The 121,896-nt window shown below is 40.5% G+C and overlaps 5 protein-coding genes across 22 annotated transcripts in view; 2 read left to right on the plus strand and 3 right to left on the minus strand.

Annotated features, from left to right (window-relative positions):
* LOC310695321 (solute carrier family 9 member C1-like) overlaps positions 1–14,599 on the minus strand; it is a 59,511-nt gene extending 44,912 nt beyond the window's left edge. For all 5 annotated transcript variants that reach the window (XM_083479511.1, XM_083479508.1, XM_083479509.1 and 2 more), the window contains exons 1-5: positions 11,161–14,599; positions 7,318–7,418; positions 5,085–5,210; positions 4,380–4,545; positions 1,069–1,185 (exon numbers count right to left, since the gene is read on the minus strand). In XM_083479511.1, coding sequence (XP_083335637.1) covers positions 1,069–1,185; positions 4,380–4,545; positions 5,085–5,210; positions 7,318–7,418; positions 11,161–11,377 — 727 coding nt within the window. In that variant the 5' untranslated portion in view covers positions 11,378–14,599. The remainder of the gene's footprint in view (positions 1–1,068; positions 1,186–4,379; positions 4,546–5,084; positions 5,211–7,317; positions 7,419–11,160) is intronic.
* Positions 14,600–19,501: 4,902 nt separating this feature from the next.
* GAL (galanin and GMAP prepropeptide) lies at positions 19,502–33,231 on the plus strand. Of its 3 annotated transcripts, none has more exons than XM_083480706.1 (7): positions 19,502–22,703; positions 23,384–23,464; positions 24,528–24,582; positions 28,401–28,466; positions 30,239–30,319; positions 30,811–30,888; positions 32,961–33,231. In XM_083480706.1, the coding sequence occupies exons 2-7, from the start codon at positions 23,384–23,386 to the stop codon at positions 33,020–33,022; spliced, it is 423 nt and encodes a 140-aa protein (XP_083336832.1). In that variant the 5' UTR covers positions 19,502–22,703; the 3' UTR covers positions 33,023–33,231. The 3 variants fall into 3 exon arrangements, with proteins under 3 accessions (XP_083336832.1, XP_083336831.1, XP_083336833.1); XM_083480705.1 differs by lacking the exon at positions 19,502–22,703 and adding an exon at positions 22,711–23,113; XM_083480707.1 differs by lacking the exons at positions 19,502–22,703; positions 28,401–28,466 and adding an exon at positions 22,715–23,113.
* Positions 33,232–47,471: 14,240 nt separating this feature from the next.
* On the plus strand, positions 47,472–52,972 carry LOC310703595 (spexin prohormone 2-like). 2 transcript variants are annotated; one of them, XM_083495983.1, is made up of 5 exons: positions 47,472–47,664; positions 47,764–47,841; positions 47,928–47,985; positions 50,649–50,739; positions 52,206–52,972. In XM_083495983.1, the coding sequence occupies exons 1-5, from the start codon at positions 47,599–47,601 to the stop codon at positions 52,276–52,278; spliced, it is 366 nt and encodes a 121-aa protein (XP_083352109.1). In that variant the 5' UTR covers positions 47,472–47,598; the 3' UTR covers positions 52,279–52,972. The 2 variants fall into 2 exon arrangements, with proteins under 2 accessions (XP_083352109.1, XP_083352110.1); XM_083495984.1 differs by having other exon boundaries at positions 47,480–47,664; positions 50,649–50,729.
* A 4,688-nt stretch (positions 52,973–57,660) lies between these two features.
* TESMIN (testis expressed metallothionein like protein) lies at positions 57,661–76,229 on the minus strand. 2 transcript variants are annotated; one of them, XM_083480240.1, is made up of 13 exons: positions 75,473–76,229; positions 73,156–73,706; positions 72,528–72,642; positions 71,138–71,196; positions 70,312–70,473; positions 68,164–68,284; positions 65,918–65,994; positions 64,663–64,736; positions 63,676–63,747; positions 62,750–62,852; positions 61,778–61,915; positions 60,432–60,607; positions 57,661–58,726 (listed from the first exon to the last, which is right to left on the minus strand). In XM_083480240.1, the coding sequence occupies exons 1-13, from the start codon at positions 75,510–75,512 to the stop codon at positions 58,534–58,536; spliced, it is 1,881 nt and encodes a 626-aa protein (XP_083336366.1). In that variant the 5' UTR covers positions 75,513–76,229; the 3' UTR covers positions 57,661–58,533. The 2 variants fall into 2 exon arrangements, with proteins under 2 accessions (XP_083336366.1, XP_083336367.1); XM_083480241.1 differs by lacking the exon at positions 60,432–60,607 and having other exon boundaries at positions 58,584–58,726.
* A 463-nt stretch (positions 76,230–76,692) lies between these two features.
* Positions 76,693–121,693, minus strand: CPT1A (carnitine palmitoyltransferase 1A). Of its 10 annotated transcripts, none has more exons than XM_083480026.1 (19): positions 121,369–121,693; positions 109,559–109,712; positions 108,347–108,486; positions 107,181–107,352; positions 104,521–104,622; positions 101,865–102,002; positions 100,426–100,503; positions 98,681–98,788; positions 96,530–96,614; positions 93,305–93,500; positions 92,189–92,377; positions 90,992–91,097; positions 89,907–90,023; positions 88,749–88,913; positions 87,080–87,214; positions 85,180–85,332; positions 84,213–84,317; positions 82,213–82,305; positions 76,693–78,972 (listed from the first exon to the last, which is right to left on the minus strand). In XM_083480026.1, exons 2-19 carry the CDS (start codon positions 109,697–109,699, stop codon positions 78,886–78,888), a joined length of 2,310 nt encoding a protein of 769 aa, XP_083336152.1. In that variant the 5' UTR covers positions 109,700–109,712; positions 121,369–121,693; the 3' UTR covers positions 76,693–78,885. The 10 variants fall into 10 exon arrangements, with proteins under 10 accessions (XP_083336152.1, XP_083336146.1, XP_083336154.1 ...); XM_083480020.1 differs by lacking the exon at positions 96,530–96,614 and adding an exon at positions 96,947–97,034 and having other exon boundaries at positions 121,369–121,650; XM_083480028.1 differs by lacking the exon at positions 121,369–121,693 and adding an exon at positions 119,174–119,262.
* Positions 121,694–121,896: the final 203 nt, after the last annotated feature.

Below are 121,896 nucleotides of genomic sequence, written 5' to 3' on the forward strand. Positions count from 1 at the left end.
ATAGTTATAGTTACTGTACTCCATTGTAATTCCTTCTAAATATATTCTCTGCTTAGATGTTTTAAGCAGTGCTGCCATCAGAAGGCATCCAATCAAGGACTTACTGCATGACCACATTCTTTAGCACTGCCAATTCTGGGGTCTATATTAAATTTTGTTCAGTGACCTTATTTTTTTCCAGGAAGATACCTTCCCCCAAATCAACAATTTAGGGTAAAACCACCATATATGGTGGTAAGTGCCAAGGTCCTTACAGCCCGTCCAGCAAGAAGCCGATGCATTGGTGCACATATGTAACTTTAATGGAAGAGGCTTACTCAGTGAGAAGTAGAAGCTGGAACTATCACTTCTGCAGATAAGCCTTTTACTCAGCTTGTCCTAACAAGCATCATCTTCTCTGTAATCATTACCTCCCTGCCTGATATCAACTTTACAATGATAGAGTCAATCCCCACTGCTAGACTGACAGCAATAGTCTCATATTTGGGACATCTTCTGTCCCTCTAAAATGCCTTAAATAAAATCTTATCCTTCTTTTAGGTCTTTCCTGAGCAGGGTGTTAACTTCAAAACGTAAGCCAGCTTTCAAACAATAGCAACACCTCCATATTTAGTAAAACTTGAGACAACAAACTGACTCCCAAAGTACTTATTTTTCAACAAAATACCCTACAACCCAGCTTGATGTATTTCTTCCCCCTAGTAATACTGTCTTGTGCCATATCCTTCAAGCATTTGTGTTGCTCTATCTGATGTTATCTATCCACATCCTGGGAAGCTCTGGTGGATCCAAGGCTTCCCCCAATCTGCACAACACCTACCCCTTTCTTCGCCCTGCCATCCACCACCTGAGGAACTGCTATGACAGCAGAGCTACCAGAGTGAGGACGGGACTGATACAGCAGACATCCCTTTTTGTGGGGTGGACCCGCTAGTGACGTGACTATGCCTCTCATGTTTCTTTTTCAGCTTGTATGCCCTAGATCTCAACAGTTAAAAATAAGGCTTGTGGCGTAATATGGATTGTATTTTTATGAGGGGGGAAAAATACAGGACATAATATACTTACTCAATTCTTGGTGAGTTTGTTTTGCAAGATCCCTATATAACTCAAAAATTATTACTGTTGTAGCATCATTAAACAAAGACTCGCCTTTTATTAAGTTGACAACTATTTTTGAAAGCCCTGAAAAAAGGGGGGAAGATAACAAAATGAACAATTAAGTTGACAACTATTTTTGAAAGCCCTGAAAAAGGGGGAAGATAACAAAATGAACAAGTTCTTTTTTATTTTTGCTTCTTAAGTGGAAAGATACTATAACAAGACCCATAAGAAATGGGGGAATCAAAATCACATGATTATGATATGCTTGTTTTTAGTGCATATATTCTTCTCAAACAATGAAGGAAAAGTGCTCTATTCTCTCCATACAATTCCCATTAGCACTTCACCGTTAAGTCTGCCTATACACATGCAGCCATTCTAAAGCTCCCACAGTTCCCATCATCCTTCCATTCAAAAACCTTGCAGAGATGGCGGCTATGAAGTAGAACCGGATAATAAAGGTGGAATGCAAAGATTTAAGCCATTTACAATAGCACTTTGATTCAGCAGCTTCACAAAAATAGATTCCTCAGGCAAATAATATGCAGTAGTGCTCATCAGCGGTTCAAGAGGCAGAAGCTTGATTTTGTTTCCTCCCATGTTTCCTGTTTCTCCAAGAGTGAATATATTTAAATCATTACAGTTTATATCAGCCAGGAAAAAAAGACTGATTCGAATCAACTTTACTTCTTAAATTTCTTAAACAGTGCAAATCTGACAGCTTAATTATTTTAAATTACAGTCAAATAGTATATTACTGTTGTTTTACTTATAACCAGGCCTTGCATCTCTTTGTTGCACAATATAAACTTTGCATACTTTTTTAATCGAGAGAAAGAATGGCCTCAACATACTCCCATATAAAATCATTTTGTGAGAGTTATGAAAATAAAAGAACTTGCAAACTAGATGATTTTGTCTTCTCTTTTTTCCAATATTGCTCCATTCTGCTTCACTTTATGCTAAAAACTGTATTTCAAGTGAAACAAAATACCTCAAAATACTTAATTCGTTCCAGGAGTCCGTTTGACTCTCGAAACCCTTCAAAAACCAAGGTGCAGCTTCTGATTGGCTGCAGGAGCCTCCTGCGCTCAAGTGGAAGCTACGTCGGATGTTCGGCTTTTGAAAAACATTCGCAAACCAGAACACTTACTTCCGGGTTTGCGGCATTTGGGAGTCGATTTGTTCAGCAACTAAGCCATTCAAGAACCAAGGTATTACTGTACCTTAAAAATATGAGCAGGCTTTGTCTGCCTTCAGATTATCCTACAAACCAAAGTTTGGAACACAGTGGTAATGATCAGGTATAAGCCTTTCACTTGTGCAATCCGTCTTATTATTCCTGTGTAAGGAGAGCTGTGCCAAACCAAACTAAAGGCCCATTTAGCCCAACATCCTACTCTCACAGTGGCCAAAGAGATGCCTATGGGAAGCATGCAAATCCATGCATGGCACTATGCCAGGCTTCCTCAACCTCGGACCTCAGATGTTTTTGGCCTACAACTCCCATGATCCCTAGCTAGCAGGACCAGTGGTCAGGGATGATGGGAACTGTAGTCTCAAAACATCTGGAGAGCCAAGGTTGAGGAAGCCTGCACTATGCTATACAACGAATCCCATCCCAGCAACAGTTATTTGGAGGTAGTATGCTTCCAACAGTGGAGAAGACTCCAATCAATTTACAACCAATCACTGATTCAGGTTTGTGCAAAACAATTGTCCAAATGGGAATGGAACCTTCTCAAGTCTTCCCTGCACACAAATGTAAGGAGCAAGGAAGAGAAGGGAGAGCACAAATCACTCACATGCCTGCTTGACAAACCATAGTTTGCTGTTATGTTCAAATCAAACCTGACTCCATTAGGGGATAATATCTTAGATGAATCCCCTAAGATGCTTGAAACTGTATCCTCAGTCAAAATTTAATGTATATTTAACGTTATAGTGACACAATTGACAACTCAACATTAATTCCATAAATACAAAGCTACATAGCTGGTTGTTCATCCTCTTCAAGTACTGGTTTTTGTACAGATCATATGGAAGGGAAAATATCATTCTATTTTTCTTTTTTGCCAGCTTTCAAGCACTTGCCACTTCAACCCCTCTCCTTTTAACCCAAATGTTGAAACATCATTGCAAAACGTACATTAGCTCACCACCATTCCACTTAACAGTCAATCCCACTTCTTTCTCTGAGATAGCATTCTACAGCTAATTGTTCTATTTTCAAATTGTAGCATTTTATTTCCTCAAATAAAACTTTATTTCTGCAAATACTCTGGTGTCATCTTTGTTGCTCCCCTGCTGAATACTTTACAAGGGAGAAACAGTTTTTCAGATGTGAGCAACCTGAGCAAGCACAGTTAACAATGTACTGCCACATAAATGTATACACATATGAAAGAGTTCACTCAGGACAGCCAAAATGACTTCTAACTCTGGCCTCAATAATTCTACCGTATTTTTCACTTTATAACACGTACTAGACCACAAGACGCACCTAGTTTTTGGAGGAGGAAAACAAGGGGGGGAAAATTCTGAATTTCAGAAGCCAGAACAGCAAGAGGGATCACTGCGCAGTGAAAGCAGCAATGGGATAGCTGCACAGCCTGCATCCGCTCCATAAGACGCACACACATTTCCCCTTACTTTTTAGAAGGAAAAAAGTGAGTCTTATAGAGCAAAAAATACGGTAATTTTATTTAACATGTGTATGGGGGGCGGTATCTTTCTGCTCATGTCCCTAAACTGTCCATATCACTTCACATTTGTTTGTTACAGACTACAGTTCATTATCAATTAAGTAAGCTCTGTGAAGGGACGCGGGTGGCACTGTGGGTAAAACCTCAGTGCCTAGGCCTTGCCGATCGTATGGTCAGCGGTTCGAATCCCCGCGGCAGGGTGAGCTCCCGTCTTTCGGTCCCAGCTCCTGCCCACCTAGCAGTTCGAAAGCACCCCTAAGTGCAAGTAGATAAATAGGTTCCGCTTTATAGCGGGAAGGTAAACGGCGTTTCTGTGTGCTGCGCTGGTGCTGGCTCGCCAGAGCAGCTTCGTCACGCTGGCCACGTGACCCGGAAGAGTGTGCGGACAGTGCCGGCTCCCGGCCTCTTAAGTGAGATGAGCGCACAACCCTAGAGTCGGACACGACTGGCCCGTACGGGCAGGGGTACCTTTACCTTTAAGCTCTGTGAAGCTATATTGTAAACAGTACACTCCACATTCAAGTATTATAATGAATTCAGCTTATCAGAAAAATCAGTGTAAATACCTACCAATGTTTCTTACAGAAGCCACAGAAAGGATAGGGTCTGTTGTGCTAAGAATTATTCCAAATAGCATGCTATCATCCCAGGACCAATTATACTTATTAATTTTATAAGTTAACCATCCAAGGAAAGCACAGTTCATCAAAAATCCAGGAACTGCAAGAATTAACACCTGCAATGACAATATATATGTGTGTGTGTATCAATCATTTGCAAAATAAAATTACATTAAACTCAAGTGGATAAGGCTGGAGATTTAATGACACAGTGCTATACATGACATGACAGTCAATCAGCTCATATGAATGAAAATGTTAAAAAGGTACTTGTAGGGTGATAGCCAACTAAGTTTTACTTGGAGCATTCTTGCCCAATTGTTGGTGCCTTTCATTTTCTCACTGCAAATTATGCACACACATACATCCAACATACATTTAATGCCCAAGACTTCCCCCAAAGAATCCTGAGCATTATAGTTTCCCATTCACAGAGCTACAGTTCCCAGTAGCCTTAGCAAACTACAGTTCCCAGGATTGCTTGGGGGAAGTCAAATGCTTTAAATATGAATCGGATGTGTTTTAAACAAAACTATTTTCCTGGAAAATATTACTTTGGGGTTTGATTGGACACATTTGTGTGTAATATGCAACTATATCCTTAATGTGAAGTTTGAAGTAAATTTCTAAACAGAAAACTGTATATATGTCTTACCTGCCAAAATGATTTTCGAAATATATAAAAATCCATCTCAAATGCAGCTGTAAATATTATAACTGGTGTAAACAAATGAAGGAAAAGTACAGGATCTATATCTGCAATGCTCTTCACAATAGGAATCTGGCAACACAAAATGAGTACAAGGAATTGTTAATTGTGAATACGTTTATATTATTTTACATATTTCTTCCCCGCCCAAGCATATGATCAGAGGGAGTGGAGAAAGAGTACCTAGATTTCTTCTGTACAAGGAGAATAGCAAAGGAGGAGGCAGTGGCATAGAAAGGGGGGTACGGGCCGCCCTGGGTGTCATCGCTGAGGAGGGTGACAAAAAACAACTTGCGCCCCCACCGCATGCCCCTACCTATGCCACTGCAGGAGCACTCTCCCTCGAGTGATTTCCAGAAACCAGAAGCATGGCTGCCTCCAACTTTGCAGGCAGAGCACAGCCCTTATGGCTAGTAGCCTTCGACAGCCCTCTCCTCCATGAATTTGCCTAGGCTGCCTCCTCCTCTCCGTCTTCCTTGCCTGCTTGCTTTGGCACAGTAAGTCTCTGCGAAGGAAAGCCACTTCCCTCTGCAGGAACTGGGCGAGTCCCAGCGCGGGCAGCCAGGCAGAGAGCGAGGCTACCCCTGGAGGCCAGGAGGGGATCTTCCTGCCAGGTTTCAGCCGCCTGGAAGGTTTCCAAGGCTTGATCGGGTTGAAATGGGCTGAGCCTGCTTGGAACAGGTACAGTGGTACCTCGGGTTAAGAACTTACCGTAATTTGTTCTGGAGGTCCGTTCTTAACCTGAAACTGTTCTTAACCTGAGGCACCACTTTAGCTAATGGGGCCTCCTGATGCCGTCGCACTGCCATCACGTGATTTCTGTTCTCATCCTGAAGCAAAGTTCTTAACCCGAGGTACTATTTCTGGGTTAGCGGAGTCTGTAACCTGATGCGTCTGTAACCCAAGGTACCACTGTATTGTTGGGGGTGGTGTGGGAGTGAGTTAATACTTTTTGCTAGGTCTGGGTTGCTCTGGGTTTTATGACTGCATGGTGGAAGTTGCCTTTGGAGGCTTGCTGCCCTAAAAAGCAACTTTTGAATCTCTGCAATAAGCCAGAAACCCACCATCCGGCCCCATTTCTTCCCCTCTCCATAAGCGGGCTGCATTCTTCTTTCCACCATCAGCATACGTCCAGCCACAGTCTAGTCGCTGGCTCCTATGGTAGGGAGCAAGAGCAATGAGGGGAGGGCTCGGGGAGTTGAGGGAGAAGAGTTTGGAGAACCACACTTAGGTGTAGCTAGGTGAGGCAGGGGGCAATGGACGTCACACTGCAGGGTCTGCAGCATGCCTGAGTCACTCATCTCTCCTGAGGGGGAGGCGGTGGGGTGGGCGGACTGCCTGCAAGCTCCGCGCTGCTTTTTTGAGCAGCACGGGACTTGCGTCTGCCCATCGCCTCAGCTGCCCTACAGCTGAGGAGGAGGCTGCGGAGAGGCTCCATGCAGCACACCTTGCCTTGGCTTGCTCCGCCCCATGGGCGGCTTGCTCTGTCCCCGGCTGCTAAATTGTAGAGTTGGAATCAGTGTTAGATGGGAAGCTGGGTGTCTGAAACTTTACCCTTGTGCAGTAGCTTTTAGTGCCCTCTGGTAAAACAATCTACAAGTTAATTTTTACAGAAACAATGATGTTTGAAACATTTTTAAAATGATAAGTCCTTGGCTCAAGTTGGAATTGGGCTTGGCATACCATGCTCTTCCCTTAAAATATATGCAAGAAGCCTGTTTCTTCCAAGCTCATTTCCAAATTTCAGATCTCTCCCCAAACCCTCTCCCCTGAAAACCCATATATTTTGCTCTGCCACTTCTTTCAGTAGCAAACACTTTTCAATCTGGGTATTTCCCAAGCTGAATGGCTTTTAAGTGGCAGAACCCCCCGACTCATCTTCAAGAAAGCAACTTGAAGAGGGGTCCACAAATCCACTTTGCCTAGAGACACCTCAAAATGCTAAACTGGCAACAGCAACTACTGTTATCCTCTGTAGGCTAGTAATGTGGAGACAATTTGCATAAAGACCTGGTGTCAGAGACATGCAGGGAGAGCAGAGATGGAATTGAATTTCCTCTCTCCTTCTGCCTCCTCCTCAACCTACTGTGTCTGCAACAGCACTTCGTTTACAAAATATCAGTAAAATCTATTCCCTTATTAGTTATTGAAATGGGAGAAATTAATAGTTCTCCATTACCTGAGCTGAAAAATGGGGTATTGTTCCAATGCCAGTTCCTACTAAACATACAATTACCAGAATAGGAATTTTTACTTCTTTGATAATTGTTCGTAACAGGGCTGAGGGAAAAAATATATTACAAATGTAATCAATACTACTGTTACATAATTACAAGAATGTCAGTAAATAACTATAGTTTTATTAATTCAATGTTTCTTTATAAAAATGTTTATCAACATTTCTATAAATAAAATGAAAACTATCAGCTGAACACAAATTTTTTTTACAAAAAAATAAAATAGTATTAAACACAACACTGAACCATCATAAAAATTACTGACTTATCTTAAAGGTTTAAACTACTGAACATGCCTCTTGACATAAAGAAAGTCTTCATCAAAATCCTATCACTAAAATTACAAGTAAATTAGAGATTTATAAAATCTAAATCTTAGTGTCTCTGTTGTGTTTTATAAATTTGCTAGTTGTTTTGAGGACAATCGTTGAAAAATACGATATAAATTGACAGAATACACACACACACACACACACAAATACAGTGGTATTAAAATAAAGATATATTTGATAAAAAAATTATCTAATCTCGTCTAGTAATTAAAGGTTTTGGAGGTAAAAACAGTTTGGGTCTTTTAGAGTTCAGAAAGTGCTTTGGGACAAATATTTCCTGCCCGTGCACTTGTTTCTATTCCCCCACCCCCAGTGTCTGAAAACCAATGGATTTATCAATAAATACAATATTACAAAGATAATATGTCTGGAGGACTTTTGTCTTCTGTAAAAGCTGTCCTGAACTTTATCAAACTCTAGAAAGAGCAGAATATTTCACAACAGCATTAAAGTAATTGCATAACAGATTTATACTAGAGATGAGAGCTGTATACCTTGTCATTTTTTTAAAAAAGTATATTGCTTCTTAAAGAAATATAGAAACCTTTTGGGGAAGTAATATGCCTGTAGTTATTTTATTTTTATAATTCTGTACAATTATAATATTTAGAGTATGATCTGTCTAGGAAAAGCATTTTTATCCCATTGATTTCAGTGGGAAGTAAACACTTCTTAAATCACCGATTGAAATTAATGGGACTTTAATTTGGCTGAATCATGACCATATTTATATTCTAATGTAATTCTGTATAATTATATAAACATATTTGTTATGGACTACCATTAAGGCAATAAGCCATTGTTTGATGTATAAGGATACAGATATAAATTGCACATAAAATATTATTAAGAGACATTTTTGTTAATTATATTGCACAAAGGGATGTGTCATAATGCCATAATATTTATTGGATTGCTTTCTTCTTTGTGACTGAATTCTACTATAAAGATTAAAATAATGAATAAATCATAATTTGAGTCACTTCTATAGAGGGAAAGAGAATTTCTCCATTTATTGCAATGCAACAAACTCATTTTTAAAGGAATAGTATTTAGATGTAACTTTTTTCACCATTAAAATACAGTTTAAGAAATAGTGTATTAGATGCTAAAAGATCCCATTCATTCACCCATTCTAAACTGCTAAAAAAAAGAGTATATGCAAATAATAGTTTAGCTCTCATATAAATGCAAAGTTCTAATTCAATAATGAGACTCTTATTACATCCTGAGTCATGAGTAGCATTTAAGGGCTTTCTATGCAGCTGCAGATATTTCAACTGAGTTATGATGATGATGCTTTCAAACACAGAACACAATATTCTCTGTAATATGGCAAGAAAGTTTAAAAGCAGTTTGTCTTCTTCAGATGGTTTGGCATTCAAATTCTCAGTAACTGGATAGATTACCTGATGTGATACGGCAAAAGTATATAAAAATGTGTGACTGTTAAGGGAATTGTGTTTAATCCAGTTCATATGAATAACCTTTCATTCCTTCATTCATATTTCTGAGTATAAATGGCATTATTGTTTATGTTTAATATTTTTAAAGTGAATAGTTATAATAGGTTGATGGCCTGGGGCACTTAATTATTTTAATTACTAGATAACTGCCATCTTTTAATTTTTTAGTACACTGCTATTATTTTTATTATATAAATTTATAAACCACTTTACTGCCTGAAATAATTGAAGCAATGTACACTATAAAAATAAGACTCAAAACTATGCGGAAAACCTCTAAAAAATAATGAAAGAATATCTAACGATATACAATTAGCATTCCATAAATGACTGGGTCACACCGCAAGGAAGCCCTTCTTCAATCAAACTGTGATATTCCTAAATCTTTAGTGGTTTCTAAACCTATTTCCAAAAAATGCATGACAACTGCAATAAAGTGTTCATAATGGGAGGTGGGTATGTGAAAAAGAAGCTAGTCTCTCTCATTCCTTTTTAACCTATCTAGTTCCAATAAGTTGAGGTTAATTTTCTTATATTATAAATCCAGAATCATTTAGCGAAATTTATGGTTGGCTATCTAACTCACATCAGAGATGCAACAAGTATCACCTCTGTATTGCTTCTTGGAACCATCCAGCCAGTTAGCCAGAGATGGTCTCTCTCATAACCTGTTTTGCAAGGCCACCCAAGACTTCTCGAGCAGGTAATATGTAACTAGCTAAATTATATGTACTTTAGTGGTTTTATTTGCAAATCTGATTGCTGCCTCCCACTTTTCTCAATTTCCCCAAATAAATTTGTTTATGCTTTGACATTTGACTTCATTGGTTTTAAAAATGCAATTCTAGGGAAATCTTTGCTAAGTGTTAAGACTGCATGGATGTCCAGGTACGTTTTGTGTCCTAAGGATATTTCACAAGATTTGTTAAGTTTTGTGTCTTCAGGGCTTTGGAGGAGTAGATACATCTCTGTAGTTTTTAATATTTCTAGAGACGAGTTTAAGAGAAGCTGTCCTTGTCAGTAAGGCTTATAAATCCCCCAAATAATCGAAGTGTAGAGCAGAAAAATGGGAACCTGTGACTCCCTGGTGTTGTTCGATTCCCACTCCAATCAGCCCCAGCCAGTATAGTTCATGTTCAGGGAACAATAACTGGAAGGCAAGATAAGTGGCCTAGTGGTTTCTTCAGGTTAGGATCAGCATGTAGTAGCAGCATATCCAAAGGAACCAACTACTAGGGTCCAAGGGGTATTCAATATAATATTGGAGGGCTGCCCCCAAAAAAGTTGATGGGCAATGCCGTTCAAATGGTGTGCATGCACTGTGTCATGTGATCGATTATGCAGCGCAGGACTTAGCTCCCCCCAATATTTAATTCAAGTTGGTACCAATTTATGGCATGGGGTCCTTACACAAGAAGCAGAGTGAGAGGTTCCACTATGGAAAGTCACCTGCAGCTGGGTATTTTATGTAAAATATTTACTCCACTTTTCATTTTAGTTATCCCACAAGGTAGCTTGTGGTACTAACATAGGAAGAGACCTTCTGCTTCAGGTCAGTGGCCCACCTGGTCCAGTCAACTAGAATTAGATCCCTATAAGCTCACAAGCAAGACCTTCTGCTCTACACCTTCCCTGCAGGTGTTATTCAGAAGGCCTCCGATTGCATTAAAGCAGCAGGAAAAGAAAATGCACCTTGCGGGGGTTGTGCATTGCTGAACACCATGCCTCTCTTATTTAGGCGTCCAATTAAGCATCTATGATAGTCAACATGCAAACCTTTAGCAATTCTAGCTAGCATTTACTACATCTTATCCGTGTGCTTGGCACTCCACAATACCAAGTTGTCTTATGTTATACGGTTGTTTTGTGAGGGGGGGGAGTCTGCGTTTTCACAAGCTTATCGTACGGACCCACTCATAAGAGTGGCTAACGTGGCTGCTTCTTGCACTAGCGCGAGCTAATGCAACTCAGCAGCCACTAGCCCTACCTCCCAAGAGGAAGCTCATAAAAACCACGAGCACAATCATCGGCCGCTTCTTCGCGATGAGGTGGTAGCTGTCGTAATACAAATCGTCGTCGTCGTCATGGTTATGGCGCATCGAAATGTAGGTCCGGCGGCCGGAGCCCGGGGCGGGCAAGCTGAGGTTTAAGTCGCCCCTCGCCTTCCACAAGGCCTCGGCCTCCGCGAAGTACGAGAAGCCCATGGGCTTCTAGGAGGGAGCCGGAGCCAGGGAGAGAGGCCGCTGGGGAGCCGCCCACAAGATCCCCTTCGCGTGCGAAAAGTTTACGTGTTCGCGAGCGGCCTCGGCGCCTTCAAAAGTTGCGGGCTGAGCGGTCTCTTCCCCGCCCTGAAAACGGCGAGCTCCGACAGGCAAACGGCCGTTTCCGCTTCCCGGCGGCTTTCGTCCGCGGACGGCGGTTGTCCGTTGGAGTTCAAACTCACCTCACGCCGGGCCTCCCCCGCCAGCACGTGCCTATGTCGTCAGGAGAATTCGGTGGGCGAGGGCGCTGGTGGAGGTTGAAGGCAGGCGGCAACTCCGCCATCATCATTGGCATCCCCTCAGACAACTTCCCTGGGCGCGGGGACCAGGGAGAGCACAGCATCCTGCCACTAATCCTACTGGGCCTCATTCCCCTCTAAGGCTGTGGAGTGTCAGAGGGAGAGCAAAATGGCACCCACAGCCAAGAAATGTCTTCAGCCAGCCCTAATCCTGTTGCTGCCTTTCTGATGTAGGAGATTTGAGTCTATGCTACCATAGGCTTCCCCAAGCCTCTAGTGCGTGTAATTCAAAGTGCTTGCATGGGAAACGCAATTCAGGAAATAGCAATGTAATGTTGCATTGTGTACATTTTAAAAAAAATTGTTTTTTTTAAAAATTAGATTTGTATCCTACCCTTCCTCCCAAAGGAACACCAATGTGTCAGCCAACATGCTCAGTCCTCACTGGGTTGTTTGGCATTGGTAGGGATCTATTTACCCCCTGTTAATTTACAAACATGTATTTATGCATACACACCTGGGGGTCCCCCATGTATGTAGAATCAGTAGATACTTGATCACCTAGTTGATAATTAGTGGATAGAGGTAGGACTTGCAACAAAATGCTGCAGTGCAGTGCATCTTCTCCTAGTAAGAGCACTCTTGTTCCAGATTCCTGGTAGCCTGCCATGCTCTTCTCCAGTTTTCAGAGATCCAAGTACAGAGGCTAGCTGTGCTCAGACAGTTATACAGTAAGGGAAATACACTTTCCATGTGCATTGGTAAATATTTACCTGTCTGGCTAGCTTGTGGGTGCAGGAGAAACATTGATCCTTGCCATAACATGAGAGAAATAGGTTCCAGTGCAGTTAAGTTTATCCTTAAGCACAAAGCATTAAAATATCATTTTACATGTTCCAGAACTAGTCTGTCAAAGAAACTGCTTTCAGGAATAGTCCCTTAGCACTACTTAAGCCCTGAATGACATGTGACATGTAGCTTGCCCTTGTTTTTCAATATTTTATAAATTATGCCATTTCTAATCCTGAATTAAATGGTGCCTCAACAGTCACAGTTAATTTTTTCCCCAATTGAATTTTGTCCTAAATATCCCTACTTTGTCCAGAAAAACATAATAATTATTGACATAATTTATACCCCACACCTTCATCATAGAGTTATGTTCCCAGGATCTTATAGAATACTGGGGGGGGGAATACAATTAAATAATAATAATGCAGACAGACAAAAGCAATAAATTAAAACAAGCTAAAACAGCAACAATAAATTTGAATAGATGGTAAACTAAAACTATTCTAAGTTAAATAATGTTTAGCAGTTCTTAAAAGCCTGGGAAAACAAATGTTTTTGCCTGATAGTAGGCAGGCAGAAAAGTTTGTCTGGTCAACACCCGCCATACTTCTCATGGTGGGAGCACCCATTGAGAGGCCTCAGTGGACAGGTGGACTGATATGAGAGGTGAACCCAAAAATGCCTGTGTTCTGAGCTGTATAAAGCTTTTAAAAATTAAAATCTTTATTAAAATTTAAAACTTTCTAAATTAAGTTCAGAAGCTCATAGACAGCCAGCAGAGCTGTTTTAATACAGGCAAGTTGTGATCTCTTTGCCTATGCTTGTTTAGCAAATGAATCTCAGCATTCTGGACTTACTGCATGTAGAGCACATTGCAGTAACCCTACTTGGAGGTTCCTAGAACATGGGTAATTTCTGATAGATCATCCAGGCTGGGCTTCAGTCAGCATATCACCCTCCTCAACTGATAGGTCTGTTGTACCTAACACTGTACCATTACTTTTTCTGCCTCACCTGACCCAGCTGGAAAAGAGAGCTACGTATCCTCTGATGACCTCATTCAGCAGTTTCATATAAATTATGAAACATACAGGGGCATTTTACCCACTCATGCCAAGGGAGAAGCAAAGTCGGAGCAATCAGGATGCAAACATCAGCACTTAGCTTGTGCATATTATTGGTTTATTAAGTCAAACTTCTTGGCTTACTCAGGAAGATGGGGCAGTGTGCTCCTCTCAGTATGCAATGTAGTTTTTCAGGAGTTAAGATTTCTTAAGTTTGGAAGTGATAAAGAAGCTTGTTGATGAAGTCATCAGGCTCTTGTGTGCTGCCCAGAGAACAGAGCTGAAGTGTGGGTGGCTTGCTGGGCAGGTGAGTTGAACCCACACATCAGCCTTACCAAATGTACACATCCCCCCCCATCCAGGGCCAGATTTAGATGTGAGGCCCCTCCCCATCCCCCACCCTCACAACTAGAAGAAAATGGAAGAGTGTTATAAACAAAATTGAGTGAACCCAAGGATGATGACAGGTATTTAAAATTCTACAATTCACAATTTCTCCTCTAAAGGACATAATATATTGTTAAATACCATGGTGATTTTTAAAAAATGCATAAAATTAACACTGAAAAACTTTTGCAACAACTGAACTTTGTAAACCTTTTGTGGGGTTATGGCCTGGGCAGGCATGACAGCGCATGAGTTACATGGAGGAGGGCCTTTTCGCTGGTGGTGCCCATTGTATGCCTCACTCTTCCCAGACCTGCTCTCTTTTGGCCTGCATTTTGGAGCTTTATAATTTAGGAAGACTTTGGAAGAACTGGTTGATAAGTCTTATCAGTTGCTGACATATGAACAGATTTTATTTGCTGCTATTCAGTGCTTCTGGTGCACCAGGGTTTACACCAGCGTAATAGAGTTGGACAGGATGCCGGAAGGGATACAATTTATGAGCTTTCTCCATTATCTGAACAGCAGGGGGTGTTCAGTCAACAGTGCAAAGGCTGAGCTGAATCATTCCCTGCTGGTTACCTGCTTTAAAAACAACATAAAACCTCTTGTTACGTAAAACATACTCAATAGATACACGAGACGTAACCGACTGTACTTTTTGCATAAATAAAGTATACTATTCATGTATCATATTGTAAACTTCAATGAAAGTAACTCATAAAGTTCAATGAAAAAAGCAGAAGACCCAGTGGATCAGTTCATTCTCTAATCAGTTCATGCATAAGGTCCATACACGTATTAGTGTCTTTTCCACCTGTGTCCATAAAGTCCAAACAATCCACATGAAAGGTTGTTACAATTCCACAGAATCCTTTCACAGACTCTAAGACAAAGATTTCCGGAATATTAGCCTTGTTTCGCCGTCCTGGGCTTCTTCAGTAGTACAAGTTCTAGGTAATGCAAATAAATACAAAATCGTGATCTCACACATTTTTACAGAAAGAATAATATAAAAACCATAAACAACTGTACATACCATATGTGATATAACAGGACAGTGGATCTTATGGCAGTGAATCTTATGGTGATAAGCAGCAACTGTTACAAAGTAGAGTTATATGGACAAATATGATTTGAGTTACAGGAGTTGGCAATCCACAAAATTTATTTCTTAAAGTGACCCATATGGCACGACAAACTTAGTCTATGCACTCTGGTGTCATCGGGACATAAAAAATCAGCTAAACCTTCATCTATATAGCTTAAAGAGAAGACTTCATTTAGAATGACCTGTAATTTATTTTTCACTGATGTGGTAGGGTCACTAGGTATAGGCGAGTAGAAATTTGAATTGCTTAATTGTTTCTCTGCTTCCTCAATGTAGTCAATCTTATTCATTAGTAGAATGGCTCCCCCTTTGTTTGCTGGTTTTATAATTAATTTTTTTATCAGTAGTAAGTTCGTTCAAGATCAGAGAATATTGCTTACTCAAATTGTACTGCCTGCAACTCCCTATCTTCTTCTCTCTAATGTTTAGGTCACGGTGTACTAAATGTTGAATTTCTAGATCAAGGAAAGGTAAATGATGTGGACTTGATGTTCCTTCAAAGGTCAAGTGTCGATTTACACTATTAATCCAGCGGTTAAACGGTTCATGGGCCATGATTTACACTATTAATCCTTCCAGTCGGGATTCAGGCCTCATCATGGGACTGAAACTGCCTTGGTCGCACTGGTTGATGATCTCCGGCGGGCTAGGGACAAAGGTGAGAGCTGTTTCCTAGTTCTGCTGGATCTCTCAGCGGCGTTTGATACCATCTACCATAACATCCTTCTGGACCGTCTTGAGGGGCTGGGAGCTGGGGGCACTGTCATACAGTGGTTCCACTCCTTCTTCCTGGGCCGTGTTCAGAAAGTGGTGGGGGAGGATGAGTGTTCAGACCCCTGGGCTCTCACTTGTGGGGTGCCTCAGGGTTCTGTCCTCTCCCCCATGCTTTTCAACATTTACATGCAGCCGCTGGGAGAGATCATCAGGAGGTTTGGGCTGGGTGTTCATCAGTATGCAAATGATACCCAGCTCTACCTCTCTTTTAAATCAGAACCAGTGAAGGCGGTGAAGGTCCTGTGTGAGTGTCTGGAAGCGGTTGGAGGATGGATGGCGGCTAACAGATTGAGGTTGAATCCTGACAAGGCAGAAGTACTGTTTTTGGGGGACAGGAGGCGAGCAGGTGTGGAGGATTCCCTGGTCCTGAATGGGGTAACTGTGCCCCTGAAGGACCAGGTGCGCAGCCTGGGAGTCATTTTGGACTCACAGCTGTCCATGGAAGCACAGGTCAAATCTGTATCCAGGGCAGCTGTTTACCAGCTCCATCTGGTACGTAGGCTGAGACCCTATCTGCCTGCGGACTGCCTCGCCAGAGTGGTGCATGCTCTGGTTATCTCCCGCTTGGACTACTGCAATGCGCTCTACGTGGGGCTACCTTTGAAGGTGACCCGGAAACTACAACTAATCCAGAATGCGGCAGCTAGACTGGTGACTGGGAGCGGCCGCCGAGACCATATAACACCAGTCTTGAAAGACCTACATTGGCTCCCAGTACGTTTCCGAGCACAATTCAAAGTGTTGGTGCTGACTTTTAAAGCCCTAAACGGCCTTGGTCCAGTATATCTGATGGAGCGTCTCCTCCCCCATCGTTCTGCCCAGACACTGAGGTCCAGCTCCGAGGGCCTTCTGCAGTTCCCTCACTGCGATAGGCCAAATTACAGGGAACCAGGCAGAGGGCCTTCTCGGTAGTGGCGCCTGCCCTGTGGAATGCCCTCCCATCAGATGTCAAAGCGATAAACATCTACCTGACATTCAGAAGACATCTGAAGGCAGCCCTGTTCAGGGAAGTTTTTAATATGTGACATTTTAGTGTATCTTTCGTTGGAAGCCGCCCAGAGTGGCTGGGGAAACCCAGCCAGATGGGCGGGGTACAAATAATAAATTATTATTATTATTATTATTATTATTATTATTATTATTATTATGGCCTTCAAATGTGCTCCCAGTGTGGCCAATATCTTTATAAGAAATTTTGATTTAAAACACATAAAAAAGGCATGTAGTGCCTTGAAAGAAAACATTATGAAAATGATATACAGGTGGTACATGACCCCAGTCAAACTTGCAAAGATATACCATCTGTCTGACAATAAATGTTGGAAATGTAAGGAGGCTGAAGGAACATTCTTTCACCTCTGGTGGACATGCCCGAGGGTGAAGGCTTTTTGGGAAATGATTTATAATGAGTTGAAAAAGGTATTTAAGTATACCTTTCACAAGAAACCAGAGGCCTTCCTCCTGGGCATTGTGGGCCAGAGAGTGTCAAAGAAGGATAGAACTTTCTTTTTATATGCAACTACAGCAGCAAGAATCCTTATAGCCAAATATTGGAAGGCACAGGAGCTACCCACGCTGGAAGAGTGGCATACGCAACTGATGGACTATATGGAATTAGCCGAAATGACCGGCAGAATCCGAGACCTGGGAGAAGAGGCAGTGGAAGAGGATTGGAAAAAATTTAAGGACTATCTACAAAAACATTATAAGTTATATGAATGTTGAGAATTTGCTAAGTTTTGGGAAAAACATGCTTCAGTATTGAGATTTGAAAATGGTGGAAATTAAGTTATGACAGAGAAAAGTCTAAATTTTAGAGTATATAGGTGAAAGTATAAATACGCATGAAACAAGGTATCAATTTGCTGTTTATTTATTTATTGTGAAGAAAGCAGGGGATGGAAGATGTGGGGAAGTCCAGTAGATTATGAAAAATGATCTGGAAAAGTGAATTTTCTTTCTTCTCTTTTTTTAAATTTTTTCTTTCTTTCTGTAAAATGCTTTTGATGTGTTATTGATGAAGTATCGGACCTTGGGAAAAAAGCAATAAAAAATATTATTATAAAAAAAACACATAAAAAAGTTTATGTCCATGCTGTAGTGTAGTGTTTATGCGACTGTGAATAAAAGGTGGCTGGGCTCATTGTCTCGGGGTTTGGGGGGGAAGAGGTGACAAAACTCATTTCCAATAAGTGCCCCCCTTTATTTTCATAACAAGTCCTTGAGTCTGTACTCTGAATGGTGACACCAGGGACCTAGAAGGTGCAGGGCTTGTCAGTCCAACCCCTGCACAGTCTCATCAGTCTCATCAGGGCTGACCTTAAGGCAATGGAGCAATTGGGCCAAATTGGGCCCCACGGGCCGCTCCTAAGGGGGCCCCTGCACCAGGGCAATCTAGATGGATTTTATTTATATCTATAAGATTTTGCAGACTTTGGCTGTGAACTGGGGCCCTACAAAAAAAAAAAAAATCAAGTTGCGCCCCACTGCTTCAAATTGGACCCCACTGGCTTGCCCTAATAGTTTCTGGGCCTGAGTTGCCCTGACCTTGCATGAAGTCTTGATTTACAATTTTGGGAGAGGGGAGACTGAAGCACTGGGGAGCGGGCAGGCTGGCGAGGCCCCCTAGATTTAGAGGCCCAAGTTGTCCTGCCCTCTCATGAAGTCTTGGGTTTACAGTTTTGGGAGAGTGGAGACTGCCCACTGGGGAACGGGAGGGCTGGTGGGGCCCCCTAGATTTAGAGGCCCTAGGCTTCAGCCTACTTAGTCTATACATAAATCCAGCACTGACCCCATCCAAACTAGCCCCTTAGTCTAGGTCTCAGTTCGGCCTTATACACTTTCATTATTTATTTGAATACTTTATTGAGAATACATTAATAGGGCTTTGATATAAATACTATTTTGATGTGTGCATAGATAGATAGATAGATAGATATTAGATAGATAATAGTGTAGTGTACCAAATAATAGTGAATGGGTTAGATAGATAGGTATAGTTGTAGTTTAAGGTTAAGAACATAATTATTGTTGAGTAATAAGAACAAAGGGATTTCCAAAGTGACTGATAAATATAAGGGGTAGTTCTATAACTTAGAAGAGAAAATAGACTTTTATTCAACATAAATTTTAATACTTAGCTCAGTTTGACACTGTTTTACAGGTGCAAAATGGGCAAATGATTCATAGCTCTAAGGCTATCCACATTCTGCCCCCCTTCCCTGTGTTAGACAAGAAAATGAGAAGACAATGGCAAAGGCTTGGAAAAGATGTAGAAAATGAGCCTTCCCTTATTACCATCCATTTTCATGGTTTTCCATCAATTTTCTCTGCTTCTGGTTGATTAAAAAAACACCCACAATTGTTCCCACAAATGTGACAAAATGAAAAAAAGATGAAGGCAGCCTCTGTAGCTGTTGTAGATGATATATAAAATAAATATCACATACAGAAATACATTCAGGGCATTAGAAAATTGTAAATGGCAGGTCCACAGCATCTTCACATCAGGGTGCAACTGCTATCTTCAAAATATCTAATGCCTTGACTGAAGCCCCTAAATGGGTGGATAATAATGAGTTGAAGGAAATCTCAGTAATGTGAATGAAGGGAGCTTCAAAGGACTTCAAAGAACAGGAAGAACTGGCCACATCTATGTCATGTACTTGGCCATGTAAGTGTTTGGGACTTCCCATGTTTTTAGATACACTGATGGCACCAAAATAATTCTTTACTGAATCCTGCCATTTCCACCCTGTCATACTGGCTATCCATACATCTGCTTGTATCAGCCTTTAATATATAGTTTTCTATTTAAACACCATACATTGTTCAGGATACAACAAAAGGTGTAGAAAATGATTCAATGCAGGCCCAAAGCACAAGTTACAGAGAGTTGCAAATAAAAAGTGTAGAGAAACTCTTCAAATATCATTCATTTTAAACCTCTTAAACTAAACTAAATATAGAGGAAATTAATTGTTCTTTTTGTGAAGAGACATGGATGGTGCTTATTCATCTGCATTATGACACTTATTGTGCTATGTAGTGGCTAGAGTGTTAGGTTTGAATGTTGCAAAATCTAGCTTCAAATCTAGCTTCAGCCATGAAACTCTCAGTGTAATCAGCATCTCAGGGCTGTTCTGAAGTTCATGAAGGGTGGTAGGGTATGATTATAGTAAATTATGTCCAATTATCATTCTCATTGCAATTAAAGGATCATTCACCTTCCACATTAAGTTCTGACATTTGGGATAGGGACCACCTGTCTGTAGGCCACATTTGACATAACACAGACCCCAATTCAGTTCACAAAGCTGTTTGCCTCAAACCATGCCTGCCTGTGCCATATCTGACAGCCATATTAGCACACACACAAAATTCTTTATACCTTATTCAGGGAGATTGCAGTTTATAGACCCATTCACTTCTCAGGCAAAGTTAGCCTTTAGGAAATGTATCCAGTTACACTTACAGAGTCAGAAAAAGACAGAAGTTGGGACATTCTGGTTTCTTTTAATACATAGAATTCTGACAGATTACATTTGTAGATAAATGTCTAAAGCCAGTATTTTTATGGCCTTTTTAGGTAGAGAGAATAAAAAACATACCCCAAAAAAGAAGTATCTCCTGAGGTTCCTCAGAGGAAGCATGGAGATGAGAAAAAGGAAATGGGTTACTGAGGGGAACATCAGGAAGGATGTCCAAGAAAGAGAGGGTTTGAGGAGGAGGCACACCATCCCCACCTCACTGTTATTAGAAGACAACATTCAACATCCATGTAAGGTGTTGTTTCAGCTGAAATTCCTGAAGTTATTTTTCATAGCAAGCAACTGTAAGAAGTAAATGTATTAGAAAGACAACCCAAATTATTAATCTGAAATTTTATCAGGACAAATAGCTGATTTGAATGCTAACACAGAAAAAGGTATAAGAATGATTGTGAATTATTCTGCCTGCACAACTAAGCATGTCATTACCATGCAAGTTAAAAAAGGACAAATAATATTCTTGACAAGCAGAATTGAGAGAACAATATACATCGATTGGTGAATGGGTAGAAAATTATTTAATTGATTCTATTCTGCCAATGCAAGTTGAGACAAAAAAATAGGGCAAGTCAAAAATGAAGTGCAAAAATGCTTCACTGAGTCCTTAATAGTAAAAGAGGCTTTCATCATCTACTCAGCTGACAAAGATGAGAACATCTTACCCAAAAATTGATAAAGAATTGCATAAATCATGCAATTTCAAGTTATGGGTTAAAAACATATTGTTCCAGTGGTTTTGGTAGGGATGAAGCAAATGAGCCCAGCTAACAACAGCAAAAGCATTTTTATTGTAATGTCCCTGGAATCCAGACTTCAGCATAATGCTCTTTTGTTCCTTTTTTTGAATGATAAAAAAGCAGGAACCCCCCCCCAAAAAAGTTATAACAAAAATGGTTTCATTTATGAAGGGGGAAATTGTACTTTATAAAAATCAACACACAGCTTTACTGAACCATTTATGTGTATGTTTCTGCCGCAGCATTTGGTCTCAGTCTGCTTGAATCATATGCCCTGTTGCTTTATTATTTTCAAAGTCCCAATAAGACACTATTCTAACTTTGTTGATGAGGAAAGAGCCACCAGATATGCAGAGTAAGATCAGTGCTAGACTGGATCAGTGCCCTGTTCTTGGATGTGGTACCCCAGTCTCCAAGTTTACACAAAGCTCGAAATGTGGCTTCTCACACAATTCAACCCTGAAACCTTGAGTTTCAGAGAATGAAATGCAACAATGCTAGAATTTAGCAAGTTCCTCTTGTACCTTTTCAAATGAGCACATTTTGGTATGCAACTCATTTTGACAATTCAAATGAACTGATTCACCATACTAAACACCACTGCGTGTGTTTGTCTCTGTGTGCAGTTGTGTGTGCAAGTGTGTGTTGCTATGTGCATAGGTCACTGTAAAGAAACAGTAAAATTACTGTAAATTTCATCTTAAGGCTCTTACAAGATGCAATGTGCTTCACCAGCCAACTATTTCTTCTGCCTCCCAACACTTGTTCCCTCATTTAGCCCAGAGAAGAATTCTGGAGAACATGAAAACTTGAACAATATTTTGTGATATTTTGGTTGGCCTAAGGAAGGAAGGTATTGTCCCAGTATGAATTTTGGATTTTATTTTTTATGGGCCAAAACCTTCTGACTGCAAGAATACTTCCATCCCCTGCAGAGGCTACAACCAGTTTTGCATTGTCTGCCAGGACGACTAACACAACCCGACGGCAGCTCCATAACGCCTGCGCAACTTGTACATTTCATTTGTAAACAAGGTCGTCTGTTTTAAAGGCACCAAGTAGCCCTGGGTCAAATGAATTTCTGGCTTAGTCGCAATAAAACGAAGAGGCAATGTAAGTCTTTAGTGAGCTTTGCTCCAAAGAAAACCGTCGGGGAGGGAGACAACGTCGAACGGTAGGCAATAAAGGGCCAGTCTAAACTCCACACTAAACAAAGTTGACTTCCTTCCGTCATCATAATAACAGCAAGCTGGATGTCCAAAGACAGCAAACTGCTTTTCTTGCCGATTCAAGGGAATCTAAAGGGGAAAGTGTTAGGAGGTTTTGAAAGAGAGATGGGGCTCTAAGAGATGGGGCTGAAAATCCACCCCTTTGCAGTTGACTTGACCAGTCTGTGAATCCTTGGAGGAGGAGAAGGGTGGTGGTGGAGGAGGAAAAGTGAGGTTCCCCTTTCCCATCCGGCTCGCGGTTCCGTTTCCGTCGCCGCCACCTCCCTGCTCCTCCAACAGCAGCAAAGAACTTGTGTGAAGTTGCCCGAGGGAGCCGGGCAGGAGGAGGCCGCCAGGCTACCTAAGCAGACCTCTTTCCACGGTGGCGAAGCCGAGCGTAATGAAAGGTAATTGGCCGGGCTGTTATCCATCTGCAGCCTACATCTTGCCTCCAAATGCCTCTAATTGAATTGATGTAATTTTTTGCCCTTCCTAATGCACTGCCTCGGCGAGGGGAAATGGTCGGGGGGGTGGGCGGCTCTCCAGGCTCCCCGGGGGGAAAGAGGCAAGCAGCTCCGGCGAGGCTCATAAATAGCGCGGATCGGGCAGGCTTGGGTACCACTCGGACCACCACCCCGCCTCCCCAGCGCTTCTTCCGCAAGCTCCTCCTCCTCCTGCTCCGCGCTTGCGGGATCTACGCAGGGACTGAGTGAGGAAGATTCCCACAGGAGATCAGCCAGCAGCCCTTGGGGACCACCATCCTACCGCTCGCCAGGATCCACCTCGACACACATCGGACACCACTTTGCACGGCAAGGTACTGTCAAGTTACTGTCGCGCCTGCGTTCATGACCTCCTGCGCCTTCCCCATCTTTGGCTACAACTTTTGACGCGCGTCTTTGAGTTCTCCTACCCGCCGTGCGCGCGCGTGTTTATATAAAATCTGTAGATAGAACATCGCTCGTTCCCCTTTACTTTCTTCCTCCTGGCATTATGGGGTGGTAAGAAGGGAAGCGGGTGTCTGAAACCCCCCAGCTGACAGGGGCAGGCAGGCAGAGGGGTTCAGTGCGTTTTGGTCTCCTTTCAGATGCAGAGGTGTACCTGTCTCCTGTTTGCCTCCTTGATCTTCTGCGCTGCAGTCTCAGAGACTTTCGGGCTGGTGTTATCCGTGAGTATTGTCCCTTTCTGCTTTCTACACTGCTCTCCGTCTACAATAATCATGTAAGTGGTGAAGGGTGGGTGGGGGACAAATTTCACGGTAAATTTCAGAAGCCTGCTCTTGGATCAGTGCAAGAGAAAGTGTGTTCACACGGTCGTTTTTTCCCTCCAGTATTGATGCAGTATAGCCACTCATTTATTCCTGCGTATCCAAACAGCCTTCTTACAAAGGATGGCATCCCTGTTTTCTCCCCAGTGTCATCCTGAGGTTTTTGAGTGATGGTGGTGTGTAGTGATTTTTTGGAGTTTCCATCACAATTATATAGTGCAGTCCTTTCAGGTATGATGGATTGGTGGAATTCTGTTGTCTGGCATGAAGGTGTGCTTTGGGAATGTAGTAAAGCCCCTCTGCATTTCTTGGTCACCTCTCCACAGTTGCCAGTTCTAAAATGTCATCTCTCTGCAATGGTTTTCCTACAGTGGTGGAAAAAATTTCCCTCCCCATTTCAGGGGCAGGAAGGAAAGTGGGGGAATAACAATTGTATTTTCCAAGAGTTGATCTTTTCCAGCTGGAGAGAAGCAAGTGATTTGTTGAAGAGCACAGGAATCCCAGAGAAAGTGGTGTAAATCTTTTGAAACAGTTTAACAGCAAGGAGAATGTGAGTTGCTTCTTACTGAGACATTAATGTCAAGCTGGGTGCAGTCCCAAGTTTACTTTTCTGGAAGGAAATTCTTTTGAAATTGATGAAGCCAACTCCAGAGTAACCTGAGAGTACAAAGTATGAGGGATGAAACCCTGTAACAAATCATTTACTTTACTTATTTTTTATTTTATTTTAGCTATATAGTAATTTATCCTTAAAATTCAATTATACTATTCAAACAACACTATAAATATTGTATAGTTATATATAATAGATTACACTTACATTCAAGAAAACAGGTTTAAATATATATTATGAAACATGTTCAATGTGTGATTTCCTTGGCTGGTATTTCTGTATTTTAAAAGAAAAACTGTGTGGCAGTAATAAGTGAAAAAATAATAATCTCACAATTTTTCCTTCTGCAAGGCTAAAGAGAAAAGGGGCTGGACTGTGAATAGTGCTGGTTATCTGCTTGGTCCAAGTAAGTCCAAATGTTTTATATATAACTTGAAGACAATCTGAAATAACAGAAAAGTAACATCCCGAGGTTTCTAAAGCTCACCGCATACTATACATGAGCATACATGCAATATCCCATACTAACTCTCATTCCCAGCTTGTGGCGGGTGACAGCACTAAATCACTCAGTTAGTGCTCTCTGGTGTTTAGTGTAACCTATTTACAGTGGAGTGCTTTGCAGGAATTATGACTCTTATCACTGCGCTTGAATCATGAGAGTAAAGCAATTTTATCTGAAAGCTCATCTTTCAGTTCCGAAGCCATGCCATTTACAGATAATATTAAATATACATACTAGTATCTCTGAATGTGGTTATCAACTTTCCTGGAATAAATATGCCAAACTAATACTATGCTGGAAAACTGTATCTTCTGCTTTGGAGTCCACATCTTTTTACTTTCCTTTGCTTACTGTTGTTGAGAAGATGATGTATTTTGGACTGTCTACAAACAACTGAGGCCCAGTCCAGCAAAGTTAATGAAAGGGCATCTGCTTTGCATGCTGAAGGTTCTGGGTTCAGTCACCAGCTAGGACTGGGAGAGAGCCCTGCCTGATCTCCTGATAAGTTGCAGCTAGCTATTGTAGACTATACTGAGCAAGAGGGGCTAATAATCAGACTCAATATTAAGCGGCTCCCTATGTTCCTAAATCCCACTGAGTGTACTCGAATAGGACTTTACCTAGATTGTGCCCATGATAAGTGCTTTATGTAGATACTATACTTCAGCTTGGGGAAATAATTTTGTTATCCATGAACAGGTAATTTTGGTAGAGAAGAGGGTAAAGCGATTGAAGTGGTTAAGTGCCAGGGGACAAAATTCACAGTAAGGTTCAAAAGTCTTTTACTTGGATAAATGCAAGAGAAAGGGTGTTCCCATGGTTGCTTTTTCCTCCAGTATTGATTCAGTTTGCTCACTCATTCCTGAGAATCCAGGCAGCCTTCTTCCAAATGATGGCATCTCTCTTTCCTCCCATCATGAAGTTTTAAAGTGCTGGTTTGTAGTGATTTTTTTTTTTTATCATTTTTATTAAGTTTCCCATTTTAACAATCCAATCAAATCACATTGAATGTTCCAGATTATACAAATACATATCAAATAGTCCAAATATTCTGCCTAAATTATATTTTTTTTGCCTAAATTATAATTTTTTTGTTGAGACTTCCCATGCTTCAAGTTCGGGGAGGCTCTTGTTTGTAGTTATTTTTGTTTATTACCCTTTCCTTTAGTGTACAAGCAATTATCAGCTAAGCTTCTTTCAAAGCCAATATTTTTTAAAGCATTATCAAGACACTCATTCCAATTTCTAGCTGATTGTTTGAGCCCATAGATTGCTTTGTGTAACCTATATACAGAATTCTGTTTGCCTGCCTCAAATCTTGGTGCTTGATTCATAAAAATTTCTTCGTGCAGATTTAAGCTGTTTCAAGATAAGCTGTTTCAATATCAAAATGATTTACCTTAAACCCATGTTGTGCTGCAATAGCTAACAATAAACGTACACTTTCACTCCTTGCAGTAGGAGAAAAGGTTTCATCAAAACTTTCACCTTTTCTTTGCGTAAAGCCTCGTGCTACCAGCCTAGCTTTGTACTTAACACTACCATCTGCCAAGTGTTTTATTTTATACACCCATCTACAGTCCACTGTCTTTTTTCCTTCTGACAATGGCTCAATAGTAAACACATTATTGTTTTGCCAAAGATTTCATTTCTGCTCTCATTGCATTTTCCCACATTACTATTTCCTGGTGTGGTAACTTTAAAACCTCCTTATAATCATGAGGTTCTTTCTTCACATCAACAGTTTTAACTTCTTGTATAGTAAACCTTTCTGGAGGTACCCCCTTATTGCTTCTTTGTGATCTTCAAACTTGAACACTTTCATCTTGCTCAGGAGAAATTGGTTCAGCTTTAGGAGATTGTGTACTGGGACCCTCATCCCCTGATTCCTCATCACTATCACTTTCAGAACTTTCTTTAATTTGTGGTTTTTCTTCCTCAGATTTCACAAAATTATCTGTATCATCTGAAAATAAAACAACTTCTGAATTTCCATGTAAATGAGCCCAACCATCTTACTCATAAAACTCTGCATGTCTTGATATTACAGCTCTTCCAAGCCCTAGTGCAAAACGATACACTTTTGACCAACTTTGATAACCAACAAATCTAAGGCTCTTTGCCTTGGGAACTCCTTTCCTTCACTGTCCTTTTGGGATGTGAACCCAAGCCCAACAACCAAAAGTTTTAACATGGTCCAAAAAAGGTTTTTTTCCATAAAGCAAAAAAAGAGGGGTATTGTTTATGGTAGAATGAAACAATCTGTTCTGTATGTAATTAGCACAGAGAATTGCTTCCCCCCAAAACTTCCTGGATAAGTCAGAATCACATAACATAGAATCTAGCATTGTTTGTAAAGACCTTATCTTGCGTTCTGCAACTGAATTTTCTTCGGTGAAAAAGGACACAATTTATGGTGACTAATACCACTTTTTTTCAACCATATATGGAGGGCTTCAGACATGAACTCGCCTCCGCGGCCACTCTGCAGTTGGGTAACTTTGTAGGGAAACTGCCTTTCTATATAGTTGACTCAATTTTTAATCAGTTGACCAGTTTCACTTTTGTGTTTTAACAAGTATACCAGCTATAATCATCCACAAGAGCCAGAAAAAAACATTGCTCCTCCTTCAGATTCTGCAAATGGCCCACAAAAGTCTGGATGTAATAAAGCAAATGGCTTCTTGCTAATTCTATTACTTTCAGGGTAAGATCCCCACTTACTTTTAGACTCCTTGCAGGTATTGCAGTCCAGAAAAACTGAACATGTTTTTCATTTTAATTCCCTTACTTAATTCTGGCATTTTTGCAATACTGCAGAAATTGGCATGCCCCAAATGACCATGCCACAAATGCTGGCACTCATCATGCAAGGCTCTATTCCTGTTAGAGGGGTTTTTTTCTTCTGGTGGCAGACGACAGAACCACGAAACTGGTGTAAAACACTCAAACAAAGGTTTTATTACAGCTATACAAAACAACAAACAAAAAGCATGCAGGTGTCTCTCTCTCTGCAGGCAAATTCAAACTGCAACTTCTCCTCCTTTTGTAGTCATCACCAGCTGTACCTATCAGCCTAGAAAACCACTCCCAGAACTCACAGAAAAGGTTCTTAAAGTTACAGTCATCCTTTCTGTTTCTTTGCAGAATGACTCCTAACACTACCAGTAGATCACGATCAACCTGTTGGACATCCCTGGAACAGATCAACTGAAATTAATAGACCTAACCTAACTGTGCTCATTTAATTCAGTGGGTCGACTCTAAGTAAAGCTTAACTGAATACAGCCCAAGGTTCCCTTTCTACACATCTGTTAGTAACCTCCAGCTGCTTCACTCATAACGGAGCTGTATTTAACTAAGTGACATTTTCAGAATGCAAGCTTCACACCTTTGCTGCTTATTGGGTGTGTTCAATACACCTTTTCATAATTGCCCAATATGTTAGATTATAGCTATCCGTCCGTATGTTGTAGAAATTACTTTCAAGGACACAAGAGGGGTGTCTTTACTTACAAGGGGTAAAGCATAATACAAGAGTTTTAAAAACAGTGCCTAAATACCTCTACTAAGAATGTTTTATTTGTTTGTGTTGGCTTCAGATAAACAGTGACTGAAGAGGCTGTGCAGACAGCCAAATCTCCATTCCATAGAAAGGAGATCTACTGATCAAAGTTCCGTTTTTTCTAAGGTTGGGTAATAGCCATAATCTGTTTCAGGTCGTGTTGCTCAGATCCTCAAGAAAATGTCCCGTGCAAAGGGGACAGAAGAGCCACCTGGGGAACGTAAGATGGCTTTTGGAGGTTATTCGTGTAAACTAACTGCAGTTTACTGTCAAAGCAAACTGACAACTCGCTACTTAAAACCAAAGGAAGCAACAGTACAACTACATTTTCTTTTCTTTTCTTTTTATAAAATTTATTGAACAATTTCCACAAATTTCAAAACAAATAATCAATTACATTGTTCCCCCATTTTTTCCTTATTCCCCTCCCTATTCCTCCCTCCCTTCCCCTCCAGAGACTTCCCTCAGCTCCTCTCTGATTTGTATACCTATGTTATTCTCTGCATGTTAAAGAATGTACGTATCATTACTTAATCTATCATATGTTCATCTACTAAATTTGTGGATGTTTATTCAAAACCTGCCAAGGAGTCCAATTCCTTTTGTTGTTGTTTTAATTAATTTGTAAAAAGTTCCCACTCTTCTCTGAAGTCAAAGTTGTCCTTCTCATGTAATTTATATGTCAATTTAGCCAATTCCGCATAGTTCATCCGTTTTTCTTGCCACTGTTCTTTCATTGGGGTTTCTTCATTCTTCCATCCTTGTGCTAACAAGGCTCTTGCCGCTGTTGTAGCGTACATAAATAAGTTCTTTGTTTTTCTTGGCAGGTCTTGTCCTACAATCCTCAACAAAAATGCGTCTGGCTTTTTTACAAATGTCATTTTAAACATTTTTTCCAATTAATTATTTATCATTTCCCAAAAAAAATTAACCTCTCTACATTCCCACCACATATGGTAAAAAGTACCTTCTTTTTCTTTACATTTCCAACATATGTTTGATCCGGTTTTGTACATTTTTGCTATTTGTACTGGTGTAATATACCATCTGTACATCATTTTCATATAATTTTCTTTCAAAAGAGAACAATCTGTAAATTTCAAATTTACTTTCCACAATTTTTCCCAGCCCTCAAATTGTATGTTATGTCCTATATCCTGTGCCCATTTAATCATAACTGATTTAACCTCCTAATCTTTTGTCTCCCATTCTAGCAAAATACTATATGCTTTCTTCAACAGCTTCACTTCTTCTATAACTTCCTTTTGAAATCTAGAAGTTGTATAACTAAACCCTTTCTTGCTATCTTCCTTATACATCTCATGTAATTGTCTGTAATGTAACCAACTCTGAAAATGTTCTTTAATTTCCTCATAGTCTTTTAATTTCCACTTTCCTTCTTGGTCCCTCAGTAAATCTCTGTATGTAGGCCACCTCCCCTTTTTGCCAAGTGGTTTGAGTAACGAAGTTTCAATTGGTGATAACCACCAGGGTGTTTTTTGTTCAATTAAGTCTTTACAGTACAACTACATTTTCTAAATTGGACACAATGAACCTAAGACTGCACCCAGATACGCTCAACTCTTTTAGCCACGGCTTTTCAGGAAAAGACAAACAAGGGCTTTGAATCAGAGATGGTTCAGGAGACGCCTTTCGAATTCCTTGCTAATGGCTCAGTTCCACATTTGGCTGAAGGGACACATAAAGTCATTGGGACGTGTTATACCAATAGCTGTACCACCACCACATCATCATCTATGACACTGTGGTGGTGCAGTTGTTTGCCAGTGATGCATTGGTTTACAGCTGGTGTGTCTGTTTAAGTGAAATGCTTCTTTCCATTCATTTGCTGTTCACCATCCCATCACGAAATGTCTTTCACGCTCTTGTTCAAAGCTGAAATCTTTTTACCTGGTGTGGTGACGTCTATGAATCTCAGGCTACTCTAGTAAGCATTACAGAATGAATGAAACCTCTCTCGTTTGTTAACAGGTGCAATTGACAAAGTTTTTAATACCCAGCCTGGTCTAGCTGGTAAACGTGACATACAGCTTGAAGGAAATACAAAAGCAGGTAATGAAATGACCCCCTTCTCATACTTACTGAGGAGTTTATATCCCAGTGATATCTGAACAGCTGCCCACCAAACATCCTTTGGCACATTTCTAGATTCTAAAGAGAGCCTTTATTCCAAACTTTTACAGGGGGGGTCTGGGCAGGATTTCAGGAGTCTAGAGGTTTCGGCAAGGCCAGTTAATCAACTGGTGTATGGATTGCATCACCCCTTTTTATTCTTAGTGCATTTGAAAATGAAATCTTCTTTTTAAAAGATACTTTAAACTTGAGGAAAAGCTTCTTTCCACTGGAAACTGAGTGCCACTGATTACAGAAGCTGGTTAACATAAGTAGACCTATAACCAACATTGTCTCATCAGCCTGAGAGGAAAAAACAAACCCTTTATACCCTAATGTATATTATATTACTGCCAATATGTATCCCCTTCCTCACCTTAATTATTTTAAATGAACAGCAAATTTAATAATACCTAACTAATATTTTCTAGGTATTTTGGGAAGACCACTGACTGATGACAATGTTTTGCGTATGGTAATTGAATTTTTGACATACTTACACCTTAAAGGTTAGTAAACCTGTTTTCACTTCAAACCGTTTTGTAATATGAAAATTAACATAATCCTTACAGAGGATTGTAACCCATATTCCATGAGCAGCATTCCACTCAAGCAACAGGATTCCCACCCCCCTTTCCTTGTGTGCAGATCTGCTCCAAAGGCCCCCCCAACCCCAAGAATTTGCAGAAAATACTTGCAGAAAAACGTAAAGAAAATATTTAGCGGCAAAACCAAAGGGGGAAAAAAGCTCCCCAAACTGACCAATGAGGAACTGGGTGTAAACAGAACACTAGGAGAGGGGGACGGAGTAACCTGGAAGAGGCACACCTGGCTGGCTTTTGGATGTTCAGGCAGTCATTATGGCCGGGAATTCCTTTGCTTAAGTTTGGTTGGTGTTTCCTTTCCTGGAAAAAGCAGATCTGGCTACTGCTGGTTATTACCCACATAGCTTTGCATGGACATTTGAACCTGTCCACTGGCAGAGGTGAGAACATGAGTAGAGCCTTGCATGATCAGGCCAAAGGCTCATCCTCTTCCCAGATGCCTATGGGAAGCCTGCAAGCAGGACCAGAGTCTCCCTCTTCTGATTCAGAGGCGTGCTGCTTCTGACAGTGGAGGTAGGACATAGCCAATAGCCCACTGACAGCTTTATCCTCCATGAATTGTCTATTCCTCTTTTAAAGCCATCCAAGTTTCTCTCACTTCACCAGGTGAGAGAAAATTTTGCAGCTCAACTATGCACTGTGTGAAGAGGTACAGTGGTACCTCAGTTCTCGAATGTAATCCATTCCGGAAGACCGTTCGAGTTCCAAAACATTTGAAAACCAAGGCGCAAAGGGCTGTCTGCAGATTCTGTTGAGAAAACTGAAAAACATGCAGTGGAGGAAGCCATTCGACTTCCGAGGCGCATTAGGAAACGGAAGCATCCACTTCCAGGTTTTTGGCGTTCAGGTTCCGAAACGTTTGTCAAGGGAGACGTTCGAGAACCGAGGTACCACAGTAGTATCTACTGTCTATCCTATCTCTTCCAACTTTCAGCTTCATTACATGTCCCTGAGTTCTAGTATTATGAGGGAGAAAAACTTCTCCCTGCCTTGTTTCTCCACATCATGCCTAATCTTATACATCTCAGTCATGTGCCCCCTTTCTAGCTGTTTCTCTAAACCAGAAAAGGCCCAAATGTTGTAACCTTTCCTCATGGGGCAGTTGCTCCATCCCATTGATCTTCCTGGTTTGGTTGGACGTGGAACAAGGCCTTCTTTTTGGAGCATTCTAACTCTGGAACAAACAAAGCTGTTGTTTCTTACACACACTTTCTCAGTGCTGAATGGCTTCTTAATTATTACAGGAAAATTGCAGGTGAAATAAATGGGGTTTTGCATCTTTCCAGAATTTCTTTCGGCTTTTAGGCAGTGTGATTTTTTCCCCCCTACAAAGGGAGCCATATAGGTAGAAAATTATTCGTACAAGGAGAGAATAATAACAGCGAGATGAAAGGCAGGCACTGTAATTGCAAATCGGATGGTAGTGCTTCTGTCAATGAAGGGACCTTTGAGTCAAAGCCACACAATGCTTTCTCAATAAGGGAAGAAAAGCACATTCATTGACAGGTGAAAATGTTCATGGATGACCAGCCTCATGCAACAGTGCAAGAAGAGACGCATATTTAGAATTTGCCATGTATTTAAGCAAGGGAAGCTGTGGTCCTCCAGGTGTTGTTCGACTGCAACTCCGCTCAGTTCCAGCCACCTAGGTCAATATGATGGAAGCAACACTTTAAAAATCAAAGGTTGGCTGCCTCTATGTTAGAACATAGGTTTCCCATCACTGATTTGAACCCCAACACATGCCTATATCAAAATTACATCCATACATAATTACAAACAGTTGAATGAAAACCATAAGAAAGGAATGGCGTATTGTTTTTATTTCTTTTTGGAGGTGTTAAGTGAGTTTGAGTGCCTTGACTTGTATAATAATTGCTTTGGAAGTGAACTGTAGTTTTATAGATTTGTCTCCGAGCACTTATTGTTTCCTGTCTTTCACAAGCATATACTTCTAATTTTTATTTATTTTTCAGAAGCTGGGGTTCTTGATGACATACCTGCAACACTTTCTTCAGAAGAAACAAATCAGTCTTGAAAGAGAACGTATTTATACTCCGTGTTATAAATCCCCAACATCTAATCAGAACTTTGAACAAAATATGGCATTGTATTCATCTTGTACGTTCTTCCTCATTGTCAACTTCTTTTTGTCTTTTCTTTCTTTGGTGATGTTACATTGTAAAAAAAAAAATCACTGATAAAAAATTACTTTCGATAAATTACATAATAAAAAAATTGCAGCTGTTGCTTGTTTCACTTGTCCTAGAATACTTTGATTCTGCATAAGGTTATAATCAAGGGGGCTTCAGTCCTGGTAAAGATATGTTTCCTTTCAAAGGTGGCGATAGGGGAACTCACTCAGTGTGACCCCCAAAAAATCTCTTTTATTGTAAAGGGGGGGGTGTACACAGCAAAAGCAGCAAAAACAATAATTTCAAACAATGCTGGTCCTCTCTAGATCTCTTCCCAAGACCCTCATGCAGTAGGCCAGTGGATGGAAATTGTTCCCACTCATAAAGCCATAATTCATAGCAACAGATAGATGCCTACGAGCTGCTCTGTTGTAACTCCTGTGCATCCTTTGCAAAGGTACAAGAAGATGCTGCACCAAGGGTTGTTATATGTTGTGCTCAAGGCTTTTTTTTCAGCTGGAACTCACTGGAACTCAGTTTCAGCACCATTCAAGTGGGCGCCATTGCCATTCTAAGAGAACAAGGGAGGTGTTCATGGTGAGTTCCATCACCCTTTTTTCTATAAAAATAGCACTGGTTGTGCTTAATGTGTTGTGTGCAGCAACATCTATTTTTGTGCTTAATTTAATTACAGCTGGTTTCTTCCTCCTTCCATTAGCTAAGGCTGATAATTGGCAACGTGGCTTAATATCACACTGCACGGGGGCAGCAGGTGTGTTAGTCTGTTGTAGCAACAAGAGCAGCAGCAGGGCGGAAAAACACCTTCATGAGTTTTCATGTAGTAGCTCACCACTCACTGGGTGCGTGAACTGTTATTTTCCATTGCTGTATGTATCTACCATGCACCTATACCAGCACCCCCCCCCACACACACTCACACGTCATTTGTAAATAGTGAGTCCCCAAACCATGAAATACAAGGGGTAGAAAGTCTGTCACATATCAGTGCAGAGCCCAGAGTCATAGGAACAGAGGGACCTCTCCATAATAGAAAGCAGTGGGGAGGGGGCACATTTAAAACCTTGCAGGAGTGGAAGAATTCCAACGGTGGGGGTGGGGAGTTGTGGAAAACTGAAACAGCTGGTGGGGAAAGGATCAAGTACTTCCACTTCACTCATCTCAATTAGACACACTGAAGTGGCTTTTGCGATCTGAAAAGGGCTGTTGGGATAATGCAGCGGTGGGGAGGGCCACAAGTTTTCCCTCCCTGAGCTACAGTTATGTGCATTAATATGGAGTTGGAGCCTAAGGATAGCAATCTGAGTCTTGTTCACTGTATATTGTGTGAGCTTTCCCTGAATCTGAGGCAAAGAAGCACTTTAGAATCCTAGGCTGTTATCCTATGGACAGAATACTGTACCAATAAATAAACAGGACTTATTCCGGTCATAAGTAAACACATGCTAGTTTGTGCTGTTAGGCAAGCACACAGAAGTTTCGGTGTACAACCCTTCACTCTATTCTTGGACCCTGCTGTTGGCTTTGCAAACGTCGAATGAACACAGGTTTTCTCACTTGTCATAAAATTCACACACAAGTTAAGCTCCTTCACATATGCAAGCTGCTAGAATTTTCCCCGAAGATAGAACAAATTCAACAAGTTCTTTGGCAATTATTGAGTGGCCGTTGGATCCACGTGGAGCTCAGCCACAGTGGGAAGCTCAAATCCAAATCCAAATGCATTTGTAAATATGACTATGATTGTAGACTTAGGGGTCCCCACATGGTGTGATTCAGAAGTTTTTAGACTACACTTCCCACCATCCTTGGCCATTGCCCATGCTGGCTGGGGCTGATGGGAACCAGAGTCTAACAACACCTGGAGGGGACTGCATTGTCTACCCCGGTGGCAGATGATGTGCTTCACTGAACTGGAGGACAATATAGCTCTGCGGTGTAGAAGAGTTAGGGGCTGGCATGAGATACAACCAACTTCATCTGTAGGAGTCTGCATCAAAGAGACAGGTGGGAGATAAATAGATTTTATTCCAGCCCCTTAAGGCTAGGAATTGAACTGGGAGTGCAATATGCTTCCACACCACCACCTCCTTAGCAATGTTGTTGTTGTCGTTTAGTTGTTTAGTTGTGTCTGACTCTTTGTGACCCCATGGACCAGAGCACGCAGGCACTCTTGTCTTCCACTGCCTCCTGCAGTTTGGCCAAACTCATGCTGGTAGCCTTGAGAACACTGTCCAACCATCTCGTCCTCTGTCGTCCCCTTCTCCTTGTGCCCTCCATCTTTCCCAACATCAGGGTATTTTCCAGGGAGTCTTCTCTTCTCATGAGGTGGCCAAAGTATTGGAGTCTCAGCTTCACGATCTGTCCTTCCAGTGAGCACTCAGGGCTGATTTCCTTAAGAATGGATGGGTTTGATCTTCTTGCAGTGCATGGGACTCTCAAGAGTCTCCTCCAGCACCATAATTCAAAAGCATCAATTCTTTAGCAATCAGCCTTCTTTATGGTCCAGCTCTCACTTCCATACATCACTACTGGGAAAACCATCACTTTAACTATGGACCTTTGTTGGCAAGGTGATGTCTCTGCTTTTTAAGATGCTGTCTAGGTTTGTCATTGCTTTTCTCCCAAGAAGCAGGCGTCTTTTAATTTCGTGATTGCTGTCACCATCTGCAGTGATCCTTAGCAATAGTAAGGGCCTAAAATGTCATGCTGGCCACATGACCCGGAAGCTGTACACCGGCTCCCTCAGCCCATAGAGCGAGATGAGCGCAGCAACCCCAGAGTCAGTCACGACTGGACCTAATGGTCAGGGGTACCTTTACCTTTACCTTAAAATGTGACAAGACACCTTAAGAACCTTTCTGACAAACATCCTAGTGATATTATGGCTTATCATTTCAGGAGGGAACGGGGAACTTCCTTTCCCTAGTTAACAAGTCAATGGATTCCCTAAGGATCCAAGTCAATGGGACTTGAGCTAGAAAAAGATAAGCGATTAAGGTATTTTAGGATGCTCCACACGGGATCCTGTGGAAAAGGCAAGTTTGCAACGGAATGATTGAAATCCTCCACTGAAAGACAACCTGTATCTGTGGGTTCCCTTTCCAAGCCCCTTCTTTGTAAGCAGTGGAGGATGGACCATTTGGGTGAATAGGGCACTGCCCCACTGACATCAGTCTGCCCTCAGGCAGCTCCCACCTGCCTGCCTTCTTACTTGCAACCAGCCCAGGGAGTGGACTGGGCTGCCAGCTTCCTCTTCCCTTGCAGGACTCAGAAGAGAGAAGAAAATGGGGCAAAGCTAGAATTAGTTGGCCCTGTCTGTCTCTGGCTCCACCCATTATTGGCTTTGGCTCCATCTACCACTGCTCCCCCACCCCCCGCCTTCCTTCCTTCTTCCTTCTTCCTTCAGCCACCACCATTGATGAGGTGGATGAAAGTCATTGAACATCTTCCCTTTAGGAAGGATGCCAGAGAGAGAGAGAGAGAGAGAGAGAGAGAGAGAGAGAGACCTGGATATTTAACAGAGGACAGGAGGCTGTGCCGGTAAAGGCACAAATCAATAAATTCAACCAGGGAACCACAGCATAAAAGGAAAAGGCATATCCCATAAAATGGGCTTAGGAAAACTTGTGCAGTGACACAGAAACCACCCCCAGCCAGGTCTGTTTCCACTGGACTTAGAGGAAGCAACTGTGGGGGAGAGAAGCAGACAAAATAAATAACAATAGCATTAACGTGGACTCCCGTGCGTTTAGTTTAGCTTAACTGCGTGACGCTTTCCCATGGATGCTTTCTCACTTAGTGACAGCAGAGGGTAGTCTTGTACTAAAAATGTTTTCAAAGTTGCACTCATAGTTACAATGCTGGGGCAGAAGGGATGGAAGTACAGTAAAGGGATAACCAGGCTCCTGGAGTAACAGGCATAGCCATGCCAGTATTCTGTGCATCCAGTTGACTGCTCTAACCATGCAAATATGGTTGGGAGCAGAATGGTAAACAGTGACTGGATAAAAGCAAGAGGAAAGTGGCCTGCTGGACTCAGAAGTGTTGAATGGTTTCTTTAAATGTAAAGGTTCATCATTGTTCCCCCCGATGTGTATGCCTTTAAGGGGCCAGAGCAAGGGCCAGACCAAGATAACGAGACCCAGCTTTACAGCTGTGAAACATAGCAGGCGCTGCTGAGTTGTACTGATTAAGCTGTGTCAGCAACTGGGTGTAGTATATAAGGAGCAGCACCTAGCTCTCCCATTACGCTGGGGGATGGGTTGGTGGTTGGGTCTGGTTTGTTGTTGATGTATTTAGTGTATAAGGAGTTGTTGTTTTTGTAATTAAAACCTTGTTTAAGTACTTTTTGAGTCCCTTTTTAATGCATGGTCTCCCCAGCAAGCTCTCTGCAGCGCTACCATACTGCAAATAGCCAACAAGAAGGCCTTTAGTCTGATCCATCAGTGTTCTACTGTTCTTACTTTTATTTATTTTTATTTGGTTTTATAGGTTTTATACCCCATCCCTCATGACTGGTGACTGGGCTGGGTCAGAGCAATTTAAAATACAATGATCAGTCAGCACAGAAAACAAAATACAATTTTAAAATCACAATCACTAACCCCTCTGTTAAATATTGCAGTCAGTATGGCCATATGACTACAATCTTGGTCAGTGGTGGCGCCGCCAGAAGAGCCTCCCTGCAGCCAACCTCAAGGTCTGGCGGAGACTGTACAGCATTTAATAGTTTATCCATTCCTATAGAGTTTGTCACATTACTCTGTTGAATGAGTTATTATTTACTACTATTACTTATGGTTTGTGTGCAATACAGTGGTACCTCGGGTCAAGAACTTAATTTGTTCTGGAGGTCCATTCTTAACCTGAAACTGTTCTTAACCTGAAGCACCACTTTAGGTAAAGGGGCCTCCCGCTGCCGCTGCGTGATTTCTGTTCTCATCCTGAAGCAAAGTTCTTAACCTGAGGTACTATTTCTGCATTAGCGAACTCTGTAACCTGAAGTGTCTGTAACCTGAAGTGTCTGTAACCTGAGGTACCACTATACAGTGCAAATGGAGGGTTCCACTTGTGCCAAGGGACATTCCCTTCTTCACCTCTCCTGCAAGCACCCAAAATCTGCTCAACAGCGTCCCTCAACCCCCTGGAGATTTTGAGGTTGCATGGTGGGCTGCAGCAGAGAAGAAGGAAGAGGAAAGTTCTGCTGCACAATAAGAATTCTTCTGCATGAGTGTGATGGCAGCACTGGATCCAACTCTGCGAATTTTTATTCTGTCTTGCGCAGAATTGACACAGTACAAACTAAGGTAAAAGTTCAAGCTGAAAACCAGACAAAATCCGACCTAAGAGCAAAGCAAGCAGCAAAACCAACAGCAGTTATTATGGGTGACATGTTAGTTTTGAATGGAAAATTCAAGATTTTAAAGTCATAACTACATTTATAATATTGGGAACTGCCCAGAGTGGCTGGGGCAACCCAGTTAGATGGACGGCATACAAATGATGATGATGATTTTATATTATATTTTAAATGGATAATATATATGCATTTCTACTTTTATTTATTTATTATTTATAACATTTATACCCCACCTTTTTTCTACAAGGAACACAAGGGGGCATACATGGTTCTCTCCCTCCTCATTAATCCCCCTCAACAATCCTGCGAGGTAGGTAAGGCTGAGAGTGAGTGAGTGGTCTAAGGTCACCCAGTGAACTTCGTGGCTGAGTGGGAATTTTAAACATAGTCTCCCACGTCCTGGTCCACTACTCTAGCAGTGCCATCACACTGGCTCTGAGGAAGAGTAGTTGGATTCATAACACACAGCTGAGTCTTAACAAACATAACCCTGTGTACCTCTGAGAAAGTACCTTCTCTTTGTTTTTTCATTCACTGGCCAAGCCACATGTCACCTTCAAGATGAGGGTAACATCTTCAGAAGGGCACATGATCTGATCACACCTAAGCAGCTTTGAAGATAATGCTCCAAGAAGCAGTGGTAGTTATCCTGATGCCAATTTGAATGTACAACAATCCAATGAGAGACAATACTCCTCAGTTCCGGTGTATCCACCTCTGATGGAAAGTCATTAAACAGATGACGGATAACATTGTCCCACAGGCCTATTAAAGGAAAGGGCACATCCAACTGTCAGCTTCAGAAGAAGGGAAGGGGATTTGGAGCATCTGGTGAACTTGGCTTTTAATTTTTCAAAGAAAGTAATAATACGGTACACACGTAATTCAGTTTTCAATTTTAATAGACGGATAGGAAGGGGGGGACTTGCATCTTCCTTTTGTTGTCTGTTTGTTAGAGATAACAAAGCACTTATGCACAAATGTACTCCCAGTCATATCAGAAAATGTATTACAAGATACTAGGAGCTAGGAGATTAATGCATTACAAAATAAATTACAGCATATTGACAGGGAGAGTAATTCTTCTTTATCCCATTTCCTAATGAAAGAGCAACGAGAAATGGAATTAAAATAGAACAAACTGGAAGTAGACTAATATACTACACGGAGGAGTTGCAATCAGTTCCTTCGAAATCCAGTGCTTAAGAAAAATTGAATGGCAAGCCTCAAGTCTCAGGATGTATTGCCTGCATTTTTTAATGGGAATGGACAAATAAGTTGGGTGGGTATATACATGCCTAAAAATATGAGTGCTTGTTCTCTGGAAGTGCATTCACTTTATGGAGATCAAACACAGCTCCTATTCCTCTCCAAGGCAGAGCTCGAGGAAGCCTGCTTCTGCAGTCAGGAAATAGAACTGGCTGTGCCTGGTGCTGATTGGCTGAGGTAGGAAGCTGCCTTCTATTGAGTCGGACCCCTGGTCTGCCTTGCTCAGTACCACTGACTGGCTGTGGTTCTTCAGGGTCTCAGTCAGCAGCCTTTGCTAGCTCTAACTGGAGATGTTGGGGACTTAACCAAGGGCCATTTGCATGCAGAGCCCTGCCACTGTGCACTAGCCCTTTTCCTTATTTTCTATACACTGTACAAAACATTTTTGTGACTGGAGACAAATTGATTAAAATAAGAATACAGCAACACAAGTGGTACAGCAATAAAACCGCTAGCACATTTGCAAAGCTAAGCAGGATCCAGTACGGTTTCAAACTGGATGGGGGAACTGCATGTTGAGATTCAGGAAGGTTGAATTAGAAGACCCTTGGGGTCCCAACTCTATGATTTTATGATTCTAAGGCACTAAATGAACGTGTAATTGCATAAAGGTTTACACAGCCCTTCAAGCAATTTTTTAAAAAGGCAGGTAGCCCACCTGAAGCACACAGGAAAGGCCAGCACTGATGACTATGAAGCGGAGGCAAAGATGTCTGTTGAAGGCAGGGAAAAGCTAAGCTCATCCTGTTGGGGGGAAAAGCAAAGAGGCTGCACTGAATCCTGCCTGTAGGTGCAGCTCATTTAAGAAAGGGGGAGAGAAATGATGCAAAGGCAAACTTGCCCAACTCTCAGTATCTGAAACAGTGTGCAAACTGAAGCACAGCCCTCCTTTGAAATTTGCACGTCTCCAAATTTTGCAATGCCGTTCTCTAGCTTGGCAAGGTGCACAAATGCACATACTAAGGAAAAGTGAGTATAAAAATGCATATATTAGGTCTGCCTATTAGGTAGTGATGTTATGCCACATCAAAAAAAGTAAAGTCTGTTGAAGGAAATAACTTGCATTTATCTAGATTTACCACAGTGTTTCCACTTATCATCGCAGGATAATTTGACAGTCACTGAGGACTAAAGTACCACACTTTAGAAATGAGACTGCGCTGAAAATGCTGGAGACATTTGCAAATAGTCTTTTAAAAGAGTCAGGCCGTCCTGCGGGAAGCAAACTACTCTGGGTCAGCTAGATCTGTGTGAGCTAGCCCTACTTCAGATGTAAATACAAAGGGCATATTTTAGATGTTGTAGTTTATAAAGTACTTTACAAATGGGTATACAAGGGGAAATGGCAATATATATTTTCATCTTAAAAGAGTCACAAAGGTGCAATGTCATATTTGGTGCTCCATTGTGGCTTGGTTGCTCCCACTTTGGTCCTTTAAATTATTACTGGGAGTTGGAGACTCCCTTAAATAGTGTTCAATGCAACAAGGGGCTGTATCTGGGCAGGGGGCGGGAGACAACCATGGGTGCTTCCAGACCCTGATTTGCTTGTGGGGAGATCCAGCAACATTGGCTATTAAATAAGCACTCGTTCTGATTTGTTTGTAGGGAAGTTAAATGATGCCTCAAGCAAGGGTTTTTCCACACTTTCCAGTGCATTTGCCTTGCTGAAGCTTCCTTGTTGAAATGAGCAGGGCCAAAGCTTGCACAACAAACCGCCTTATCTTCTTCTTGTATACAGTCTTGGAAGTCGAACAGAATCCATTCCAGAAGTCCGTTCGACTTCCAAAACATTTGAAAACCAAAGTGCGGATTCTGACTAGCTGCAGGAAGCTTCTCAAAACTGTTTGAAAACCGGAACACTCACTTTCGGGTTTCGATTGTTTGGGAGCCAATTTGTTTGGGAGCCATGGCGCCTGAGATCCAAGGTACAACTGTACTTGCAAACGAAGCAAACAATAGAAAGGTGGCTTTATAAAGGGATTGGGTAAATTCACAGTGGATAAGGGTACCCAGGGCTACCTCCACTGCAGAGACAGAGCACCAATGGCTAGGGAACAGGAGGAATGGAGCAGAGGGCTGTTGCCACCATGTTGTCGCTTGCGAGCTTCCCATAGACATCTGATTGGCCACTGTAGAAACAGAATGCAGGCCTGGATGGGCCTTTGGTCTGATGCAGCAAGGCTCCTCTCACATTCTTAAAGACATTGTAAGGCTATGCACACATAACTGCCTTAAAATAGAGGAAGGCATACCCTCCGGTCACACCCTGTATGTTGGAAGGTCTTCAAAGGTCATTGACTAACTGAATGGCCAGGGGTTCACTGTTCAAATCCCATTCTAATCATTGAAAACTATGCAATCCCAAAGGGTGGAATGTTTCATTGAAACAGCAACAAATTTCCCCAAAAGATTAATATTTGAAAATGAGCCTTGACAATTTGTTTCATCTTCTTACAGCAGTGACAGCACAATCTCTCAATAAAATTCTGGTCTCCCCACAAACAGTTGAGTGTGAAAAGGAGCTGAAAATGAAATGACTACAATCTAAGTGCAATAAATGTACAGTTTTTGAAGCTAAATTGGAGCCGTCTTCTGTGATCAGAAACAGAATTACTAACTTCTGAGTGTTTGGGGGAAGAAGGAATTCATCACTTTAACCCAAGAGAAAGTGATAAGTTGGTGAGTGTGCTGTACAGTCCCTGGAGAAGATATATTTGAGAAGAACACATGAACACAGGCTACTGGTTTTACCTCCTATGTGAGTTGGGGGTATTATTTTTCTGCAGACGAGAAGGTAAATATGAAATGAACAAACATGGATTGTTTTTATATTTTGCTGCAAGCCGCCCAGTGTGGTTGGGGAAAACCCAGCCAGATGGGCAGGGTATAAATAACAAATTTATTATTATTATTATTATTATTATTATTATTATTATTTATTATTATTAACAAAGAATGCCTTCTTATCAACTGATCAGCAGTGGTGTAGCAGAGAAGGGACTTCACAACAGGATTGATATCATCTTCCATATCATCTGTCCATTAGGCTAGCCCAGGAATTCCTCTGCAGTTTGTATTTCTTCCTTCACACCCCAAATCATCAAAATCCTATCATTTATTAATTTATAGGGTTTGGGGGGGTCCTTCCCAAATCTATAACAATATAGATGGATATACATACAACAACAACAACAATGGATTGGAATCTACCTCATTAGTCTGCTTATTCATTAATTCACATTGTCTCCACTTTTCCAATAAACTCAGCAGAGCTCCCCTCCCAGCCTTGTCCATTAAGCTCAGTATGTAGGTGAAAATTGTAAGCAAGAAAGAGTTAAAGCGCCTTGCTGGATGAGAGAGGTTTTATCCAGCTAATTCACACTCAATTTATGCAAGTCATCTCACAGCTGTTTCTGTCTTGGCGTAATGGATATACCAGTTTACAACACAGAGACATCTGCTTCCCAACGCACTTGCATCATTTCCCCTCTTTTAATTTAATAGCTGAACATTTAAAAAGCCATTCGAAAATCTTCTTTTTTATTACCAGTAGTACTAGAGAGAGAGATCTGTTAAATGGTAACCAAGGGCAAGGTGCTGAAATATCCTGTTGGTTTCTAATGGGTTTATGCACTGATGAATTAATCAATGATTAATTTTACATGTTACCAAATCTCATATAGATTATTGTTGTTGTTATATTTATTAGTCGCTTTTTTGCCACAGGCAGTTCACAGTTACTTACCAGAAAATAGGAAACACACACATATATATTCAAACCAGGAAATACAGATACCTATTTAAGATACAGTGGTACCTCTGGTTACATACTTAATTTGTTCTGGAAGTCTGTCCTTAACCTGAAACTGTTTTTAACCTGAGGCACCACTTTAGCTAATGGGGCCTTCCGCTGCCGCTGTGCCACTGGCTCGCAATTTCTGTTCTTATCCTGAGGGAAAGTTCTTAACCCAAGGTACTACTTCCGGGTTAGCAGAGTCTGTAACCTGAAGTGTTTGTAACCTGAAGCATTTGTAACCCGAGGTACCACTGCATAGAAGTGTAAAATAACTTACAACTAAACAAAGCTATAGATAGAAAAACCACCATCATTTCACAAGCCAGTGCTATTTTTCTCGATAAAGAGGTGCCAGAACTCGCCATGCACATCTTGCTTGTTCTCTTATAATGGCAATGGCTCCCACCTGAACTGAGTTCTAGTGAGTCCTGGCTGGAAAAAAAGCCCTGATTACAACTAAAATAACTTCAAAGAATAAATAGGCATGCTAAGTCTTAACTCGCAGTCCCACTGATCACGATTTGCTCTCACAAAATTGATTCATTGATTGATCAACCAACTAAGGGTAAGATCCTAACTCCCCCTGATGTTGATAGTGGTGTGGTCTTAGATAAGTGGTCTGCGTTTCACAAGCATACAGTAAGGTTGGTAGTGAAGAATGTCTTAGATGACATGGAGTCATACAGAAGAGTTCCCTACTAGCCTTTGCCACAATGGAAGTCCTGAGCTTCGCCCTGGAGGGTAGGAAGTTACCACTGGGAGCTCTCCCGCTGGCACTAGCGCTAGCTAGCAGAAAGTCGCCAAATGGGGTGCTTGGGGTATCAGGGGCTTTGTATCCACTGGAGCTAGAGCCCTGCAGCATCTTCCAGGGACCCAATTCTTGGACCCCTCAGCTGTGCAACAACAACAAACTACAACAAAACTGACCGTTTTCTGCCCTAGTCACTCTGTGCTGCCTAGCTCCTCAATAGAATTGCTCTGCCCAGATTTAAATCTTGCTTCCTAAATAAAAAGTAGACTCAAACAGAAAAGTTTTAGGTGAACAAATCTTAAGTCAAATATTCTAAGTTGGAATACACGTCAACTGTCCAATGCCTAAAAGGTAAGGTGACAACCTGTTGAACAGACATCTCTTTATAAGCGTACATGAGGGATGACTAGTTGTAAAATTCTGCCCATTTTTCACTCAATGATTTAATGCATTATTACTGATTTGTGCAGTGATTAGCATCTTAATTACTGAGCTCTGGATAATAACTCTCTCAAAATGAAATTGAACATGCAGAATAAAACAAGCCATTTGGTTAAGAACAAAGCCAACAAGCTAGGACTACAATTTACGTAATTATTGGAAGAAACAAAAAAGACAAACAGCATCAACACCAAGATGTCACCATAACATCAGCATTATTTCAATGGAACAGATGGACTTAGACTCACAAATTAATGCCTTGAACAGTGGTTGTTTTGATATGAGCTTATTAGGCAACAACAAATAACACTGACAGATTTTTAAAAGTAGGAAAAGAATGCAGAGGAAACCAATTTTGAATGTATTCATCATATGTATTCTTCCACCTCAGGGAAGTATGGGCAACATTGGCTTATGCCAACTCCCATTCTGTAATGTTATTATATAATGTATTTAAAAAAAATTTTAAAATGGGACACATTGGGACGCGGGTGGCGCTGTGGGTTAAACCACAGAGCCTAGGACCTGCCGATCAGAAGGTTGGCGGTTCGAATCCCTGCAATGGGGTGAGCTCCCGTTGCTTGGTCCCTGCTCCTGCCAACCTAGCAGTTCAAAAGCACATCAAAGTGCAAGTAGATAAATAGGTACTGCTCTGGCGGGAAGGTAAATGGCGTTTCCATGCGCTGCCCTGGTTTGCTGGAAGCAGCTTAGTCATGCTGGCCACATGACCCAGAAGCCGTCTGCGGTCAAACGCCGGCTCCCTCGGCCAATAAAGCGAGATGAGCGCCACAACCCCAGAGTCGGCCATGACTGGATCTAATGGTCAGGGGTCCCTTTACCTTTATGGGCAACATTGATAAAGTACGCTTTATTGATACAGCGCAATGACAACAATGTAATAACAAAAGTCCTAAACGCTGCAACCTTTATTTCTTAGGAAGAGTCACTCCACCTCCTTGATCATTTTGGTTGTCCTTTTCTGAACCTTTTCCAAGTCTACAATATCCTTTTTGAGATGAGGCAACCAGAACTGTACACAGTACTCCAAATGTGGCCACACTATAGATTTGTATAATACCATTATGATATTGGCAGGTTTATTTTCAATTCAAGAAGAACCCTAAACAAATAACCAATACAATTGGAAAGGTAGACAGAACAAGGTTTTACAATCACAGCATAGGAGATCCTTATCAGAATGTGCGTTGGCTTTAGCTGTGTGTGTCTGCATTTTTCATGATCCTGATGACAAGGGGGATATTTGATAAAATAAAACTGAACTAGAAGTGGAGGAAAGGCATTATAATAAGACAGTAACTGACTATTTAAATCTAGGCACATATGTGAGAAACCGTGTACAGCAACTGCACAGATTGCATTACAAGATTTGCAACATCAAAGATTTGCAACTGCACAGATTGCATTACAAGATTTGTGGTGCATGGTGAGCATTTTTACAAAGTAAGGCTACTGAGTAATTCAGTCATCCATGGTTATCTGTAATACCGTAACTCAGACAATGCTCTAATAACGGGTGACCTCAAGGGGTTTCTTTGTGAATGCGATGTATTTTATTTTTCACTGCTGCTTCAGAATTGCCCCTCCTCCTACACACCTGAATGTGGACTCTCATAGACGTCCTCTCCCAAGGAGGGCTTAGACTTTCCAAGCTTACTTTCCAAGTAAGTGTTCACAGTGTTCACAGTGCTGGACCACTCAGAGGACCTCTCTGCATGTTCAGACTGGTACCAAGGCTCTGAACAGGCAGAGTGGTTCTGCACAAAGGAAACAAGGTGTTGCCATCACTGCACAGAAGGGGCAATGCAGCTGAGAAGGCTCTCTTGCCTGTCATCATCCACCTAACTTCTGCAGATGGAGATAGCTGGAGAAGGGCTTCCATTGACAAAGGAAGTACACAGCAAGAAGCTAGTCCTTCAGCTACCTCAGTCCAAAAGCATGTAGGGTTTCAAGGGCAAACAACTTGAATTGTGCTTGGAAACAGGCCAGCCGCCAGTAAATTGCCCCGCCTCAAGGTCTGGTTGTGAGCCACCATAGCAATAACTCTCTCAGTTACTGCATTAGGGAGATACGCTGATATTTAAGTCGTGGAGGCACCAAGGCATTGTGAAATCTGGAGTTTCAACCAAGGAAGGCTTAGACTACCAATAGAATATAAACAATAACATTCCACTACCAAACAATATTTATATGCATGCCAGTGTTAGTTTAATCATATTGATGAACGTATTTAGATTATGTTTCAGCAGCTTTTCAGTGCCATGGATCATCCTGGGCTCCTAAGAGCTGAGGGCCTCAGGATAGCTCTTATTTATAAGAGAAACATATAATACAGCAAAATGTTCCTAAACTGATGATTTAAGGATAATCTTCAACTGCTGAATAGAGAGCCTAAGAAGAGTTCACTAAGAAGCCCATTAACAAAAAAAAGTGGCTTTCCTCCGACCATATGTTAATTATTGCAGAAAAATGAATGAAGGCCTGAGAAAATGTGTGAAGTACCAGGTAGAAATGCTTGACATTTAGTCACCTTTTGTCTTGCATTTTGTTCCCTGTGTGTACAGATTGTTTCTGGATCTCACGGGAACAACTATCATTAGCTACCCTTTTGTCAAGAAGTCTCTGACACTAATTTGCTGCTTTGCTTCTGGGGGAAGGTAAATTACTATATATCTAATTTCCACATATCAAACTTGACGTAAACCCTTCCCTGGAAAACAAAGGCTTTTTTTTAGGGGCGGGAGAAAAACAACCCCAAGCAAAACATCTATGATCAGCTGAACTTGCGTATTTTATCATCATCAGCTATTTAAAAGTAAGAATGCCAAACCAAACCTTTGATCACATTTCGGTGATAGAAGCGAGTGACAAAACACCTGCCAGCATGGTAAGCAACTTACTATGTCTCTTTTATGCGTTTAAATATTTGTTACAGTGGGTTTTATTCTGAATAATCAAAGAAAAATATATACTGTTTTTCTTGCAGAAAGTTAAAACAGCATTAGTTTGTGCTTTTGTCATCATGATGGTCTTTTTCGTAGTTGAATCATCCCACACCCCAAAGGTAAAGGTTTTAGCTAAAATATCCTCCAAACTCTGCAGCAGTACATGGCAAGTTTCCAGTGAATTGTGGCTACTTTCTCTTTTCAGGGTTATCCAATAGCAAGAAACTGGGGTCCACAATCAATGCTGTATCTCAAGGGAAGATGTAAGTTTGGTGTCTCATTTTCAAAAAAATGAAAATAAAAATGCTTGGTTCAGTTAAAAAACCATGTAATGGCTGTTTTTAATACTACATTGAATTTCAAAATGTTTGTTACAGGGTGAATTCTCAAATAAAAAAAAGTTTAGTTGGGCATTAGTTTGAAATACTTAGGAGGAAAATTGCCTACCACAACCACCACAAAATTAATGATTTATTCCAGTTAAAAGGCTCTAAGTAGCTTCCTGATTGTTTTTTTTTTTAAAGCAACAATAACCTGGTTCCCAGTGGGGCTATGTAAAATTAGCACCTGCTTAAATGTAATGAATTAATATGGAGACATACAAGCAACCTGAAAACTAATTTTGTAAAATTGTTTAACTATAGTTATGTAACAAGGACGTTGCAAACAATCTGAAAACTAAACTTGCTAATAGAAGGATGTCATAGAGGAGGTATGAGCTTTTCGAGATGAAGATGTTACACTGAAGTAGGAACTACATTTCCACAATCTCCTTAATATGTATTTGCAGGATCTGTGCATAACATGATACTTTATACTTTGAGGACTTTCTGTGGAGTACTGTGGAAGCAATGTGGCTCAGAGAGAAAGATGTGGCTAAATGTAATTTGATTATTTTACTCCGGCCATTTTTCTCAGAGCTATCCTTTCTTAAGAATTCTCTGAGTAGCATGATTTGCTTGTGTGTTGTTTTTCTTCAGCTGTTTCACAGAGGCATTCCACTATTTATTGCCCGTAGTAAAACTAATCAAAACTTAAAATGGGTCTTCACCTTCCCCCATTTTTGAGGGTCCAGTGTATTCCATCTCCTTCTTCCTTTAACCTGCATGGGAAGGGGAAGAAAGTAATGGTGCCCCACCAAAAGATTAATGTGGAGAATCTCTCCCCCCTCCCACCCACAGCAATACCCCAAATGTCCTTCCCATCAGCTGTTTTTGCCTTTTTGCTTAGTGAGGACCTGATTTGGGTTTGGTTAAAGGGCTTTCAAATTGAGGACAAATGTGGAGGTTAAAAATAAATATGCAGAATCAAAGTAACGACCACTGGAAAAAGTAATAATAGCAGGCGCTGGTTCACTTCGATATCCACAGGGGAAGAACACAATAAGGAAGAATATTTGGCAGGTAACTTGTGGGTCCGGGGCGTGGCCCCAACACCACCCACCAATGCGTGTGAGCGGGCTTGTAAAAATAATCTGAGAAATCTCAGAATAAAGGGGGGGGGGGAGAGGCAGTATTAGAACAGGCTGTGGCATGAGAAGACATCTGAAGGCAGCCCTGTATGTATCGGGAAGTTTTTTATGCTGACATTTTACTGTTTTTATATGTGCTGTAAGCTGCCTAGAGTGGCTGGGGAAACCTTGCCAGATCGGCGGGGTATAAATAATAATAATAATAATAATAATAATAATAATAATAATAATAATGTGCCATGTCAATCACAAGTTAGCAAAGAGGATCAATACCAGGAAAATTAAACAGGAGAAGGCTGTTACCTTCTCTGTCCTGCTTGCAAGTGACCAGAGGCATCAAGTTTCACTGCAGGTAGGAAAATAATGGTCAGCAGCATAGACCTTGATTGGATCCAGCTCAGCATCAAGTATCTACTATAATGATACAGAGCAGAACCTCTTTGGCTGAAGTGGAAGAGAGAAACTCAGCACAAACTGGTCCAGGATCATGGGAATAGCCAGAGGGTTGCAGGGGGGCACTGCCCCCCATAAAGTAAATAAATAAAAATACTTACTGATTACATCACAGATAACTCAGTTCTGTTCTGCCCCCCTAACATAAAGGCCCCCCCATTTAAATCCTGGCTATGCCCATGTCCAGGATCAAGGAAACCTGGAGCTGTCTGAAATCCTATGGCTTTCTTTTGCCCCATTTTATTTTGTTCAGAGCGGCTGGATGATCACCATAAAAACTAAGCAAAAAAAACTAGAGTCAGAATTGTGTGTGTACCTGAAGCCTTCAAAATTAGTTCAATGTTTAATGAATTCTGTACAAAAGTTATTGAGGAAATCTCCAGTGAATATACTAATATTGCAGACTGTTGTAAACTCTTCAGATCCCCACAAGAAATGCAGGCTGAGCAGTTATATAGATCAATGCTTGTATGGATTTCTGAGACTCCTTAAGTCTTTTATGGTGAATTAATTGGCAAAAATTCCAGCTGTTTTCATCTCACTTTCCCTCATTCAACTTTAATTGCTCCGTTTGTATTTGTAGAAGGGCTTTTACATTCAAGGTTATTAAAACATTTGAGCAGGCTGGAAAATACCGTCTTTTTTGCACCATAACACTCACTTTTTTCCTCCTAAAAAGTAAGGGGAAATGTCTGCGCGTGTTATGGAGGGAATGCCTACGGGTGGCATGCCTACGGATTTTCCTCCTCTAAAAACTACGTGCGTGTTATGGTCAGGTGCGTGTTATAGAGCGAAAAATACGGGACTTTCCAATTCATCTCTTTTTGGTCATTTCCATCATCCACTCAAGCCCAAGTATTGAGATTTGTAAGCTATATTATCTGTGTGAAAACCTATTTATCAGATGGCTGGTCAGATGTGAACATGTGCATTCAACCTCAAAGATCATAAGCAGCCATATATAGAACTCAAGGTAATTTGGCTTGCTTTTTTCTTTTACAGATGGTAGAAGATATGCTTCGTCTGATAGTGAAGAACAGTATTACAAGCTTGACTTGGATGATTTGAATGCAGTCATGAAAAGTATTTATTTGTAATTACATTCATCCTTTGTGCATCTTTTTATGAATCCTCTTTGCAAACCCAAACTTTTTGTTGTTCGTTTTTTAAAGAAATGGTACATAATTTATGTAGGAGGTAGAACGGTTCAGCTACTTCAGTATAAACTAGAGAACTCTGAATCTGGAGTTAACTTTAGGAACATGAGGAGCAGAGGAAGCTGTGTTAGACTGAGTTGGTCTGTGGCGTGCAGCTCAGTACTGTCTATACTGAGTGGCTGTGCCTCTCCAGGGTTTCAGAAAAGGCTCCAGACATACCTGGATATGCCAGGGATTTAAACTGGTACCTTCTGCATGTGCTCCATCTTCTCAGCTTTATATTATATAGAGAGGCAAGAACTCAATTCCAAGCCCTTTCGCATGAAATGAATGGGTAACATGTTTCAGAGCACAGTATCTATATAGCCTGTTACTGACCTTCATAGTAAACTGCATGCTTGCATGTTAAAGCTGTCATGTGAAATGTACACCCATACTTCTAAGTTCAACAACCTGCTAAGCATTTCTTACGCAGATTGAATCATTTTAGTACATGAAAGCACTTTTTCTTTGAAGTCAGCTGCACTACTCACATGCATTGGATTAAGGCTATTTTAGAAATGGTGTCCTTAAAGGAAAAAGGTGCTCAGTACTTTGCAAAATCAAAACCATGAGTCATTTTCACTTGCTGTGAATTTTGAATGAAGTCTGCCTGTAAGAATTATATGATTATAGATTTGGAAAGGATCTCATGGGTCATCAAGTCTGGCACTCAGGCAGTTGTAGGGATTTGGCTACTTTTGTTCAAAGGTACCCTCTCTACTGATAAGCAGACCAGGAGAACAGCTGTCTGCAAAGGCATTTGTCCCTTCTTTCTGTCTCAAGGACTGAGTCATCCTGAGTCAGGCCTTTCAGTGTTCTGGGGAAATAAATGAAGAGGGCAGACTTGCTTCTCTAGCATGCAGTCTCTGTAAAGACCTTTGTAAGGAGGTTGGGAGAGTGAATCAGGAGGAGCATGGGTTAATCTAAACGGAAAACCAATCTAAAGAAGAGGGACTTTACCAAACTATGAAAGGCTGTGAGGGTTGGACGTTTCAAGCTCTGGATGCCAAATCGAGACTGTCACATTTATAAAAATTTACCCCTCTTCCCATTCTCTTTCTCTCCGTCTTTTCCCATTTTACCCCATGGAGGCTGGCATTTGAATTTCAATTTGCAAAGGTAGTCTTTATGTAAAATAAATGAATGAAAGTAGCTTGTATCAATGAACTCTTAACTTCACAAGAGCAGTCCCCTCTCCTGCCCCAGTATATAGGAAAAGTAGGGACATGTGAATGTTCAGATTGGGATTTTGAGGCATATGCAGGGAAATGCCAGGGAGCCAGTACAATTTTGAAGTGAGAATGGTGCAAATTCACAGTGAGAAATGTAACGTTTTGAATATGTCTCCCTTTTTTTATAGGTTACAAACATTCAGCACCACAGAAATTCCTGAACATCAGAAGAAAATGAACATCTCAAAATATGGACATTGACCACTTACTTGCCCTTTGAATTCGAAACACTGTAAACAATTCTTAAAGTGTTCCATTAATATATTTATGAATAATCTTTACACTGTGTGAAAAACTCTATTAGATGTGATTATTTTGCCATTCTTTTAATGAGCATTGTTTCAACCTATTCAGCTTACATTTGAAACTTTTGCATGTAATAAGAATTCCTGGTAGTAACATATCACACAAAAGCAATACAAAAGAAAAAGTTGCCACAAGTGTTTGTTGCCAGTTGCCTTATTTCTTCTCTTTACAGCCTACAGCCCAGCATCCCAAGGCCCACAAAATGTGCAGTGTAGAAGAAGTGGGTACATATAACACTACAACCCAGTCTTCCAATGATGCTGAAAACGGAAGGTTCAGGACCTATAAATGGAACCATTTATTTGTACAGCACATAGTTAACTATGGAATTTGCCACCAAAAGATGTAGTGATTAAGGATGGGGGGGGGATTCAATTCAGTTTGCATTTGAAGGCCAACATACCTACTGCTCTGCGGAAAAGATACATGTCACTTTGACCGTGGGACACCTTCCTCCAAATGTTAATGGGTGTCTCCTACTTACCCCTTTCAGTAAGTTAAACTCCCAGTGCATCCTTTAGTCAGAACTTAAATGTATACAGGTTTGCAATTTAGAGGTTTAATTGATCACGTTCCATTTCCCCTTATTTTTATGAACTTATTATTTTCATTTTCCTCACAAGCACTTCTTAAACTTTATCCAGAAATCTGAAAAGAATGTCATATTTTTAGCTCACAGAGGCTATTTTATATTCCTTGCAATCTTTTTTTTAAAAGACCATGATTTTAAACTACTCATATAACAATTATTTCTGAAAGATCATTGAAAGCTTTCAAATTACTTGAAACTCACACCCCATCTTCATTTTCTCCCTTCCTATTCAGAGAATTTGCATTCTTGAATGACAACCACTTGCTACTGCTTTTATTTTCACACTTCTAATATACTTCCACATAAACTGTAAAGGGAAATGAATGTGTAATTAAGAGCTCATTGATGTGGATGAGACTGAAATCCTAATGTTGTAAAATATGCTTTGGCTAAAGTAGCCTACGCATTTTGCCAGGTCTCTAGATTTTTACATAAAAATGGGGATACCTTTCTCCTATAAATGATAGTGTGATCTTCTAATCACTATAATGCCATTCCTTAGCAAAGGTGTTTAATCCAACATTACTATTATCAGCATTTTTATAAAGCTGCCTTTATAAATAATAATAATACAAATAATCCAAAGTACATCTATTTGGGTTGTTTTGACTTCGTCAGGAGTGAGCTGAGCATTTGTTTATTATGGAGGACTAGGTGCTATTAATTTTCATTATGAAAATAATGATACATTATGATAATAATGATACATTGTTTGACAGATTAAGTAAACCCAAGTACACATCCACTAATAGCAACATTAGTTGCCCTGAATGTTAGCTGTAGAAGGTATTTTGACTCAGACAATATACAGTCAACATTCAACTCTTGACATATATAAGCAATATTTATGTGACTCACATCACTGTAGTACTGAATGACCCAGAGCCATTAATAAATGTCACATTCTGTGGAGGAGGAAAGGTATTTCTCCATTTTATAGATGTGAATGTGACACATACACTGTGACTAATAGATGATGTGTTTATTAAGGCAAAAACTGCATGTGTTCTGAAACATAGCAATATTTTTCATTGTATGGCTTTTAAGTTTTTAGAAAATAAGGAAGAAAGTCAATTTCTATTGTTCATTCTCTTCCAACATGTGAACCCGACCAGATAGGATTTCTGAGCTCAATCGTTCCAAGCTCAGATCACGTGTTCAGAAACTTGTTACTATACAGTGGTACCTCGGGTTACATACGCTTCAGGTTACAGACTCCACTAACCCAGGAATAGTGCTTCAGGTTAAGAACTTTGCTTCAGGATAAGAACAGAAATCATGCTCTGGCGGCGCGGCGGCAGCAGGAGGCCCCATTAGCTAACGTGGTGCTTCAGGTTAAGAACAGTTTCAGGTTAAGAACGGACCTCTGGAACGAATTAAGTACTTAACCCGAGGTACCACTGTATTTTGTAACCCAAGATTTCTACCTGTGTTTTCTGGCTGCTGTATGGGAAAGCACATGAGTTTGTAAGTAAGCCAGTTTTAATTTGCCAAATTGTGTGGTGCATTCTATGCCAAGGGCATAGAAAGGGAGGCACTGTAAACTACTTAAAATGAGACATTTAAAAGATGTAACAGCTCATATTCCCACACTTTACTTTGCTGCATGTTTCATGTTTTAAAATCTCTGCTGGGCTGAATTTTTGACCCTCTATCAGAACAGCCTGCCATCCCACAAAGCAACCATGTTTGAACTAAAAAAACAAAATGTAAACCTATGATAGGCAATCAGTTGTTAATAATGAGCAGTTCCAATCTCAATGGCCTGCAGAGCAGGAGATTAGCCCCTTAAGCCAAGGGTGGGTAAACTCCACCCCATGGGTCAAACCTGACATGACATCCCCTTTTGGCACACAAGGACATTTTAGGGAAGCCTTATCCACCCACGCTACAACTAATGCAATGTGTGACATCAGGGGCAGTGTTGATTAAGGAACAGTCAAGAGCTTAACCTTGGCTCCAAATTGTTCCTTTCCTGGAGCAAGTCACACTCCACACACCTTGCTCAAGAAGGCAGAAGTGGTTACTAGTCAACGGAAACCACTTCTCCCTCCCAGCACCGGTCTTCAAAGCTGCTCCTTTCCACCTCTAACATAGCCCAAGGAGCTACAATTCACAGAACTACAATTCACACCACATTTCATAAACTACCATTATCAGGATCCTTTGGGGAACATGATGTACTTTAAACATATGGTGCATACAAAGCTTATGAATGCCAGTCTGATTTTGGAATATCCATCTCCCACTAATCATGTTCCCCACTCAGTGTCCTGGCATTTGGGGTCTCAGAAAATCTGGGTAGTGCTGCAGAAGCTCCTGCTGACACTGTCTTCTGACAATCGGTGGCATCTCCTGACCGTTCTACCCACTTCAACAGTGTAATTGACATTTCATTCATGTTAACAGGGAACCAGACAACTTCTGGACTTCCTGCAAAAGTCTTTGACCCACACAGGATCCCCTGAACAGTCTACATATTCTAGTAATTTATATACTGCAGAATACCATTATCAAAAATATTGATAATAAAAGTACATGGGAAGCATTTTGTAATTTTTAAAAAAGTTAATACACTTTTTTTTTGGGCCCCATTCAGTGAGAGATAAGAATTTTTTGTTTAAAATCCATTTGTTCTGTGGAATACATATATCACCCAATGCAAGGGCTTCCTAGCTCTCCAAAACTTTCCCTTAACAATATAATTTTACCACAGTGATCTTTAGCTTTAAATACATTGAAAACATAGCACGCCTTCTGACTAGTTTTCTTATTAGAGTGTAATATAGACAGATGTGTTTGTAGCTGCTGTAATTACGTTAATTTCATAGGAACATAAGACTGCTGTGTAATCAGCTATTACTAATGTAATTACTCTGACAAAAATGGTTCACAAAGAGACAGTGTGTTAGAGTTGCTCCTAAATGAGTACTGATTGTAGTAATTGAATAGTGAGTCACATTTGTCTCTGAAGTGGATAATATAATGTAGATTTTTGCTATCCCGTAATTAAGATTCATGAAAAGCATTATTTTGATATGTGCTCTCAGGGTAGTGTTTGGCTTTTCAGGACTAATCCACATGTCTTTTATCACCCTAAAAGAATAGTGTTTTGTTTGCATTACAGTGGGGTCTCTTAAAATCAAGGTCTCATATGATAGCATTGTACAATCAATCATCTTTATGAAATTTAAGAAACCAAATATGTCCATTTTACAGACAGCAAAACTGCAGTAAAAAAAGAGTAAGGCCAATAGAGTCACAAAGACCAACATCTTTCGAACAGTGTATAAGTGTCACTCTCAGATGCCCCGTTCCGTGTCCAATAAGCATGGGGTGCCTTTGCCCGGCGGTGCCCATAGATTGCAGCAAAATATTGGGCAAGGTTTTGCCCAGTATCTTCTCTGTATGATGGGCTCATGGGAAAAAGCTGTCGGTATCTGTCTGGTTGGAATCTGCGCCCTGGTCCCCCAGTGAGACCTTGCTTGCTTGGCTTGCACCACAGCAAAGTTCAAAACTGACTGACTCCCATGGAACAGGTTTGGAACATTTCCCCATCATTCACCAGGCACCAGCAGGCCAATACTGGACAAGATAATGACATCAGGAAATGAGGTAAGTTGAACCACATACTTATAAAGAGGAAGTTGGTAACTAAGAGAAACAAAGGGAGGATAATGACTTCCGAGAAAAAATGTTTTGTTTCTTATCTTACATAAATTCAACATCACCTCCATTGACTCATGAGACACTGAGGCAGGATTTAGTAGGTTGAATACGTGTTTGTACTTTGTACTGGGCAGGGTTAATTGTGGCCGTTTTTACACTATCATGCAAAATGTAAATGATGCTGACAACACAGAGAACATGGATGGTGATGAAATATGTTATAATGGAGTAACAAGTATGAGTGATAGTTATATGTTATTTACTTGAATAGTTTATAAGGCTAGAGTAGTTTAGATATTCAAGCATGAAAAATTGTTCACAAACTACATATATTTATATTCCATGCTGATCTTCAATATTGCAATCCTCAGCAGTAAGTGCTGTTTGCAATCAGTTGGAGAACTGATTACACCGATTAACTGCAAACTCACAGTTAAATTACTTACTTGCCTCTGTGATAGTTTCTGGGATGTGAAGGTGTTCATTCATTTAGCACAAGCTTAAAAAGTACTATTAATATAAATAGTAAGAAGCACAGAAGCCTAAGGAAATGATTAGAAAGTGAGAAATCTTGTCTCATCCGCACTTGTAAAATAAGACATTACTTTCCTCATCTATCTGGGTTTCCTTAAACCTCTACAGGCTATAAAATAAACTTTGTGATGCCATGCACTATTCAATCCAAGCAGGTATTGGGAGAAATTTTCAAAAGGCTCATATAAAATGAAAAGCAATGAATAAGCAATTAAAATAGAGTTCAGCTAAGGATTTCATAACTATTGTGAACAAATTGCTGTGCTCTGTAGCAATATCATATGGTTAAAGCTGCAGTATTACACACCCTTACTTGCCTGAACAGACAGGCATAGGATTGCACTGCATGTAAACTAACTGAAATGAACTATTACCAGTGGTGCATAGTACAGTAGGATTGTCCTTTATGCGGCTGTACCAGTATTAAGTAGTTTGTGAATTGTTCCTTGAAAACAAAAATGTTAAAAACTCTTTAAAGGGTGTATATTAACTAAACACCAACTTTAATGCAAGTTTTGCTACGCAGAGGTGCAAATCATTCGGATTGTGACTCAAATGTCATGAATTCAATGTTTTACTTTCATATCTACTGCATGTTCCTCTTTTAGCACAAGAAAAAATTCTTAATAAAGGGTTGCATTAGCTAAAATTTCTATCAGTTTTCATCATTACAAAACTAGTAAAGTACAGTAAATTGAAAACAATCTTTTAAAACAATTCAACACTAAGATAAATAGAAACCAAATTACATCTGAGGCACTCCCATTTTTACGGCACCATTAATCAGGCTAATTTTCATTTAAATCTGTGAAATGATTAAACTTGGAGGGAAGTTTTGAGTGAGTGTCCTTGACTCAAACAAAAATATTTTAACTAGGAATTATTTTCACGTATTGAGTTTGCATCTAATCAAATTTAATTCAGAGTAATTTAGAAATTATATAATGTGTGTTCCACAAGCCAGTTATCTGGAAAACATCTAAATCTGTGTTTGTTAATCTATATGAGCCTATAGTAGCAGAAAGATGAGAAATTTTAATTTATAAACCAAAATAATTTAGTTTACATGCTTTTAATTATACTGTTAATCTGGAATATTAACCTACACCATGTTGGCCTCCCTACTGCCCCCCTACTCTCCCTCTTGGTTACTTACAATGACCTTTGGCTTGGAAAGCCAGGTAAGCAATGCAGCTCCATCCTGGCCACTACTGTGTAAACTAGCATTATATGGAAATAAAAAATAGCAATGATATGAGAATAATAATGGTAAGTTATTTTTTATCAATATTATCAACATCAAAGGCTATTTCAAGCATTACTGCAGTTCATTGTGCATTTGTATCCAAAGCAGATTATTCAACTTTCAGCCCTTTGGATTTAAATTCAGAGTGCAGGATCTGTGATAAGCATCTTCCAAATTCTTCTAAGATCATTTGTTCTGCTAGGCAAATAGAGTAAGCTTCTTTTTCTGCCTCTTCAGCTTGAGCAAGAAGACAGGCACATGTTGCCTCAACCACTTCCCATGATATACACGTACTAGACTGCCTATTGGAACAAAAAAACCAATATATACTTTTAAAATTAGTAAATTAATGAAAAAGCTAAGTTACCAGTTTACTCATGGCTGAACTTTTCAGGGTCTTCAAACAGGATTTTCTGTGCCAGGTACACTTTTTTGCATTTGGCCTTCAAATATAGGAAAGGGCAAAATTTGCATATGCTTTGTCACATATGCATTCTTATTTTTTATTTTGCAAGTGTGTGGAGAGACTGAAATAAATAAAGGGCTACCTACAACTAATAATGTCTCAATGTCAGCAGGTGAAGTTTTCCCCAAAATTTTATTTCCTCATTACAAAAGGCTTAATCTGTTCAATTATTGTCTATTTAACAGTGCTTCATTTTCCCCATACAACTTCCTCGTTCCAGCCACTTTTCTCTGGTTGGAATTCTGGAAGGAAAAGCAACCAGAGGGTTGAGGTGCAGGGCAGAAGCAAAAGGCAGGCGAAAGATTAAGCACTCATCCTCACCTCCCATTTCTTCACTGCGAATCATGCCCTACTCAGGCTACTTTTCAACTCTTTGGAAACAACCTAGATTCACAAAGCTACCGGCCTCTCCCATCCCAATTGTAGGATAAAGCAGCCGCCTCAGGCAGAACCCCCTGAGGTGGTGCCACGAGGTCTGCCCCACCCACCCCACCACCTGCACTGCTAATTTCCAGTGATTCCTCACCAAAATCTCACAAGAGCTCATGAAGCATAGCAATGGGTGCCAGTGCTGGTGGTGCCAGCAGCAGAGCTAGGTTGCTGTCAAATGTGTAGGTCAGCCTTTAGACAGGCAACATACATAAACAGTAAATGAGCTGTTAAAAAAATATTCCTTATACTGTATACCAAGCATGACACTTTCATTCCCAAATAAACTACTCTGTCCATTTCAATAGGTTTTTAAAAAGCCCTTCTGCAGTGCTTCCCTCACTGGTGCACATCATTGGTAAATAAAAATCTGCTGTACACTGAAGTTTTTGAAGGCTTGTCTACAAGCCTGCTACCACAATTTTAGCAAAGCTGCCAACTTGCCAGCTACACATATTTGACTGCCTGAAATTAAAGCATATGTTGCTTAAAAGGTAAAGGGACCCCTGACCATTAGGTCCAGTCGTGACCAACTCTGGGGCTGCAGCGCTCATCTCGCTTTATTGGCCGAGGGAGCTTCCGGGTCATGTGGCCAGCATTACTAAGCCGCTTCTGGTGAACCAAAGCAGTGCACGGAAACGCTATTTACCTTCCCGCCAGAGCGGTACCTATTTATCTACTTGCACTTTGATGTGCTTTCAAACTGCTAGGTTGGCAGGAGCAGGGACCGAGCAATGGGAGCTCACCCCGTTGCGGGGATTCGAACCGCCGACCTTCTGATCGGCAAGTCCTAGGCTCTGTAGTTTAACCCACAGCGCCACCCGCTTCAAAAACAAACACACCAAACATATATTGGTACCAAAGAGTCAGTGCTACAACCTTCACCTCAGCAGTAACCTGTGTAGCTGAAACAAGTTACTAAGCTCTGACAGAATAATCATACGTAAGATGGAGCATCTAGAAAGGAGAAAGCAAAGGTTGAGAGGGACAGACAACTAGGCTGTTACATATATGTTTAAAATCAGTGCTATGGCATATTAAAAAGTTTGCTATTTTAAGATACATATCTTAGATAAAAGGTGGACATCACATAGGTAATCCTTAATATTTACCTGTCTTTTCTGCTTTTTGATAATATTTCAAAATTAGAAAATGATACAGAGTCATTTCCCTCATAACTTTTAATTTCCATATAGTTTGGTATATTCATTAGTGTTTTTCGATCTGGGCTTTCTTCATAATTTTTGCAACCAACACACTTGCAGATAGATGAACACATGATTTTAGCCTAGAAGATGCAAAATGTTCTAATTCATAAATCACTCAATACTATTAAATAATGTAAGATCTGGCTGTGCTACAATACAAGGACTCAGCCATACAGAAACAAATAAAACGTTTTAAGTGCAATATGCAATGTGACACTAGATGGCAATGGTGAGTTATGGAAAATTCAATGTGTTTTGTTTTTTTAAAATGATTTTTAAAAAAAACATTTTCAGAACGGTTTTTATGTGTGTAGATTCCACCTGTGTATGATTCCTTGGAAGTATGCTTCCAAGATCATTGGTAATTGCTACAAAGAATATTATAGGGTGATAAACTATATTTCACTACTCCTAGTTGTATGTGGAGTTCTCTTTGAAGAATACTAAGAAATGTCAGTTAGTTTAGAATATGGACCCAGATTGACTGACACTGGCTAGCATAAAAAAAAAAAAGCTTAATTATTTCCATAGGCACAATTCAAGTATCAAACTTGTTTCCAGAAACAATTTGAAGCACTGGGTTTGACCTGCTCTTAATATCTGTCTTGGATTTGCTGCTCCTACCTTTAATACTCATATGTATCACATTTATCTTCAGGTGCCATAAGAAAGGACCTTTTTCTGGGTTCTCCTAAAGTTGATTTCATTGACAAATTGAATGTGCATTTTGTATTCTTTGTAAACTGTTGAGTTGTATTTACAGTTAAGAGGGATACAGATTTTGTTGAATAACTAAAAAATAAATAAGATTTATTGGTACTCATCACTTCAACCATGAAAGAAGCATCTTTGGTTTCTTGTACAACCCTCACATACTGCTTTGTAAAATATATCATACCTGCATGGCGGAATAGGAAATGCTTTCTTTATTTTGCCAGCATATTTCCATTTACCTTTCTTCTAGTGCAGATGCAAAAGACAGGGCTCTTGTACCTTTAATAATTGTGTAGATGTAGAAGAAAAGTTTCACCGGCTGTAAAGATACAAAAGCCCTGTATTTTTTTGCAGGTGGCCACCAAATAGTCTAGCTGCTTTTAAACTTTGCACCTGATGCTAGAGCCTGCAGTTTTCCATGTGGAGCACACTCTCTGGGAGTTTCCTCTCAGATAAAGTTTCTAATTTTACTGGATGAATCCCACCACTGTTACACATTTTTATAAAGCAGAATTAGAAAATTTCATTGAACAAACCTCAAAGCATTCACAGTAATTTTTTAGGCACCCTGACCGCTTACAATTACATCCTTTATTATGTCTGGGCTTGATATCTCCTAGTTTCCCTTTTCCAATCTTTGGCAGGAAAGCTTCTGGATTTCTGTCAAGACAAGCCTAAAAGAAATATTTTTTTATTTATATAGAAGACATTCAAATTGGAAAAAAATCATTTTTTTACCTTTTTATAGCTTACTTTATTTCTAAACTATGCTTTTCTGAAGGCATATTAATTATTTTTTACAAGTGGTAGCAATCAAGGAAGTTCTTGTTTATATGGTCCACCCGTTAACATGAGATAAGATGTACTCACAGCACTGTATGTTGTCATCTGTGGAGGCTATTCCGCTAGAGCTACTAGGGTACAGTCCTTCCAATAAAAATGTCAAGCAAATCTCAAAACCACACACTCTTTCCCATCATGTACACATTAGATACTTAAATGAACTCAGAGGCTTGTGGGGACATTTCCATCAATCTTCTAGTCTTTGGCCCATCAGCTCTGTGCATTGCTCAGCCAACCCTAATCTAAAAGTATGGCTATGGTAAAGAGGTCCCTTCCATGTATCTCTAGGACATGGGTAGGCAAACTAAGGCCCAGGGGCCGGATCCGGCCCAATCGCCTTCTAAATCCGGCCTGCAGATGGTCTGGGAATCAGTGTGTTTTTACATGAGCAGAATGTGTACTTTTATTTAAAATGCATCTCTGGGTTATTTGTGGGTCATAGGAATTCATTCATTATTTTTTTCAAAATATAGTCCGGCCCCCCACAAGATCTGAGGAACAGTGGACCGGCCCCCTGCTGAAAAGGTTTGCTGACCCCTGCTCTAGGAGGACTGCCAGCTTTTTAGCCCTTGCTGAGGAGATTTCTCCTTCGTCTCTTGTTAGGAAACAGGACAGTAATTAACACAGGAGATATAATAAAAAGTAGATAATAATACTTGCATTACCTTAATTGCCTTAATCCTCTCTAGTTCATGTTGTGGATTGTTATAACAATTATTGCAGTTGCAGTTACTGCAGAAATCACCATTGGCAAAGCAATCACAGTATCTGTGTTTAACAAAGGCAGCAGATGAAATACATTTTATAGTTCATCATTTTCAAGGATGGTTCATGTAGTCATGTGGTTATCTGTGCATTCTATGATTTTGTTTTTCTCTGCCCCCAATTTTTTGGCATTCTGAAGATTGCATCCAATCCAGCAACCAACATTTCATGCAAGTGCTTTCAATGGGAGATTGCTGATCCCATTCTCTATAGTTTCCCTTCTAGATATTTTCTGTCTCCTTTTTATTCTAAAACAGTATTATTTATGTCTTATTTAATGCAAGTTATTAAGTAATCTTCCCATTCCGTATGTAAACATTTACATGAACCTTTACTCAAGATACCTACTAAAGAGTGGCAGAGGAAAACGAATGAATATCAGATAAAAAAGGCTGATACATTTTCAACATGCATTTGGTATATAAAAGCAATTTTTAATTTCTTTTTTTACTACTACAGTGTTAGAAGAGAGCAAGGAACATAATGGCTCAGAACCTCTATTTTCTATATTATCTTTATATAGTACTATGAACTACTAGAGATACACTTATTTTGTCATGGTATCTATTTTTTTGTGCTGCCTTATTTTTCAACATGCTTCCAGAAGTGTATCTTCCAGGCATTACTTTGTATGCATCAGGCTAAGCACTGTGCATAAAAAGAAGAGAAAAATGCAGCTTCAGATGTGGTAAATTAATATTCTGTTCTATATCAAACTCCTGTTTACTGCCATGGCTTCAGTTTAATACATATGGCAGGAATAAATTAATTACATTTGGAGTTTTTTTACACTAAGAATAGATACTTCAATATTTCATTTACTTACAATTTGAGACACTGTGATTTAGTGCAGTTGCATGGCTTTTTTGACTTTGTATCCCAGGAGCTGCAAGGTAACCTAGGCGTTGCAATTTTTTTTTAAAAAAGAAGCACATTATTAGCTATATAATTAAAAATTATATATTGAATGTATTGGGAAGATTATTAGAGATTACACCCATTTACTGGTGAAAAAGCGTGAAAAATGGGACTCCTAACTATGACTCCATTCACAGAACCTTGTTTTGCTACCTCAAGTCCTCCACATCACTTGCTGTAAGGGTAATGAATCTCTTGAACAAATCCTCATTCAATCTTCTGTTATACAGAGGGAAACATAATGCATCGGGTCCTAAAATAAACTGAACTTATCCCTCCTCCCCCACTGCAGCTGCCAATGGCTCTGGTGGGCTGGAGCCCCTCCTAACAAAGTAGGATGGGATGGGAGGCTTCTGAAGGAGCAGGAAATCAACCTAGGTAGGACCTGGATATAAGTCAACAGAAGGACCATTTCCCACCACCACCTCCTCAGGATTATGCTGAATATGTTGTGCCAAGGGTTCAATGGCCAAAACAAACAAAAGAGGAGAATGTTGATAGCCTTGCTTCATCCCCAACTGTGGACTAATTTGATTAAAATCAAGATTATTTATTATCACTTTATCAAACAAATCACTATATACTTGTTATATTTTATTTATAAATTTAGGGTCAAATCTCATCATTTTGATAACACCAGTTAAGTACACCTACTCCACACAATCAACAGATTTGAATATTTTAAATAGTAACACCATTAGTGGAGTGTGAGTAGTTTTACAAAGACAAATAATATTTAACAGTTACCAATTAGATCTGAAATCTGGAGGTAACAGACAAAGCTAGCCTGACTAGGGTATAGAGCTTTTCAGTATTGTAGGGATTTGTATAAATACCATGTCTTATTATTAAAGATATTAACAAATATATATATATATATCTATTACTGTCTTACCCAACTAAGGTCAGTTTTGTTGGCTCTTGAAGATTTTTATCTGAATGGCATGTATATATGGATCCATTATCAAGCTGTTCAAAATACAAACCAGATATTCCATTTGCATTTAGTTGTCAACTTTTTATATACATTTAAAAAACAAAAATATTATAAAAATAGATTAAATAATCAAGATAAAATATTTATAAATCACCTTCATCAATGTTAGAACAAGTCATGGAAAAGTGAAATATACTTTAGGAAAAATGGTATTTTAGGATTGATATTTGCCTTTAACTTATACTCTTAAGTGTTGACACTATTTTCATGTTGCTGACTGGGACCAGCTCCAAATTTTGGAGCACTAGTACAAGAAAAAAGGCTACCTTGTTGCTCCTAATAATTCTCACAGGAGACACAGATCTCCATCCTTGATTTTGCAATCTGCTTGTTTCCAGATCAGGTATCTTTATCTCTCCCATATAGTCTTCTTTTTATTGTGGGTCTGTGGCACATTGTTACACATACCCTGCAGGCTTTCGATTAGTAACAGAATTTTATTCTTTAGATCTAAGGTTTGTGTATACTTAATGAATGTATTAAATGCTTGTGTATAACTGTGCTGTCTGAAGCAGCATCTATATTAGGGTTGCCATATTTCAAAAAGTGAAAATCTGGACACAAAAGTTGTTGTTTTTTCAACCACAGTATTCCAGGTGTCTGGGAAATTCCGGATATATGGCAACCCTAACTCCGTCTCTTCATTTTTGTGAAATAGACCAATCTTTCTCTACTTCCTGGTATGATTAGTTATTTATTAGGTATAAGGGTTAAAGCTATACACCCATTTTTAATGGACACATGCACTCCTTCCATGCAAAAGGTTCCAATCCCCTGAGCTGTACATTGAGGCCATGCGTGTGGTGGTAAGGCATGTGGGTTCAGATGCATGCCTCATAACACCCCCCAACCCTCCAGAGGAGATTTGGGGAGCACAGAGGGAAGAGAGGGGCAGAATTCCTGCTGCGCTATCAGGAATCCTTGCAACAGCTTCCACTAGCACAACAGGTTTGTTGAATATGGCCCATTCTAACAAGGCCTGCCTGTAGCAACAAAGCAGAAACATGAGACAAGGCATCAAAGCAGGCAATGGTTGGGTACTAAAACATATACACAATCTGCATATCCCTTGGTAGACAGAGAAAGACGCATGATATGCAGTTTGAGAATGTCAAATTAAAAACTCTTATCTGAGGGCAAAAGTAACACTTACCTCTTGTGCACAGACATTCAGTTTACCTCCAACTGGTAAAAACTGTCCCAGTACAGATGTTACAGAATTACTTGTATCTAATAAAAAAATATTTCATTTAGGTTAGTGCAATGTATAGATTTAAACAAATACACATTTGGATAAATGACGTACATTTCAGAGGAACTAATAGATGTAAACAGTTTCTTCTTTAGCATAAATAAAACTTGGAAATAATTAAGTTTTTAACTATGCTAAAGAAGTTTGACATTTTCCATATATTTATCTTTCCAAACCAAACTGCATTTGCCGGTATTTCACGCAACTATAAAAAGAAAGGATCCTACAGAGGGCAAAAAAACACACAAGACGCTCCAGAAGCCCAGGATGGTGGTAGTTTAGTTGTAAAGCCATGTTTTGCATGCAAAATATACATGTTCAACTCCTGATGTTTCCAAATACAAATTGGAGAGACTGCCTGAAAGGCAGGATTGCTGCTGCAATATATTGAGATATATGAACCAGTGGCTTGATGGCATAAAGCAGCTTATGTTCACTAAGTAGGAACAGCAGCAGTTGGGAGGCCAACCTTATGGGGTTGTTTCTAAAGCATCTCCAGCTAGCTGTCCCAACACATATCTTTGCACATTTCACTTTCGCATGCACTTCCATGTTCATGACTATCAGGCTTCGTTTTATACATTTATATAATTTTGTGCAAATCTAATCCTCTTCCCCCAGCTCAAAAAATATGTGCCCTATGCTAAGAATTGGGTCCCGCAAAGAGTGAGTTTATTTTGAAATAGTGGTTTGGAGAATGAAAGGGCTGGGCTTACTGTATTTTTTGCTCTATAAGACTCACTTTTTCCCTCCTAAAAAGTAAGGGGAAATGTGTGTGTGTCTTATGCAGCGAATGCAGGCTGTGCAACTATCACAGAAGCCAGAACAGCAAGAGGGATTGCTGCTTTCACTGCGCAGCGATCCCTCTTGCTGTTCTGGCTTCTGAGATTCAGAATATTTTTTTTCTTGTTTTCCTCCTCCAAAAACTAGGTGCATCTTGTGGTCTGATGCATCTTATAGAGCGAAAAATACAGTAGCTTCTTCTTCTAAAAAGCTAAAGGTGTCCACGTGTATGGGTGCAACAGTAATTGCCAAAATTTTAAAGGTCAAAAAATAAAAAAACCCTTCCAATAATGAAAAATGGGTGCAACAATAACTGAAAATGTTTCTATTTGGCAATGCAAGTCTAGTCTTAGAAAAGCTTTTGCTTCTTTGTACTTTAAACAGATAGAAAAGGGTTGTAAGTCTTATGATGTGGACTGCACTTCCTCCTTGTGTGTTAATAACAACTTGTATGAAAAAAAAATTCTGGTCTGAATGCACAGTGAACTACTATTCGATGGGTCTTACTTCTGAGTAGACATGCATAAGATTGCACTGTTGGTCTCAGGCCCAAATTTTTAAAATGTACTGTATTACTACAATTGCAGTTGGTTTGAGGAGAAATTGTCTGAGTGCAATTTAAATATGTACAATTATTAAATTTTTTACAATCAAGATTTTGAGAAGAAACCTAAGAAAGACTCCTTCTCAGATTTTATCTTTGTCATCATTCAGAGACAGTGATTGCTATATAACAATATGTGAAAAGAATGCTTATTGAAATATTATCATTACTATATTGATCTATTAAAATTACCAGATTCCTTTATAGTTGATTGAACAGTGACATCATGTGGATGGTTTGGGTAAATGCAGACAGAACTCCCCCTTGCAAGCATACACAATTTACTAGGAGCCTTTCTATGCTTAAGATTCCATGGTAGCCCAAGTCCTTATTTTGTTCCTGAACTGTTGAGCTCAGTCTAGACATCTCCCCTAACTGCATGTTTCTGTTATGGGAATACTGCATTTTCCCAATGTTGAGAGCATTATATTTTATAACTTAGAAAACGTGGTGCTTTCCCCAGAAAATTGCCCTATGGATTATGAATATTTGAGTTTTACAGATGTCATCTGGATATTGTCTATGATGAAGCTTGCTGAAAGTATATAGACAGGATCTATATTGGCAATAAATAAAACAATGAGACAAGGCACCTGAGCATTCCATGGTTGGGTGGCAAGATTATTCAGCATATTCTGCACATCCCTTGGTGAGGTCAGTGAAGGGAATGTTCACAATCAGATTTCCCTAATACAATGCATTTTGTTCTGTTATTTTCATTAATTGTATATGTTGTTCATATTTTCCAAAATTTCAATACCTGTCTGAGGATACTTAGGCTGGTCTTGATACTGGGGGACCAAATGAACTGCTTTTAATTCTCTTGTGTCTGTATTGTTTATACAAAGTATGTGAGTACCACCCTTCAACTGGCAGATGATCTGAATTGCATAATCAACAACAAAAATAATCAGATTAAAACCCATATTACACTCCTTAAAATGAGCATCAAAACTTAATCAATATACAACATAAAAGTATGAAATTAAAAATATTAAGATTTTTCTTAAAAATAAGCAGTGCAGGATCCATATATACTTCTTGCAGGAGGGCATTCCACAAATACATTTATATCATAATTGTCAGGGCTGGGCTAGGCTGGAGAACCTCAGGCTGGGGGCCAAATGTGGCCCCTATACTTCACTTTATAGCCCTTGGGAACCTCTGGCCATAGCTCTTCCCCAGACCACACACCTCACAGGTCTTGCTTCATTCCATCCTCCAGGTTTCTGTCCCCACCCCCACCTTGAATATGTCATTGAACTGTAACAATGCCTCTTGCTTGTCTGGATGGAGATAAAGCTCTGTCATTTGTGTGGCAAGCCTCTAGTTTGTACAAAGATAAGATTAACATCCATTGCCCCACCCACCACTGGCATTTGGCCCTTTGATGGTTGTTCACTAGGGAATGTGACACTTGGGCTGAACAAAGTTATCCACTCCTGCTTCGGGGGAGTGCATCCCCCACCCAAAACCAGCTGCACACCACCCAGCTGAGCAGATTTCTCAGCCAACAGGACTTCCACTTTATAATAGAATCCAACCCAAGGGACCGAGGGGGCTTCGTCCCCCATAAAATATTTAAGGGGGTAGGCCCCCCAAAGTTGAGGGGTATTGCCTTTCAAATGGCATCATGTCATGTGATAGATTATGCGGGGTGGGGCTTACCTGCCCAATATTTTATTCAAGTTGGCACCCCTGCACTTCATCAGGTTCTTTGCCTTCATAATCCCCAAAATAACCTTCACATTCATAACTGCCACTACCTCCCTGCAATTAAGTTAAGGAAAATAGAGGTAGACCTGTGTGTCATCAGCATACTAATGCTATTAGCATACTGATTACACTGAAGTCTAAACCGTCAGATGGCTTATCCCAGTAGTTTTAAACTAATGCTAACAATCATACAGACAAGATAGAAGTTGAAGCCAGCAGCCAAAGGGTAGAATAGAAGTCCCCCCCCCCCCCCAGCAGTGCATTCTGAATCCATTATCCCAGAATGGAGCAGAAACACAACATACTGTGCCTCTAAGTCCTACCCTAGTGATTTGCTTTAGAAGGATACAAATGCCAATGGTACTGAAGTATTCCCTGGCATGTCATCCAGGGAAGTGTTCTCCATTCCAAACCTTGCCTGGAAGCCAGATTTGAAAGGACCTAAGTAACCAATGCCTAAGACAGTTGAACTATTACTGAACTTAGAGGATCTTGCTTCTGAGTAAGCTTGCTTAGGATTGTGCATTAAATAATTAAAAATGTAATATAGCAGAAACAGTTGATAAGAAAAAGAACTTGGAACAAAGCCAAGGAAATATATTGGGTGGGAAGGATAGATTAGGTAAAGTAGATGACAGTCCATAATGCTGCTCTGAAGAAGCAACTAATCATACACATATGGGTAAAGGGACCCCTGATCATTAGGTCCAGTCGTGACCGACTCTGGTGTTGTGGCGCTCATCTCACTTTATTGGCTGAGGGAGCCGGCGTACAGCGCATGGAAATACTGTTTACCTTCCCGCCGGAGCGGTAACTATTTATCTACTTGCACTTTGACATGCTTTCAAACTGCTAGGTTGGCAGGAGCTGGGAATGAGCAATGGGACCTCACCCCATCACAGGGATTCGAACCGCTGACCTGATCAGCAAGCCCTAGGCTCTGTGGTTTAACCCACAGTGCCACCCGCGTCCATGCTGCTCTGATTAAGCATCTAATCATACACATATAGTCAAGACTATAAACAGAACTATAAAATGGTCATTGTTTTCTTACTGCCTACATGGCACCACTAAGAGGAAGCCACTCTACTAAGAGCCCTGCAGTTTCATTCTAATAAAAACATAGACAACAAAAAACTATTGGCAAAGTTTTCCTGTGCAAGTTATTATATTGTAAAAACACAGCAGTTACCACTTGAGGACTGGCATAATTTCTCTGTGAACAGGTAGGTTCCTCCATTGCATTTTGTGAAGCTGCTAGGTTATGGTTGATTTCTTCACCATTTGAATTTTGAACAACTGCTTCATCTGAATTATTAGCTGTAATGCTAACAACTGCTTCTCTGACCTCAGCCTGAAATATAATCAATTTCATATTTTAAAGGATATGCTTACAGTATGTTGCACTGTTAAAAAGCTATTGTTGAAAAAAATAATTGAAGTTGCTTAAATTGATCGGAAACATTATGATTAAATTGATGCATAGAATAGTCAATTAAAATTGTCATTATTACCACTATCTTTAAAAGCCCAACTTACATCTAAAGGACTAAGAAAGGATGGGGGAAAATAACCTGAAATAAATACCGGTAATTACATTCCACATTGCTTTGAGTCATTTAAATAATAGTATGAATAAATTACAGAAGTTGTATCAATTAATCAATTTTATTGGATGCTAAGGATTCAATACAGATATTAATTCTGTGTCTGTGTCCTAAATGCATCCATGGTACTTTTTCTCTGGCATCCTGTTTCCCATAATAACTGGATGTTCAGGAGGTAGCTGGAGGTAGCTGGACACCGAGGAGTGTCTTTGCCCAACTTTCATTCATACAATGGCTTCATCCATTTCTAGAGAAGTCGGGTCTGGCTATGCCGACCCATTCAAAACCATCAAAGCAGAGGTTGCGGGGGAGGGGGGACAGACAAACATTTGGGGGACATCTGCCTATGCAACTCACTGTGGATCCAACTCACATTATCCTAACAAGTAGTAAAACATAGTATATACTTACAATCTCATCACAAACAGCAGCAGTATCCTGAGATGAAACAGTGATACCGTTGCATGATTCTACAACACAAAATGGAGTTGAAGAGAAAATTATGTGGACAATGTTAAATATTCAATCTAATCAGAATATTATTGTTTATATCCCACGACTGTTACAATATAACTCATAAAACCAACAACATTTGAAGTTGAGTATAAGCAATTGAGTGTAGAATAAGAAGAGCAAGTAGAAACGGCAACCTTCCTAGGTACAATTCAAACACATTTCCCCTTACAGTGGTACCTCGGAAGTAAAATGGAATGTGTTTCAGAAGTCTGTTCAACTTCCAAAACGTTTGGAAACCAATGCATGGCTTCAGATTGGCTGCAAGAAGCTCCTGCAGCCAATTGTAAGCTACAGAAGCCACATTGGACATTTGTATTCCAAAAAATGTTTGCAAATTGGAACACTCACTTCCAGGTTTCTGGCATTTGGGAGCCAAAACGTTCGACTTGCAAGGCATTTGGGATTCAAGGTACGACTGTATTTCAAATCCATTCAAAGGAGTTTCACTGGGGTAATTTCTTTATAGTAAATTTTTATATGACAAAAAATCTAAATTATTTTAAAATATATTTGAAATGTAAGTTTCAAATGAATATAAATTCAAATGAAAATATGAAGTATTTGAAAATGAAACAAAAAAAAAAAAAACATCCTAAGGAAAAAATGAAGGCACCCCATTATACTTTGTAATGTACTGAAAAAAGAAGGCTTAAAGTGAATGGCTGTTAACTTTTCAGTAAATGATGGTTAGGATGCCAACAGGATTTTCATGAGGGCACACACATATAATATTTGAATATGGTTTGTATCCTGTGCAAATTGTGTCCTGTTTTGCAGGTGGAGTGTGTGTGTGTGGGGGGGAGATAAATCAGGGACTCCATGCAAATAAGGGGACATACTGAATGCCAACAGGTGCAAGTTTCCCCAGAATTGTATTTCCATAGTAGAATAGGTTTAACATGGATCTCTATCCATCACATAGCTGTTAAAAGAACAAAGAACATTTCCATTTCTGAAACAGCATTACATTCACTGCAAGTGCCTTCCATTCCTGGAAGCTTTAGAAAACAAGTTGCAACTGAAACAACTTGGGTGCCAAGTGTGAAGTTTCCAACTGTAATCAATAAACAGCAAATATAGGGCAAAAAGTTACACAGTTTCCTTTAATGTAATAATTGGTAAACAAAAGTCCTCCATTTCTGATTCCTTTAAATTAGTAAAAGAGCTAAAGGTAAAAATGATTTATCTTTAATAATAATAAGCAATCCAGAAAACATATTAAGTGGAAACCCACCTGCACGAAACAAAAGATGCAAACATGAAAGGATATTTCAAAAACACTCACCACCAGAACACTCTGGTATGGCTTGTGACACAGTAGAACTATTCATAATTCCTTTGATTTGGTCACAAGAAACACAGTTCTTTGCATCTGCAGTTGAAGTTATTGTTCTCAGTACCTAGGAAAGCAAACATACTGTTCGAACTTAATATACAAAACTATTTGTGCTGTAATAATAATAAATATGTTAAAATGTTAAATTATATACACTGTAATAGTACTATAACAAATCATCTATATCCCATGATTGATCCTATCATGCCTCACTCTTTCATCAGGAGGCTGAGAGGGATACACACCCAATGCCTATGCAGAGTATGTGGCCAATTTTAAATCCCAAAATATTGTCTTGTCCAGTTTGTTCTCCTTCTTGGGATGGACCTTGGGGTGGGATCACTGTTAGTGGGACAGCAGTATTGTTCCCATTCTCAGGACATGAAGAGCTAGAAATGTACTAAGTAGGACTAAAATGCATTCATGATATATTCCCCATGTATTATAATGCAATATTTCTAAGCTGCCCTACATTTTCATTAAATGATGCTGAATTTTTATCTAAAGCAACTAAAATGTAATGATTAATTCAAAGCACATATATTATGATTCAGGTATTTTAAAAAAGCAGTCTTACTGGTATCATTTCTACATTTGTATTGACTGCTCCATCAGCAGTACTGGTGCCAAGAGATAGCATGGAACCTCTATGTTCTGTCATTATGGAAGATGGAAAATTGATATTCTGTGAGCACAGTTGCAATTGTGGTAAATATGCACATGTTGTCACTTCTGAAAGAGTCGCTTCTGGTAATTTCTGATATTTTCCAAGGACTTCATCACAAAACTCTTGTGTACATGGCTGCATTTTAACTTCAAACATTGCATGTTCATTTTCTCTATTCAGAGTATGTTTCCCGCGATTCAGTGCAGCTTCAGTCTTAGAACTTAAATAGGTGTCTTGACTGGAATAGAATTCTTCTTCAACTGGTTTATTAATTAAATCAGTCTTTGGACTAAGAATTTCGGAATTAAAGGTCTTCACAAGTCCATTATCTATTCTTGAAATTCTACTAAAAGTTATATGACTTTCCATAGGTACAGTTAAACTTTCAGATTGGTAGTATTTGATCTCTGTAGAGACATCTATTTGTCCTGGGCCAATTTTCATCTTGGTAGCTGTTTCAGCTTCAAAATAAACAAACAAAAATAAGCAACAAATCATATCCAACATAAGACTCCAATCCTAAGAATATGCTCACTGATCACTTACATACTGGATGGTGTATACACAAGATCTCACTCTTGCACTCTGCAAATCCACACTCCAAACTCACCTTTGGTTTTAAAGATAGTAACTAACATGGATTAGAATTCCCAACTGAAATGTAAACTTTCAATGGCATAATGGAGAATCATCCACTTGTGTTTTCACTTTTAACCACCTTCTAGGGGGGTACTGGTTAAATTCAAATGCCAATTTCCTTAATCGATCTTAATTATATTTTCTTCAGTAGTACTGCTGTGCATGTCTGATCTTCAAACATATAAACACTATCAACAGCAATCAATATAGAGTTGCAACTTTTTCTATGCATTTGAAGTGCTTAAATGGTTTTTTATTAGACCACTGTTACTTGAACATGAATTATCTATTTGCCTTAGCTATACCTGAAACTTTTCCATTGTTTGTGACAGAAACTTCTGTGTATTATGAGAAAGTACATATTTTTACACTAGTATGAACTTGTCTTTTAAACATCACCATATGTAGTTTGGGAAATGATTTCCCATTACTATTACTATACTCATAATAAATGTACCTTTTAATATTTCTACATTCAGTACTCAAACATATAAAGTTTTGAGATACAGTTCCAAATCAGAAACAGACCCTATTGTGCAAACCAAATAGGTATTGTTGGCAGACTAGATGCAAGATGCTAATATACATTATAAAGAGATAGCAAAAAGTACAGCTGAGGGGCATAAATGTGTTTTTTTGTTTTTGTTATTGTAAACTATTATACGGACCTTCTAAAAATTTCAGATCAAGCTTTTACAACTGTGCCACTTCGAAATAGTATGTTTGCATCTGGATAACCCTGTCCTATGATCTCCCATTTGCCTACCTGAAACAAAGGAGTTTTTTTTAAGTATGTGTTGTGGTGGTTACCTCACACATTACAGATTAAGGGTGTATTTACTTGTATCTGAAGCAATCGCACACCTCTACTTCGCCTCAAGCGACAGTGCATATAGATCTGTGTTGCTGCTTTGGATGCACCTCTATATTGTGTATGGTGCATATCGGGGTGGCTAACCTGGAGCCTTCCAGGTCTTGTTGGATTAGAATTCACCTCATCCCCGGCTCTTAAACTTTGCTGTCTGGGGCTGATGAGAGTTGTTACCCAACAACAAATGGAGGACCACAGGTTCCCCTGTACTCACTCATACACACACACACATACACACACACTTTATTGGCCCAGCATGAAGATGCTCCAAGCTTCATGGTGTCTCCTTTTCACCAGGAGTGGGTGAAAAGCCTGCCTGCCCAGAGTGGCTGGGGCAACCCAGTCAGATGGGTGGCAAATAAATATATTATTATTATTATTATTATTATTATTATTATTATTATTATTATTAGCAGCCCTGACACATCTGAGAACACTGGCCAAGGGTGGCTTCCATGTAGAGATGGTGGAATATGGGGTGCTTCACACTTTGCAGGTCTGACACCCCCGTGTGTGGTACACAACTATTTCACAAAGGCTTGTTGTTCATCCTTGGCATGTCTGCTTATTGTAAACACCAGTGTCCCAGGCTTGGGACGAACTTGATGGCAGCAACATAAGGTGAAGAAGCAGCCCTCACGCAGCCATCTCGAGCGGGCCGCGGACATTCTTTTAAACCATGGTGGCTGAAGCGGGCCAGCCACCCCGCCACCTCACCTTCCCCCTCCGCAGATTCCCGCCTTTTCCCCTCCATCATCAGCACTGCATTATGAGCAGCGCTCGCCGAAGGGGTGCCAAGGAGCCGTTGGCCGGGGAGTTTTAAGCGCAGAAGCGCCCGCGAGGGCCAGCGCGCGGGAAAAGCCGCTTCCCGCTAAGCAGCCCCGCCGAGGGGGGCGGATCTCCCTCCGGGCAGTTTTCCCTCAGCGCTTCTCCGCGCGCCTGCAAAAGCCACACGGCCCGCTCGCATCTTTGAGCGGAGTGGATTCACGCTGGGCGCTGAAGGGAAAAGAACACAGCCTTCCTGCCTCTTCTTTCCCAATCTCAACCCCTTTCAATATTAGGGCAAGAATCACACAGCCGCCTTTAATCAGCAAACGAGGCAACTTATTTGCAATTGTTAAAACGCCTCTTCCCTTTCCCAGCCGGCGCCTGTTTTTCTTGAGGCAGCGGCTGAGAATCTAGGGGCTTTGCTGGTTTTCTCTCTTCTTTTAATAAGGGGACGTTCGCTTAAAAACGCCTGAGGATCAGTGAAAATATAAAGCACAGAATGGCATGAGGGAAGTTCCAGAATAAGGAACATTTCCTGCCGAAGATGCGCAGATAATATCAGTGCCGGATTTACCTATACAGTAAAAGCTAGAGTTTAGGGCCCCACTCTCTTGGGGGGCCCCCAAAAAAATTTAAAGGGAAAAAGGTCTACATTTCCAAAATATAAGATAAAAAACACTTCCACAGAAAATAAGTTCAGTTCCAAATATTCCAACTTTTGTGATTAAATAGCATATACCTAAATCCATGCATTGGAAAAAGAACCGAGGGGGTGAAGTGCTTTTCACTGTGCTTTTAAAGTCTGGAATGTACCACTTCTGAATGCAGTTAGTATGGAATAGAAAGCCTGAGAGAACAAATATTAAATAAAAATGTGGATACTAACCCATGCCAGTTTTCACATTCCAATTAGAAATGGAAATAGGTTCAGTGTCTTAAAGCTTCTGGTTATACATAAATACATAAATAAAAAGATAATTAATTACTCATTACTATCCATGCATATTGTTGCATTTTTCATTATCAAAAGCCCTTTTAAAAATCAGCATAAGATTAATCTAAGTAGACTCTTTTTTCTAGCATATATAATCCTTGACAATTCTTTGGAATTTATAAGACTATGATAGAAATGAATGTGTTCCCACATCTATGAAATAAAATCACAAACATCAGAATATTAATTTCTTTATTAAGGATAACCTATGCTTACTGTGCGTTTAAAGATTTACAACCAATGGAACATTATTTACATGCAGTTGACATTCTGAGAGGATACAAACCAAGTCTTTTTAGAAATTGTTTGGTGTCAAAAAATGCACGACAGCTTAACCCTCCAAACACTTGCAATAAAAAAAGGTTGTCCTCCGCCAATTACATTCCCTTAAAGAATGCAAAAATTGCATTGATAATGCATTAACTATGATTACATTGGAAATATCTAAAACCTGAGTCAAACCTAAGTAAGCTCTTAATAAAAAAGATTATTTACCTTAAAATTAATATATTAGTCAGTGGACAATATAAAGCATATGAACAAAGCTCCGAAACACTGACTCTTAACTTGCTGCTGTACATTGATTAGACACCATGCTGCATTTTAGGATTCATTACCACCCACCCCAAATTTTGTTTATTTACTGTAGTTAATCAAACGTAACATGTTCCACCCATTCCTGTGGGGGGCTCTGTACTCTAATATTTATTTACAGAGCATTGCCATCTGACCTTCATTTTATACCCAAGCCGACATGTTGAACAACCAAGAATATTATTAATATTCTTCATCTCAGGACAGAAGAGACCTCCTTCTCACACCCTCAATTTGTTTTAAATGTTAAAAGTTCTGGAACATCAAGATTGAATATTAAAATCTCTGAACATATTGCATGATCTTTTTTATAGCCTAATTCATATAAGCAGATGTAATTGCTGCACTAAACTCTTAGTTTTATTTAAAGATTGCCAAGAGGACTTTGCTGTTATATTTTTGTAATGTTAATATTTTTAGGCTTCTTAGTGTACTTTGTGCCAGCCATGAGCCCCCATAGCATTTTCCTTGTAATTCTCATTACAAATTCTCTGGTAATGTTATTCATGATTTGCCATGCCTTCTATTTTTAAGACATTGAGTTTGGGACCACATATTTTAACCATGACCTAAGTATATTGAAGGTTTCTCCATTATAATTTTTCATGATTGCACATAAGGCAGGAGTTGCTTAAGGCAAATGACAATGTGCCACCTAGGATGAGACTAGCTTGCACTGTGAATTGTCCCACAAATTTTGCATCTGATGGCTAACTTTCCTGAAATATAGGGAAATGTTATGAAATGTGGCAGCTTTCACTGATATTGATCTCCCATTTGAAACAAAAAAGTTCTATTGAAACTTTTTTTAAAAAACTAGCATAGAAATTACTCTTGTCTCAAAGGAAAGGGCTTTCATTAGGTTAAAACCAAAGGAAATTTCATGTCGGACTATTCAAATGCAACACCATACAGAAATGTGCTGACCTTTACCCAAATATACCTAGATAAGTTATTGTGAATTAGCAACTCTATTTCCAAGTTCAGCAGCTCTACTTTCCATATCTAGCAGACAATTTACAAGTTAATACAAAACACCCCACAGTGTAATAATGTCCTGCATTTAGAACCTCTGTTTTTGATGTACTGGAATACATGTAAAGCAGGCCCATTCACACGTAAGTGAGAACGCAGAAAAATACTAGGGTATGTATATTTTTAAGTGTGTTCAATTGTCGCAGTTGCGGGTAGAGCAAATATTTCATCAGTGACCTATGGCAATATAAGCTTAGTTCCAAGCAACAAAACATTTTTTTCACTTAGCGCATTACATTAGGTTTCCCAGAATATTATTTTATGTTCAGCTTAATGAAATGCCTTTATTTAAAATGAATGCCCAAAGTTGTCACTTACTGATTAAAAAACCCCCCAGCAGATACATTAATTGATGGTTTGCTACAGGTACTTTTCAAGTCAGGTTTTTTGTTGACATGAGATTGGAATGCACTATTTTCATCCCTTCATTGTAGAATACAGGTAGAGAGATTTTAAAGTAAGAAATGATCAAATGTACACCAAATTAGGACAGGTCTAGACATCTTAACTTGTGGCCAGTTTGCAGCTCTTCTAATAACACAGAGAATACCAAAAGTCATATCTTGGGGAGAAGAAAACTCTTCTGATCAACTGTAGTAATGGATGTTGGAACTTCTCCCAATAATACTTATTTATATAACTCTGAATGGATTGCTGCATAGCTGCCTTGTTTTCAGCCACTGATCAGAAGAGTTCTCACTGCCAACACAGGATGTTTAGTTGACTTGCTGTTAGGGAATCACTTGGTTGAATTTTTGCCAAGACTGAACAAGTTACGGATGTCACACAATGCTTGTTTGATGTTCTTTCCGAAACGATGGGAATTCTAAACAATAAACAGAGTAAGAAATCCATATTTAGTTACATGGAACTCTCATTATTATATAGTTCATAGTGTGTACATACATAACATAGATACAAACAAACCAGAGAGAGTAATATGATAATTCATATTTATATTCTGTCAATTTTTCCCTTTTCTTGTGAGGAATCCTATTCGGAATAAGTGAACTTCCCTTAAAAAAAGGGGAAAGTTGGCAGCTATGCCCGCAGCAGCTTTCTGTTTTTTCCAAAAATCTGCTCCAGATGCCCCCCAACCCTCCAGAACAGACTTGGAGGGAGTTGGGGAATTGCCAAAAATTGCCTCCCTCCCTGTTCTGCTGATGGATCCTTTCAGCAAAGTGACGTCCACTGGATTCCACCATCTATGTGTTTTGAAAAACAATTTCTTAGATACATATGTAATTTCCTACTGGTGAAAAAAAATTGCCAGAAACTGGTTTCACCTTAACAGTAATATTGGACTATGGAGATATAATGCAATACATAGTAGGAATCATTCTTTTCTTATAAATGAGAACCTGCCGATAACAATACAAAGTCTACAGGTAAATATATCAAGTAATTCACACCATACAAACACAGGAGGGGTTTATATGTGCAGGTTTTCAAGTGAATGATTTACTTCTCTTGATACATATTTGGGGAGGAGAAGGAGGGGGAGATATTAACTGTTTGCTATTACTTCTTTGCTATATTTGTTTTACAATATCAGTCTGCTCAGAGCTGAAACACCACAGTAGCTTAGAAGAATTTTTGTTGCTCCTTAGACAGAAGTCTCATTGATATGTGGTCAAGAACAAAGAAGATTAAAATGTTTCTTGTATCTGATTCTTTTCTTTGTTTGCAACATACTGTGACTAGGTTGCATAGTTTGATTTGTGGAAGGATGGGACTGCATTTGTGCAGAAAGTTAAAGGACCTCTAGTCCCCACAAACTCCATAAAGTCAAGAAGGCCTAATGAAAATTAATGTGCCTTGACCAACAGCAGTGAATCCAAATCTCCTGTGATACTGTATACAAGGCAACATAAAGAACACAGCATATTTTAAAAAACAGCATCAGGTTTAAAGAGATAACATCAATTCAACTGTCAGAGAAAAGGCTTCTCTAAATGTAACTAAACATATGAAGCATTATAATCTATGCAGAAGTTCTAGTAAATGTAACTGATTACAGTTAGTAGCAGCATCCATTCTGCACCAGGATAGCTGGGACAAGCCAACAACATGGTTGAGCAAGAAACTGTGCAAATAAGGAGAAAGGTCAAGGACATTTTGGATAATGTGAGGATATATGAACAAAGGAAAAAGATTTGTAATAGCACTGATTGGATCAATCTGGACAATAGTTTGGAGAGATGGAACAACTCTCATGGTATGTGAGCCTGTGACATACTCCAGGATCTTCTAACCTGAGACATTCTGTCTCCTAAGACAGACCAGTTCTGAAGCTTCGGAGGAAATATAACAAAATAATATACAGTGGTGCCTCGCAAGACGAAATTAATTCGTTCCGCAAGTCTCTTCGTCTTGCGGTTTTTTCGTCTTGCGATGCACGGTTTCCCATAGGAATGCATTGAAAATCAATTAATGCGTTCCTAGGGAAACCGCCTTCAGACCAGGCTGAAGGCTGGGGGGGGGGCAAGGGCTTTTCTTCCCACCCCCAGCATTTTAAAAAACCCTGGGACAGCGGAGGACTTCTCCGCTGTCCGGGGCGATCTTAAAATGCTGGCGGGCGGCATTTTATAATCGCCCCGGACAGCGGAGGACTTCTCCGCTGTCCGGGGCGATTTAAAAGCCCCTGGGAAGGCAGGCAGGGGGGACAAAGACTTTCGCCCCCTGCCCGCCTTCAGAAGGTGTTCCCGCCCCCCGCCCCGCTTCGGAACAGCGTTCCAAAGTGGGGCGGCTGGGGCAGGTGTCCCCGCCCCGCCTCCCCGCTTCGGAACAGCGTTCCAAAGTGGGGCGGCTGGGGCAGGTGTCCCCGCCCCCCCTCCCCGCTTCGGAACAGCGTTCCGAAGTGGGGCGGCTGGGGCAGGTGTCCCCGCCCCCCCTCCCCGCTTCGGAACAGCGTTCTGAAGTGGGGCGGCTGGGGCAGGTGTTCCCGCCCCCCCCTTTGGAACAGCGTTTTAAAATGCTGGGGGTCGGGAGCGAAGCGCTGCCGACCCCCAGCATTTTAAAACCTCCCTGGGACACGGGGAGATTTTAAAATGCTGGGGGTCGGCAGCGCTTCGCTCCCGACCCCCAGCATTTTAAAACCTCCCCGGGACACAGGGAGATTTTAAAATGCTGGGGGTCGGCAGCGCTTCGCTCCCGACCCCCAGCATTTTAAAACCTCCCCGGGACACAGGGAGATTTTAAAATGCTGGGGGTCGGCAGCGCTTCGCTCCCGACCCCCAGCATTTTAAAACCTTCCCGGGACACAGGGAGATTTTAAAATGCTGGGGGTCGGCAGCGCTTCGCTCCCGACCCCCAGCATTTTAAAACCTCCCCGGGACACAGGGAGATTTTAAAATGCTGGGGGTTGGCAGCGAATGCTTCGCTCCCGACCCCCAGCATTTTAAAATCTCCCCGGGACAGAGACTTCTCTGCTGTCCCTTGGAGATTTTAAAATGCTGGGGGTCGGCAGTGAACGCTTCGCTCCCGCCCGCCAGCATTTTAAGATCGCCCGGGGCAGGCGGGGGGGAAGGCAGGCGGGGGGGAGCAAAGACTTTTGCCCCCCGCCGGCCTTCAGAAGAGGTCCTCTTCTGAAGGCCGGCTGTGGGCGAAAGTCTTTGCTCCCGACCGCCAGCATTTCCCTATGGGCTTTCATCTTGCGATGCAAGCCCATAGGGAAATTCGTCTTGCGAAGCGCCTCCAAAACAGAAAACCCTTTCGTCTTGCGGGTTTTCCGTCTTGCGAGGCATTCGTCTTGCGGGGTACCACTGTAACATCACAAAGGACAGCAAATTGTACAATACTGCTAAAACTATGAATGATGACTGCTCGGTACAAGCAAAATATTTGCATATTTATCAGGAACAGAAAACCATAGTATCCATAACAGATATAGTCTAGAAAATATGTAGCTTATATTTTGAAAAATCTGTTGGGTTATTTTTTTTAACTTTTAGATTCAATCTTCTGCTAGACAAATATTGAAAAATATCCCAAACACGATTCTCTCTAACAGAACACTAGGCCTATTAACTGAGTGTACAGAATGCTCTGGACTTCAGACACTTACTGTTTCAGGGCAAGAAAATTTGCTGGATACATGGAAATTGATAAGATTATCACCCACGATTATATATGAGACACCATAACCATCATCAGCAACCTGTGGAAGAAGCATTTGGAGTGTGTTACTATACATTCATGTAAAAGCCTCTAATGATTTATCTTTTAAATTCCTCTTAAGAAATGGCCCATAGTAGAATAGACTTTGTTCAGATGTAATGATCAACTATGATTTATTGTTACAGGAATGAGCCTAGTTGAGCCTTAGACTTGCATGCTCTCCCCTCCTCCCTTGTGGCACAGCCACAAACAGATGTGAAGCTTTCCCTTCTGTGTCCAATTAACCACAGTTTAGCATGTTATGTGCACCATAAATAGTGGTTAATATGAACCACGGTTTATTAAAATAAGCCAATTTCATCAAGGTTTGAACTTAGCTTGATTTGGTAATCCATAGGAAAGAATAGTTGCAGTTTGTCTGGGTTCAGAAGAGATGCTAAACACGTCTGATCTTTTCCTTGACTGTGCCAGAAAAGAGGGGAGGGGGGAGTGCCCCAATTCAAGACTCACCTGAGTACTTTCCCATCATGATAAGATGGTTCTAGAACACCCTGGGCACATAGAATCATAGAGTTGGAATAGACCACAAGGGCCATCGAGTCCAACCCCCTGCCAAGCAGGAAACACCATCAGAGCACTCCTGACATATGGTTGTCAAGCCTCTGCTTAAAGACCTCCAAAGTAGGAGACTCCACCACACTCCTTGGCAGCAAATTCCACTGTCAAACAGCTCTTACTGTCAGGAAGTTCTTCCTAATGTTTAGGTGGAATCTTCTTTCTTGTAGTTTGGATCCATTGCTCCGTGTCCGCTTCTCTGGAGCAGCAAAAAACAACCTTTCTCCCTCCTCTATATGACATCCTTTTATATATTTGAACATGGCTATCATATCACCCCTTAACCTCCTCTTCTCCAGGCTAAACATGCCCAGCTCCCTTAGCCGTTCCTCATAAGGCATCGTTTCCAGGCCTTTGACCATTTTGGTTGCCCTCCTCTGGACACGTTCCAGTTTGTCAGTGTCCTTCTTGAACTGTGGTGCTCAGAACTGGACACAGTACTCCAGGTGAGGTCTGACCAGAGCAGAATACAGTGGCATTATTACTTCCCTTGATCTAGATGCTATACTCCTATTGATGCAGCCCAGAATTGCATTGGCTTTTTTAGCTGCCGCGTCACACTGTTGGCTCATGTCAAGTTTGTGGTCAACCAAGACTCCTAGATCCTTTTCACATGTACTGCTCTCAAGCCAGGTGTCTTGTATTTGTGCCTCTCATTTTTTTTGCCCAAGTGCAATACTTTACATTTCTCCCTGTTAAAGTTCATCTTGTTTGTTTTGGCCCAGTTCTCTAATCTGTCAAGGTCGTTTTGAAGTGTGATCCTGTCCTCTGGGGTGTTAGCCACCCCTCCCAGTTTGGTGTCATCTGCAAATTTGATCAGGATGCCCTTGAGTCCATCATCCAAGTTGTTGATAAAGATGTTGAATAAGACCGGGCCCAAGACAGAACCCTGTGGCACCCCACTAGTCACTCTTCTCCAGGATGAAGAGGAACCATTGATGAGCACCCTTTTGGTTCGGTCAGTTAGCCAGTTACAAATCTGTAACCTGAGGTACCACTGTACTATTACTGGGCTGTGGGGGCATTTGGTTTAATAGAATGACAATTTACCTAAGACCATACAGTAAGTTCATAAGCTAAAATTGAAATTGCGGACTCCGCGGCTAACAGTTCATTTGCTTTGCCATTACACTAGCTCTTTTCCTCATAGTCATGGTCCTATGACTTGCTGTGTCAGCTCATGGAATGCTTGGGATGCTGTGTGCCATGCCAGTTTGAGGATAATAAGTTACACTGAAAGTGTTTTTGCTATACCAGGTAGGTATAACTGGCAGAAGTGTACTTAGGGCACTGGGGCTTGCCTCTCTTAAAGACAGAGACCATTCAACTTACAGGTCCAAACCCTCCACCGCTGGATTCCATTTCAGGGTTCTTATTCAGATCAATATGCTGTTGGGGTGTCTGACTGGTTGAAAGTCTCCAGGGTTCTGCCAAAACCTGAGAAAATAATCAGAACAGCACAGTTAGCAAGGGATGTAGTTCTACCAAACAACCCATTCCTTCTTCTATAAATATTTTCTTCTTTTGAAGCACTGGGTCTACAGTTTCCTAGTGGAAGCATGTCAGCAAGCAATTGTACTGTCACAATATTCCAATGTGCACCAGAATGAATGGAGATCATTAATTTTATTACTTCCTATGCCACTTTCATGCCAAAATGTCTTCTGATTACACATCAGTGTGACTGGTATATTATAGGACATGTCAAAGCTCTTTGACAAAGAAGCGTGCTTTAGATTTTCACATGATGAGCAACAGAGAATGCTGCCCATTAAAACTATGCTGTGCTCCAGCATGAATGTAATTCTGCCACTGAGCAGGAGCATTCGTGAAAATGGTGCTTTGTGGAAGATATTGAATACAGCTAGGTTGTTGTGCATGTGTGTATGAACCATTGCACCACCAAAAATTCCTGTTCCCAACTAGCAATACTAAGATAGACTTAGGGTACAACAGCTCACAGAGCTCTCTCAATATTGAATATATTTGTAATCCTTGTTTGGAAATTTTTAAAAAACATTTAGGAAGCTGTTTTATATTGAGTTAAACTATTTGTCCATATGGCCCACTGTTGTCTTTTCTTTTAAATGTTTATGAAAATATATTTATTTATTGATCATATAATTATGAAACGTAAATCAGTTGTTTTAAATTAGGCCTAAATTACCTTTAAGACCCACAAAACTAGTTTCCTTCTATGCTTCAAAACATCCAGAAACATGGCAATTCTTTGTATGTCAACCAAAAAATACAGTTCCCACTTCTTATGTGATCAGTAACACATTATATCACTACTCACCTCCTTAAGGAAAGGAGATTCAACTGCGAGGTATTTGGACACCACATAAAGGCAGAAAAGGTGGCGATCAATGCCGGAACCAGTCATGGCAAGACGATACAAGTGCTGATGATTATCAGCAGCAGCCTTGAACAGAGCACGCTTCTTTTCAATCTGAGGATTAAGGGAGGGAAAATTCAAAATGTTCATTTGAAAATAGCATTAGAGTACCTGAAAGCCTAGAAAAAGGCAGAACATTATGGGCACACAGAGGCATGCAGAGCTCTCTTTTAGCTTCCTCCGCCTTCAGTATCCTACTGCTACAGTATCCTATCACACTGCAAATGCTTTTTTTTAATTCCAGGGATGTTTTGGTAACCCTGTTGAAATTCCTAATAAAGGGTAGTAGTAGGGACCAGGGAGTAGGGAATCATGGAAGGGTACTGTTGTACATATACAGATATCTATGTACTTCTCTGGATTGCAAAGTCAACTAGCAAAATGAATGGTATGTTGACTTAATACATTAATGGATCTCTTCATAAATTAATGGATCCTTTCATATTTCAGAGTAAAAGTCTGAAAAAATGTCCACATCAGTCAGTATGACTGTGATATTTCAAGACAGTCTCTCAAACTTTGGATTGGTTTGGAGAATATGGACAGTTCTTATGTAAAATTAGGATACTTGTGTATATTGGACACAGACCAATGCAAAATAATTCAGCTATTATAGGGTTGCCATATTTTAAAAGTGAAAATCCAGACACAAATTTGTTGAGCTTCTTTTCAGTGAATTCTGCCTAGACACTGTTTGTATGGCAACTCTAATCTATCAAAACTTTATCCTGGTGACTACAGATTTGTCATTATACAGTAAAACATTGATACATCCTTCTATAAATGCAACTATTATTCAATATTACTAAAAACTTTAGGGCTTCACATAGGGCCTCTATGAAGTCAGTCACATTCCATAACCTTGGAATGATTGGCAGAATTTTAGTGCACATGCCAATTTTTAAAATATTGTATTACAGAAAATGTTTGAAATCAATTCATAGCTTATATTTTGCACTTCCATGGCGTAATGAATACTACTTTTTTTCTCCACCTACTATTTGGAATAAGACACCAATAAAAAGAAAGCATTGATTTAATGTTGCTTGACACCCATTATTAACACATGACTGTTTAACTGCTTTAGAAATGAAAATGATTTCCATAACCAATTTTACTATTGAAAACAAAACATCTTGAAGGAGTCAATGCTTGGGATCATGAGTCTGATTTAACAAAATAGCTGTACTAGTGGGAGTTCCCCTTCCCTCATGCCCCACATCATCTCTGGGAAGGTTGGGAGAACTCTCCAGAACAGCTTATGGGGAGAGGGGAAGCAGAAATACTTGCACTGACAGAGCAACTATATTGGCATGACGTTGAATTCCAATTGAGTCCTAATATAGAAACATGTGGTTTTTTCCAGTTTTCTCAGCTAGAGCATTTCATCACTGACCACCAGATGGTGCAAATCAGAAATGTTTGTTTTCCCATCCTTGATTTCACACTTATAGTAGCTTACAAATGTCTATTTCAAGATGCTTTATTTCAGAAAGGAAAAAACACACGCAGCATAAGATAGAATGCTTATAATATTTAATATGCTCTGTCTAAAAGAGGCGAGGCATATTTCAGATAAAGGTAAAAGTTGGATTTTGCTGCAGCAGAATTTCTTATTATTTTCTTGTATTCCTTACAGTTTCTCCGAACAATGGCTCCATATGGCCTGATGGCGCCATTGTAACTGCTATGATGGATAAGAAAGCAGCAATATTTGTTTCCCAAGAAGCTGCATGCAACTGTACATAAAAATAAAAGCAAAACTATAATTGATTGCTACATTAAACTCCATTAAACTCACACTTTCAGTTGGATCATCCATAGCTTGCACAAATTTGCATGACTGGACAGTACATGAACGAACTGTTTCTGTTCTGCCTTCTCTGAATAGGCGGGTCATTGATGCTTCATATGTTAAACAGAATTTCCCCATGTCCTAAAAATAATTCAGAGAGAGATTTAGATGCAAGCAGCAAGTTCAAGCCCTGAGAAACACTGGGTACATGCGACATATGCTGAATTAACATAAAGAATCCACAACCTAAAAATTATGCACCAAATTAATGACAAGGACTCGTTTATAGTGTTGCTCTTTGTTCTGAGCATCTGATGGAAATATTATTTCCCTCAATGAGTTCTGTGTTCTCAATGATCTCTGTTAGAAGACTGGCAAGCGACACATTAGCTGAGTGAGTACCTGCAGAAAAGTATGTGTGCATTGTGTATGTGTCCATCTCTCATACATGCACACCAGCTTCATGGATGTGTGCAGAAAAATATATGGCGCATGTATGTGTATTAGCACATATCCCACATATTGGTGAGATGCCATTATGCACCCAGTAAGCAATACCTTGCATCACTCATGTCAGTGTGATATTCTACATGGCTGCATGGAACCAGTTTCCATAAACAGAGAAAGAACATGCATGTGTATGTAGGAAGACTTTCAGCACCATATTATGTTTCTATTGAGACAAAGTATATCCAGTAGGGCTTAGTTTACAAAGGAGTATACTGTCAGCCCTCTAAACTAGAGTTCCCTAGCTTCTTAGCTTTTCTTCATTAGGAAAAGCCATTACTACTCGGATGTTTGTCTACTGAGAAGTAAGTCCTATTGAGTTCAACGGGGCTTGCTTAAATCTGCACTGGATTGTCCCTGCAGTTGTGTTTTCCTGCATTCTTTCCAGATCTGCCATGTGCTTTTTGAGAACTGAATTCCATGTTAAGGATCTTCAAGGAGGAACTCTCTCAAAAACATTTTCAAAACCAAGGTATGCAATGCTGATTAGATCACTCATGTAAACATGCTTCTTCAAACCTATGATTCATTGAGAGCTATGAGAGTAAGACTTGGCTTTTTTGAGAAAGCATAAGCATGGATTTGACAAAGGCATAGGTTATTAATAATTTTGCAAGGAATGTGAGTTACAAAATTATTCTAGGGATCCATAAATCTCTTTACTGATATTTCCATACTAGCTTTCCCACACAGAATTAGCCATCCTTTGTTAACTACCTTCTAATGGAGCAGTCTGGTGATGTTAATGTCAAAGCACTGCATCCCAGTATTTTCTGTGATGTCATGTTTCTGCGACCTTATTTGTGACTTTTTAAATACAGTACAATGCAACAGCAGTCCCAGCCTGTCCAGTGTAGGCAGGTGAAGCACCTTGAATGTGTTTCAGAAAAAGACTGCCGTTTGCAGATTCAGCCCATTTTATTTCTTGCTTTTTGATACTGCTCGCAGATAAGCGATGAACTGCTCCTTAAGTTTCTGTTCCTGGGGAAGGAGACAGTCGCAGCACTTTAATTACTAGTTTCCTTGCATTATTATTTTCTCATTTATAATGCATTCTTTCATGAAAGAGAAATGAAAGGAAACCATTATTTAAAGTGCACACAAACACAGAGATAGATATTTCTTTTATAAAGTATCTCATACAGAACACCATGCTGAGCATACTTACCCGGTAATGAGCAAGCTGCAGGGCAAGTTGCACAAATGCATCAGGGCTAGTCTTTGTTTTCTTCATCAATCCTTTCCCAAATGTGTCAAAAGGAAAAGAATGGAAATCCACATCCTCTGCTAGAGGCCTTGCCACGGCCAGGGACCTCTCAATCACTTCTTGGCACTAAACAGTAGCAAGTGTTACATTACAAAAATAGTTCCACGCATTTTATATTTTTATTTTTATTATTCATTACCCACCCTTCACCCTGAGGTCCCAGGGCAGGTTAAAACACAGCATTTAAAACAGTTTAAGAAGATGAACATTTAATATTTTTGTTTAGCAATTTAATTTTGATTTGGAGCTTAGTTTCAAAAGCAACAGTTTCCTGCGATTCACACAAATGGAACTTTGCCATGAATCTAGTAAAAATTCTAGCATGGAAAGATTTATTAATTCTCTATTGTTCTGAATATAAAACCAGCATCACTTAAAATAAAAGAAATGTTTCTAGTCACCTGCCCCTCACTCCTAACCCCATTCTATTTACCAGTGCTGGACAGTTCCATTAGTTTGTGGTACGAAAAGATAACAAAAAATTAAATAGCAAATGCATTTCAAATATATTTTTATATGAATTCTGAAAAATGTTATGAGTGTACAAACAAATTGTACTACTTAAAAAGTACAATTTTGAAAAATGTTACTGAGTTACGCCAACAAATGTTGTCAAACACAGTTTAAATGAAGCTTTTAACTGGTTTTTAAATGGTTTTCTTTTGATTCAGTGCTTTTTGAATATGGCAACTTGTTTCATTAGTGTGTGTGTGTGTGTGTGTGTGTGTGTATGTATAAGTGATTGGTGTGTTTTTTAGCTAAATCGTGTGTTTTTTAATTCATGTTGTAAGTTGCCTGCACTGGGAGAAAGGCAGGATATTAATTAATTAATTCAATAATTTCTGTGATCTGCATTTGAAAACATATTAAAAAATAACAAGAATTATAATGTGCAACACTATTGGGTTTTCTTCCTAGCAGATCTCATGAAAATACATCTCTTGATTAATTTAAGTCCTAGCTAGACAATAGCTATCTTTACTGAAAAATGGACAGATGAGCACTTCAATCAGCAGGATGAAAGTTGCAGTATTGATCCAGAAGTGGCTTTGCACTTACTTCTTCAGGGATTTCCCACTGCAGTCTGGTAGGCATAGGAATGCCTGAAATAGCTTCTCCTTTGCAATGGCCATCTTCGGTGTAGCCCAGCTCAAGACAGTCGGAGGACATCACATTCTGGGAATGAGTTCCGGGTTGGAAGAGGGAAGCAAGGAAAGCACATCATTACATGCACCATAAATACACTGTTGTAGAACATGTGCTTAAATCACTATAGAAAACCTCTGAGATTAAAAAAAAAAGGATATAGAGGGGAAAAGAGGATCAGCACCCTTGTTATTGCTACTATTTTACAAAACTTATTGTACCTTGAGTTGTTTAAAATTGCCAACCTTGCCTTTCAGCATTTGATACTTATCTGCATTTAAGTGCACTTAAATCTCTTCTGATTGTTACTCGGATAATTTTGGGGGTGAATATATGTGCACGTTAAAGGTGACCACCCCAGAAACCGTGAAATGGATGCAAACACTGGTTGAGAGAACTCCCGATTCACCATTCAAGCAGGCCACAAGGTTTGCTTTAAGGGCAGAAATGTACCAGTCTGTGCTGGAACATGGGAACAGAAGGCTTAGAAAGGCTTTAGTCAAGTTGAAACCATGCACCAGGCTGAAGAAGATACAAGGTTTATTAGTAGCTCTGAGTGACCTCCTTGAGACTCCGACACACTGATAAGGCTTAGGACACACTGATAAGTCAATGCCTAAAACAATGGAAAACTGTTTCTATGTTTACCCTGTGGCCTATCATTTGCCAATACAGAACGAATTTTAGTTGTTTGCTTGGGGGTTGGGGCGAATAAAGGAATCTGAGCAACAAAATGTTTCACAGACATTAGGGAACAGAGATAAGTGGTATTTTCTTCTTTTGACTTCATCTAAGCTTCGTCTTAGTTGTACAGAAGAAGGCTTTTCTAATGTATTTTTGTGCTGTAACTTTTCTCTTCTCTGGAACACAGAGAGAAGAAAAGCACTTTTAGATTCCATGCCCACTGCTTGCAATAATGTTACACTGAGCTAAGCTTTTTAAGTACTGTACCACGTTTAATTTTGGTTTGCCTCCACTTTGAATATTCACACACTCACCTCCCAAAGATGGCCAACAATAGGAGCATCTGCCCAAGAATGTTCCGTATTCAGGCCCATTTTAGCATTCTTAAACACTACAAGAGTGAATGACTTGTCAAACCACCTATAAGAGACAGAAAGTTCCCACAACATTGTGTTAATGAAAGTTATACCTTTGCAAATACAGACATGCTATTCACCTAAAAAGAAAAGTTAGATTTACCATACATTTATAGCAGCAACTTCAAAGTGAAATGAGTAACGAACGCAAGGTTGATCAGTATGAAATAAGAACTTGTGAAACTTAACATACATGATATGAAAGCCATGTAGGCTCTGGGCAGCTGAAATGAGCAGCTGCATCACATATTACAAAAAAATAAAAAGCAGGTAAGATTAGTTAACATAGCAAAATAGTTTGTTTTATCCAAGTTTTACAACAGGCAAATCTACAACACATTCATTCCCTCTTCCCAGGAAGTGTATTCTGCGGTGTAAGGGGCTAGGGAATTCTTAGTACCCTCACCAAGAAGGTACAATCCCTGGCAATCACTGAGAGAAACTATGTAGTTATATGTATGAAACACATATTTGTAAATAAATATCCAGGGGCACTTCACTAAAGGTTAGAAATGTGACATTCATCAAATGCTTAAAAAAGAAAATCTAGAGCTAAGAAAAATATCACAAACACATCTCATCTTAAAAAAAGAGAGAGAAAAGAAAAGAATTATTGATTTAAATATTTTAATGGTCCTTAAGTAAAATATGTAACAAACTATATTAAAGTAAGTTATGCCTTTCATACACATGGCACTGAACAAAAAAACTGTTCTGTTTGTGCCATTTTGATTCTCAGTGTAAGAGATAATACAGTAAGCCCACAACTTAGGTTAGGGTTATGTTCCAACGATTGCACCTAAAGCCAAAACCATGTGTACATTCAAAACACATTGGGTTTAATGGAGAGTGGGATTGCTAATGTCATTTCCCCCAGAACCCCACCCACTTTCCACCCCCATTCATTCATTCATTCATTCATTTAGTCAGGTATGTAAAGCTGACTGTGCACAAGTTAAATGTGTGTAAGCTGTGGGCTTACTGTATCAAAGTTCCAGCATAAAATATAAAGCTACCACTATGTATGAACAAGGCAAGCGGGACACATATATAGAAAAGCGAAAGATCATGTCTGCTTCCCACACCCCAAAATACCTGTCATAGCATTTGCCATGTAGAAGTGCCTTTGCATAGGTGTCCATTGATGTCACTGGATCCTCTTCCCTGTAACCCTGAGCAGTGTCATCCAAAGTCACAAAGAAAGCTGCCTTTTCAACAGCATCCAAAGACTGCTTGTTCTTTCCGCGGGCAAAATATGTCTGGCGAGCCTTAGCCCAAGGTACTCTGCCAGAAAAATATAAACAGAGACATTATGCCAAGTCAGTGAATGCAACTAACCTTACTACCACCCTCTTTTAAATCAGATTTAAAGTAGTGCAGGGAAAAAAGAAGAACCAACACACTCTGAAGGTGAAAAATGCAATGTCCACAGAGAGTGAAGTCTAAAATGGAAGGTGCACACAAGCTCTCTCAAGTTTATATGGACGCACTATTCAGTGGCTTAAAATATGATAGTGTCTCTGGGCAGGTTCAGATGACCTTTATCCCTAGAACTTCTGTGTGCAGAAAGTTCAAGCACATGTCTCAGCCTTCTGAGTCTCCAGCCCTGCTCCTCTAAAGATGCACAGAATGCTACCTGAACACAATGATCCCATGCTCAATGTGGAATCTCCCTATCCATGCATTACAAGCCTGAGATCCACAGATGGCAAGTACTGGGTCCTCAAAACATTACAAAATTGTCCAGACCACTAAACACACTGTATACTTGCCCTCCCAAGAAATATCACTGGGTATACCCAGCAAATTCTACAGTGCAACTATTAATAAATTGTTTGTAACCCTCCTCAGCTTGAGAAGCCCAGATACACTGTGCTAAGATGTCAGTCAGTCCATCTTACAATAGTATAAATACAAAAGCACTTGAAGACTATATGGAACAGACTATACAGAATAATAACAGGGATAGTCAGCAAACATTTAGGCAGCTATAGACGAACATGTGTTTGACCAAGCTGCGGGAGGCAGTGGAAGACAGGAGTGCCTGGCGTGCTCTGGTCCAGGGGGTCACGAAGAGTCGGGCACAACTAAATAACAACAACAACAACAATAACAAGCAGAAAGACTCTTAAAGCTGAAAGTAGCCCCAAATTGTTTTCCAGTTTTGAGAAATGATTGGCAATTGTTTTGGGGTGTCTCTTAAGTTCATACCTGTCTCCTGCCGTAAGAGCAGCTAACTTCTCTTCCCCTGGCTGGGGCTCTGATTTGTCATCTAGAATCCACTGCATCTGCTGTTCAATCTCCCGGGGTTTCAGCAGTCTGCCATCATAGTACAGCCATACTTTGTAATAGCATCCCTTATGGTACACAACAATGTGCTTGCTGTCTTTTATATGCTGGATAGTGTCTAGAATTGCAACCCAAAGTTTGGAAATGAGCAAAGATTTCCGTACTGTTTAAACTTAACATCTATGGAGTGCTCAGCTCCAAACTGCATACATTATTTCATTATTTCACATCTTAAATTCATTTACGGAGTTAGGGTGTCATCCAATGATGTAGCCTCATTCACAGAAGGACTTCTGTTTTGCAATGGCACTTCGCCTCCCAATGCTCCCCATGTGCTCACCCCAAAATCTGCTCCAGAGGACTGGGGAACAGAACAGATTTGGGGAAAACATGAAGGGAGAGGGAGAAGCTCCACTGCAAAAGCATAAGCCCTTGTGCGAATGGGATGACTTCATTGGATGCAGCCCGTAGACTTACAGCTATACACTATTTGTTCATGAATGATGATATTCATGAAGAAGATGTCCAATATTAAAACAAGCACTGTGCTGTACCAAGTTGTCATTCTAAACTCTGCAATCACCTATATGTACAGGCAGCTTTCTTTTGCATAGCTCATAGTATCCAACTAACTATTCTGGAACCACAGCAGCTGAATGGAGTTAGGTGCAGCACCACATTCTAGTCAAGCACCGATCAAGACACTTGGACAGCTGAGTAGACTGTACTATGGACATTCTGACAATGAAAACATATATATTCAGAAACACACGTATCCATACTTTTACTCAAAGCTGTATCTGTATTCCTGCTTGCTATTCCCCAATAATAGTAGTAATGATTCCAACAATCACTGGTTAAGGAGAGTCCTCTCGTGTGACTTTGCCACTCTTTTTCTTTCTTTTTTACATGGAAAGTAAATGGAAGTGACCACATGGGGAAACTGTTCCCCATATCAAAGCCAGTATAGTTTTCTGTCTGACGTTTTCAAGTGTTCTCTAACAAACTTTGATATGGAGCTTGATAATATGTCCAACTACGACTGGAGGTAAAACTACATATCCTAAGATAATTTAACATTCTATGGGCTGTATTCAACTAACTCACTGTTCTAGCGTCAATGGCATTTCCCTCCCACAGGGGGATGAAACCTATCTCCTTAGTGGTACACTGAATGCAAGCCTATGTTTTTTTTACAGTCAAGGAATGTAAATGCAAGAAAATTCAAGCTATGGAAAAAAAAGAGATGCAGATATCAAACCTTCAACCAGGATGCAGTATAGTAACCGGAGAATTAACTATCACACAGAAAAAGCTTACTTTGTAGAAGTAATACATTCAAAATAAAGCCAGAAATTTGCACTTCATTGTCAAATTTTGATCACTATTTGTCATTACCAAAAGAACAGCATGCTGAGCAATGATTTAAGATAAATGAGTAATGAAATTAGAAATATTACCAAGAACATTAGTAGTGATTTTAGGTAACTGAGAGCATATTCGAAAAAAGTTTGCTTATTTTCTGTGATTCTATTATTTTAAAAACGGGGCAAAATGGGCAAAATGTTGGGCTTATTACCAGTTGAATTAATAACTGCATTATGAAGTGTTTCATGGCACTTTTGCAAGGTCCAGTTCAAGGAAGTATATGAACCATCTGAGTCGGTTTCTATGCACAAGCTGCATTTTTCTCAACTAAATTATTTCACATTAGAAGACACTACATTTATCATAAGGCAGATCCAGTTTCTTATTAACATTAGAAAATTAAAATTAATATACCTTTACCTACTTTTCTTACTCTGGTTTGACAGGCTACCTCCCACCTTTGCCCTATTTGAGATAAACTGTGCAGATGAAGAGCTCTGAAATAATATTTCCAGAAAATAAAGGGGAGCCCTGCTATGCATGTCTATAAAAGGGGTGGGAAAGAGGAGGTGCTCAGATTATTTTCTTCCCATTGTAATGAGGCTCAGCTAAAAGATCTCACCACATGCAAAGCAAAGAAGGAAGAAGGACCAACAGATACAAAAGCAGAGTAATTCTAATGGTGAAATATTCTCATTAGAATTACTCTGCACAAACCAATAGAATTACTCTGCTGTTGATCCTCTGCTGTTGATCTGTTGATCCTTCTTTCTTCTTTGCTTTGTGATCCTTATTCCCTAATTGTGACCCAGCATGTGCAGCACCGGGGGGAAATGGAACCAATCTCTCAGCATCAAGAACTATTTTGTTCTTGACCAACACAATTTTATCACTAGAAAACAAGTTCCTTAGAAAAAATATTTTAAGAATGCATTCCCTGTTTGGGGTGACTTCACATACTGACCCTTCACCCCATTCCTGCAAGCCAATTTTAACACGCCATGTGAAAGGTATTCATCGGCTTCATGAAAATCTGCTCTCTTAAATCTATGGGGAGAGGTGTTAGGCCACCTTTCACAAAAATGGAGCATAGAGTTCCAAGGCTTTCTCTGTGGTAGTACCTACACTCTAGGATGCATTTTGATCAGAAACTCACCTAGCCACTTCTCTCATTGTTTGGTGGCTGGTTAAAACCTGACTCTTTAAGAGGGCTTTTTAGTCACAGCTGAAGGTTTCTTGAATTGATATTATGCTAATATATTTAGGACCAGATTTTTAAAAGTGCATTTGTGAAGTTTTTATTGCTTTTTAAGAAGTATTTTTATATCATCATTTTTATCATGATTTATGAAGTACAGTATACCACTTTGAATTTAGTTTTGGCAACACAGAAGAGGCATAGAAATGTGATATACAAACCAAAAAATACATTTAAATGATTCAACACCTGTTCAGGAACACACACACACAAACAGTTCTAGGAAGTGACAGCAAATGGGAACAGATTCCTGTACCAACTCTCATCATTCATTCTAATACGCCTCAATGTACTTAGTAGTGCGTTTGCACAACACTGAAATGGTTCATAACTTTTAAGAACTGGATCTTATTAGCATATTATAATGCAAATTATGGTGATTTCTCTGATGGAAAAATCACACAGCCTCACAAGATATGCAAATGTTGTAGGCTTAAGTTATCTGCTACATACATAGAAGATTAGGATGCAAAAGTGGGGAGGCAAAAACATTGACAGGATTGACAGGACTAACACTGTACCTGTCTCTGTGCCTGGTAAACGGCAAGTGTTGAACAAACGTTCATACTGAGAAGAGCACATTGGGATGGCATTGTAAATCATAAGCTGAAAGGAAAAAAGGAAAGTCAAAGAACCCATACTGGGTAGCAAATCATTTCCCGGGACCACCTTTATTTTTTTAAAGAGAAAGAACAGGGACAGCACATAATCATACAAGGTGAACCACTTTTTTGTTTTCAGGCAGCAAGGGATTTGAAATGTGGATCAGGATTTTATCAACGGCTGTCACATATTTCAAGTGTACAAGTCACTCCATTCTCCTTGGGCTGCACACACTGCAAATATGAATGCTTATTATTAGAATGGTATACTCAAGAAGAAATTCTGGAAGTATTTCAATTCTTTGATGTTCCTTTTCTTCAGCTGATTCAGCTTACCTGTTTCCTCTCCAGGAATACGGGATGTATTAAACATCCTCTCCCATTGTGCTGAGCAGAGTGGAACAGTGGATCCCATCAGAAGAATCTATGCCGCAAACGAGTGTTATGATTGCGTTTCACAAATGGAGTTAAGCACGTGAAGAAAAAAACACGTGTGAATCAGAAAGAATGCCAGAAGATTTGTGGATCCTTGGGGCCACTTCACATCTCATTTCCACAAGAAGAAATTGTGGCTCACCAACCTTCATCAATTAATATGTATATTCCACGGCATGTAAAGGTAAAGCGACCCCTGACCGTTAGGTCCAGTCACGGACGACTCTGGGGTTGCAGCACTCATCTCACTTTACTGGCTGAGAGAGCCGGCATACAGCTTCCGGGTCATGTGGCCAGCATGACTAAGCCGCTTCTGGCGAACCAGAACAGCACACGGAAACACCGTTTACCTTCCCACCGGAGTGGTACCTATTTATCTACTTGCACTTTGATGTGCTTTCGAACCGCTAGGTTGGCAGTACACGGCATGTGCACACATGCAATTTCCCTGCAGGAGGCTTTATGCTTGTGCATTTTCAGTATGCCAGCTTCCAAAATCCCTTTTATTATTATTTTCTCCCTAGACCTCTCTCTCATCTGCCAATAGTAGAGTCTGCAGAAGTTCTTCCATTTGCTCTTAAGCTGCCATATACATTACAAAATTTATCCCTTTTCTGCACCCTCCAGCATTATGCTGCATTGTGTTCATATCAATCAAAATGAGGGCTGCCACTAAGATTTTTTGTAATCCTTTAAATGTCATTATTTCCAAAATCTGCGATCATTTTCAAATCTCTTTCAATAGACTTTATCTGTATCCGTAATACAGTAAAGATTCACTTTCCTGATCCCAGGTGCCACTAAAAGGTGCCACTAAAATGCCTCCTACAAAGAAATATAGAAATCACGTCCTAAAACTGAACAGGAAGAGTAGCTTTCCTTATATAGACTGTTCATGGAAACTTGAAAGGTAGTCCACTTTTCAAGTGGCCCTGCTCCATGCACAGGACAGAATTCTCCATACAGTGGTACCTCGGGTTACATACGCTTCAGGTTACAGACTCCACTAACCCAGAAGTAGTACCTCAGGTTAAGAACTTTGCTTCAGGTTGAGAACAGAAATCGCACGGTGGCGGCGCAGCAGCAGCGGGAGGCCCCATTAGCTAAAGTGGTGCTTCAGGTTAAGAACAGTTTCAGGTTAAGAACGGACCTCTGGAACGAATTAAGTACGTAACCAGAGGTACCACTGTATCTGCTGTGAGAACAGGGGGAGGGTGCCCTATGGCTTGTAATGAATAGGAGTATTGAATGAACATATTAGAACCCCTCCCAAAGTTCTATACCCATGCCCCCATGAGGCCTAGATGGGAATTCTATTGATATCAGCTAGGCAGCATTAGAAGCCGTGTTGAGTCCAAAGAAGAAGAGTGGGACCCTAGCCAAGGGATCCCCACTGGCTTGCCCTTTAAACCAATTTTCATTTGCATCAATTTGTTCCCCAGCAATTCAACAATCTCATGGTTTCACTTGCTTGCTATGGGATGCACATTTAACTGTGGTGGACAAATCATGTCTTACATTTGAAAGTAGGAGGCTTCATTCCTCCTCTGAGTTACTTTTAAGCAAGTAATGAGGCTTTTCTTATATCCATCAGACCCAAACGTGTGACTATTATTATTTTTTAAATGTACATACTGGCTGGATTTGTTGTCTGTCCAGTTTTCTTCTGTACAGCAGTATGGAATGGATAGCATTGCCAGCTCTAGCTGCCTGTATACTGGTAGGAGTAAAATAGAGGAAATCCTAAAGGATAAAGAGAATGGACAGGGGTGAATGTTAGCAGAACCGTATGTGCTCAAGAACACAAATGTTATCACAAATGCACACAACCCGACTGCTCACTGTTGAAAGGAAAGCTTCACATGTATTTATTTTCATTTATATATAGTTCACACAACACAACAGCTGCACACAAGCTTCTACTTTGTTAGGCCTTTGCTAGTAGTCACTGTCTTATTCACATGTAATAAAGAATATATTACTTGACTTCTGTTGCACCAAAGTGCATGTAGAGTTGCACGTCAGTATTACATTCACTGAAAGTCATCTTCAGAAAACATCTTCCACCTCATTAATCAAGACACCAACTTGGTTTGCACATCACGCTAAGGCAAACCATGGCTTAGTGTGAATGTGTGAGCATGTGTGCTCCCAGAGATGAGACGGGAGTTGCTTCACTCCACCCTGGTAATTTTGCTGCTGAGATTCATGGAGTTAAGCTATAGCTGTCCAAAGATGGGCTCATGGCTCTTTGCTCTCTCCAGACTAAACAAAAGCTGTAACCATGGTTTGTCCAGGAAAGCCATACTGCAAGCCTAACATGTTAAGCTAAACCTAGGCTTAGTTCAATGTGGTACAACAGCAAAATGACTAGGCAGAAGGGAAGAGGCCGAGATCCCCATGCCTGGGGCTCACTCTTACCACAGTTTGGCTTAGTGTGACATGCAAACAGGGCAATATCTAGTATTCTATTTCCAGTCCTCAGGGACAGTTCCTGAATTTATGTAGTCAAAACATACATGAACAAGAAGGAGCTATCAGCAGATGACATATAATTTTAAAAATCACACAACTTAACAGGATAACCCTCCCTTTCAAAACAAACAAACACCCAAGCCAAATGAGGATGGACATGGAATACTGACTGACCATTGTGGAATGGCTTGCAAAACGCTTTGGTTAGCAAAACTGAAAATGAAAACATCCTAAAAGATGGAATCCCAAAAGAGCTCACTGTCGGCTGAGTGTGCTTTGTAGTCACAGAACAAAGCATCTGGTGGGCTGGGGTTGGGGAAATGGAAAATTGGGATCAAGGAGTGGAATGGAATATTCTGAAAAGGGGCATGGCTGGCACCTTAAACTGGAGCGCTCTTAATTGCACCATTTCATACTGTTTTCTCTAACAGCAAACTTGATGACCTTACGTCTCATCGACAAGGAAGCGATTTTTTACCCTTGCAGGGGGACTCCCCAGACATGCAGGAAAAAAATGATTTTAAAATACCCTCCCAAAAACAGCCTCTTAGTCATACCAGAATCTAATGCTACAATGCAACAGAAGTGCACATGCTGGGAAGATTATGGATAATGAAGCAACCCCAAAAGTGAGTTGCTTCAGTTCAGGCAACTGGCATGTGACTTGGTGTACAATTTAGGATGTTATGCCAGCTAAATTACATGCCCACAGAGCAGAGAACCTATGGCCTTCCAGTTGTTGTTGGGAATACAGCTCCCATCAGCCTCACCCTGGCAATAATCAGGGATGGTGGGAGTTGTAGTCCAGCAACAACTGGAGGGCATCAGGTTTCCCATCTCAGCCCTAAAGGAATTGGCTCTGTGGGAGAAATGATGACGCCTTCAAAATTGTACCATTTACTCACCATTGCAAAATAATTACTGTTCACCATAATTGGTCCACGGCCTCGGAGGTAAATGTATTCTTCCCACCAATCACTAACCTATAAGAACAGTGAAAGAGATCAAAATAATTAATTAGTGACATTCACCAAGTAAAACAAAGTGCCCCAGTTACTGGGACATCAATACACTAAACACCTGGATACACTTTGATTCTGAAAATGAAAACTGAATACAATCTCAGTATTATTTTCTACTTTTGCTAGAGAGCGAAACAAAAAATTATCAAGAACATTTGAAGGGCAATTTCTCTGATATTCAATAACCAAATGGAGTCCTTCTTTAGAAAGATCTCGCTAGTAATGTTAGTACAAATTATTAAAGGTCAATTTCAAAACATTCCACTGGAAAAATGGTTATGTCCATGTGGAGATGGCAGTATTGAGTCAGTGGCTCGTGTGCTTCTGGCTTGCACTCTTTATAAAGATTTGAGGAGTGAGGTTATTGCCCCTCTATTATTGTCCATGCCAAGTCTATCAACCAATGCTACTGTGTCCTTTCTTTTAGCAGCTCAAGAAGATCAGGTGACAGCAAAAACTGCAAGGTTTTTAGCGGGGGCAATTAGAAGAAGTTTTATTATTTTATTATTGATGTAAACCTCCAAAATGTATTTTGTCTAGTTAAGTTTTTAACCTCTACCTTCAGTACATTTTATTTTATTTTATTGCTATGGCTAGTGGCTGATGCAAATAAAGATTCTTCTGATTCTGATTCTCACCAGAATTAACTGAGTTGTTCAACTAACCTACTCCCAGTATCAAGTAGCTTCTAGGTACCTGATGCTTGGTGCAACTGGCTAAGGCAGAGTTAAGGATCTGATTAACCAGAGAAGCATCTGTGAATCAGTAGCATTGTGCAATGCCAAACTGGTTTGCCACATCAGCCCTGAGCATTTGAGACAGGTGCAAGAACAAACAGGCAGTTTTGCCTAGAGTCAAACGGAGAACCTAAGAGTTTCAGCATTTGCATGTGGCTTACAAGTTTATTTTCACCATGCAGGAAAAGGCAGCTAACATAAGGGTTCAACAACTTAAGATAATTAAGCTTCATTATGAGATTAAGCTAGTAATTTATTATGACCCAATATACCTGTAGGCTGTTAATACAGTTATCAGCCTTCCTAGCAGCAGGAATACAAATGATGCTTGCACAAAAAAGCACCAGCCACAGTGCTATGCCATTCACTGAAAATGGTGGGTTTACTATAAATATATTCCATAAAAACCTTTTTTTTAGAAGTCTTGACTATCTCCAGTCTCTGCAGTCAACACAAGAAATAGAATTTCTAGAACTAAAACACTATCTTTTATTTTAAGAAAAGAACCTTGGAAAATTCGGGAATAAAGATTTGAGAAGCTTTTAACTGCATGACTTCATGAAAGCATTCAGTTCATTTACTTACATAGTTTGTAGCCCACCAGGATTTCAGTTTCAAGTACCATTGTAGCTTTGGTCCTAGATTATGTGCAAAATCTTTGCCAAGGCCTTCCATCCTTTTAAATTCCTCATCGTTCATAAGTGGTCGCACTGATTCCAAATACTGGAATTGATAAGAAGAACTGGTGTCAATGCAGAAAGGTGTACCAAACCAAGTCAATAATTTACAATAGAGCAGCAGCAACTGCCAATGGGATACAGTGGGATGATCAAGAGAAACCCTAGTTACAGGATTTGTTGATGCTGTTGCAAGTCATCACCGGGAACCTGAGAAACAAGCTAACAAGAGCAACATCAAGAAGATGGAAACAAGTCTCTGTAAGAAAATAAGCAAGCAAGAGAGACTCGAAGAATGTCAAACTATCTGTTGCTTATATTTCCATTCAAACTACGATTAAAAAGGGTTTGCATCTACCGTCACCTTGTAGAAAATATCTGGAAATATTTTGTAGGTTGTTTTGTTTTGACTAGATCTTCCAAATGCTAAGCCGTGGCATTGTTTGCATGCATTGTTTGGAACTCCAGCTCACATCAGCCCCAGAGAGTGTGGCAGGTGATAAAGGATGATGGGAGTTTGAGTCCCACAACATTTGGAGTGCCACAGGTAAGCCATCTCTGAAGCAGATCATGTTGTTGTTTAGAAGAATTGACTCTTTATTAGAAGGTGTCATTCTCTCTATTCTGATGGTCAGGTGAGAGTGCCAATGTTTGTTCAGCAAAAACAACACCAAACAAACGCACATAAGAGGGAAGTGTTAGCAGGTGCTGTGGAGACATGAAGCTTGCAAAAGTACAAAAAAAAAAACCTATGGTGAAAGGAGGAAAACCTTCACCTCTGAAGAAGGTTAGCACAACTGCACATGAATCATAAATTGCACCTGACTCATCATACAAAGAACTGTGGAAACAAGGTTCGTGTAGCGGGGCCCAACAGTCATTGTGCAGGCATGAGGCTGTGTGTGCTGGTAAAAGGAAAACTGGGGGTGGGGGAGGTGAACAGACGGCCAAGGACACAAGATGGAAGAGTCTAGAGCAGAGAAAGCTTAGTGGGGGAAGGGGAAGGAGGCATGACAAAAGTAGGAAAAAAGAACAGGGTATGTGGGGAGATAAAGAAACAAATGAGACAATAGGGGAAGGAATGAAGTGAAGACAGAGCAGGAACAGACTGGAGAGGAGGAAATAGCAGCACAACTGACAGAGGAGAGGGAAGGAAAAAGGAGAAGTGAGAAAAAGCTGGAAGAGTGGAAGAGGTGTTACATATAAGGGAAAGGAAATGAGAGAAACTAACCCATTAACTGAGCTCTAGCTTATAAGCTATCAAGTCACATTTTAAAGCTTATGGAAAATTAGCAGGTCTCTAGCTATTAAACATGTTTTCAGTTTTTTAGTTCTTCCACACATACAAATTTCATTTTACTATAGAAGCACAGCACCACAACTTGCACAGTTACTATTTAGTTATCAGCACTTCCATTTGCCTCCAAAATTTAGCGTGAACCATTCTCCCAGCAGCAATGAAAGAGATCAGTTCTCTAGCCCAGTTTCAATGTATATCCTTGCATTGCAAAACTCTTTAATGCAAGTCTGGAGTGCGTGTTGAGCTCATCATCTCTATCAGCATGCTGATCCTGGTGGGCTTAAACTATCATTCGTTGTTACATCTGAAACTGTTCCAGCCATGTTAAAACAATTGTTTAAGATCTTGGGTAGTAAACTGACATTAAATCAGTTTCTCATTTCTATTGTAAAGGGGAACTATAGTTAAGCTAGCCAGGAATGGTGTCTTGATGAAAGAAGACAATGGAAGGGCAAGGAGGAAGAGTTTTGACCCAATACACCTTCTCCATGTACTAAACTGCAGTTTAGGAATCCATGAATATACCTCTGAACAATTCCCACAAATGGTTAAAACAAACAAAAACCTCTCTCTTCATGATATTGCCAGAAATTTGAATATGTTTGTATTACTTATCATTTTCAGAATGACAACATTTAAACAAGATCTTATAGTAATTCCTTACACTGTCCATATATAAAAGATAACTTGTGACCAAATTCCCAGAGATATTATCGGAGATGTTTCAGTATGTTTTCTCCAACTGGGCCCATTTCACCATGTAATAAATTTTGTGTGCTGAAATTAGCACTCATATTCTAGCAAAATGTTATAGACTCTTGAAAGAATATAATATGCTATATGCTGGGGGGGGGGGTTATTTCGTTTGGGGGGAAAAATGCACTTTTAAAATTGTTATCGTGGTCTCCTTTCATCATCATGTACTGGTGATTTTCATAATGTAATTCTTAGGACAAAGTCCATTGAAGAAAACAATCACAAGACTCCAAGCCATTTAAAGATTACACAATGCAGACAGAAGATAAAAGACATGGAAATGTAAAGACTGACTATCTTGCCGTTAGGGGTATAAATATAAGATAAAGTAAAGGTGTGCCCTTGAGTATTCTTGAGTTTGTTGTGAATGGATACAGACATACCTTAACCTAGAACCGAACGAATTAGAAATCATGTTACATCTTTATTTATGCATGTTTCTGGACAAGGAAAACAAGGGCAACATTCCATCTGGATTAAAGTTTGGGGGTGGGTTCAAAATACACACCCTATTTACGGTATCTTTAATAGCAGGAACAGGAAGACGTGGCAAAGATGTCTGGAAACTGTACAGCATTGGTTTACGACCCGAGAAAAGCTTCACTAGTGTCTGAAAATGAAACAGAAAAAAGCAACAGTTGAAATAAGTATTTATATTTTGTTTCCTAAACGTGCACTCTAAACCTTTGGACTTCCTTTGTACAAGGTAACCATAAAACACATGATCTCTTGCTAGCCTACTGCTTTCAAAGCTTGCAGAAGTTCTTTTTTACATGGCTTTTGGTTTATCCTCTTAATTCAGATCCCCTACTGTACCAAGCTAACCCTAGCAACATTCTCCTGCATTCTTTCCTCCCAACTCATCTTTACCCTTGTAATCTCCTTCAGGTCAGGGACCTAACACATGTAAGGTTTTGTGTATATTGACAGCACAGTACTGAACTATTAATCAACTCTTGCTTTATCACAGCCTTCCCCACCTGGTGGCCTCCAGATGTTCTGGACTTCAACTCCCACCAACCTCATGGGAATTGTAGTCCATGACATCTGGAGACTACCAAATTGAGGAAGCCTGCTTTACTGGAATATTTTCGGTAGCAAAATTGTCAAGGACGGAGGAAAGAGCATAGGTATTCCACATGAACAGCCAGAACACTCAAGTGTTTCATGGTGCAGGACAGGACAACTACATCCCAGGGAGCTAAAGCTTTTGAAGGGGGTGAGGCATGTACACCAGATGTAGACCATCTAGACAACACTGAAGCATGTTGGCCTTTCCACTGCCTTCCACTGGACTGCCTATATCTTCCGGAACTGCAGCCTGAGGCTGTGCCTTTGTGTGTGTCCAAGTGTGTTTATAAGTGTGCACTCAGGATACATTTGAGGATGGCTTGGGGATTTGGAAACTAGTTGAAGCTGGTGTGTGTTAATGCTTGGCATTTGTCGTTCAAGAGCAGTATTTATGTTCGTTTTAGATTATTTCAGTGTTTTATTAGACTAAGACCATTTTGTTCATCTGGGTTTTTGTTTTTTGTTTATTTTGGTATTCTATATTGCCTGTTTCAATTATCTGCTCTGCTGCTTCGCTTCACCTCCACTGTTCATTAGGACAAACGAGGCACTGCTCCACCAATCTCTCTTTGCTCTCAGCTAGCCTCCACCCAGATGCATTCTTACTTAATCCAGGGGGGGGGGTAAAGGCTATCAACTTCCTCCTTAGATTCAGCGTTGCCTTAGTACTGCTCAGCAGGGAGGAGGACAGGGACAAAACTATTATTAGCTGGCCCCACCTGGCGTTGGCTCTGCCTACTATTGGTCTCCCTTCCACCTCAGAAGTCCCAGTGGGCACCAACCGCTGCTGGATTAAACTTTCATTTTCTAAACTTTTGCAGAACACAGAAGTTCACACAATGAGCACAGATTAATAATGACACAGCCAATCATTGTTCCCAAGGTTCTTTAATTAGGGAAATAAAGAAAAAATGTGAAAACAAGTTACAGTAAGGAAAGAAGCTTGGGGAAAAAGCTAGACTGGTCAATGGTGTTGTAGTGAAATAGAATGCTGCAACCTAGTGAGTAAGCCAGTTAGGTTAAAATATCTCAAATATCTGAGAATTTTAGTCCTGGGAGAAGAGAAGCAATATTAGTTATATTTCTTAGCACACTTGCCATTTTAGTTATAATAAACAGCTTCCTGCCACTGTCCAGGAGTAAAAATCAAGACAGCAAAACAGATTAGTCATAACTATTCACACTGCTCAAGCTTAGCATTATAAGAAAAACTGGTCTTTTAAGTATTGAATTTGTAGAACATGCCAAAAATTCCAGCCAATGAAAACACCAAGCCAGGCTTGACACAATACTCTAAAGCCTTACCCTTCAGATAGAACCTGTATTCAAATGAGAAAGCTCTTGGGATCCTAGCTGAAGAAAACTATCAGACATTTAATTTGCAACCAGTTTCTATTTCCCACAGAAGTATTCAACATACAATCTATCATTTCCCCTGAACTCCTTTTTACAGTCAAGTAATATATAAAAGGGACAGGATGTAATGACCACAAGACCACGTTGTTGGTAAGACCTGTTTACCAACAGGATACATTAGACTATTTATGCTGCAAGGCTACACAAGGGGGGGGGGGAGCATTTCCTCCCAGCTACTTCCCCAACACCACCCGACACATTCTCCTCATGCTTTCTTCAAAATAAGGGAAGAATGGTAAGCCGCCACCCACCTCCCTGTAACACTGAGGAAGCTGCAAGTTCCTGACAGAAGTGGAATTTGGCTTGAGGTCCTTTTACCAAGGCTTGTGTTCCACTACCGAGAGAAACTAGTCACACTGTGGTCCTTTGGGAAGGCTAATTGTGTTGAACATTTAGCTATTCAAATATTGCAGTCAAGAGTAGCCAAGCTTCACCCAAGTGGAGGGCTATTCTGCCAGTTCACAAAATGTAACCAAGGGGAAATTTTTGAAGAATAAGCAGCAGCACCTCAGTGGCATTCCTTGGTTTCCATTAAATATTAAGGGGCAGTAATAAGAAGGAACTGGGAAGAAAAATATTGAAGCTGCGCCCCTGAAAACTAAGTTACTAATGGCAGATATAATCAAATAAGTGTCACATCAATTACATATTCCAAAATATAGAGTGATAAAAATCTCTTACCATCCATATCTTGGTTCCTGTGGAAAGTTTGCCATGTTCAGCAAACATCCACCCATGGTAGGAAAGCAGCATCTTTAGCGTGTAGCGCATGGAGAAAATGAGGGCCACCCAGAGCCCCGTCCCAAAAAGAATCCCACTGACAATACCTTGTGTTTGGTTGGACATATAGCCTCTGTTAAAAAATAAAGAGAGAGAGAGCATCTGTTACTCCAAGAATTCTGGACAAATGTAAAAGAGTGAAGCATACCAAAGTAAGCCACTGTTAGTAAGAAGAGATCATTCTGAACATTAGGACTGTGCTGAAATAGACCTCCAAATTCACCAAGGCAGCATGTTTGAGGGGGTGGCGTGTTTGATTATTTTCAGGCTAGGCCCCCAAAATGGCACAAATGATTAGGAGGAATATACTTATTATGGCAGCCTCCCCTTTTCTTTTACTGTTTAAAAAACAACATTTATAGCAGTGGTGGCTATAACAGAGCCCCAGCCATGATGGTCCCCCTAATGCCCTTAGAATGTGAGACTAGTGTATTTGCGGGGTGGTCAATTGCCCTTGGCTAGTGCTGGTGGCAGCCTTTTTAAAATTGTAAGAGGTGGGGGAAGAGGAAGCTGCCAATACTACCATGGTAAATGCCTTATTAGCATGTTTCAACCCCACCCCCACCTGCACCCACTGTTTCAGAAGAGGTACACATGTCAGGGCAGGTGCACTGTTTCATGGCTGTAGATCTAAAGGATGGCTGTGTTTCAGTTCTTGCATTTTTTTTTCTAAGAAAGCACAAATTAAATGTGAACTGGATCAAATTTCTTCCTCATTCCTCATGCCAAGAAATGAAATTTCTCAGAGCTCTTTGTGAGTTCTTAATGCACACGCACACATAGAGAGAGCTATATTGTGGTCCATAGACCCAGAATAGCTTGGTGCACCGTGTACTTGTCTCTGCATATGGATATAGAGACACTTAACTCTTCTCACTCCCCAACACTGTTGATAGAGCAGCAACTGCAAGGTAAGCATATAAAGGGGGGGGGGAGGGAACAAGATAGGATTCTACTGTATCATTATTATCTCACTGTACTCTTGAGCCAGGCTGAAAAGTGACGTACTACCCATCATTAACACTAACCAGAAAAATCTATTCAATGCAAAGAGAGAGTTTACTTACGTCGTATCAAGGGTCTGGTTGATTTTAGCTATTAGTCCCAATGAAGGATCTATTTTGGCATACATTGTTGACATAACTCCTACTACTACAATAAGCCAGCTGGATGGACTAGCAGGATAGACTCCTGTGATGATGCCATTCTGGAAAGGCAAGAACATAAAAAGAGCCCTACTGAGTCACAAGAATATTATACTTTAATTTTCTGGATTCCAATGCACCCATTTAACACTTCCCAGACATATTTAGTGAACATATCCATGCGAATGCAAACTAACTCACGGCGGACTAACTCAGTGTTCTTTATGGAACACTGTTATGTATAATTAGCAAGAATGACGTGTGGATGAACTTCTTTTTAAAATGTATTGGAGACTGGTAAATAAGGCAATAGTGTAAAGATGGCAATATCTGGGAAGCTAAAAATCAGCACAGGACCCTCCAAACTGCACCCACCAAACCGGGAAGGGGTAGGGCGATACATGCCCACAACTATGATAGGCCCTTATGATGGATGTTTTCCTCACCTGGACTATCTCCTAGCATAGAAAGGCAGGCCCTAACAAAGGGGAAGAGCTCCTGGATCGCCAAATAACTTTATCTGGCAATCAGATGGCATACAAGAAAGCCCTTTCATTTCCTTCTCTTGCCCATACAGCACTAGTGAGATATACCAGATGAGTCAAATGAGGTTTATATCTAAGTGGGGATTTGAACCCAGGTCTGCCTGGTCCAAGATCAACACCCAATACAATGCATCACTTTCCTAAGGGTCTACTTTTCCATGGCAGTAGGCAGTTCAGATGAAGTGAAAGTAAAGAAAGTGAGGGGAACATTTCATGGGTTTTCACTAACTCTATTTCAACATTTCAGAGTAAGATTCACACTCTATCTGGTTCCCACATTTCTGAAACATGTGGTTGCTAGTTAACCCAGGAGGAGGAAGACTTGGCAAGCAGCAGAGTGTTGCTTAACCACACCTCTACTCTGGTTCTGCTCTGGCCAGACTTCATTTTGGTCTTTAAATCTAACCCAAAAGAAAAATAGCCAGGAGGGATTACAGCCAGGAGGGGGGAAATGGACAGGGGTGGTGTATATACACACATCAACCAAAACTAGTGCTAAAATGCAAAATTGGGTATTCAGAAACCCTTGTTTGCTGCATAATATATGCCTCAGTCCCAAGTATAGTTTCAGATCTGCAATATGAGTTACCTTGAATCTGATGAATTTCTTCTTCCATGAGTAGAGACCAGATAGATAGATCTGCCTGAGAGCTTCATGGCTCATACGCAGATCAATTCCATCTGGGGTTACAGTAAACTGAAAAGCAACTGCCTGGTGGGCTTCCGCCATTTTTAGAATTTACCTGGCAAAGAAGAACAAACAAATGTTTATTAGTAGCTACTTAATTTGCATGAGAGAATTAGAAGCCAAGAACATGATATCTACTGCAAATTTGTAAAGGCGAGTAATCATCATCTTTGTTTACTGAAGGTATCAAATACTGCTTGAGTGCTACTCCAGTCTACATCATTAGGCAGCATTCAGTCATTTATACCTTCACCAGTAAGCCAAACTATGGATGAGCCTTTTGGTCATGCACAAAGCCCTTGCACATGTAAGCAAAAATGTTGGCTAGTCTTCCATTAACTATAGTTTCCAGTTTTGTTGGAACTGGGAAACTATGATTTAACAGATTTGGAGCAAACCAAGATAGTAAGCCATAGTTAATGGTATGTTTTCCACCTTTCACAGCTGGGTTATGTGTGTGGCCAAAAGGCTCAGTCATATCTTAGCCTAGATATGCCTCATCACACATGAGAGCCCACAATAACTTCAACAAGGCAACTGACAACAAGTCTGTGCTCTGGAGTAATCACATTTTCTCATTAAGAACAAGTGCTATAGTGAAGCCAGACATTGCTTGCCAGAACCAAGATATTATTTATGGTCATAAACTCACAGGAAAGATTTCAAGTAAAGCTTTTAAGCAACTGTTTTTCATATACAGATTTAACACCCTATTACTCCAGTGTAACGAATACTTAGAACATCCACTTCCATTAACAAGCAGAGTTCTTTTAGAGCAAATTTGGCAATTTGGTTCATTGCCCAACAACAGCCCAGCTCCTCTCTCCCCATTTCCCAATCCATCCAAACCATAACTGGATTAAGTTTTGCCACAATAAAAATGAATACTCTTTTTAAAAAAAGAGATAAATGAACATTTAATTGAATACAATGCTTTAAAATATATTTTTGGGCAGGATTGATGGCTGAATCAGCATTGGAATTGCTATGTACCAGTAAATCTTGCATAGTGGAAAGAAACTGGGTTCCTCACATAGGAGAATAAAGCGTAAACGTTTCGATGATATATTGTAAGCTGCTGAAAAGATGGCTGCTTGTCAAAATCCATAAGCACATTCATGGCTGAGGAGGGGCTACCTGATTTATATCTCATTCTCTTCTTTGGTACACTATGACCTACAGCAGGGGTAAGGAAACCTGTAGGCCTCTAGATGATTTTGGACTTCCAGCTCCCTATCACAGACCCACTCAGTATGGCCAGTGGTGAGGCACGTTGGGAGTTGTAGTCCAACAACATGTGCTAAAGGCTTCCCACAACTAACCTACAGCTTTCTTTAAAACAAATGTGCCTAGATAAAGCTGATCTTCATGTAGCGATACAACATTAGCCACAGACAAAGTCACAGATTGGGGATGGGACTAGTATATAGCCAGGAAAGAGTGACAGAGGATTAAGGGAAGATTGGCTTTAAAAGGAAGACACAAGAATGAAATGACCATGCAGAGGACAACTTTATCATATTTGCTGTCAGTGTTAACCCTGGAAGCGCAGGTATATGCCACTGGGCAAATGAAACAAATGAAAAATAGTTGGGGACCAAACACCTCCTCTTATAATGAATACAGGACTTCAACATTCTTTGCAGTAGTCAAGCATGATACAAGTTTAAATGGAAGCTTCCATTTCTACATCAGGTCTGTGACAACATTACTGTTCACTGGCAGAATGAGAGCTGCTTCCTTCCCCGGTGGAGGAGGGCCCAGAGCTTTGTAGCAGAGCTTGTGGCTTTGCATGCAAAACTAGGATCTCCAGTTAAAATTATCCAGTAGCAGTTGATTGCAAAACGTCTGTCCAAAATCTTCAAGAGCTGCTTCCTGAGTAGGCAAAATTGCTCTAGATGGGCAAATATTCCGATCTGCTATGAAGCAGCTTCCTGTGTTCTTTGTGGCTGGTTTGATTCTCATTTCTAACTTCTTCAGCAATGAATTCTAGGCAAGATATATGAATAGTTGCATGAAAATTAGAGTTAACTGTATTTCATGTAAAGAGAAAACTAGGGTCTCAGACACTGATGTTAAAAACTAGCTTTCTCCCCCCGCCCCTCTAAATTTTAAAACTGAATGCTTTTTCCTTTCCACCACATGAATTCCCAAAGAAAATGCTCACTCAATACAGTGGTTCCTCGGGTTAAGAACTTAATTCTTTCCGGAGGTCCGTTCTTAACCTGAAACTGTTCTTAACCTGAAGCACCACTTTAGCTAACGGGGCCTCCTGCTGCTGCTGCGCCGCCGCTGCACAATTTCTGTTCTCATCCTGAAGGAAAGTTCTTAACCCGAGGTACTATTTCTGGGTTAGCGGAGTCTGTAACCTGAAGCGTATGTAACCCGAGGTACTACTGTATTATTTCTCTGCACCAGTTATTATCAACTGGGGGTCCACGGACCCCCAGGGATTTTACGTAACCCACCCAGGGGTTCCACTGCACCATTCACATAACGAAAACTACTACAGAGATATAAAAATTCTCACAAGTAGGGAGTCCATAGATTGGCTTTTGAAAAACAGGGCATCCGCAGTACTTCGCAAATTGGGAACCACTGCTCTGCACTCATGGACAAATATGAGAGGTCAAAATGCTACTCTGATGAAGCCTAAAACATATGAAACTTAAAGGATATGGCAGTGGGCTTATCCACACTGTGCTCTGTAGCTTTCCTAGAGAAAACCCACTCTTTACCGCTGAATCGGAGCAAATGGCAATCTGTGCAAAACCCAAATTGTTGTTTGTTGTGCTTCAGCTTTAAAGAGTGGGTTCTTTCAGGGGAAGCTCCAGGGTGGAAAAAAGAACCACGCTCAGACACATAGCTTTAAAGCACAGACCTATGCCTGGAAAGTACTGTACAGGGCAAAGGTAAGTATGGATAAGCCTTCAGCCCTAGCAGTGTCACTAACACTTCACTTACATGAGTTTGTGGCAAAATTAGTTTCCCTCCCTTAAATAACAAAATATGATTTAGTATTATAAGCAGACAGCTGAGTATTAAAGAAACCCTGAACTATCATTTCTCTTTTAAGATTATTCTCCCGCTTTCTAAATGAGATTTTTAAAATAGTCTGCTGTACAGCACTTTTCCCCGCCTCCACATTTCTAAAGCAGTCACATGTTTGCTCAGAAAAGTGGGTGAAAGGGCACGGCACTACAGAGCATGTGCGTTTATGTAGGGGGGGAAATGCAGATCACTACTGCAGGGAAAGCAAAAGCTATACAAAATTACGCAAACGAAAAAATGAGGAAGCTTTTATTTGGGTTGCCGGCGTGTCATTTGGCAAAGTACCCTTGGCCAGGCTTTGCTAAAGGAAGAGTAAAGATTTACACACACACACACACACACACACACATACGGCTTGAGACAATCTCTCCACTTAGCATAGTTTTCCCAAGTTCTCAATGCCAACAGCATCTGTGCTACATCTGAATGATTTCCTCTGTAGTCATACCAATATGCTTCAGGGGAAAATAGCACAATGTGTTCTCAGAAGGAATGGATGTAACTATTCCACTGTCTCAACTGATCAAAGGAGCAATTCAATATGTGTTGCAGTATCAAGTAAAAATGATTTAAAGAGAAGTAGTTACTGCTAATAGCAGTATTAGTTATTTTTTACTGACCTGTAACAAAACACAACATACAAAAAAAAAGCACACAGTCAGGAATATGAAACAGAACAGATTTCATATCTGTAAGAAGCAAAATGTCCAATCTCTGTTAATATATGTAAATATGTATATTGATTACAATTCTGCTACCAACAATGATGGCTATCTTTTAACCCAACACGCCCCTGATCCATACTGAACATCTAGCCCTTCTGAAGACTTTAGTACATGAGACATTAGAAAGCTATGTATTTTATAGCAGCTTCATTAACTTATAACCCCAGAATTTTGGTTTCCCTCCAAACTGATGCCAAAGTTTTGTGCTTAATGAAGCTTTTATATAGCGTCAGAGCTAGAAAGCTAGAACTACAGTCATACCTCATGTTACGTCCGCTTCATGTTACGTTCTTTCAGGTTACTTCCCACGGCGACCCGGAAGTAGTGGAAAGGGTTACTTCCGGGTTTCACCGCTCACGCATGCACAGACGCGCAAAATGACATCATGCGCAGAAGCGGCGATTTGCAACCCGCGTGTGCACAGACACGCTGCTGCAGGTTGCGCTCTTTTCATGTTGCGAACGGGCCTCCGGAACAGATCCCGTTTGCAAACAGAGGTACCACTGTATTCCATTAGACAACAGGGTGAAGTCCATTACTGTGCCATTTCACTCCACTGTCAAGGAACTGCTTTCTCCCTGTGAATTTAGGTATCCAGTCACTGAACTTGGGCTAGGAAAATCAGAAGATTCCCTGCAGTTTTGGATTCGTTATTACGTTCTGCTGATCTAAGTGCCTGCAGTGTTTGCAAAATTCAGGGCAACAAGGACTCATACAATAGGAAAAGACCAATAATGCATTCAAATAATGCAGAAGTGGAGAGCCACATTTCCTCAAGGATAGGCTTCCTCAAACTCGGCCCTCCAGCTGTTTTGAGACTACAATTCCCATCATCCCTGACCACTGGTCCTGCTAGCTAGGGATCATGGGAGTTGTAGGCCAAAAACATCTGGAGTTTGAGGAAGCCTGCTCAAGGGCAACTTTCAAGAGGTTGCACACCTGTGGTGGGTGCGGTCAGAGCAACAGCTGAATCATACGAAAGTTGGGTGTTTCTGCACAAATACACTGCCTCTCATCAGCAAAACAAAAAAGAGACATTGTCACAGTTTAAAGACACAATCAAACCAGGCAAAAACACTTGAGGAGGTTGCTGAGCAGGGCAAGTGAGGAGTATGGTCTAGGGAGATTGCCAAGAGATGCACCGAAAGGTCTGGAGGGCTGCATTTAGCCCCCAGGCCTGACATTCAGTGCCCCTAAAATAATACAAGCACCATTTAGAAAAAAGCAGAGTAGATGGTAGAAAATGTTTTAGTATTTTCATGGGGAAATAGCATGTTTCGTTTAGAGGCAACGCAATGGCTATGTTTATATTGGTTTTGTATATTTTGACACTGTTTTAAAACAATGTTAAATAACTGCCAGTCTAGAAATAGTTTAAACATATAAGTTGAACATAGTATCAAAATCCTTATATCCTAGGGTGGGAAGTTCTGGTTAATTTTGCCAGAAGTTTTCCCACCTTCATGTCACTTGTTAAGGCTGTGGTCCTCAGCCAAGTGTGGCATGAAGTGAACTAGCTAAAAGGAAAATAAAAATAATTGGATAAGATCAAAGATGGATGTAGCCTGATCACAAGTATGAAGAAGGTGATCACATTTACTAAGGCACATTCTAAGAACTAGAAGCCTTCAACTAGAAAGAAATAAAATGGGAAAAGGAGCAATGTGGTTGGCATCCACCTGTCTCAAGAGACAACGGAGTGCGCCTCTGAGAATGAAGTCAAACCACTGTGTTAGCAGCACCCAAGTGACCTCTCTGGGGCACAAGCCTGGCCAGTGTGTATGGAGGTTCTCAGCTGCCCAGACGACAAGACCCCTGCCCTCAGCCTCGTTGATGTGGTCCAAAGAGCAACACATTTGGCACCAGCCTGGCTGCAGGATTTTCCAGAAGGTGTACACAGTACCTTCCAACTGTCTTAGGGACTCCACTCTGAATTAGTGTTTTCTTCTCCAAATGGGCTATCTTCCCAGGTGGACAAGCCCCATCTGCCCCTCACTTTCCTCTACATAATGTGAAGACCACCTTCTTCCACTGGCCCCACTATTGGTCTCATCTGCTCAATCCACTGGAGCCTGTCTTCAAATGCAAGGGAAGTCTCTAACTCAGCCTTTCTCAACCTGTTGATCCCCAGATGTTGTTGAACTACAACTCCCATCACCCCTAGCTAGCAAGGCCAGAGCTCAGGGATGATGGGAGTTGTAGTCCAACAACATCTGGGGACCCACAGGTTGAGAACCGCTGCTCTAACTCATCAAGGGTTTAAGACCCATCAGCTACCCTCACCTGACATAGCCAGCTAGTTGAACCCATTCCTGGTGTGTGGCCACTGTCACATGCTAACAGCCTATAGAAGCCACAGGTGAGAGCTGAGTGGGTTGGGACGAAAGGTGGACAAAATACCCAAGAAAAAGCACAACGCTTCCCCCAAAAGAGGTACTACCATGACTACAAAGAAAACACAGTAGAGAAGAATGCCAACCTGAAAAGGCTTACACAAGCTAGAGAAGGAAAATGAGTAGAGAGTTACTGGAAACTAATCTATGGCTTGGAACTCTAGAAATATTGTGTGTGCTTTTCTGGAATGAAGCACATTAGATGCCAATGTCAGAGAACTAAACTCAGATTCTCAACGTAGCTACACAGCATCTGCAAGTCACATCATGAGCCAACGGACAAACAGAAACCCTACGTGGCAAGGAAAACAAAGTAGTACAAAACAGCAGGTCAGCCAAGGACAATGACACTGACAGCTGTGCAAGTTCACTTGCGCTTTCCCATCAATAGTCTAAAGGTAAGCAACACCTTGAAGGCACCCTGTTTTTATCATAACCTGCAATAAATGTTAAAAGGTTAATAGATTAATAGGCTTTACTCAAACCTAGAACAACCGGTTGTTTCTTTTAATGAAAGAACAGGTATATTTTAATGCAAAGCCATATGGGTATGCAGAGATGCTGTTCTCTTTTCCGAAATCTGCAAGCTTCTCATTCACTTCTAGGGGGCAACATAATCAATGTGGCATGCCCCAAGATCCTTTGCACCAAACTGGTACAGAATGCTGTCTGCAACTCACAAGTGATATGCTGGTATTAGTAATACCCATCCCAGAGAAGGTGGCTAAGACTAAGGGGTTCAGGACATGACTAGAGAAAGCAGGGAGGCTCCCCACTTTAAGTCAGCTGGCCTCTCCCACCACAGGCATGCTGGTAACAGCAAGGTTCTTAATGCTCCTCGAGGTTACAAATTTCTTGCCTTGATTAGAACTGGTATTTCTCCATGGGGTGAATCATAAAATCTAGATAAGAAGTGTACTCCTGATACTGAGCATTGTCAAATTACTGTAAGAGTAGTGGTCATAAAGAATTATCTATTATCTATGTGTTCCTTAGAAAGAACAGATACTAGTTAATAATTACTGCTTCAGTGTGGTTGCTGCCCCATATGTTAACAGTGAGACCACACGGAAGGTGTCTATTGTTGCCTCCAATGTCAGAACCACTTGGAGTACAGTTTCCCCATTACATACATTACCACGAAAACATGGGAAGCAGCCATGTAAATGCAACACCCATTTCATTAAGGTATGAACTGGCTATAGGTCAGAATGCACACACAAGATCCAGTATGAAAATGCTATCACATTAGATTACTCATAAAAGCGGTTAATAATTTTCAGAATAAGACAATGGGACCACCTCTTCCTTGTTGTAATAGAAACGAGGCTTATCATCTGCAGGTCATGCTGAAAAGTAAGTTGTGTTTGTTTTTAACTTCATTATACACAGTAGTAATTTCAATTGCATTTCAAAGCACTTTTCCTCAGACTTGTCCTTCACTTATAAATATTCCACTTGAGAATAAAGGAAGTGAACTTTGGCTTTACAACTTTGGGTGTATGCACATAATTCTTAAGAGACCACTGCAAATATTTCTCAAGTTTCAGATATGCAAAGAAAGAGATAGCAGAAAGAATGACAGATTTGAAGAAACACGCACCAAACCACTTTGATTATTTAACTTTTTATGAGTTCCTTTCATTGGTTTACAGAATTCTCATTTTGTAAAAGATTGAACTGTGTTTCCCAAGTACTCAACATAATTACTATGTTACACCAAAAGGAACAAAAAGGGCGAGAAACCATGGGTATCATGCCAAGGATGGCAGGCACACTGATTAATTTACTGGACGAACAAATCTAACAAGCACAAAACACATTCAAGTCTAACAAATGTATTATGACATAATTGGTTAATCTCTAAGGGAGCACAAACTCTTGTTTGTATCGGCTACAACAGAGTAATATGGCAACCCATGTGGAAGTCTAACAGGAGATAAGAAAGATGTCTAGAACTAAACTTTACTGTCAAATATCAGAATACCTAATTTTATAAAAAGGTTATATAAAAGGAAAATAACTGACTTCCATGAAATATGTCCCCAGATCCTTGGAGCTGGCAGTGAAGACGACTTATCTACAACAACAGGGCACGCTGCTACTTTTGCTTTTGTACAACTGAGTATTTTCCAGAAGCAAATACTGCAAGCAGGAAGACAGCGTCTACTACAGTATTTCCGTTTCTAGCAACGCAAGAAAACATACTTGACCTACAACGAGTTCCCAAAATAGTGCCTTCTTGTGCCTTTTCTTCAGTCCGGCCTCTCAACCCCACCCCCCACCCCCGTTTTATAAGGCCCTGGTGATTTAATTTTATGGAGTCATGCAATATGTCATCTGAAAGGCACTTCTGCAAAGCAGCGTACTTCTTGAAACCCCGCCCTTCCTCCACAGCAAAGAAAGATCACATGACGGACTCAGAAAAGTAGGCAAAAGGTTACGCTGATGCACACAACACACCACCAAACTACAAAAGCTCCGCTTGCCTTTCACGCTCTAGCCTTGATTCTGTTTCAGCATCCCAATTCTTAGAAATGGGAAGCACCATCAATGCCCCAAGAAAACTATAAAGCACTTTGAATGATTCACACATACAAAAGGAAATTCACAGAACGACTAAAATACAGTGCTTTCTTAAACACAAGCTAACCCAGCAGCAAATTCAACCCTCAGATTTATAAAAGTATAACATGGATATACAATATGGGGTGCAGGGAGTGAGAGGACAGGATACACTTCCCTCTCTTGTGCCGCTCATTTCTTGATTATGTCCCTGTCCTGCACCCAAATACTATTCTAGGTCCCAGGGCTTTCAAAAGGACATACATCCACATAACTTTGCATAGGATTAAAAATTCGTATAGCACAATCCTATGCACGTTCACTCAAAGACCTACAAAGTTCAATGAGACTCCCATTGTGGATGGAAGAGAAAAGCATGAAAACCTTTTCTGGGAGGTTTCTTGTAACATCTAGGCTTATTTTTACCATTCTTTCTTTCTCAGCATCATGCACTTCGGGCGTCCACCACTCAACTTTGGGAACAGCATAAACTGCTACCTACCCTTCTTAAAACACAATGCATTCATGAGATGCCCCCGCTTTTCAAATGCTTCATTGTTATAGCCCCCAGCCTCCCTATGCCAAGTGTGCATTGTCTGGTGAAATACTTTATGTCTAGCCGAATACGTGGAAGGCTAAAAAACCCCCCACCCCCCCACCTCTGATCAGTGCCAGCCTGAGATATTTTGCTACCGTAGGCAAAGGTCCTGACAGCACCCCAACGCCCGCCCCCCCACCTCCGGATCCCCACTCCATCCCCACCACTGCAACTGTACTCTCACCTGCGACTTTGCCCACACTGCCTCCACAATGCAGTGGCAAGGGCACAGCAGACAATGGTGCTGTGCCAGTGGTGTGGGAAGCTGTAGTGGGACTGGCAGCGGCGCATCCATGGGGGCAGGGAGGGGGTTGGATCTGCCGCCTGAGGCAAATGGTTTCACTTCGCCTCATGCATGGGCCGCTCCTGCTGCTGCCGCCTTCAAATCTCCCCTGCCTTGAATTCAGCACTGTTGACATTTCAAGGTATTCCACAGTTTTCAAGTCTGGTTTTTGCACAGAATGGGAAGATCCAATGTGTAAGCTTCCACCTGCCCTATATTAGAATGAAGTGTTTCAGGACTTTCAAAACCCCACACTAAGATGGTCATTGGCTCCTCTGTTGCAGAGGTGATGTGGCTAGGTCACAGAAATCTCAAGCATTAGTAAGCAGTGAGCACTTGGCTTAATACACATTTGATGGCACTGCACATATGTTAACACCACAATAACTTCTTTTTATTTTGTCCATACTAAGACTATTCCTAATCTGCAGCTATGTGAAGAATCGATTACATGCTTGCAGCTAATATTGGAGACACTTTCCATTTAAAGGTGTGAGAAACAGGATCCTGCTTATACTACCTCACCCAGATATTCTAGTTATACTAGAACTACCACATTGCTCACGGCAATTTATCCCAAATCTATAGGGCCATGGTCAGGGGGTTGGTGCAGTAAATGATTTTAAAAGAAAATGTTTAGAAATTCCGCGCAACAGCCCACCAAGAAGCCATCATAATCTTCTCTAAGCAGTAGCCAAGATATAAGCTCAGCCATTATTATGAGAAATTCATATTAAAACAAAAGCTTCCTTAAAACCAAAGTTTGCATAATGCCCTGTGTTTCCTCAGTATTAAATGAAGGTCTACAAGTTCCTGCAAGGCTCAGATTCTTGGCAATATATACAGCTGCAGGCTCCAGAATTACAGCATTAGTGGTTTATAGGGATAGGTTTACCTGTACACAATGTCCAAAGATTATGTATTATTTACCCAATTCCAAAATACACCCCCACTGCTGTCAACTCATCGCTAAAAGCAATGTTCTCAAAAGGTGCAACCAGTTCATTTTTTCCACTATTTGTATTGTATAGAGCTGCCCTTCCTCTGCAAAATGCACACTAGGGAAACAGAGGGTTTAACTGTACTAGGGAAACATTCTTTATTATGAAAACTACAGCTGCAATTCTACACTTACTTATCTGGGAGTAAGGCTCTTGAACCCTATGGGCTTACTTTTGAGACTGAACTGTACACTATCCAGTGATTTTAAGGTGTGTGTGTGTGTTTTAAAAAAAGAAACAATTTGATTGCCTGACTTCTAATGAAGCCCCCCCCCCCAAAAAAAACCACAAAGTTTGTACATCACTGTATGCCATTGATAATATCAAAGGGTATAATTTCCTGTCAAGGTGAGACAGCATTTGTTTATTATATGTTGTCAGCCACTCCTCAGAGAAGACCATATTGTGAGCAACCTGGACTTTAAGAGATTACAACGGAGCACTGTTTGCTCAGTAGTTCTTACTTAGTGGCAAAAGGTTTCACTCCAATGCAAAATACCAGCTAAGTTCAAGTAAAAGCTGGAAGGAAAAATAGTATTTTAATAGCACAAGCAGAAGTCCTGCTGTGTTCAGCTGGGCTTGCATCCAAGTTAAGGGTACACCATGCAAAACTTCAGTCTAAATTTCCGTTTCCTAATCTTTGACAGGACTCGATGAGCTCAAGGGGAGCAAAGAGTTGTGCTCCGTTAGGCAGCAGAAGACCCTCCTCCTGTCCCAGCTTGCTGCATTAACGGAAGGAAGATTATAAGCCGCGATTCTCCAATGGCCCCTCTTGCACACACAGGAGCCAAGTTGCTCCCCACCCTGGGATGTCCTTCCTCCCGCTAAGCGCCAGGGAGCCGCGGAAGAGGAAGGCGCTCACGTGGGAAGGGACTCTCTCGCGCACGCCGTCTCTCTCTCCTAGACAGTCCCTCAGACGGCGAGCGGAGCACCCCCCCCCCCGGGCACGGGAACCCCCGGGCACTCCCCGCCTCAGTATCGTCGCCCCCTCCGGGCCTCGCGTGCTCCTCTAGATGTGCGCGGGGCCACCCGCCCTAAACGAGAACCGAAAGACACCAACCGCGGGGGGGGGGGGCGGCGAAAGACTCAACTTACGGGCTATCCGGCGAGGAGGGAAAGGGGCGCCTCCTCGCAGGCGGCTGTGAGGAGACGGAGAGAGAGCGCGCAAGAGTGCGCGAGGGAAGCCCGCGCGCAGTGCAGCACCCTGGAGCGCCGCCGCCGCTGCTGCTACCGGCTGGGTCCGGATTGGCCGAGCTGCCAGGAGAAGGGCGGGGCCGGGGCCGAGAAACGGGAATTGCCGCTCCGGGCTGACTGGGCGGGGAAGGAGGAGGCAGAGGCAGCAGCAGCAAGCGGGCGCAAAGTGCGAAGCCGGAGGAGGAGGCGCGGCAGGGGCGCGTTCGGGCAGGGCGAAGGCAGCAGCGGGGCGGAGCTCGGAGGAGCTGAGGTGGAGAGAGGCGGCCTCTGCCCTCGCGCGCGCCTCCCAAAGAAAGCAAGCAAGCGGGGCTCTTCTGGGCTTGGAAGGAGAGAGGAGGGCTCCCTCTTTCTCATACCGGAGCGCGCCTGCGCTACTGGTAGTCCAAGGGAAGAGAGCCTCTTTTCCAAGCCTCTTTTCTCTCCCCGCGG

This window comes from Podarcis liolepis (assembly GCF_965112155.1).
Source record: "Podarcis liolepis genome assembly, chromosome: 1".
Taxonomy (NCBI): Eukaryota; Metazoa; Chordata; class Lepidosauria; order Squamata; family Lacertidae; genus Podarcis; species Podarcis liolepis.

Coding starts and splice junctions, on each gene's coding strand:
- TESMIN (XM_083480240.1), bottom strand. CDS start 75,512: ATGATGGAGGGGAAAAGGCGGGAATCTGCGGAGGGGGAAG. Junction 65,995..68,163: donor GCCTAAGTATCCTCAGACAG/GTATTGAAATTT, acceptor TTTTTTTATTAG/ATACAAGTAATTCTGTAACA. Junction 58,727..60,431: donor TCAAAAAGCAGAAAAGACAG/GTAAATATTAAG, acceptor TTGTTCCAATAG/GCAGTCTAGTACGTGTATAT.
- CPT1A (XM_083480020.1), bottom strand. CDS start 109,699: ATGGCGGAAGCCCACCAGGCAGTTGCTTTTCAGTTTACTGTAACCCCA. Junction 98,789..100,425: donor ACAGTAATTATTTTGCAATG/GTGAGTAAATGG, acceptor TTTATCCTTTAG/GATTTCCTCTATTTTACTCC. Junction 91,098..92,188: donor CATGGCAAATGCTATGACAG/GTATTTTGGGGT, acceptor TGTCTCTTATAG/GTGGTTTGACAAGTCATTCA.
- GAL (XM_083480706.1), top strand. CDS start 23,384: ATGCAGAGGTGTACCTGTCTCCTGTTTGCCTCCTTGATCTTCTGCGCT. Junction 23,465..24,527: donor CTTTCGGGCTGGTGTTATCC/GTGAGTATTGTC, acceptor TCCTTCTGCAAG/GCTAAAGAGAAAAGGGGCTG. Junction 30,889..32,960: donor GACATACTTACACCTTAAAG/GTTAGTAAACCT, acceptor TTTATTTTTCAG/AAGCTGGGGTTCTTGATGAC.
- LOC310703595 (XM_083495983.1), top strand. CDS start 47,599: ATGCCAAACCAAACCTTTGATCACATTTCGGTGATAGAAGCGAGTGAC. Junction 47,665..47,763: donor ACAAAACACCTGCCAGCATG/GTAAGCAACTTA, acceptor TTTTTCTTGCAG/AAAGTTAAAACAGCATTAGT. Junction 47,842..47,927: donor AATCATCCCACACCCCAAAG/GTAAAGGTTTTA, acceptor TTCTCTTTTCAG/GGTTATCCAATAGCAAGAAA.